This window comes from Salminus brasiliensis, chromosome 14 (genome assembly GCF_030463535.1).
Source record: "Salminus brasiliensis chromosome 14, fSalBra1.hap2, whole genome shotgun sequence".
Taxonomy (NCBI): domain Eukaryota; kingdom Metazoa; phylum Chordata; class Actinopteri; order Characiformes; family Bryconidae; genus Salminus; species Salminus brasiliensis.
Window position 1 is genome coordinate 29615863 of NC_132891.1, and position 140340 is coordinate 29756202.

Genomic DNA, 140340 nt, shown 5'->3' on the forward strand with positions numbered 1-140340 from the left:
TTCTTGGTCAATTTATTTTAAATGGAAAGTTTAGCTAATTTGAATTTTGTCTTTATAGAAAGAAACTCTACAATTATAAAAGTATTTTAGTATGTTCAAATGTTTTTCTCATTTATTGTGGATGTTTTACAAAAGTAATAAAAAAAATATATAAATAAATTAATTAATTAAAAAATAATAGGATATGTGCTGACGAAATTATCTCAGTATGGCATCAAGTCACCAGTGTGATGTTTTCTTTTATTATTATATCAAAGAAAATTTATTTAAGTCAAGTCAAGTGGCTTCTTTTATTGTCTTTTCAACTCTGTACAAGTACACAGTGAGTGAAATTGCGTTTTTTTCCAGAACAAAAGGTGCAACATGGAACAAAACAAGAGCAAAAATAATGCAGTACAGGACAGACTGCAAAAGTGCAACATGCAGATGCAGGTGACAACATTAAACTAACAGACAGTATAATGAATACAATAAATAATAATACATATAATAAATACGAGTGAGGTAGTGAGAATAAGGTGCATAGATGTTTTTACATGCTGGGACATATATATGCAGACAGTTTATAATGCATGTGAAACATGAACTTCATGGTATTTCACAGAATTAAATTTTAATTAGAGATGAAAATGCACTGGATATGTTTTTTTTTTTTATTAAAGCTTATTAAAAATTAGTAAGCTGTAGTAAATTAGTAAGGTCAAATTATTCTACCATCAAAACATTCTTGCTTAGCATTTGCCATTTTAGCCACTAATTAATGATGACCAAACTCACATCTTAAGGTGTATTATTCAACTTAAATAATTATTAAGTTTAAAGAATTTAAGTGATTCATTAGTTTCTTTAGATCTTAAAAATGTTCTCACCTATCACCTCACCTCACCTCACCTCACATATCACTGTTACAAATATGTTTTTTGCATATATATATATATTTTTTTTTGTTTGTTTGTTTTTGTTTTTGTTTTTGTTTTTTTAGTTATCAGACCTTCAGTAACTGTATGTATGTATGTATTTATGTATTTATTTATAGTTATCATTTGTATGCAGGTCCTAATAAATAATGCTGAACGCATTGCCAGGGTACCATTAAGAAGTATCTATGCTGGGCTTACCATTGGCTGTAAACTTACCAATTCAGAGAAGAGATTGTATTATACTGTTCAGTGTTCAGTGAATCTGTGAATGTTATAAGCTGGTGTTGTTAACAAATGCTTGTAAATTTGGAGAGAGCATTTACTATGACTCATTAATCACTGCTGCAGTGACAGCATGTGAGAAGAAGTGTGTGTGAAGTGGAGCTTTGTGACAGCTAATTTCCCACGAGAGCCTCAAAAAAAAAGCTCTGTTGTGTAATTCTATGCCTTTAGCTGAGTCCATCATTTTATAGCCATGGGAACAGCTGCTGGGACCTCGTGCAGGACAGCTACTGGATCATTTTTCGAGAGCTTCAACATGATACTGCGGTGCCTATCATCCACGGTACCTGCTGGGTTTCGTCATATGTCTTCATGATGTTCAACAGCACAATATTTCTCAAATATATCTGGACAGAATCCTGACACAAGCTATAACAATGTCTTAACACTTTATTTTAGGCCCGACTTCATGACACATGCATAAACATTGACTAATGTAATCCAATCAGCCTTAAGAAGCTTCATTACTAATTAATATGAGTTATAAAAACCCTTATGTTTACAAAACAATGTCATTTACTCATCTTGTGGTGCCAAACATAAACTTAGGTACGCTTTGTAAATATGCTTTATGCCATTCAGTGCTTATGCATGTGTTATGAATTTGCTATGAAAGCTGGCAATTACATCTTATTTACCTTTTTACTGCATAGTAAATGTTACCAGTACAAAAACAACAATTTGAAAAAGAAACCTTATTAATAATCACATTTGTGTGTATTTTAGACTGTTAATTCAAACCAATCTAAAGCTCCAATGACATTTTTTGCAGTTTCTTACCAAATCGCAGTTATCTTAACCAAACTGATACAACAGGAAATCAGCGTTCTTGTACTGGTATAGACAATATACTGAATATAACTCAGTTCTATTATGCACTTATTTAACCATTAAACGATCCATATTCTACATGAGTTTTTTTTACATGAGTAAATTCCTGTACCTTCTAAATAGATTTCAAAGTACCCATAAAATTATATTTCTATTTATTTTGCTACCATTTCCTCAGTGAACCCATGCTTTTTCCCCTTGATAATATTTTTTTTATAGATTTCAACAATTTTATTCAAAAAAGCTGAACAGTTTTCTCTTTCCTGTAAAGACTCAACTCACAACTGAAAACGCAATGAAAATCCAACTCTATTAGACATAAAATAAAACTAAACTCATATTCTAATTATAAAGATCTGTTCATTGCATGGTGTTTCCATGGCTACCCTATATTTTTATTGGTTTTGAATTGGTGGGGCTTAACCCTATTTTAAAGCACTCATAGAATGCCATTTCCGTGTATTTTGTTAGCATTCTATCAGTGAAACTATATTTTATTTGGATTTCTATGTTGAATAAAGTTTTTTTATTGTCGACAATTTATACAATTTTCTTCAAAAAAGGTTAGCTTTTCTCAGTTCTTTGTGAAGATATCAGCGCTCATTGCTCACTAGCAGCTCAACACAGAGTCACCAGTGCCCTAGATGATCCAAATAAGAATTCAACTCAAGATATTATTAAGTTTTCTATTTCATATTTGACCAGGTGTTTTTTTAGAGTATGGATACACTGTTTTTTATTGCTTATGAATTGGTGGGGCTTAACCCCATTTCAAAGCACCCACTGAATTTCATTTACATGTATTTTTTGTTAGCATTCTATCAGTGCAACTATATTTGTAACATTTTTTCCCTCAATAATGTTTTTATACAATGTTTTTTATACAGTTCTTTGTAAAAAGATCATCACTAATTGCTCGCTAGCAGCTCAACATTACTGCCTTTTTTCCAGTTTAATAAGTTGATCATTTGTATCTCTAAGATATTCTAAGATATGATATTTTCATTGCATGGTGGTTTGTCAAGTAGAAACTCGTAAAGGACCATAGCATAGGAGTTTGGCTGCCTTGTATTGTGCTTTATTCAAAAACAGCATGAATGGGCGGTGCTTACCGTGCTAGGATGAATATATGTAAATACATTGGTTTCTGTGACATCACAAAAACTATTTATTTAAAATAGGTTGTTTTGCTGCTTAGTGTAGACTGTAGTATATGGACTGTTTGGATCAGGGTGTGAATGCTAGGGTTGAAAATATGATGTCCATTTTTTGTTGTTGTTGTTGTTTTCCAAACGTGTAAGGAAAACCTGGTTTCCTGAGATATGGGCTCTTCAAAGTGTAAATAGATAACATTTGGTTTCCCATCCAGTTTGAACCGTATGGTACATATAATCAGTCAAGTTCTCGTCACGTCAGTTCTGCTACCTGAGAGCGAATCAACATCAGTGAGAGAGAACTGCAGTACTAGTGAATGTATATGTTCCAGTCTCTGTTTCCTGCTCCACAGTTCTTCTGTGTTCCTTTTTGCCTGAGTCAATCTTTCTCTTTTTCCCCAGGTCTGTTCTCAGAATTTCTCAGACTTGGAAAAATGGGTTGAAATTATAACTAATTGCCTATTTGAGTTTCTATCATCCAGTTGCTATGGGTACAGCTGTCATATAGATCGGTCTCTCTCTCTCTATATGAGCTTGGTTACTGTTTAACCTCCCCCACCCACATTTGCCCAGATTAGGAAAATCAATAAGATAACAGGAGTACCGGCCTTACCCGGCGCCAGCAGCACCTTCGCAGTGAAACGCAGCAGGCAGCGCCACAACTTTCACGTCTGTATCTCAAACTTTGCCACATACGAAAAAGAGGACACCTACAATTAGCTGTGAGGAACACGGGAACACGGCATGGTCAATGTTAACACTGAGGTCAGCACCAGTATGGAGCTTCCGTATGGTGAGTACACACACAGACACTCTCTCTTTTGCTTGGGGAAGGTAGCTGGTGCATTTGTGAAATGGCCCAGATGTTTACCTGCTGCTTTCGGGAGGTTGGTGCTTGGCGGACGTGTTGACATACTGGTCCTTGGGGATTTTTTCTCTTTTTTTTTTGTTGGCTGGAATGGAAGCTCCAGTTGGTGCTTGCAAGAGCTTGCAGTTCAGGCTGTAGTTCTGGAGGTGTGGCAAAGTCATGATGGCTGGTAAACAGGGCCTGACTGAAGGCAGCAGGCGATTGATGCCGACTGTACTGCCCGAAACTTCCTCTTTTTCCGCGAGGGACCGAAATGATTCCACAGATGTCTATGAAAAGTATTTATGCAAAGTAAATATGGTAGGCCTTTGAGGAACAGGCCTCATAATCTGAACTGACTTACATATCTCTCACACCACACAATGTGACTGAGGACCAACCACTTAACCTACATGGAACTGTTTTGAAATACTTCAGTTACTTCATGGAACCACATTAAAAAAGGTTCCAGTAATTCTCCTAAATTTTTGCTGAGTTTTACTAGTTGAGATGTAAATAAAGTCGTTCAGAGTAGTCTGGTGTGAGATGATTCATTGCGGAGAAACTCACTGACGCAGATTTCTTTACAGTGGTGGTGATAGGAACCAAGAGTCTAGAACACAAATATAGCCATTTTACTCAAATCCTTCCTCAAATCCACCAGTAAATCTACCTACATGTGTCTTCTAGACTTTATAGACAATGTTGATAATGGTAAATTAGTGCTAAAGGCCTTAAAATGCCCTGCATGAATCTCTCCTCAACTAATGTATTTAAATAATGCATTTTAGGCCATAACCTTATTTCAAAACCATGCTAAAATGATGTCTCAGGCATCAGACAGTGTATCCGTAATCATTTAATTAGTAACAAGTTTCTGTGAGGTGCCTTTTAAAGGTATTAAACGTGTTAAATTACCATTATAGCAATTCAGATTGAGAATGAATTGAGCAGGAATTAAAAAAAAATTGTGGAATTCCACTTTACCATGTCTTCTGCTGTGATCTGCCAGGAATTATTATCATTTCTGAAGTGATGTCACAAGAAAATGCTGAAAAACACTCTTATACCATTAAGTTAGGTGTCTAAACAACTTTAATGTTCATGGATGTAGTGAAATATCAAGAATTTGGAATGAGGAACATGCCTGAAGCCCCTCCTCCCAACCTAATGCCCTAAATATACCATCTCTACCTTACCCTACAAAGTCTTTGCAACCCTCCAGCACCCTTTAACTCCGTCATTTCTCATTCCTGGACACACTTACTAGAGAGGGGGGGCACTGGCTTCCTAACACAAGCACAAGCCACCTGAACTCCAGCCCAAAGTTCTCAGAGTTCTGTCCCCTCTCTTCAGTCTCCTCCCGAATAATCATATGTTGATGGTATGGTCCGAATTAGCTCATTTGTTTTCAGAATGAACTGTGGAGGAACCTCCTATGGTGCTTTGAGGAACCTTCAGGAAAAGGTTTTTAGAAGAACAAGGTTCCTTGGAGGTTCCTCAAAGCACCTAAAGATTTCAAACTTAAGAAACTCCAAAGGTTCCTCAAGGATCTTATACTTTTAACAGTGACAAAACAAATGATCCGATCGGCATTGCACAGCACATAACGTAGGCCTGCAATGCGACAATGGTATTTCTGCTCAGGTCATGTGATGTACAATTAAAAGTGGCCTCACTCTGCATACTCTGAAAGTTTCCTTTCAAATGGATTTTTCCAATAACTACTTTATGAGGAGTTCATGACCTCATGAATAAGGTCACAAGACACTGACTACGTATGTCCTCTGAGGGTTTAATCACACGAATACCTGAGAATATTACAATTCCATGTTTAGCCAGACGGGCCTTGGATGATAACCGCAACGTTTACATTTTTGGCTGAACACTTTGGCAGCCACAGATCTTAAGCCTCTTTCCGACCTAGATCTACTCTAAGCTGCAGAATTGTACTGTACGCTTCTTTTACAAACAAAGAATGTTTCAAATGACTGTCGGGTCAGTTTCTCCAGTCAAACTTCCACCAGCCCTCACAAGAACAGCATAAAACAGGACACACACAATAGGTTACAACAGAACACAACGTCTCCTCTTGATGGCGGCCTAAAGGAATGCTCATTAATCATAATGTGATTTCTTTCATGTTAAGGCACAGTTAGTCTCCTTTACCAAGACGTTGCTATAAAATTCTCTTATAAAATCTGCTCTTGAGAAAAGTCCTAACAAAAAGTCTGTCAGATTCAGGATGTTAAACTGCAGAATTGTTCTCAGCTCTTCTCTCATAATGATGAATTAAAGCACTGCCCTAGTCTTAAAGGAACTTCACAGAAACCTCTGGGTCTTCAGCATTCTCATGCAAAAAGACTAGAGGATCCAGATCTTTGGCTAGTGTCGTTAAAAAGATGAGCCTACAGTGCCTTTTAAACACTATGGGCCGGTTTCCCAGACAGGGATTAAGCCTAGTTTTGGACTCCAGAGCGTTCTGAATGGTGATTCTCTATTGAAAGTAGCATTTAGTCTAGGACTAGGCGTAATCCCTTTCTGAGAAACCAGCCCTAAAGTGTAAATCTATTTTTGTTTAACATTTAGAGGAAAATACATGTTTAGGAATATACTGCAAATGACAATAATTTATTATTTTTAGTTGCTCTGATTAAACAACTTAATAATATGTCCTTAGTGACCTGAATTGCTGTCAAAGTGCATCCATCAATAAAGGTATCTGGCTTCTTTTTTACAGTGACGGCAAACACTGCAATGCACTGCACTTTCACTCTAAACTCTGCTGGACACAGAGAGGCTTGTCCATGCATTGTCCAGCCAAGTATATTCAGCAGTTCAAGTACATTCAAAAAGTACAAAATTACGCAGTCAGGGTATACACTGATATTCTAAATGTACAGAATTGACTTCTACCTTTTTAATGTATTCAAGGAAATGCTTTTATTATATCCTAGAACTACCTAAAGCATATAATTCCTCGTCCAGCCCACATACCGTCTTAGATTTTCCATACTTTAAATTTTTCCACAGAAAAGGGTCCCACAGACACTGTGGAAGTTCAGAGTTACAAAAAGGTAATAAAGGGTTAAAACAGACAGCCATCGTGCAGGGTTCCCACTTCCATGAGAGGCTTCCAGCAAAAAAACAGCTTGAACTAATTGCCCAGCCGTTACAACCTGGACAAATAGCAGCCCTGCAAAGTTAGCAGGAGTGCTCAGCAAAAGTAAACACAACAAGAGCAATCGAACAGCTCCGAAGCGAGAAGCTGTGTTTGCCCTAAAAAAAGCTGAATGACTGAATGAGACCGTCGCCTCAGAGGGCCTATTAGTGACAAGGCCAGAAGAAAGCAGCGGCCAGAAGAAAGCAGCGGCCAGAATCAACAAGCTGCTCGCCCCTCCACTGACACGGATATACAGCATGAGGAGCGCTGCATTAGTGGATCAGACACAATGGCACTCTTCTGGGCGTTTGGAAATATTTGCTCCTGATCAATATGGTCACTTCTAAAATAAAGCTGCTTGTGTTTGTCTCTCTAATGGAAGAAGGAAGGTAGAGTCATCTCCTTGGCCTTGAAACCAGTATAGAGAAGGACCACAGGCATTTCTCAGAGAAGCTTAATGCCCACATCACTGAGCTATCTTTTCTTTAGTTCAGATGTCTCAAGAGCCTCTTATTTAAAATAATCTTCCTAAATGGCAAAGCAAGCATTACACTTATCAGTCTTTCTAGTAGCTATGAGGCTTCTGAGAACCCTGAAAGTTTCAGTTCTGATCAGGTGGTCAGCCAGACCTATGTTGTAAACTACTAAGCTCTAAGCAAAAACTAAACTGTGTGGTCTAGTAGTGTGTAAACCTGTACTCATGCTGTGTTCAGGCCTTCTCGCAAGGTTGCATAAAACAAATGGTTAACTAGTAAATACAACTATACTCCCATCTAGTACTCATAGAAAGACACACCCACAACACAAAAGATGTTAGCATGGAGGCCTGGGGGGCAGTGGTGGCTCAGTGGTTAGAGCCGCAGATTAGCGATGACAGGATTGTGGGTTTGATACCCCGGTTTGGCAAGCTGCCGCTGTTGGGCCCTTGAGCAAGACCCTTAACCCTCTCTTCTCCTTGAGTGCCACAGAGATGGCTGCCCATTGCTTCAGGCACATATGCTTACTATATCATTGTGTATGGGGGGGGGTGGCATGTAAAGGTTTTGGCACCCCTGGTCATGATTTGTCACTGTGAATTAGCCAAGCAAGTGAAAGATGCATTGATTTCCAAGAGGCATGAAGTAAATCAAAGCATAAAATAAATCCAAATGGCCAAAGGCAAAAGTTTGGGCACCCTTCATGGTCAGTACTTAGTAGCACCCATTCTTTCAAGTATGACCACTTGTAAACACTGTTTTTGTAGCCATCAAAGAGACTTTTTAGTTCTTGTTTAGCTGATTTTGACCCATTCTTTCCTGCTAAATGCATTTAGTCATCCATGGAAAAGCCTTTAGCCTGTGCGTCTTGAGGTGGTTTGTGTAGGATTATCATCCTACTGCAGAAGCCATCCTTTTTTCCTCTTGTCAACTTCAGCTTTCTTACAGATGGTGTGATGTTTTCTCCAGAATATGCTGCTATTTAATAAAATCCATTCTTCTATCTACTGCTGAAATGTTCCGCATGCCACTGGATGCGACACAATCACCCCATGTTTAACAGTTGGAGAGGTGTTCTTCTCATGATATTCTCCACCCTCTTTTCTCCAAATACATCTTAGATCATTGTGGCCAAAAAGTTCTAGCATCACCTCATGTGTTCATCAAATGCACTGGGCATAAGATAAGATAAGATAATCCTCTATTAGTCCCACAGTGGGGAAATTCTCAGTGTCACAGCAGTAAAGGGATAGCAAGTAGATAAATTACCAATATATACACAATATGAATAATATAAGTAAAAAAGCAATAACAATATTATTTACAGATTATGTACAGATAATTGCAAATTGACTCTTAATTGCACATGTGTGTGTTTGTGTGTGTGTGTGTGGGGGGGGTATTGCACATTTTTACATTGAGCAGTGCTGGTTGTGGACCTGCAATACCGCTCCTTCACACACTTGGGGTGAAGCAGCCTGTCACTAAACTAAGGCACTAAACTAAGGCATGTTTAGATGTTTAGAAAACGCCTGATGCTGAAATATGCTGTGAGAATGCAGGAAAGGTTTTCTTCTGAAGACTCTTCCATGAAGGTTGTCTCAGATGAAAGCACAATCAAACAGGCGATCTTCTTAATATATCTGCAGTTCCTCCTGGACAACAGTGAGATCAGACGTAAAGACAACGTCTCCTGCTGCTAAAAATGTGTCTCCTGAAATAAAACCCTCAGTAATCTCACATCTTCAGCTCAGTTGTCTCCTCTTGAGTTTTAGTACAGATCTTAGCAAAGTCTAATGCTATAGCTGAACATCTAATGAACGTCTATCACATATATTAATTCACCATTTGAATAAACCAGTGATTTTGCAGAATCCTTGATTCTTAATCAAATAAATCATCATCTCTCACTGACAGCCCAGATACCCAAACTGAAGCTCTCTTATTTATTAGAAGAAGCAGCTCACTGGACAATTCTGTTCGGAACAGCTGAAGGTAAAAGAGGAAGAGGATGACCAGCAACAAGATGGAGGGATAGAATCAGAGAAATAAAGCTGAAGATACAAATATGTATTTTTATTACTATGCAAAATTACTATTTCTGTTCAAGAATAAAAGAGAAATTTGATTGGGCAGTTGTTTGAGTTAACTGAGCTCAGTTTGTTTAATTAGAGTTACAAAGCTTTAGGCCTGAACTTCTGAATGTTTGTGGAAGATTTACATAGTTTTATTGAGTAATTCCTGTTCATATGAAAAGAAAAAACAGAGTCTTGAAGGAGATTCAATCAAGACAAGACAAGAGACCTCATGTCTCATAAATTTGTCTAATTTCGTCTCAGCAATCTCAGGAGAAACCTCTGTAAGAAAGCTGATCACTAAATAAAACATCACAAGTAGGTCTCCTGAGACGTCAAAGATCAACATTTGAGCAATAAAATTTAAACGCAGTTCTCTTGGTCCTCCAGACCTCAAGGTGACCTCACCCCTGTTCCTGTTAACTGAGGGAAGGTCTACCTGAACAGGCTTTTTATCTTCTTATAGTCTGCTCCTGCTTTGTGGGCATCGATTAAGTCACATTCCAGAGTGTCAGGAAGGGCTCCTCCTAAATGAGCACATGTCTGCTGATTGTTGGGACATGGAAACACAGGAAAAATAGTACTTATGAAGATTCCCTAACGATGATTGTGAATGCCAATGAAGGTGTTGTGTTGCATTTAGCATAGAGTTTAGATTAGAGCTGTGAATACTTTGTTGACTGTTGATTGAAATCAGTCAAGTGCAGCATTTGTGCACTCTAAAGTAAAGGCCTACTGTCCTGACCAAACAGAGTGGTGGGATTTGTTTACAGATGCCTGTCCAACATGGCAGATACACGGGCGTGAGATGGGACAGACTTGTGTATTAATGTAACTTTCCACTGAGCTGCATTAGGACTGTCATTTATAATCCATTTCAATCATAGCACCCTAAACAGGAAAGGAATCATTTAAGCATTTAAGGGTTCCTTCAGTTGTCAGAGTTTTTTGCAAGTGTGTGTATGATTTGTCTAGGTTGCAGATGCAGAAAACATAGAAATTCCCCTCATTATTTAAACAGAGTACTTGTGCCCAGCCTCCCTAATACAATTAGTTGGAAAGTAAAATACCCTAGCCAACATGCTCAGGTGGGGCTCACATAGGTGGATGATGGGCTCTGTGCGTTCTAGATGGGCATGAGCTCTGAGTGAGTATGTACATGCATTTTTGCTTGGACCCAGTTGGACCTCCCAAATAGCCCAACTGGGAACCAGTGATGGGATAAGGAGGGGTAAAACATGAGGCCCATCTGGGTAGTACACTGCAAACAGGGCCTAATTGGGACCTATATTTGTGTAAAATTCTGTAATATTACTCTACCCTGTAATATTGCTCTAGTCCACCTTAATCTCACTGGGTCCCATCTAATCCCTGTATGCTGGTCCAGAGCTAAGATTGTCAGCCAGCTCAACTATTTTAACCAGCTTGCTACCAGCATAGGGTAATGCTTACCAGCTGTAGTGACTGCCAAGTCACTTACCTGATTAGCTGGTATCCATGTTTTGGTCAGGAATGTAAATAGCATAACAGTGTCTTTTTACAGGACAGTTTAAGTGAGGGTGGACTGGCTCAACACTGGACCTTAGTGAGGGTCTCACAATACGTTGCTGCTCACTAGGTTACATGCAAATGATTAGCCAATTAGGATGGCTAGCCAATGGCTGGATATTCATTTTCATTGGTCTCCTATCACAGTTTGGGTGTTTTACTGAGCCTAAAGCTTTTTATAATGTCTGCATACAACATTACACAGCAAATGGTAAGTCAGCTTATGTATTATTGGTGGCTTGTTGAGAAGGGTGACCACCACTGAGAAAAAAACTGTGCATGTGTTCAGTGGTTCTGGTTTTAATGGAGCGGTGCAGTTGATTCCTGGTATCCTGGTCCTTAAGACCAGATTACCCTTTCAGCTACAAGCGTTATTACTGCAATTTGGCCTATGGGTAGTATGAGGCTCAGCTAAACCATACATGTGGTTTCTCTCAATGGTCAATTTTCAGAACTGAGACAGAACCAGTTGAGAGGTGGTTGAGTTTCTTTGGAGATGATGGTACCTAAACATCTATTGTAAAAACTCCACAGGACACTCACTGTCCTGTTGTGGAGTTCCAGGGAGAGATGGAGTGATAGGTTCTTCTGAAAATCAATCACCATCTCTGATGGTTTCTGTGTGTTGAGCTCTGGTTGTTTTCAGTTCACCATGTTGCCAGGTGGGACGTGGTGCCACTTCCGTCCTGTAGGCAGACTTGCCATTGTAACTAATTAGGCCTACTGGGGTTGTATCATCTGCAAATGTTCCCTGAAGGTTCGCTCATTGGTGTAGTGTAGAAGAGAGATGGGAATACACAACCTTGAGGAGCTACAAAACATGGAAATCAGGACAAACATCATTGTGAATTAGCTTTACAGAGGAAATATAACATGTATTTCTGTAGGATTACAAATACAATGAAATGCAAATACTTTAGTGCAGAGTCCAGTTCTCTCCAAGCAGGAAATATTGGCCACATCTGAGGATCTTGCCAATGCTCATAAGTATCAGCATTAATGTGCAATCAACGTAATTTTATTACCTGACCTACACTTTAGCCTAAATCTAAACAAACCCACTACATCTAAACCTAATTTTAATCTTAACATAACCTTAACCAACCTAACAATCTTAACCCATGTCATTTTATTACCTGAACTTACACTTAAACCTAAACTTAATCTACCATAGCCCAAACGTTACTAAACGTTTGGGCTAAACATTACCTAACCTTTACCCTAATTACTGTAATTTACCTTGATGTACCTTAACCTACACCTCCACCTATACCTAAACTTAACCAAACCCTAACACTACCGTAACCATAGTTGAATGTGAAATCTTACCATTTCTCCAATTCACTTTTTTTAGAAGCTCCATAACTGAGAAAAACAGCATGAATGGAGCTGTAGCAACACTGTTTTCTCAGTTCTCCTTCAAGTACATTGCAGACAGGTTGTGCATATTTGGCAAAACAGCACCACCAGTGGATGGAAGCAGTAGCGGGAGTCATGCAAAATCTATAAAATATCCTCAAAAACATCCATCAATGGAAATTTCCTCTTCCATTGGTGGATGAAGTTCACTGTATGAGTATACGATCCTTGAGGAACTTTTGGAGGTTCTTCCATTTGAAACTGTGGAGGAACCTCTTAAGCTGCTTTGAGAAACTTCAGAAAGAAAAAGTTTCCTTAAAGGTTCCTCAAAGCACCTTAAGAGGTTCCTCTACAGTTTCAAACTGAAGAACCTCCAAAAGGTCCTCAAGGATCTTATACTTTTAACAGTGTAGAGGGTGGTTAAACAACAGATGGGCTATGATCAGTGGTCTTTAACCCTTTTAGGGAGCTACCATCTACCAGAAGTCTCTGATTGGATAAATGAGGTGTTGAAGTTGAAATCCGTAGCAAGGTAGCTCCCCAGGAGAAGGGCTTGAGACCACATGCACAGCTTAAATGGTAGGTGTTCCTGGTAAAACAGCCATGGACTGCCGATCCAAAATGTATTCAATATACTGGCAGCTCAGTGCAGGTGTGCTGTGGGCTGAGCTGGTACCTGAACCCTGAGGAACCAGAGGCGTTTGAGGGAGAACTATGCGTTGTGTACGGTTGACACTGTTAGGCTGTGAACTCAAGCCTCCAATCAAATCTCATTGTGACAGGCATTAAGGGATTAGGTTTGCTGCTGGTGAAGGGGTCTATGTGTGCGCGGCCGAGAGAAAGCAGGAGCTTTCACACACACACACACGCACACGCTTACCCACCCGCGCCCCTGAGGCTTGAATGGGCAGCATAGGGAAGGCCGCAGAGCCTGAGGTCGCTGTTGGAGCTCCGGCTGCAGCAGGATGTATGGAGAACATGGGACCAGCCACTTCAGCACCACTCCAGGTACTGGCCTGCTGGGACTCACCTCACATTTCCCCATTCCCGCACAGCACTCTGAAGAGGGGGGTGGCAGAGCTGTTGTGGAAAGGTTAAGGCAGCGGAGGCCGCCGTGCGTTGTAGGGTGTTTGTTTACAGTGAGGCATTCTGAGTACTGTGGCATGCGCCAGCCACAGCTGAGGCTCAACTCTGAGGAAAGAAGTTTAGCGCTGATTTGAAAATTCCTACCATGAGAAAGTGTTTCACTCAGGACATCCAAAGTGCTAAAGGGTTATAAAGGTTATATGGTGGTTCCTAATGAAGAACATCTGAAAACTCAAATCTGAGCATTAGAAAATGAGTTTCAAGGGTTCTTTAGTAAAGGTATTGGTCCCATCTAGAACTATTTGAATGCCTAAATGGTTCATTGAGTTGTTAAACAGGTATATGTCTGTAAAAGGGGGGTATTTATTAAAAAAAGGGTTTTTTAAGGGTTCCATAAAAGCAACGGTTCTGGAAAGGGACATTGCACTTGAATGCTCTTTGAATTGTTGTTTGCCTGGTTAAATTGTCCTTACCCTTTTTTCCATATAGTCCTTTAAAGAATCGTTTAAGAAAAGGTTTTACACTAAAATGGTTCTACTATTGTTACAAGTAAACAAAAAAAACTTTAATATTAAACAAAATGCTTTGCTCTAAAAAAATATGATTGAAAGAAAGTCTATGTAGCACCACATGAGTTCCACAATAGTTCTATTTTAAAGAACCTCAGTACTATATAGAACAAATTTTCATTAACGATGTATAAAAGCAAACCAGTTAAAAATCATAGTAAATAGGGTTCCACTGTAGGTTTAATTGTATGATAGAAAACCTTTAAAAATGAGTTTCTCTACTGTTACATGTTAAAAAAAGGACAGACTGTTTATGGTAAAATGGCAAGACGCCTGGCAAGTGTTTTTTTAAAGAACCTTTTACAATTTGTCCTGTATAGCACCAATCAGAGCTCCATGTCTGTTCTGAGTCAAACATTTTCATGATTAAACAGTAGAGCGTACACCGGAAAAGGGAAAGATCCCCTTTTTTAGCACTACATAAAATGTTTGTTTCTCACGGTGTATAACAGAAAACCTCAAAAGTGTTCTACACAGAACCCAAAGGTTCTACTGTTTGTGGTTGCAGAACTATATTTTTTTTATAGAGAACCCACTTGTTAAACCGGTTCAGTGTCTACATATGTGAACACGTCAAACAACCTCAGAACCCTCTAAACGCCCCCAAAAACATAGCGAACAGCTCTGTTTAATTCACAGAACCCCAAGCCTGGCCACATCCAGGTACAATTCTCATGGATCAAAAACAACTTGGCAGAAATCTCGGCACGTGGAAGTGTGTGATCTGGAAAGAGGACCACAGTAACCCTTTAAAAAGCCACAGGTCCGCCGGTGGGCTGAAAGTATTATTACACACTTCTATTACTAAAGAATAGCCCCACCAGTCTGTACAGACGTTCCTGTAGTTACTGAGTAATACACCTTAGTGTATAACAAGCTTTTTTTGCTTTCGAAGAGGTTTACTGTCAGCTCTCTAGTTTTCAGAAAAACTTAAGAAGTCACGTTAAAAGTAAAGAACATTAGACAAAATTACATGAATACATGCGACAGAAAATCAGCAGGATGATAGTCATGTGGTGCGTCCCAATTTCATACTAATTATCTTTGAGTATGAAGTATGCATTGTAGCTAAAGGTTGAGTATACTCAAATATCCACGATACTTTCTCAGAATCAGTCGGTTTTTGAGCGTGGCTACGATGGACACTATTATCCCACAATGCAATGAGAAATGGAAAGAGAGGAGCTACTGATGTCTAAAAAAACATCAAACAAAAAAACCTAAAACAAAACAAAACAAACAAAATATTTATATATTTTATTATTTATTTATTTATTTTTTTGTGTAAAAAAGATCAAATAAAAACCTGCCAAACCCACAATGTTCAGATATTACTATAGGTATATAGTAAAACAAAATATTGCATTAATCACAACAATATTCTGTGATTATTTATGATTAATCACAAGTTAAAATGCTAGCTAACACATTCTTTAATTTTTGGGCGGGAGAACAAATAAATGTATGCCTAATAAACTGTCTAGAGGAATCTGTTTTTTGTCTTTTTCTTCTAATATCTCAGTGTAGTTTTGAGAACTTTGGCCTTGAACACAGAAGCTTTAATATTGAAGTTCTTCTAAAAGTGATTTAACCAGGTTTTTAAGAGAAAAATGGATGATCAGTCATTGAGCTGGATTCAGAGTCAAGTCCTAAGAAAGGAGCAGCTGTGTGTGAGAGTGTGAGAGAGAGAGAGAGAGAGAGAGGTGATGGAGGGGTAATGAGAGTTAGTTATGAGAATTAATCCATATTTCATCATGAATAAAGTGTAATCTACCCTCTGAGCTGAACAGCAGTGCTGCTGTGTTTACACGTCACTAGGCTCTGTAAAGAGGGTGACCTACAGGAGAAAGTTGGGACCAAACTTCAAAATCGTGTGTGTTAATGTGTTAATGTTGACAGCACTAGTATATACTAAATACCTTTTAGCATTAGTGTGTAGTCTGCAACTGGGACACAGCCATGTTCTTTCTTTTGAGGAACTAGATGAAATTTCGGGAACAAGTGTGTGTGCTGACCTCGTATAGTGTTACATAGCTGGGGTCCGAGTTCTTAAGGAGTTGTGATGTGAACAAAAAGTGGCCTAAGATCTGATCAGCGCTAAAGAGGAGCAGAAAAAGAACTCAGCCCTCAGAAAGCACTGAGAGGGCATTGGCAGCTGGTTGCCTTTCAGGTTCACTTGCACAGAGCTGAGTTTGGGTTATTTAAAAAGAGCTAAATGTGTGAAAACACCCTAAAACATGAAGTCTATGTTGTCTGTATCATTTTCTCTCTCTATGATGTTCAGTACCAGTGGACTGCCTGCATACCTGTCAGGCCATGAAGATTCCTGTACTCCTGGGTTCGCATATTAATGCCCATATCTGACTATTTTGGTTTAAAGTTGGTCCATGTGTTTGAACTTGACTGAGCACAGACCTAAAGATCTTACGATCAATCAAACAATTTAGTTTTACACTCAAACTTATTATTTTTAATGAATTGTTACTATTGCTTTTTAACAAAGATCACTAAACAATCAAAGAAAAGTTGACCATAAAGAGGTTCTGGATCTTTTCTCACCATTTCACACTAAATTCAGTTGTTTCACATGTCATTTATAAATATTTTGTCAAATTCTGCTTTATTACTTTAGACGGGACCCTCTGTGCTCACCCTAGCCAAGCTACACGGGTTAGAGAAGGAACAGAAAGGCTCCAAATGTCCCATCCAGAAGTAAAGTCCTATTCTGTCCACATGATGGAGCTGCTGTACATGAACAACAGACAGCAGATGCTCCCATCTGCTCTTGCTATCCTAGCCTAGCCTATTTTGTTGTCCGGGCTCACAAAGCTTTTTCCTTCACAAACCTCCTTATATCCCAGAAACTGTACTGTAAATTTCTTGAAATCAGATCTGCTCACACTTTATCTGGTACAACTCAACACAGTTAGTGTTAAGCACAGATTTAGGACTAGGCTTTTGCCCTTGAGGCAACATAAAGTTTTACCGCAGATCTGGAATAAGTGGCACAAACAAGTAGGCAGAAAAAGTCAGTGAAGGTTTAAGCACAGGCCTAGTTTTTGACCTCAAGGTTACAACATATAGAGGGTGCTGGGATGGAGTTTGGATTTGAGCTCATGTCAGGAGCTTTGCTTACTAAACCCTGGCTTAAGCAGAGGTGGGTGGTAGCGAGTTACATTCACTTCAACTTCCACATACTCAAACATTTAGTGTATATATATATATATATATATATATATATACACACCAAATGAACAAAAGTATTGGGACACATGCTTATACATTGTTACTATTGTATTGAAAAGAGTTCATCCAGCTTTTGTTGGAGTAACTGTCTCTATCGCCCAGCGAGGGCTTTCTACTAGATTTTGGAGCATTGCTGTGAGGATTTGATTGCATTCAGCAAAAAGAGTGCTAGTGAGGTCACCATCCCATCTCATCCCAAAAGTATTGGATGAAGCACCATCATTCTGGAAAGCACAGTTCCACTGCTCCACAGCTCAATGCTGGGGGCATTGTATATTTCTAGCCCACACCTGGCATTAGGCATGGTAGGTTATGTTTATCTGCTCCAAAGAGTCATATTCTATTGTACCTCTCTACAGGGGGTAGACAAGCTGTGTGTGTGTGTGTGCATTTGCACATCTGTTTCAACAATGGGTGCAACTCAAAGTAGGTGAATGCATTAGAAGAACTGTTTTTTTAATCCCCTTGGTTTTTGAAGAAACAATGAATGAACAGATGACTAAATATTTTGGGACTGTTGGGATGTGCAGTGATATTTTAATGTTATCAGTATCAGCAGATATCAAATAATCAACACAGACAGATGTTTAGATGTGAGTGATATTTTAATCTGATAACGGATGATGCATTTATTGAACTTCAGAAGAGCAATGCTACTGCATATACATCTGTAAGGCTGATCCAGGTGGATTTAGTCCTAATCTCTACATTTGATAAATTTTACATATTGGTGTCAACAGAACATGGAAAATAGTGGATAGTGTCATCAGCCCACTCACATCAGTGCATCCCTAATTTCCCTAGTCACAATACTTTTAACACACAGGAGAAATGCACCAGTGCTCATTGTAGTAAACCATGCAGTTGGCCAGTGTTCTTTAAGCGCTGACGATGTCCACAATACACTCGGAAAAGTGTACGTTTATCACAGTATTCCACATTCATGGTCCCAATATATATATATTGGGAAAGAAACGTCCCTTGTGTTATAAGGTAATGTTAACATCAGTACATCATTTAGCACTGGAACTGTTCTTGTGTTACTAAAAAGTGTCAGTAATTGTATGAAGTGAGAACAAACATTTTTGGAAATTAAAACAGGCCAGTTTGCGAGCGCTCAATCAGTTAGCCATCACTACTAACATTAGCTATTACAGTCAACTGAGTACTAGCAGGGCTGCCAACTCTCCCACAACAAGAGTCCACCCCTCAATTTATGGCTACGGCCTTGTCTTGTCCGCCACTACTTACCTAGCCTATCTGTTTAAATAGAGCTACTGTTCAGATGTGTAGAAGAATTTACCTGATTCCAAAACTTCATCCGACTAATTACTTCTGTCTATTATGTAAAACTGACAAACTGGGCTAAAGTTGAGCGTGTATCTCTGTGTGTAGACTTTCCTGAGCTTGCATGTAGTTTCTGATGGAAAGTTTATCACCTCATTGATGACTGAGAGGAGTGATACGTGTCCACTCAGTATCCCTGAGGCAGCAAACTGGATTGGGCCAACAGTCAAGCCAGGACTCTCAGCAAAACAACCGTTAATGATTGAAAGAACCTTATCGGAGGCCGTGATTGATTTACGAAGAGCATTGCGCTAAATGTTTATTGATGCAATTGTTTACTTATTTGATGTTCAGACAGCTCCTCTGGCTTCTATGATTTTCACAACAAATGTAGAGCAGGCTGATTTTTTTATATTCTCACATTTCAGTGCCAGTAAAAATGCAGCAAGGTGTCAGTACAAACATCTCAAAGGAAACATGCAGATTAAATTACTCATGAGCCATTGCATGGATTAAAGAGAACTTGACATTGAACAGTGGTGATAAAGCTTCGGGCTCTGGTGATAAAAAAAAAAGAAGCAAAGCGACAATCTGTGCTGAAATCAGCAGACACCTAGCATGGGAACTGAGAAGCTCACAATGTCACTTGACCTCTTTTTCCCCCTCCTGCAAATGTCTTTATTACCCAATGATGTTGAGTTTTAAACAGAAATACTTTATGGGGACTGTGCAATATTAGGCCCTACAGGTTTATGATTACCCAGTCTCCAAATAGCGAGATGGGTGAGGACTTCACAGATAACTCTGCCTGTTAATCGTTATGGAAGAGCCTAGCTCTGTCTTGGAATCTCCTTTGGGAATCAGCATTGCAACATGTTCTGTCACACTTTTAAACATTCAGGTTCCCTAAATGGTTCTTGGCCTCGGTCTATGGTTCTAGGAAAGACCTTTACATGGAGCATTACATAGAGGTTCTTTAAACTCTTTCTGGGTTCTGGGATCAGCCCCCAAAGGGATCTCTAGACAGTGCAGATTTTTTGTTCCAACCCAGTCTGCAGTACATTGACATAGAGCAAAACAAATAACAGGAATTAGACTACTGCTTTAAAAATCTTTGGAGGGGAAATCTCACATTTCCAGGAGACAAAGCACCCTTTCGACTCCTTACATTTTCAGTTAGACCCTCAACGCTCTTGCTCCAAGTCTCAAGAACCAGGAGATTTTTGGACTGTTCCAACCAAACTTTTATTAGTGCAAAAAAAACCCGCAACTAGGCAAATTATTCTTGGTATTTTAATCAGTACCGTTCATTAATCACAGACGGTATGTTAAAGCATTCACTTTGTACTAGTAATTATCTGTATATACTATTTTTAAAAGAGGATAAATGTTTGAGAATTTTTGAGACCCCCAAAAAGTGCTTAAATGGCTCTATAAGATTTCAACACATTGCCTGTACTTGCACCTTTTCCACATCTTTTGGAGCATTTCTATTGGTCCATTCATCATAACATGTTGATACAGTATAAAAACAAAATTCAACCATAAAACCATACTTTTGGTTTGGCACTGAAAACAGTGACCGAATGTTAGTTTTCAGTGCCTAAGTGTTACATATGATTAGCGATATTATAAATTCTGGCCAAGCTCCACACAACCCATTGACATTAACCATTCAAAACATTAACAGATTGTTCCAGATGTCCTTGAACAAGCAACAGAAGTGTTCAGTTCATGGGAATCTCAGATAAATCAGCGTAAAGTGAAAATGTAACATGGCCCGTAAGTGGAGTGAAACCTGGTAAGACTTGGGTTGGGTATTTTCTCTCTGGTCCCAGAGAGCTCGGATTCTATCCTGGAGTGAATTACTCTTTACATTTATGACTCTATAAAGAACCATTTAAACGTGGTGCATTGAAATGCTCCTTTGACTTATCTACCCGGGTTCTACATAGAACCATAGCATTTACTAAAGAAACCCATTGAGAAACCCAATAAAATGTTCAAATGTACCCTAATGGCCTAAATTAGCTTTTTCACACTGACTACTAACATCTTTGAGGTAAACTCTTTGGTCAGACTACAAAAGCTTTACCTCTACCAAGAACCCTTTACCCTTTTTCGAGTGTTTGGTCTTTCTAACGCTGTGATGAAAGCACTCAACCAGAGAAACCTTGTATTGCTCATCAGAACTGTCACATGAAAGGCGCATGAAGCAATTCCCTACTCGGCGGAGTTGCAGAGTTGATAACTGTGAGTCTCAACTGGAGTGCATTCAACTCTTCATTCAGCTCAACTGATGGAATCAGCCCACTGAAAGGGTCTCCTTTGCGTAAGCAGAGAATTCTGACATCCCTAATCAACATCGACAACACAATCAACTCAGGGATGAGATTAGACATGACAGATCCATGCCTTTTAACATATCGGTGACGCCTATTCTGAACCAAACACAACCAAACGTTGTTACGCTCTCTCTCATCTTCTCTCTTTCTTTTCTTCCCAACCATTGATTCCACTCCAGAACTCCTTTAAAGTGCTCGAAACTGGGTTTGATGGAGAGGAGGGGCATCGACCATGCTTATCAGCCTCCAGGGCTGATACATACAAATATATGAAAGATCCCTCTCATTGTTTTGTTTGTTTGTATGTATCAGGGAAACACCAGCATGTCAAAACCAACTGACGCTAACTGTGAGCAGTCAAAGTGAAGTGTTCTACCCCCCGGCAGCCAGTCTGAGGGGAGCTTGCATAAGCTGTGTGGTTTGCAGATAGCAATCTGTTGACAAGGTCTTCGCCATGTCACTATCCTTACGTACCTGTGCCATCTCCCCCCAGTCAGTCCACACTGCCTTTTTTTACTGGCCTCGCAGATGTACTGGCAGCAAGCAAATGAGCACACTTGCCCTTTCTCGTTCCTAATAGAGAAACTTTTCCCCATATTTTACCCTGCGCTCTTGTAGTCCACACCAAAACAGGCCGATATTCCCAACGTTGTTCCATGGTTTTCCCGAGAAGGTGTTATTCCGCGTGGGCCGAGTAGTAGTGGAGTTTTTTTAAGCCGCAGGTCATTGGGCCCCTGGCATCGCAGCCGTGTCCTGCTTGGTCAGTCAGTAGAAATGAAAAAGACTCATTCAAGAGAAGGTACAAATAGGCAGTGGTTACAAATGGAGTTTGGTCAGTGGTCGGAGATCCCTATTGTGAAGATAGATAGGACTTTGTTCACAAACTGGAGTTTGAAGTTTCAAAGGGGGAAATAGGCAGCGGAGTTACATCAGTTCGGAGCAGTCCTTTGACTTTTAGCCCCGGGCGGCACGGGTGACTGATTATAGGACACAGACATGACATGGCAGCCTCGTATCAGGCGCAAGAGACAATCAAGGAGGGACAGCAGATCCTCTCCATAATGCTGCCTCCATAATCCGATTCAAAGTGCACGTCTTCACGCCGCCGCGGAATTATGTGACAATCCTTCCAAACGAGTGAATGGTGAACACAGTATAATTTGTGGTGGTCACTCCATCGCTCTGTGCTATGGTAGTCCATAGGAAGACACTGAACAGTGACTCTAACCGTCACACGTTTAAAAGTAAAGGTTTGTAAGTGGTTCTAGAATTAGTGTACTGCACATGCACCATAAAAAGATACACCATGGTCTTTAGGGTCCAACAGTGTACCTTAAAGATTAAACAGAATCCGAATCAAAGAAATACTTTATTGATCCCAGGAAGGAAATTACAGAAGTAGGCTTACTTAAACCTTCCTAAATGACTTCTACCTTTGACTGAGATTTGCACCCAACAGAACACAAAAAGTGCAATGATGACATTCTTACTGCTCTCTCATGGTTGTTGCTGGGTATGGGATGAATATAAGCATTAAGGTTCAGACTCCAGGGGCTTAAGCGTCTGTAAAGTCAGTGCAACTTTACCTAACTAAAGGTACTGAGGACATCATCTGTATAATGCACTGTTTATTCAGAGAGTTTAGAACCTTTACACTGTGTGAAGGGGAAACGGGTCTTCACACATTCATTTACAAAATAGCTGATTGTTTAGGGAACCAAAAGTGGTTCTTCTATAACTATGATTTCTCAAAAGAACTCTTTTTGACACCTTTATTTTTAAGACTGTAATATTGACACATTTTCTGGAAGTGGGTAATCTCAGAGTCATCTCAGCATCACCTGTAGGCATGTGGAGATATAAAACATTAATGTAACGATAACTGCCAAACAATAATAATTGTTACACATGATACATATAGCAATAATAATTGTTGATATTTTTCATATTGCTAGTTGTTCTTTACATTAGTATCAACTGGCATCAATTACATGTTCAATGGACCAATAGAAATGCTCCAAATCACTTGGAATAAAATAATTTTACACTGACTTTCTTCGAAGGGTTATGTTTTTCCCTTTACCTAAAAAGTTACCATATATATATATATATATACATGTGCCTACATGCATGGGTGCCTGATTTTGAAGGAAAATGGGGAAGCAACTGTCCTACAGGGGGAGGGGGGTTAACTGTTAACTGTTTAACTCATACAGGCTACGCACCTAATGAACCATACATTATTAACAGTGTTTCCATCATAACGAGTTACAAATAAAATCAATCCATAAATCTATGGCTGTCCATTCCTGCCGGCTAAAGGACAAAATCACTTTTCCTTACTATGTTTATTGCTCACTTTTAAATGTAATAACAAATCAATATGAAAATAATATTTAAAGACCACAAATGCCATTTTCCACTTTTTAACAGTAAATCTAGTCGTTGTTTTTTATCTTGTGTTAATATAATGTGTTTATAATGATCACAATCAAAGGCAATCACAACCAATAGAATAATGCAAAAGAAATGCCCCAAAGTATCTTAATAATATAATTAAATGATTAGGGGATATGCTTGTATCCCTTCTAATAAACTGCCAACTGAATATCATGATGTGCTTTATTGTTGGATTTCGGGACATGTCTAGTTACCTGATACATTTGGTTGTTTGCCTGATGCTAGATGTTCTTAGTTCTACAGATCTCAGCTTTGCACTGACAGTGATGCGATCAGTGGAAAACGAGGCGAGAGAGCTACAGGCTCTTCACCGTCAATTATAAAACTATATGAGAATAGGAGATGATTGATTGCTTGCTTGATTGACTGTTTGATTGACTGATTGGCTGATTCTCTTGTAACCAGCCGGCCATGGATTAGATAGGCTGTTAATCAATGGCCCAGCAGGAGTCAATGTAGTAATATTTCTGTCCATTGCGAGAAAGTCACATCTTTGATCTAAAACTCTGTTTACGGTCAAATGTTATTCCCAGGATGCTCTAATCAGATACCATAGCAAACCATTCAATCACAGGTCATATAAGACCTGCAAATAGAAAGCCACCCATGAAGGTATCAAGCTCTACTGCAGCCTTTCATTGGAACTATCCTCCTCCTCCTCCTCCTCCTCCTCATCATCATCATACCATTAACTTTAATCAGTGTAATATCCCAGGAGTTTACCCAAAAACATGAGCAACAGCCTCCACACTGAGTGTCTAACAGTCTAAACTGCTGCTTCCTGAAACTAAATTAAGGCATAAAATGAATATTTTCTTACTAAAGCACATTTATGTCCCTGTGCCTATTTATATGTGCCTTGAATTATTTGTATTTTTTTGCCCTTTTTCCATCAATTTGCTCTTTGAAAGAAAGGACTGCCACGGCTAACACACCAGGCTAGCTAACTAGCGTTTAACTTACACACATACAGGACACTAACCCAAGCTAACCCAGACAAGCTCACTAGAGAAAAACTCACTAACTATACATGCTAGCTATGTTAACATGTTAACTATACTTTACTAATATATTGTATACTATCTCCATCTAATCAGCTTTCATCTCCATCCTTTCAGAGAAAAAGAATGGAAATGAAAGATGATTAAATGGAGATAGAATCCAATAAAGTTGCTGTGTAGATATACATATATATAACAGATATACATGTTAGACATGTTAGCATATTTCCTATTTTCCAAGAGGGATGGTCTGCTCTAATTCTAAGTTTGTATATGTAATTCTTTCTCATTATACTCTGTATAATAATGAGCACTGTATTTATTCCAGCCTGTTGCATTGTGTCCGTTCTGATTACTGTGTGGACTGAACTGAGAGCTGGTTATAATTAGGCCAAGTGAACAAGCTGGAAGTGAAAAGCACAGTTTTTCACAGCTAAAAAGGTTAGTTTAGTTCACCATGACGGCTTTCCCATGCGAAGCGTGTACCTACCAATCTCTAGATTTATCTGGATCTACCTGGAATGAACACTTTGACTTTGCATGTGACAGAGAGCTATAACCTTGTGGATTAGATTTTATAGAGCCCGCACAGGGCCGTTCACAGAGCCCTCGAGATTTGGGCTACGATAAAGACTTTAATGGTAAGCCAGATAAGATTTGCAGAACGTGAGTCACTCCTCTGGCTTGCAGATTCACAGCGTTATTCATCCGCTTCATCTTAATTGTAACTGTGGCTAGAACAAATCTCTTGAGCAAATAAGGAGATGGGGAAGAGATTCCCAAAGACGCGCTAAGGTTGGCTCGGCACACGTGGAGGCTGCTCAAACACGTGGATGGAAATTCTTTCGGAGAAGGAATTAGCGATGGCTTCTTAGAAGCCTCAGAAGCTTTTTTTCTATATGTTACATTTATATTTCAGTGCATAATTACACATAATTTTACATGTTAAAAGACATTTACATTTCATTTACATTATTATTATTATTATTATTATTATTATTATTATGATACATTATTTTGTATGTCTACGTTTTTGTCAGAAATGACACAATTCTGGAAAATATATAACCCTTTAATGCAGAAAGGCTTATTACACTCTAAGATGTATTACTCAGTAACTACAGGGACTTCTGTACAAACTAGTTGGGCTATTTATCGGTAATAGAAGTTGAATAACACTTTTGTCCGTCGGCAGTTCATAGACTTGGGGTACTTTTTGGGGTACAAATGTAGTATCAGTTGCAAAATTAAAATCCATAAGTGCAAAAGTTTAGAATGAGATGTGAGGATTGAGCAAGGACCTGGATTCAATACACTGAAATCAAACAATACAATCAAAACAGAAACATAAATGAAGTTTCTGTCAGTTGCATTTATGCTGGACTAGAGCCTTAGCTCGTGTTAGTGGTGTGGTGTTAGTTCACATTTACTGTATTAGCATTAGCGGTTACCATGTTAGTTTGCGTTTACCACATCAATTTGTGGCTAGAGTGTTAGTTAGCTAGAGGGTTAGCATGTTAGCTAACCCCTTGTGGTTAACTTCGTCTTCGTCTAACAACGTCTTCATCACATATTTGAGTCTCCTGCATTATAATGATTGTCTTTTGTATTTCTGTGCTATTGAAAACAGTATGAATGGATCAGGCAATACTACGCTGTGCCATTTAACTTTTTTTAACTGAAAAATGTAAGCATTAACATATTAATATACACTAATCTAAACTAACCGTTCAAAACTGTCCTGACCCTCCTTTTAATGAGCGAGTTTAGCTATTTTTTGTTCATTACTAACACAGGGATTTAGTTACACATGCTTGTTTAATCACCATAAAAACACTGCCAATATGACAGGACGCTCTGAAGCAGCCAAGCATGAGTGTAAAGTCACCATGCCCAATGAAATCCCGTAGATAGAGGGGTAAAAAGCCCCTCAGCACTGGGCTGTGGGGCAGTGGAAAAGACTTCTCTAGAGGGCTGGAGCTCCAGCCAATACCTCTGGGATAAGTTTGAGTGGCATTTTTGATCTAGAACTAATTATCCATTATCAGCACCTGATCTTACTAATGCTCTCATGGCCGAATGCCATCAAATGCTCACAGCAATGTTCCAAAATCTAGTGTAAGGCCTTTGCAGAAAAGTAGAAACTCCCTATTATTAACCCTGATTTCAAAAGCTCCAGAGAAGATGGTGTCTACAAGTGTAAATTTAGCCTTGGAAGTTTCCACAAGATTTCTGTCCGAATCATAACTAATCTTAATAAGGCAATTATTACACAAGTAAATATTATATCGGGGCTGTACAGTGAAAAAAAAACAAAATGGTGACTACAGGAGGAGCCTGGTCTTAACTTTACATGGGGTACAAACCATAGAGAAAACTTAAAGCAGACAAAAATGGAGATTCTTGTTTTTCATTTTATATATACATATACATATATACAAAATACTGTAGGTTTAGTAGGGTATTAACATAAGGCCCTCCGTATATATACACACACACATATATACACATATATAGAAGTTATAGAATACATAGAATGCATAAACACACAAAACATGTGGGCACGATTAGACCCCTTATCCTAAATTGCCAGTTATCCAGCAAGTAAGTTTAGGTGTTTTCCAAGCTATTCCAAATAATCCAGTAAATATAGTCTGCATAATGTCCAGGGGGATCTGCAGGGTCCTATAAACCGAGATGTTATCATAATTGTTTTTGCAAGCTAATCAAAACCACATAATTCACTGTAATCTATACCAAATATCATTAAGATTCATTCCTTCCAATAATCAGTAACTGAGGATCACATTGGCCTTTTTTCAGTACACAAGCAATGCGAACTAGCTGTATTTGCTGGTAAAATGTGGCATGCCGTAAAATTAGCCATTTAGCTTGGATAATGGGGGTTTTACTGTGTGTTTAGATAGTTTACTTGGTCACCATGTCAGCCAGCTCCTCGCCTCGTGCATGCATGTGGGTAGATGAGTGGTAGGTAAGCTTTTACTGTCCTCATGGCTCTATGAACTGGGGAACATTGACCCGTCGCTTTGTACTGTCACTTTCCCTTCTTCAAATATATCCTCTCAGTGTTTGCCTTGGCTCTTATGCTTGCGTGCTTGCTTCACTTGTTTACGTAAATGCATTACCTATGTTTTCTCCTCAGATAACGAACATACCTGCATACATACATATGAGCATGTAAATGAGCGTGTAATGGTTTGTACAGAGTTAAATGCAAAAATTAAAAGGCCCATAGCCTACATTTTCAATTGTAATTAGCTTTATTGTGAACCGAAGTCTAGACTAACACTTCTGTTAACTTTAATGAGGAAGGGCAGGTGAATGTGTTGGGTTTTGTGACATCACAAAAACAGCACATTTTAAGGCTGTCTATCTATTACCCAACCCACTCACCCACTAGGACTCTCCCCTATCACACATGCCTCCTTCAACACATGCACAACCAGCCACTGCCTTTTTTTTGCACTGTCACAGATGCAACGTCACCAGGCTTGGAGGAAAGTGCCCGGTACCCAACACTGATGTAACGGCTAGCAGATGTTAGCAAACGCCTGCCAGTATCACACTGTAGTAATGGGGAAGAAAGAGCGAGCCATCTACCCACCTGTACAGAGCAAGACCAGTTGTGCTCTCTTAGGCTCTGGTTGCTGATGGCAGGCAGTACGATCTGGGATTTGAATCAGGGATCCTCAGGTCATACTGGCAGCATCTTAGTCCGCTGGATTCCCCCCTGGTACAGGTCCTCTAAAGTGCATACTGATTCATATAATAAGGACAGTTTGGTTGACTTGCAGTGATTTCTATAAGATCAGGGTCACTTCTATTATGAAGTAATCTCATCAGTATACTACCGGTGAACTACTGGACAACACTAAACAGGGTCAACACTGAATGGCCCTAATTCTCTAAATAAATTCCCTTCATACATTTGTATCCTTTCATGTGTGAATCTTTACAAAGGTTTCAATCACTTTTTAAAAGAGTAAGAGGGGCACCTTTACCTGATAGTGGTCTATACAGTGTTTAGTAATCACTGTAGGCCATTTCTGCTTTAGCTACTTCAGCTTCCTTTCTACATGCCTAATCTTCCAGCAGCCTCAATACCAGCACTGCGGCTAGCAAGCAGAAAGAGAACACAGCAACTGCCACAAGCCATTTCACCCAGGACTGCAGTTATTAGTTATGACTGAGTTTGGCATAAGGTAGATATGGCAAGCATTCTGTTCTCTATAGTTGGAAACTAGAGTTGCGCCTCACGTGCATATGAGTTTTCTGTAGAACAATGAGTTCTTTTACATAAAGGTCACCATTTCCAGCTAGCGAGAGTCATTGCTGTTGTTTATTGTGCAAGAATTAGCGGCGACTTAGCAAACACATAATTTAAGCATGGAAATGAGGCTGGCTGGCTCTCAATCTGATTCTGTGGCCACACAATGTAATACAACCTGAAGGACATTTCTGTATTTCCCTTTAAGAAGCCTACCTTTTTCTTGTATTTAAATTATTTCATTATTTTGCTCTCAAATCAGCTTATGATGTTTGTGTGGGTTTACGTACTCAGCGCTGTCACATTTCATTTTTATATGACCACCTATCCTCCTCATCCCTGAGATGTTACTGTGGTACCTTCTAGACCACAGTAACTTCTCAGTGGCACCCTTGGTCAAAAGTTGCTGTAAATTTCTCGTTTGGGGGATTTTCGTTTATTCTTCCTTACAAAACTTTCCAGTTCTGTCAAATTCTTGGGCTGTCTTGCTGCACTGCTCTTTTGAGGTCTTTTCACAGATTTTTAAGGATGCTTTGAGGGGGGGCTTTCAGGGCTATGGCCAAACCTTCAGGTTCTGACTGTTACTAGGGTTGGGCAATATGACAATATTTTATTGTATCGTGATGAGAATATCGTGGATATTGTCAACTGTATGTTTCATTACAGATAGTGTAAGTATGGAAGAGTCCTAAGTATGGGAGTACTTGGATATCGAATTTTAAAATCTGCTTTAAAAAACTGGTGTCTGCGTGACAAAGTGTGGCAATAAATATTGTGTTTTGAGAAAATACCTTAAAATATACAAATATTTTTACTCAAAATTTGCTGCATTTCATTACTATCTGTAATGAAATGCGCAGTTGCTCGGTGCTCTTGAAACAATATCCACAATAGTCTCATAAAAACATATTGTGTATCACAGTAACACAACATTTAGCACAATACGATGAAATATTGTCATATTGCACATAACAATTTTACCATATAGCCCAGCCCTAGTTGTAACACAAGCCTAAATCTTGATCATGATCCATTGTGGCCAAACAACTTCCAAAATGCTTCAGGTTTCCCTCTGGTGACTTTTCCACAAAAATCATATCTGTGCTGGTGACACTGCACAGTAGAATAGTGCACCACCATTCATCTTCCTGAAGGTCTTTTGCAGTCAAAATAAGCTGTAATGGTAAATTTTTGAAACTTTAACAGTGCTTCCATACTACAATACAACTCTTTGTATTTGCCTGACACAAAAATTGGCTTTAGACTGGTGCAGTCCGACAGCAACGTGGAAGGGACTAGATGTGCTTTCTTCAATTTCAAAGTTGCTAAAGCTTTACTGACATTAGATATTGAAAGAGTGAGAGAGAGAGAGAGAGAGAGAGAGAGAGAGAGAGACCTTGTTCGTCTAAATCCTAAAAACAATCCTGATTTAGCACTAACAAAAAAGCCAGACAATGATTAACCAAAAGGCCACCCCACTCCAGAACTGGGCCGTGGCCTGGGGGGCAGGGTCTGACCTGTCATTCAAAGTCAGCCTCATCTTTGCCCTAGAGGACATGTCCCGTGTCACTCAGAGGTGTCTACCTCTCCAAGGGGCGGGGCTTGATCTATGAGAGGGGGGGTCCGAACTCCACCGAGAGGACAAGTCTTTGCCCCCAGTGTCAGGTTAGCTGAGAATGCGTTTGTCCAAAGCTCTAGCAGACATGGAGATGGCAGACTATAGCGAGGCCCTGGACCCAGCCTACACCACCCTGGAGTTCGAGAACATGCAAGTGCTCGCCATGAGCACAGGTGAGTCACCCTCCCTACTCAGGCCCCGCTCTGAACTTTGAGTCCTGAGACTTTATACAGGCTACCAAATGTTTGGTTAAGTGGAGGATGATCAGGTTTAATAGGTTTTGTGCTCTTTTATGGACTTCTGAGGGGCCAGTCCTATGGGATGCCTCTGTGGCCTGCATGCTTTTTAATGGCTTACTAACTGTGACAGTAGAGCCACACATGATAAATCAACTGAGAGCCGAGAAGCTTTGGGATGAGCATTAATATGAACGTTGCAAGCTCTGTCTTGTTAGGAGGAAAGGGTCATGTTTCGTTCTAAGACAAAGTTACACCACTAAAAATCCCAGAGTGATTCCATCTGGCTTCTTTTACCTTGAGTTTTTCGTGGTCGGTTGAGGCAAAAATGTCTCCTTAGAGTAGCATTTCCAGGGATCGTTGACAGCTAGGTAAATGGACATCAACCGTAGAAGATGTTGTGGAAATATTCCACAGCTTTTTTTCCCATGACAGGCCGTCATGAGAAATGTAATTGATTGGATCATGGAAAATTGTCAAATGTTAATACATAATTTAAAGTATCACTGATTCGATTTTGGTGTTTTGACACCTTTGTGGTGTTTGAACGTCTTTTTGGTGGCTGTGCTGATGATAGTACATTTGTAGCGAGTGTCTTCCCAGCTCAATGGTCAATAATCGGGTTACTGAATTTACAGGGATTTGTTTGCTGACTAGTTTTTAATAGCCTACATCTCATCAGATAGGTGATGAGTGTGATTTCCGATGCCCTTCCAATCAGTGTTTTTAATCATTTGAGTATTTCAAGTCAGTTGAGTTGACACATCTATCATGTCACACACACTTCCCTTTGATCAGCTTAAGTAATTAGCTTGGTTTCGGTGCTCCTGTGAACATTCAAGATCATCACAAAGACACACAGCACATTGTACTTTAAATGGCTTAACTGTATTTAGAGCCTCAGGATTGAGGTCCTATGTTGTGAGTTGGTTTTTGTATCCTACCTTTAAAACCAATGTGTGTTGTATGTCAGCTGAGTAGAGGCACACCATTTCCATTTATTTCAGATGTCCGCCATTGTTTTCCAAATCGTTAAGCTTTTGAAGTATTGCTCACACTCACGTTTATTTACGCATTCTTGAGTAATGATTAGTTCTATTAGCAGAGGTCTCGCAGTTGCGGTTTTAGCAATAATCACCACTGGATTACTTTGCAAACACCCCTTTACTGCACATTTTCATGAGAATGATTTATAGCTAATTGATTGTAGCGTAAAACACTGGCCTCTTTAAAGAATTTTACAGCCCGGCCATGACCCTTCGCCCATATCCTCTTTAAAATGAGCTGGGACTGATTTTCCGTTATCTACATGAGGACATTTTTTAGATGACTTGTAGCCTTCTACAAGTTAAGACATTTACAGATTCCACTAATCAAGGCAGTAACAACATAAATGATGCATTCATTTATTGTTAAACTTGGCTTGTGAGAACAGGACCTATCTAATACTCAAATATTCAGTTATTAAATAGGTATTACTATTCAAAATAACTGCTTAAATCATCTCATTTAGTTTGGAAAGTCTTAAGTCATCTTCTTTTGTAATTCTCATGAACATTGCAAATGTGCAACCAGAATGAAAACCTGAAAACTTTACATGTCACTTGTTCGGAGTGTACCAATCAATGCTTAGCTTAACTGGAACACTAACCAGGCTTAACACTATTCACACCTGTGAAATACTACTGGACTACTGAGTCCTATTTCTGAATTAGGCTACCTTGTTTTCCGGCATTCTCAAGCTTTGCCTGTTTACACACTTGTCTGTGGAGTGTAAAGTTCAGTGAAGTTCATCATGACTAAGCATTAAATGTTTTGTCTTTCTATCCAAATATGAAGCAGTGAAGGCTTGCTGCCCCATCTGGCTGATTTGCTAAAAGTACCTCTATTTTCAGACTCCTCACCAGCTGAGAGTGCCAACATGAATGCTGCCAACCACCTGGGTGCAGGGACCCTCTGCGCCATTTGTGGGGACCGGGCAACCGGCAAGCACTACGGAGCCTCCAGCTGCGATGGCTGCAAGGGCTTCTTCAGACGCAGCGTACGCAAAAACCACATGTACTCTTGCAGGTCAGAACTTTGCTCCTTAAACATCTCTTACAGTCGCTACATTACTGTCACACAAACTGCAAATCTCGCTATGCTTATGCACTATGTGGACAAAAGTTTGTTTATTTGTTTATCTGTTTATTTATTTTTTTGTTTCTTATGAAATTAAGGGTATTAAAAAAATACTCAGCTTTGGTTGGGGTAACTGTCTCTACTGTTGACGGAAGGCTTTGTGAGAGTGTCAGCAAGGTCAGAACTTTGGACGATCACCACTCCAACTCATCCCAAATGTATTGGATGGAGCACCATCCATCATTCCAGAGAACACAGTTCCACAGCTCAGTGCTGGGGGGCTTTATACCTCTTTGTGTGTTTGTGTGTGTCAGTATGGAGGCATTCATTAGAAGTGGTGTCTACAAACTTTTGCATATACATATATATGTATTGTATCTCTAAATATCAAACTGCAGATGAAGGACATACTTCTAAATGTGGTGGACTTTTGCATTTGTTACAGGTTCAACAGACAGTGCATAGTGGACAAAGATAAGAGGAACCAATGCAGATACTGTAGACTAAAGAAATGTTTTCGGGCCGGAATGAAGAAAGAAGGTATGTACCCTTTCCGTGGTGTTTGATGGTATATGCTTAAACCTATGGGAGTCCAGTGTGGGACTGAGACAAGCCGCTGCATAGAGCGTCTTGAGCGTTTTACAACATCAGAGTGAGACAAGCACTTTGTTAATGTTCACTCCACCACGCACTGAAGCCTAGGACTGGCTTGTGCTGAACAAACAGTTTGTAGGCATCATAACTGCACACTGATAAACAGCCCAACCTTGAGAATTTTTGCCTTGAGGCATGCAGTGCTAATATTCATCTATCTCTGCTATCAGTTGTCAGAGTTTCACTGATAGCAGTTATTTTTGCGATAATCCTGTATGAAATTCAGTGGGTTGATTTATTCTCGGTTTGGTGCAGCTGTACAGAATGAAAGAGACAGAATCAGCACCAGGAGGTCAAGCTATGAGGACAGCAGCTTACCTTCCATCAACGCACTCATCCAAGCCGACGTCCTCTCCAGACAGGTGAGATCTTCGTCTTGGTCTACAACCAGGGGTGTCCAGCTCTGGTCTTAGATGGTCTTAGTCCACCACAGTTAGATGTTTCCCCCTGCTCTGCAACCAGCGGCCATTGAAAAGATATTACTCTGGGACCCAGAACTCTTAACAATTCTGCCAAACTAACAAAACTCAATTAATACGTTTTTGTAGAGCCCCTGTCAATCTCTTCGGGATAAACCCACTAGTTTGTTTCCAGGTCTAGCAGTAGATGTGTTGGAGAAAGGGAATCACCTGACACCCACTGTTCTGGACTGTTCTGGCCAGACCTGGACACTGTTGTTTTCAAACTATATATATATGATAGAATGGCTGAACGTTGGGAGACATGCATGGTAAACAAAACCTTTGGCTGTGCTGTAGATCTCCTCTCCAGGTCCTATCCTTAATGGTGACATCAGAACAAAGAAGATGGCCACCATCACAGATGTGTGCGAGTCTATGAAGCAGCAGTTGCTGGTTCTAGTAGAGTGGGCCAAATATATCCCGGCCTTCTGCGATCTGCCCCTGGATGACCAGGTAAGAGTCAGAGCATGTGTCTGGAACTACTCCAGGTTCACTATTCTGTCTAGATTGTTGTCCTATGCAAAGCTTCCTGTCTCCTGTGAATGCAATGAGGGAGTTGTGTAATATCTGAAAGATTCCAATCTGGAATCACTCACAGAAAAGGAATATCTTATCTTTTAGTGAGGGGTGTCCACCATATCCATGAGAGCTATCAGAAATGTATCTAGTACAAGAATCAAGATGGTGGAGATGGTGAGATCAGGGTGTGGAAGATCCTTACTGCGTTTGGTTAATGTGTTTTGATGTCCCAGGTTAGAAAGTGATGAGCTGGTTTTAAAGTTACATCTCTCCTCAAGACCTCCAGAATCATTAACCGTGCAATCACCAAGGCAGGGTAACTGATTTGTGGATAGTGGGCATGTATGACAGAGCATCTTCTCACACTGTGCAGAAGGACATGCACCCACTCAGTTCCCCCATTCTCCACCATGCTTGAAATTCTGTGGGAACCTCTGACCCTTCAAGTGCTGTAATTGCTGTGCACCCCCTGCACTCCAGCACACTCACACACACACACGCGAACCATTCCCATGAAAAGAGAAACGAATAGGTCATGCAAATTGTATCTTACTTTCCCGCAGGTGGCTTTGCTGCGAGCTCACGCAGGGGAACATCTCCTGCTTGGAGCTGCCAAGCGCTCCATGCTGTACAAGGACCTGTTGCTATTGGGTAAGAGCTTTTAGATATATGACTGTGATTGAGCCGTGCTTTTCCATATATTAGCATGTTTTACATTAGGTGCATTCAGGTGCGTCATTAGACCCACTGGACTGGGGCACGCCCCCCAGTATAATGTCAGAGTTACCAAGTAATGGACATTCGCAAATATTTTAAAGAAAGTTTGCAATGCTACAGACAAGGTAATGGTAGCTCATAGCTGTGTGTTGTTTTGTTTATAGTCATTTATAACCACATAATCTACCCAAAATACATATTAGAATAATGAATTAAACTAGCAAAGGCATCAGTTAGCATAGGCTTTATTTATGCTAGCTAGTAAAAGGGGCATCGACTACACAAGCTTGCAAAATGAGCATTGTAATATAGCCAATATAACAGTTAACTACTCAACTACTCAGCAAAGCCTGTGTTATCTAGCTAACATGAAATCAAAGAGAAAATTACAATTTCACATGTAGTTTTATGCCGCAAAGGAAATATTTAATGCAGGTGTGTGACAGTAATATTATTTAGATGATAATAATAATACTAATACTAACCAGTAATACTATTACAAACATTATTATTGACACTTTATTAATATTAACATATCATTAGTAGGAGTATTATTAGGCAAGCAGCCATGCCCCTCTATATTCGGCATGTGCCCCAGTTCAACAAATAGTCTAGAAATGCTCCTGGGTGCATTTTACAGAAGAGGTCATCAGTTCTGGTCATGGAGGGTGATTACCCCGCTCGAACACATCTACTAAACTTGGTCACATTTGGCTACTGAGTTGAAACAGGTGTGTTTGAGCAGGAACCTCCCTGGACCCTGAGTGTCCAGGACAGAACTGACAATCCCTACTTTGCAAATTTAGTGTGATTACATAAACATCTCGTCCTCTTCTACCCAGGTAATGATCACATAATTCCTCGGAACTGCCCTGAGTTGGAAGTGAGCCGGGTAACGGTGAGGATTCTCGATGAGTTGGTCCTTCCTTTCCAGGAGCTCCAGATAGATGATAACGAATATGCCTGCTTGAAGGCCATTGTATTCTTTGATCCAGGTAGGTGTACCATCTCAGGAATCAGTAATCACACCATGTTGTTTTTATAAAGCTGCAGGAATATCAGTCTAGCTGTTTCTGATTGAACAAATCCTGATTGTGTTTGGGTCCCTTCTTTACTGGTAGATGCCAAAGGTCTAAGTGATCCAAGCAAGATCAAACGGATGCGATACCAAGTACAGGTCAGCTTAGAGGACTACATCAACGACCGGCAGTACGACTCAAGGGGACGGTTCGGCGAGCTTCTTCTACTGTTGCCAACGCTACAGAGCATCACCTGGCAGATGATTGAGCAAATTCAGTTTGTTAAGCTGTTTGGAATGGCCAAGATAGACAACCTCCTCCAGGAGATGCTTCTAGGAGGTAAGGACACAGTGGTTTTCAACTACCCTGCATCATTTCAACTATTCCCTGTCCCAACTCATCTGTTCAAGCTAATCAGCTGTTTATCATGCCCTTCCTGAGCTGGACCAGGTGTGTTGGAAGGGCAGGGAATGCTTAAAACTGTGCAGGGCAGAGTGTGTCCCCAGGACTGGATCTGAAAACCACTTGGCTTTGAAATAAAGATAACACAGGATTTGTTTGAGGGAAAAGCAACCCCCAGTCTGAACGTCTGATGACCTTGACATGCTTCTATCACAGGTTCTGCAAACGAGGCCCCCCATGCCCCTCCATCTCTACACCCACACCTGGTGCAGGAGCACCTCAGCAACGTCATTGTGACTGCAAACATGGCCACTCCAGTTCACAACGGACAGATGTGTAAGTCCCTGAACCCAACCCTCCGCCAGGTTGACCACAACCTTCACCAGGTTGGCTACAACCTTCACCAGGTTGGCTAGAGGTGTGCTCTCTTCAGTGTACAAGCCCACTCTCTGTGGCAGAGTCAGGTAACTGAAGGGACAAACATGCTTGCTGGAGTAATCCTTTTGTGAGTTAATCAGGCTTACTTGGTCAAAGAAAACCACTGTTATTCTTTGCTACCCTTCCTAATGCCTTCAGAAATTTCACAAGAGCTCTTACTGCTCGACAACCAATAGTTTCTTTCTTTCCGACATTGCTTTGTGGACGTTTAGTTGTATCCTTACATGCTCTTCTTGCTTTCTGTGCCCACAGCCACTCCTGAGACTCCAATCCCCTCTCCCCCACCAGCCTCCAGCTCTGAGCACTACAAACTAGCCCAGGGGGTTATAGCCACAGTGCCCAAGCAGCCATCGGCCATCCCGCAGCCCACGATCACCAAGCAGGAGACCATCTGAACGGCATTGCAAAACCGCAAGAATTGCAAGAATTTGGTGTTTTGCTTTATTTTTAAGAAAAGTTGGCGAACCACATGACTACAAGAGGCTGCTTCATGGATTAAACAGTAAAACTTTAATAGCTTTTACTAGGTGGTTATTTTGATGTAGCCTTTAGAGAAAACAGTCAGCAATAGTTTCCATTGGTTACCTTGTGGCGCATGTGCTCTAGGTAAGAGCATCTGCGAAAGAACATTAATGTAATTTAGTTTTTTTTTTAGTTTTTTTTTTTGAAAGTTAAGAGTAAGCAACAAACTAACCCCCCCCCCCCCCCCCCAAGCTGAAATTATCGCATGTAGACCTAAAGAGCAAACAGCTGAAAACCTCAGGAGTGTACAGTAACAGTACTGTGGAAGAAGCCTGTTTTTTTTTTTGTTTTTTTTTACAATTTTAGCCAACCTTATTAATAGGCTAATGTGTTTTTGTAAAGTAGTGGTACATATTTATATTCCCCTTGGAGTTTTCAGTGAGACGGAGAGGACGATTAGCCGAGTGTGTATGGTTGTTTTAAGATTTAATAAATGTTACAACAAGGCCATTCATCTGGTAAAAGTTAGACGTTTATGTTGTACAGTATTTTTAATGACCAACGTGATATGAATGATAATGAGTACTTGAGGCTAGGCTACAGGACATTGTGCCTTTATAATTTGTCTAAACTGCTTATTATTATTATTATTATTATTAGGTGTTCAGAGTTATAAGCATCTTGTATTTCATGTGAACAGAATATATATTGAGAAATACTTTATAAAAGTATAAAAGTAAACAAATGATCCAAGCATCCAGTCTTGAAGTCTGTTGGGTGTACTGCTCTATACCAGTAGTCCATAACTAAGGAGAAGTCTATTTTCTGTGAGAATATAAAAGAGGTCCTGAGTGTCTGTCACTAAAGTAGACAGCCAGATGTTTGTGTGTGTATGTTAGGGTACACAGCAATCTTCTGAATGAGCAAAAAAAGTGCCTTGCCATGCATTACGGCCTTCAGGTAGAAGGGGGATTTCAATCTTGCAATGTGAACTTGTATTAAATGTCAAGGTTCTATTTTTACATAAACGTGTGCAGCCTGTTTATTCATTTTTGTTTGTATTTATGTCATTTTTAATCCAACTTCCTAGCAGCCACCAGTCTAATGTCAGACAGGCAGACAGAAAATCAGGTTGAATCCCAGGTCATGCTGCCTGCCCTCAGCAGCCGGAGCCTGAGAGAGCACAATTGGCCTTGCTCTTTCTAGGTGGGTAGATGGCTGTCTCTCTCTTCCCTCATTACTTCAGTATGATGCTGGCCAGCACCGGCATCTGTTAGCTCATGCATCAGAGCCGGGTACCTGCTGCTTTCCTCAGAGTGACATGACGTTGTAAGGGGGGCAGTTTGAAAAGAGGCAGTGGCTGGTTGCGCAGGTGTCAGTCTTCAGTCTTCACCTTTGTAGCATTACATGTGATGGGGGAGAGTACTAATGAGTGGGTTGGGTAATTGGCAATCTAAAATTGGGGAGGAAAATGAAAATCGCTTGATGTCAATCAATCCAATGTGGTATGTTGGTTAGATTTTGGCTGGAAATTAAAGTCACATATCTGTCAAAAGCCAACATTGGGTTGACATCAAGCTCTAACATCAGACAGATGTTTCATTTGGTTGTGTGGATATTAGCCCTATGAAGTTCAGATGTGGAGTTTTAATTACCATGCTTCACAACGAAATGTCAATATCTATATGACGTTGCCAGGTGATGTTGGAAGATGATGGATTTTGGTTAAACAACATCACAACTTAAAACCAACAAAATATCAATTTTGGCTGTCATCACTTTTTTACGTCAAACCACAGCCTACGTTTGACCTGATAACAACATCTATTGATGTTGGTGGCCAGCTGTACAAAGCGTACAAAACAGCCAAACATACAAAATTCTCAACTTTCTTAGACAAGCAACTCTGGCTAAACAGCTAAACTGGCTAAATCAGCTACCAGTAAAACTACAATCTAAGCTATGGACATTCAAAACTTTCTTAGGGCTGTTTCTGGCCAACTTTGGTTTGCACATAATTTCTTTCACTCAAAGTTTAAGTCACAATACATCCAATATGTATAAAAGTAAAAAAGAAAAAATGCAAATCCTAAGCTTACTGACATGGGAGGAGTCGTCTGACATTCCCCTAATCTCTGCCGGCTGTAAAAAGGCTTTAAAACAAGATGATAAAAGTGACAGCCTACGTGGCAGAGCATGGTCAAGGATTTTAGTGCTAGGTGTGTATTGGACTGATAAATATCATAAAACAATTCCAGATAGCTTAAGTAAAAGCCAGGCGCCTTCCTTCTAAAACCTGCGGAGGGTCTCAGTGTAAGTGGATGTTATTTGGCCTTATCTGTCACACATTAATGAGCTTCCACTTTGGCAGGACTAATAGTTCACTAATCTTCTGCCATCATGAGCACATAACAAGCTTATTGGACAAGAACTGTCAATAGGTCACGCAGTTCTAGCTTTGCTTGAAATTTGGTGCAATATCCCATCACGTTCTGTAAATGTGAAGAAGTCAAATGGTTAACTATAAAACTAGAGCATTTGGCAATGGGTCACATTTTCTAGTGACTGGGACGGCCACTGGAGAACACTGAATTGATTGCCATGTCCATTTTGTTACATGGAGCATTATCATTCAGAAAGCATGAAGGCCATGGATGCACATGGTCTTAACGGGTGCCAGATTCGGTGTTGGTGTTTGGTGTTGGTGCCAGATTCTGACCCTACCATGTACCACCTACCATCAATTTCTGCCTCAGCAAGATTAATCAGATCAGGCCTTATTTCTCCAGTCCTCTAGTGTCCACTGTTGGTGATCCTGTGCTAAGCATCTGCCGCTTGTGTTTGGTCAGGGGTACGCTGATAAAAACCTCAGCCACTTTTAAGATTGCACTAGGGGGCCCTGAGGAGCCAGATTAACTTAATTAGAAAGAAAACTCCTTATTGTTCGCATCTTATTGTCTTTTTTAATTAAATTTGTTATTTGAAAAAGGCAAGTATAACACTTAAAAAAAAAAAAAAAAATATATATATATATATATATATATATATATATATATATATATTATATAATATAAATATATATATTATCTTATATACATCATTCTCAACTAATATACAACTAGCAGATATTCTCTATGCTTCTCATAGATGCATCTAAGCAGAGCTTTATGAGAAATGTTATATTTCTCACAAAAGATGAGAACCATTGGCTCAGTGTAAGTTGTGTGAGTCATAAATCTGGTGGCATATTGAACCATTGAAATAAAGCACTAAATTAGTTGACCTATGAGGTCATCCTCGGTTTTTATGGCTACTTCATCCAATCAACAAATGTTTTTTTCGACGCCAATCACCTCACTGACCTGCCTGTAACTCATTAGCATTTCTGAAATTGGTTTTGCTACATTGCCGTCTTCGCTACAGAAGAAGTAGATAAGAAGATGGAGTTAATACAATCAAATATAATCAACTGAAATATGTGCATATACATAAAGGTTACTGTACTGTAAGTACAGTATTTATCCTGGCACCGTTGTTTCCTCTGTGACATGCTCAAACACAATGGCTGCTTCAAGAGATTATGTTTACTCTGATAACTCGCTAGTTATTAGTAAAAGGGTTGTTAGCGAACCAGGTCTCGTGACCGCGTCTTTTCCTGAGTACGGGTAACTCAAACTTAGTTAGTAAGTTAAAACAGGGGAAGCGAGTGGGTAGGCCGTGTTAGGCTAAAAGCTAACTACTCTTCAGCATCTGCTCCCTCAAAAAACACCTCAGGACAACCTCAGACTTGAGCTCACCACACATCAGAAGAGGCTAACAACAAGCTAACAGCACACTGCGCTGAGAGGACTCAGAGGACTACATTGGAAATAATAACACAAATAATTACAGTGTTCCTAAAAAAAACAACTATGCTATGCTATGCAATGTTATGTTATACTATGTGGCTCCTGTAAGCCATTGCAGTGGTGTAAACCAGCCAATCAGAGCAGAGCTCATTATTGCTTTTCACAATAACATGGTGTTTTATTAGGCATCACATACTAATGATTTATACCTCAAAGAAATTAAACCTCAAAATACTGGGGAAAAAGCAGTTTATGACACATTTAATATGTTTATTTAAAATATTATTATTATTATATGAGTAATAAAGATTACATTAAATGTACACTCATTCCAAAACCCATTAAAACCTTTACTTTTGTCCCCTAATGAATGTGATTTAGCTGAAATATGAAAAATGGAAATTATACTAGATTTGATTGTGCAACTATCATTTAAAATGATATAATTATATAAATCGTAAATGTCTCTAGAAGTTAGCATAAACTGCCCTAACACCGTTACACCCTGACCTGATCAGCCTCAAATCCCAGCACAAATCGGATTTTCGTGCAACATGGCAACCCCACAAACAGGCCGGCCCGCCTGACGTAATCGATGACGCAAGCCAGAGCAGCCAATGGCAGAGCGCTGTGCTTCTGTACACGGAACTGATTGCGGGTTTGCTTGGCAGGTGGGTTGTCACTGCGCTTCATTTCTCACTGATTTCGCTATTATTTAATAAGTAATAGCAGCCATAATGACAACAGTAGTGTCTCTGTCCTACATGACTATGCTGTTAAAGCCTTTACCGATCGTATGATTGTGCGACCTTCTAAGTCACAGTGTCGCCCCTGATGAGACTGCTAGCCAGATACCTGGCTACTGTTTTTAGCTTTTGGCTATTTAAGTCATATTTATTATATATTTCCGTTCCGTTAAAAGATCTACAGCTTGTAACTATTACAACTAACCATTATCCCGATGTGTGCTAATTCCTGATGTATTTGATTAATCAGCAGCTTATTCTACTATCATATGGGGTTTTTACAGGCAGAAACATACTGACACCCTGCAGAGATAAACCCTTGTTGACTATAATTGTGGCTGCCTAATACTTAAACAACAGTCTGTGTAATACTGATGTGTCAACACTTGGATATACACTATATGTCAAATGTTTGTGGACACCCCTCTAACGACTGCATTCAGACACTTTAGGTTGCACCCACTGCTGACACAGATGTGCAAAGCTTGTCTGGTTCCCAATAGAATAGCACTCTCTGGAGCAGATAACCATAAACCTATTGGCGTCATGCCTAAAGGGTAATAAAGGCCCCCAGCGTTAAGGTGATGGGGCTCCATCCAATGCTTTAGGGATGAGGTGCGGTGCTCTTGTCACTGAATGCAGTCAGATCCTCACAGCAGTGTTAGTAGAAAGCCTTCCCTGGACTGTACAGACAGTTACTCCAACAAAAGCAGGATAAACTCTCTTCCAATACCCGTGATTTTGGAAGAAATGATTGAGCAAGTGTCTCAATACTTTTGTCCATATATTGTGAATGATGGAACTGATTGACTGAGACTGGTACTAGAAAAATTCTCAGGTAGACATTGCCAAATGTAGAGTGAATCAATAGGTGAGTCCCATTGATTATTTCAGTACATCCTTGCATAATAATGGACATATACGGTGTTAGGGTGACCTTATACCATGTATTAATAAGGGGTGTTGACCAGAGAAGGCTTGCTTCCTCCTGAGGTTTCTTGCGACAACATTGGGTTATAATAAGTGCTATACAAATACATTTGAGTTTGACTTCCGTATGTATAAATTGCACAATGCTTGATCCAGTGCACATAGGTACCCCATGGCAGATCAAAATGGTCACGTTGCTGCCGGCCCGCCAGCAGAACAAGCGGCTGGAGTGGCCTTCCCTTCGCCTCCTCCACCCATCTACTCCTGCACTCTGACCCCAGAGCTAGTGGCCAAGGCGCGAGAGGAGCTGCAGGAGAAGCCCGAGTGGCGTCTCAGGGACGTGCAAGCGCTGCGTGATATGATTTTGAAGGAGCAGCCCAATCTTAGGACTCGTCTGGACGACGCCTTTCTTCTGCGCTTCCTCCGAGCCAGGAAGTTCGACTATGACAGAGCCCTGCAGCTGCTCCTGAACTACCATGGCAGCAGGAGAGCCTGGCCTGAGGTCTTCCAGGACCTGAAGCCCTCCACGGTTAAGCATGTGCTCGATCTGGGCTTCCTCACCGTCCTGCCAAGACCTGACCCTCAAGGCCGCTACATCCTGTGTTTACGGCCAGGTTGGTTGATTTAACAGCAAAGATTTGGGGAATATTATCAATGTACATTTTTATTTGATAGAACTATACAGTGTATCGTTTGTTAATATTGGCCTAATACGGCTGCAGTATACTCTTATTAATGTGTGCTGTATTGACCTGCCTCAGTTGGGAGTTTCAGGTATTCTGTCCATGTTGTGCAGTCTTACTCCTAAGCCTTATAGGAACTGCCTGCAACTGTCTATTGCTCTGATTTGCCTAGGCAAGTGGAAACCGAATGACTATCCGTTTGTGGACAACATACGAGCCATTTATTTGACACTAGAGAAGCTGATTCAACCTGAGGAGACCCAAGTGAATGGAATAGTCATCCTGGTGGACTACACTGGAGTTGGCCTGTCTCAAGCCTCCAACCCAGGCCCTCTTCTGGCAAAGAAAGTCGTTAGTATTCTTCAGGTGAGGCTGCTCATCGCTGATGTAAATGTGACGCACTGTGTGACGTGATGCTTTATTTGTTGAATTTGTTTGTTTTTTAAATGTTGCATTCCAGGATGGATTTCCTATCAGAATAAAGGCTGTAAACATCATAAACGAGCCCCGAATCTTCAAAGGCATATTTGCAATAATTAAGCCTTTTCTGAAAGAGAAGATGGCGGAAAGGGTAAGTTACTGTGAGGCAGTTTATTGATTCAAGTTGTGACCACACTGCTTGTAGTGACCACTGAAAAGGTCTGTCCTTCCTCTTCCTCTCAGTACGTCTTGCATGGCTCGGACCTTTCATCTCTGCACCGGGTCATCCCTCGCTCTGTCCTCCCGGAGGACTACGGCGGGGTGGCCGGCCGGCTGGATTTGTCTGTCTGGGCGCGGACCCTGCTGGAGGCTGAGGAGGAGTTTGTGGTGGAGTTCTGCCAGCCTGACCCTCTGGAGGGCGTGGTCCTGCCCAACTCCATGCTGTTTGAGGGCGAGCAGACCGAGGACTCTTACAGAAGCCTGCGCTCTCAGCTCTACTACTGCTACTGACCGCCGCTCAGGCACTCCGCCTCTGTTTCTTTTGAAACGTACTTTTGTTGGGCCGTTCGGGTCAGTGTTTAATTTTTATTTCTCTTAAATGTGTCATTACTGCTAAAGGAGTAACAGGCCTGGACCTGGAGTATGCTAAGCGCACTTTTCTGTATGGAAAGAAAAAAATCCTTATTTTATGCTGTTTATGCTCACATAGATCCATTGCTGTAAGTCTGGGTTCTTTAGTTCCTATCCTAGAGGCCGGTGTCCAGGAGAGTTTAGTGATTTCCTCCGGAGCTGTAGTTGTAGAACCTTAGTTATAGCTACGCTTTCACTTGTACTGATGCACACAGACCATTCGAATGGCTTGTTTTAACGCTAATTTGTTTCATGCATTTGCATTTCAGCAAAGTATTGCCTTAATCTATGAAGGGAAACGTTGTGTAGACTCTATGGGCATTGTCAAGACCCGATACGTTAAACCAAAAGCAATAGTGATGTGCGTTCTTTTGTGTTGCCTCATTTTTCATGCTGTTCATCCTGCACTATATATCCAATTAATAGAAGCTACAAAACTCACCTTTATGAGAGCCTTCAACACTTTCCTTTGTTATATTTATGCCTTCCTTTGTACATTTAGGCCTTGTTTATACTTTCTGCGTTGTATTCATATTCATAGCTATTTAGCTAGCGTGTTCATTTCTGCAAAGCTTTTGAACCTGCAAAGAAGCTTTAAATATCAGACCAGAGAAGTCGGCTACATTACACAAATTATGCTTAAGATCCTCATATTTAAGTGGCCAATAAAAAGTCCATGTTTTACGTTTTTACCATGTTGTTGTTTGCCAAAACTGATGGGATTCAATAAACCATTCATACTATTGTATAAATCTGTAGGTTCGATGCCGTGATATTTGTATTCACAGTATTTGGTGAAATGCTTTTATTTGTTGTCTTAAAAAGAATTATTATTTTTCCAAATTTCACATTCAAGTGTTGTAACTTGCCTATGTGTTCATAAAGCTATTCTGTTACGTTCTCCAAATAGTCATAAACAATGACCTAATTTGCAATATTAACCTGTATCCCTTGTGTATTGTCCTCTTTGTATGTTGTCGTAGTGTTTATTTTAAGACGCAGCCCGTTTGGACTCGAAGTACCTCTCCAAGGCCTATTAACTACTCTCCAGCAGATGGAGACATTATACACTACTTTAGAGAAGCCTGATTTATGGTCTCAATAAACAGCTCAACAGCTCAACAGCTCACATAGTGCAGTGCAGTTTAATGCCTGTGGCTGCACTTCTGTAGGATATTAAAGTTACTGTACATGAGAAAGTGCATTAGGTGGGTGTCTCTGGGCCCATGTCAAATATTTCTCACTTGTTCAATAAAAGAGTTTGAGGTAGTTTATAAACATCGCACCATTTTTACACATCAGTTTAGTTCAGTGATTTAACCCTGCAAAGGAGGGTTTCTGCCTGGACTGCTTTTTGAATAAGGCATGATATTTTTTTTCTTGCATATAATCACTTTTAGTGGAGCATTTCTACTGATCCACTGACATTTTGACACAATGTAAAGAAAAAACTAACAAACAACAGACAGATTCAAATTGAAATGATAGTTTTTAGTAGTAAGTGATAGTACGTTTTTGTAAAAGCGATAACATATCATATTTAAATGCTTAAATCTTAGTAGTGCTCTTAATGTCATTGCTCACATAGAATTTTTCATTAGCATTTATGTCCTGGTCTTTCACATCTTCACCTGAACCTGCAAAGCAGATGTAAACATCAGATGGCATAGTACCATACGCCAGTTAAATGGGTTAAATGGTCCTTGCATTAATTTAAAGGGATAATATAAAGATCCTAGCAGTGTCTAGCTGTTGTCAATGCTGGTCTGGTGCTGGTTTTGGCTACTGATCAGTATATCAGCATGTATTGCTACTGACCAGCATTCCTGCGTACAAAACACAGCATAATGCTGGTTAGCTGAAAAAAGGCAACATGCTTAGCAGTTGCATGACCTGAGCGTGCAACGTAGATCTAAGTACCAGATCCACTCTTGGCAAAAAGTGCATTAAATAGTAGTTTAGCATATCCAGACATTTTTCTGGTTCATTAGCACAGGCTGTCCACTTTCTTCCAGCAAAGGAACAAAAATTCTAAATTCATTACATTCATAATATTTATCTGATGAGAGCATTGAGCTCCTCACCAGTAATGAGTGGCTTTTGGCCTTTAGCAATCCGCTCAGCTACTAGTAGTGTCCAGATTCATCAGTCCTCTTTCTTGAGTGTTGCTCAAACAATCAGGCTGGTTCATGAGCCTATGTAGCTTCATGACAATTTGGTCTACTGTCACTCACAGTTCTCGCTGTTACATTTAGATGATCTCAAACTGGAAAAAATCCCAAAACAGGCTAATTCTAGCTAGTTGACCACCTTAGCTCTCGGGTGTGTCTGAGTTTGAAGGTTTAGCTGGTCTACCAGCATGACCAGCCTGGTCCTGTTAATAGACAAGATAAGATAAGATAAGATAAGATAGTCCTTTATTAGTCCCGCAGTGGGGAAATTCACAGTGTAACAGCAGAAAGGGATAGCAGGACACTCAGTTACAAAAATTTAGATAAATAAATAATTTACACTATATACACACAATATAGATAAGAATTAAAAAAGCAATAAACAATATTATTTACAGCAAAAGACTCTTAATTGCACATGGGGGTGGGATATTGCACATAGTATTCCCTGAACATGAACATGTGTGTGTAGTTAAGTGTGTGTGTATGTGGTCCGCTGGGAGCAGTGCTGGTTGTGTAGTCTGACGGCAGCAGGAAGGAAGGACCTGCGATACCGCTCCTTCACACACTTGGGGTGAAGCAGCCTGTCGCTAAAGGAGCTGCCCAGTGCTGCCAGAGTCTCATGCATGGGGTGGGAGCTGTTCTCCAGCATGGATGCCAGCTTGGCTGTCATCCTCCTGTCTCCCACCACCTGCACTGGGTCTAAGAAGCACCCCAGGACAGAGCCGGCCCTCTTTATGAGTTTGTCCAGTCTCTTCTTATCTGCTGTCGAGAGCTTGCTGGTCTAGAGCTAAACTGGTCAACCAGCTTGCTCACCAGCACAGGGGGTGTTTTTGTGTGGATAACTATCTGAAATCAGCCAGGTAGCATTTTTCAACATGGTTGGCACTGGAAAAAAAAAAAACCCAAAAAATGTATGGATCCTCTAGCTAAACCCCATGCTACTTAGGGGCAGTGGTGGCTCAGCGGATAGACCTCTGGGCTATTGATGGCAGGGTTGTGGGTTTGATACCTGGGCTCAGCAGGCTGCCACTGTTGGGCCCCTGAGCCCTCTTTGCTCCCTGGCCACTGGCGTTAGCTGCTCGGGGGGGGGGGGTTCACTACCACAGATGGGTCAAAAGCGGAGAGATGGAGAGCCGGGTGAAGGGCTCCAACCTCAGCAGCGATGCTTCAGGTTCCCCCGCTATTAATTGAGCGCTTTTACTCGAGCTTAAACTTAGAAATGTCTAACTATTTCACACAGAAAACGACGAGACAGCTCCTCCACAGAGAAACCTCGCCGTTGGTCCGCTAGTTCAGAAACCGTCCGCGTTCACGCAGCGAGCATATGCAGATGAGCCTGGAGCAGACCGTCCCTATTGGAGAGAGTGAGCTCGAGATCCCTGAAAACGGAGCGTGATTGGTTGCGAGGGAAAAAACTCCATTTTGGAAACAGCTGTTCGGGACGCCACCTCGCTCATTGTTTCTCAGCGGCGCTGTCAGAGAGACGGGCTTCGACATGGTGGGGAGGCTCCTCGGCAGAAGCTGCTCGTCGAAAACGTGTTACGGTAACCGCGAGAACATGACGGGAAGGAGACGTGACATATAACCAGCGGGAGCCTCGGCGACGGTCGAAGAGCGGCGCTAACAAGTGGAGGAAATTCGGGCGAACGAAAAGGTTGGTCGTTGGTGAGCGTTGGGAGCAGCGGCGGCGCGGCCGCGCGGCCGTGGACGTGACCGTGACCGTTAGGGGCTCGCGCGACGCTGGGCTGTGAGAGCGGGAAGACGGGCGGGAAGACGGGCTGGAAACGTAGCTAGCTAGTAGCTGCCGTTAACCGGCGCTTCCTTCAGGGAGGAAGGTGGGAGGCATACCGGAGGTGCACACAGCTCCTATGGGCGTTTTGAAAAGACGGGGAGAAAGGCGAGCTGCTCTGGTAACGCTGTGAAATGTGTTGGCTGTTGTTTTTGGCTTTGGGTTGTCTTCGCATCCTCTGGTGTGGAGGAGGAGGAGGAGGAGGAGGAGGAGGAAGAGGAGCACCAGCAATGCTGGAGAGCTGTATTAGCTGAAGTAGACAGTATAGTGTAGAATCCAGTACTGCATTAATATAATAATAAGTCTAATGTTTCTCTATTAGCTATAAAACTGAGAAAGTTCCGTCTCTATAAAACTAGCTAGCTACCTTTCACTCAGATTTATGTAGCTATAGCTAGCTATTCCTCAGCTTATTTAGTCCTGAAAAGTAGCATTATCTATTTTTGAGAAGTTTACAGATATACTAGTTAGCTAGCACTAGCTAGCTTCAGGCTTTTCGCCTACTGTCTGTATTGAAACTTGGTTGATGTGCTCTGGTTTTGTTTGTATTCATTTATTTATTTACATTTTTTGGGCACATCTCATATAGCTAGCTAATTCCCCTGCTGAGATAGCTATATCTAACAGCCTGACCAGCTCCAGCTGACCAGCTCAGCTCCTGACCAGCACTGGGTAGCACTGTGTTCTCGTTTGAGGTTGATGGTTTCGCTGGTCTACCACTGTGACCAGTCTGACCGAGGCTGTCAACCAGTATAACCTGACCAAGCTAGTAGACAGTACGAGTGTCAAGTTTGCCACTTTTTAAATACTTATCTGCAGGCCTAAAAATGTAGATTTTTATAGGCTTTCTTATGATTTATTATTTTAATCCTGTTGCTTTTAAAAAATGGGACTGGGATTTTTTACGTGCTTTTTATAGATGTCCCAATTCCACCACTTCTCGTGAAAAAAATACTTGCATTTATAACATTACATTTCAAGTTAATTGTTTTTAAACTATAATTTTATAAGCTGTGTTTCAGACTGTTACAGCTACTAACCAGGGCCGCCAATCAGAACGGAGATCAGTTACACGTCAGTCCTCATATCATATCATAACTGTTCTTCATAACTTGTATTTGATGGCCCACGGTTCAAGCTGATCAACGCTTTCGTTTGTGTAGCTGTGTGTCAACCTGACCAAGCCATTCAGTAAACAGTATGACCATGCTTGTTAATTAGGATGACCAAACTGGTCAACCACCTTGACCCAATTAGTCAACCGGTAGGACCAGCAAGACTATCAGCTTGGTGATGTTGGTCATGCTGATAGACCTGCTAGTCCATCAAACTCTGATGTAAAGATGCATTGTCCAGTGCTGGACGAGCTAAGCTGCCTTCAGCTTTTTCAGCTACTTTTACTCTCAGCCAAGACCAGCCTGGACCATCTGAAATCAGCTACCAGCAAAGGCTGGCCTGTAGCTGGAATTTTCAGCAGGGATGACATGAGTGGACCACAGAGGGGGAATAAAATATGAGAAAAATGCAGGATATGGGCCCTTTAAGAAGGACATTAAAGGGTCTATTTGTAGCTTGTGACTCATTTGGACCGGTCATGAGAAGGGTCACTTCCACCCAGAGGCAGCTTAGAAATAAACTGTAAATGTAAATAAAAGTTGAATATCGTCTTCCTTTGCAAGAAATGCAGTTTAGAACAGAAATGGTCTTCCACAGCAGGGACGTAATGGGACTAAAAGCATCCTGGCTGACATTATAACCGACTATATTATACTGGGGGCGCTTTCATATATCAGTATTGGCAGATGTTTGCTTTGTACAACTGATTGATGTTGTTGTTTCCCAACTGGTATTTTATGGGGTATTTATTGAACTTTAATGGACAGGATTAAGCAGTGCTGTGCTGCATTTGTGACTCATCCAGTAGAACTAAGGCACTGCCACTGGTTCATAGGGTCACCGGTTCGATTGCTGGCCATCAGCAGCTGGAGCCCAAGAGAGCACAACTGGCCTCACTCTCTCAGGATGAGTTGAAGGCTTTTCCTTCCCACATCTCTCCTAATGCGATGTTGGTCAGCTCAGGTGTCTTTTGTTTTATGAGCTGTGGAGCCGTGCTTTCCTCTTTTATCAAGGACAGTTTGAAAAGTGGTAGTGGCTGGCTTTACATGTGTTGAAGGAGCCCTGATAGTTTCATCCTCCTAGTGTTGGACATGGCTAGTCATGGGAGGCGTTCACATCAATAGGGATTGGGTAATTGGCCTTTCAAATTGAGTAGAAAACAGAAATAAGTAATAATAATAAAAAAAAAAAAAGCTCTCGTGTTGGTGTATCCCTAAAATATATATATATATATATGTATGTATGTATGTATGTATGTGTGTATGTGTGTGTGTGTGTGTGTGTGTGAAAGAAAGAGAGTAAATGCATGTTGTATAGAAAGGTGTAAGTTACACATCAGTGTAACATCAACTAACCCCTGTATTGCAGTTCCTGATGATACACAGCCCTATTTTTATTATTATTTATTTTACCTATGGGAGATATTCAGTATTAAGGTGCAGCGATTCACCAGAATAAGATGTATTACTTAACAATTACATAACAACAAATTATAACTCGCAGAATACAGCAGTTGTAACTAAGTAGGTAAGTGAACACTTGTAGTGATTTTTAACTCTGCTAGTTTGTTTTGCTCTGTACATCATTTCCTTAACAAATTTCTGTGAACTTTTTAAAATGCAAAGTGAGGTTCTGGGCACAGCACAGTCATGCCTCGCTTCACTGCTTGTTGCATTCCTCCTTTCCTTTCAGAAAGGCAATCTGAGAGGGTTGAGAGGGAAGTGCTGATACGTCAGCCCTGTTTCCATAGATTGGCAGGTGTTCTCCATTGGGATGTGAATTTGAATGACACGGGCAGGCCAAGCTTGGAGAGAGTTTGCCATCAATCACTGGATTAAATGTCTTGACTATTGACTTGAAATCGTGTGCAGGAAAATGTCACTTTTTCTTTTTTTCATTGTATATAGTATGTAGAAATGTAGTAGTGGATATTTCAGGTTTTGTGAAGAATTGGGACTTTCTTCAATGTGGCCATCTGAGAAAATGATATTTAAGGCTCTATGTCTGGGCAGTTTAGCTGAATCGTTTCCAAAGCTCTTTGCTGAGAAGGACAGTATTTAGTTACCATCCATTAGCTTATGTTGGCTTATCTAATCAGTCCTTCATTAAAGTAAATCAGGTGAGCTGCTGGCGGAACTGTGCAGATCTGTATGTTGGCTGGAGAGCAACCAAACCTGTGCTTGTTTTGATCAGCACAGCAATAACTTTACTGAATACAACTTGTTCCTTCTACTTTTTAATGGTTATATGTGCATTCAAATGTTCCATTGTGTCAATAACATGGTTCTTGTTGATGTAGCGTGTCACAAAATTCCATTACTCTCTAGCCGTCCTTATCTTTAACTTCCACAGTGTGCACTGGGGGTGTAATAAGTCTCAAAAATCCCAAAGCTATACAGAATTGATTTAGCCTGAAAACCTGCAGAATGTCAGTGGTTTTATTTTCATTTATAAGAACATTATTCTTTAGAAGAGTAGAATATTTTTGGAAAAATCCACCAAATATTAGCCCCAAGATCTTTTTACACTAAAGATTATCATTGAAACATAGTAACATGCGCATACATTTGTTAGCTTCAGCAATGGCAGTTGTCATTTCTGCAGTTCACACAGTGGTCTTCAGGAGCAAGTGTGCTTCTCCGCCATTACAGCAGTAATAAGTGTGTGAGCGTGGCTTTGTGAACGTAACTGACCTGTCTTGAAAGTAACAAACCAAACCTATACAGCTGATTGCCTGTATTCTTTGAATCCTGTTTGCTTTTGTGTGACGTGAGTCCAGTGTATGTTTAGTTCCACTTGTAGCCTTTATCCAGGGCTACTGGGCAGGTTTAATGAAACGCTGTAACTGTGTTTAAGGTTGTAATGCTTCTTTCAGAATGTCTTCGGCCTGTTGTCCTCCTCTCTCAACTCGGAGCAAAGCACATCACTTTACGCCCACATCCTCCCTGATCAGTGGGAGAGGAGAGAGCTGCAGCTGTGTAGGATAAGCTCACTTTTGAGTGGGAGAGCAAGCATGTGAGCGCTCCTTCACGAGCATAGAGGTCAGAACGGCCTGCTTTTTTTCCTTTTGTGGACTTTCTCGTCTCTGCTCTTGGAAGTCTTTGGTCATTACTGTGTGGTCAAGATTTGAAATGAGTTAGGTAATTGTCGACGGCTGTGCATTAGCCCAAGCTGGGAGAATTTTGCCATTTGGCAGCGATCAGTGATTCTGTAAGCAAAAACCATGTTAGAACAGGGCCAAGGAAAGAGGAAATGCCTTGTCGCAGGTGCTGGGAATGACCAAACAGCTGTCCAGCACGAGAGCAATGCTAGTTGTGACTGTGGCTGCTGATGGCAAGCAGCATAGTACAATGACTATAAATCTAAATTTGTGTCCAGATAATAATGCGGTGTGTAGTAGAATGTGGTGTTTAAGTATGAGTGATTTTCCATGGTACACTCAAAAGTTAAGTATTGTTTTTACGATAACATTTAGCATGATGCCAATACAAGTGTACACACACACACATACCTACATACACACATAGACATACATAGACACACACACACACACACACACACATATATATATATATATATATATATATATATATATATATATATATATATATATATATATATATATATATATATATATATATATATTATTCTGTGGGTGGGGGATTGGTCGTAGAATACTTGTGATTTTTACTTCATCAGTGGTAGTATTTTGTGTAGCTTCAGAATTCTGTAGCAGCTTAAAGTTGCTTTGACCTGTTCAATAATAAGAACAACAAAATTAATAAGCTGACTAAAAACAACAAAAAAAATTGTAATGGGCTACGCTATGTGTAAAGGAAAGTTATAATACCAAATTGCCCGTGGCTGACTTCCTACTGGTTAGCTGTTAATTTTTTTTTTTTTATTACCAGAAGCAGTTTTATAGGCAGTAAACGCTAGATTTATTAAATCAGATAAACACTAGTAAACCTTCCTTTGTCTGCCTGTACTTTGTACTTCACATTATGCCACAACATTGAGTAAATTATAGAGGTATGTTAGGGCTTGGCAAGATATTTATCATTGCTGTAATGTGTTGCAGTATTCTTTTCTGAGCATGTTTTGGATATCAAAACTGTATAAACTGATCTGAAAACTATGACCGCTCTCTGCATTCCATGATAATTGCTGGCCTTATTCAGTAACCATAATTCCACGGCCCGCATTCTTTCCCCCTGCGCTCTCTGTTCTGTGGCCTGTTCTTCTGACCTGGCACACGGTGGTCTTCCTACTTTTCCCTCTGTCACACTGTAGCCTCGGGACAGGCGCTCAAACAGTGCAGACAGACGGCCCACCTGCTTCCTGTTAAGGCAGCGCGTCGTCTGCTGGAGGAGCAGAAGCAGACGCGAGTAACGAGGTCTTACTTGACCAGGCTCTGTCCTTCCTTCAGTCCAAGGAGACTTTTAAATATTTGCGGATGTCGCAGAGTAACTGTGTTAAACAAACTTAAAGACTTCCAGAGCCTCTTTGCGTCTGGTATAAACTACAGGCCTAAATATACGGCAGAGAGATTGTGGACATATTTTAGCATTAATGTATTTAGGATTTGTTTCCATCAGCATGCGTGTCGCCATTGCCTTGGCATATTCCTACTTGTAAACACAGTGTCAGGACAGTACTTATGGCATGGCAATTGTTTAGAGAAGTTCCAGCTACTAGAAGGCCCAACCTTTCTATCACACTGTACTTGGGCTGTAATTTAAAAAGTAATTTCAAGTGTGAAAGTCTAAACCCTTGATTGATTCATTTAGTGGTAAAATGCTTCATGGCTGTATATCTTCTGTTTCACAAGCTGTTTTAGGGATTCACTACTTTCCTAACTGGCATTTTAGTAGCCCATTGAGCATTTTTTGTTTTTTTTTTTGTTTTTTTTTGCGGGGAGCGTAGTCTTGTTTTCTGTCATTCCCTGTGGAAGTTTTTGTAATTGATTGTTTTTACGAAAATGTGGAGCATTTTTAGCAGGCAAGGTTCAAATTGCAAGGGCAATGATTTGACAGTCCAGCCAGAGATAGTGAGGGAAAATTAGTTTTTTAACTTTATTATCTAAAAAAAAAGATTTTAAGAAAACATCCAGGTAAGTCTCATAAGCCACCACCTGCTCCACCTATGCTTCCAGCTACTAAGTAGATCAGAAAGGGGGGAAAAAAAGAATGACAGCAAGGGAGTGTGAAGACACAACTAAACACCAATAGCGGGGGTTCCCCATGAGTCAGGCAGCAGACTGTGGCTGAGGGGTGGACATGCTGACATTGAGTCATGAGCAGGTGGTCTGGTCTTACTGACTGAACAAAGAAAAGCTTATTTTTTTGGGAATAAACCAACTTTTCCAACATTCATTTTGTTGGACATGTCCCAAACTATGTTCTGACATGGTATGCTACTCTGTGACTGAAGACATTTGCGTCAACAGATCACATAAATAAATCAAATAAGGTCATGGGGAAATATGACCATCTGTGGATCTGTCCTGTCACGAGATTTGTGTTGAGACGTTATGAATGAGGACGCCGTCCACTGGCTGAAATATTTTCTTGTAACTCTCAGCATGGCGTCTGATATAGTCTCACCCTTCAACACAAAGACAGTGCCATAGACGGTTATGCAGCATCAGCATCAACCGCTGAACAGTGAAAAGGCGTTGTTTCGGGTGAGTCCACAGTGAGTGGGTGACGTGGTTAGCATAATTAAATGTTCTCTGTGGTTAGCTCGCTGGCTAATGTCAGAATCCTTAAGATAGAGCTCTGGTTAATGTTAGCTGAGTTTTACTGTGTAAAGCAGATGCCGCATTGGGACTTGTTGTGGCCATTTCTTCTCTGAAACAGGGAATATTGGAGAAAATGGCAGACTTTTGTGCTCCTTTGCATGTTCTAACAAAAGAAAGTAAAACTATGAAATAGATAATGGCTTCTTACAGTAGTTTAAATGTAAGTAATTTGTGTGTGTGTGGGGGGGGGGTTCTTGCTATCAGGGATATCTTGAGATGCTTTTGCGTTCACCTTACAAGCATAAATGTGGTTTGAGTAATTCAGTTTTGTATAGTTATGAAAATGTTTTTTTTTTTTTTACTTCACCAATCTTCTTTTTCCACCAATCTGAAGACCCCCTAAGTATTCAGATGTTTCTTTGCCTTGTCATTGTTCAGGAAAGAACTTTGCCTTTTAATAAAGAACATTTGAAAATCTCTGTAGCACTAACTTGGTGCCTCCATGGTGGTCAACCTCTAAATGTCTGTCAGTTGACCAGTGCAGTGATTCATTCGTAGTCATGCCATGTATCTGGAAGTTGCTTTTGTCACGTACTGTACGTTACCACAAGTTGCCTTTTGTGTTTCTGCTTACTTAGAAAGCCAAGCTTGCAACAGGCTTCTTTTATGGAAACCTAATGCAACAATTCTGAGAGAGTAGTGGCTGTCTAATGTATTGTAAATGGGCTTTTGAATGAACTTCCTTTAGGTTTGTTGTCCGTCTGGCATGTGGTAGATGAGCTTAGGACAACACCCTTTCTGTGTTCCCATTACCTCATTGCATATATATGCAGGGGAAACAATACACTCTTTTCATCTCTGTTTTGGTCTGAAGTCTTTTTCTAGCCATATATGTTTCTGAGGTCCGTGAATGTGTCACGTTTGATGTTCAAAGATTTGAGGGTGACCTGAAACACAGGTTTTGGCATGCCAGGCGCTTGACGTTTCACATGTTAGATGTTGACGAAATGAGAAAAATCCTCTGTGGAGCCGTGGCTTCGAGCCCTGCGAATGGGTTAAGCATGCTAAACCTCCCTTGCATGGCTTGTGCTCCCTGTAGCATCCTCATTACTATTTAATACTTGATCCGATATCAAAAGGTCTGATGGGCTCCAGTTTTCCTGTGTGAACTATCAGCTCGTGCATTAGTAAAAGGGCGGCTGTCGTGGGCCTTGATCTCAGTCTGCTTTTTAAATTGTCGAGACTTTGTTGTATGAGGTAGTGCCTCTGTCCTGCTGTGTTAATGGCCTTATGAACTAAAAGGCTAAACATCGCGTCAGCGAAATATTATGAGTTTCACAAATGCGTTCTGTATTGGTTCAAAGTATCTGGTAATTGCTTCAGATGGCTTTGAGAAGATCCTGGTTGTGAAGAAGCAGCCTTTTCACAAGGGAGGGGGTGGGAGAGTCCTAGGGATTCAAATCCCCAGTAGAAAAAAAAGAAAGAAATACTTTTGTATTTGTATTTTAAATAGGTTAGCAAATGCATGTCCTTGTTAAATAAAATATGTGAAATATTCTTTCATCAAATGCTTGCAAATAAACTTTGAACACACTTTTTATAAATGCAGTACTATGAAGTATACTGTCAGTTATAGACAAAAGACACACTTACACTGTTAGATAAAATTATATAAATGTACTATAATACCAAAAGTTGTTTTTACCCAAATAAATTAAGTCTGTTATTTACAAACTGGAAATATCTCACTGTTTTGTATAGGGGAATATTTTTAGTGATGTTCCTCAACAAGTCCAGTTACTGAGTCAGTTGTGCTCATTCAATAACAAACAGTGGGTTTGTGTGTGAAATGCAACCTACTTGAGCAAAGCTCCCAAGTTTGTTCCCTTTGGATCCTGGCAGTACCTATTTACATACTGGGTGTGCCCACCCCACCCCCTTTTCCACTTACCCCCGGTGTGTAGGTTACTGTCCTCCATGTGTACACCTGTAATAGATATAGTGTTATAGCTGCCTGGTCTCAATGGCAATTGTTAATATGCTAGTTAAGTAAAGTCTGAGTTATTCTAACTTTAAATCCATTTTCCATTTCTGGACTTTGTAAATCCTTGGTAGGTAGGATGTTGTGTGGCCAATCAATTACAATCAATTACAATTACAACTGTTCCCTTAACTTCCAATGAGAACACGTTTCAGGACTGGGAACTAGTGTGTTTCTATTACACTTGGCGTATAATAGTGGTGCAGTTTTAACACCTAATAAATGTTTTTATTAATAAATGTTTTTTTTTTTTTCACTAGGGATACCCTCATAGAAGTTTGCAGCACAATTATTTGGTCCTCTGTTATAACTTTGTGTAATATTTGTCTGCCCAGTCAGTTCAAAGTGACTACAAGCGTTCGAACCCCGAACCAGATGTCCCCTTTCTTTAACAAAACTGCTAATGCTTCTAGTTTGGCAGGTTTGCTTCTAGCATCAGTTACATGCCACATGCTCAGGTTTTGTTCCCATGACCAGCTTAAAGTGACCTTAGGGTGTGCGTTTACACCTACATTGTTTGGTCTGGACTTTTGGACTTTTCAGTGTAACCCTAACCAAGATAGTAGGTGTAAAAGTTGCGACAAACCATGATCTGAATTAAAATTAGGTGGTCTCAGTCCGGATCAGCTGAACCATGGTCTGTTTTTATTTATTTATTTATTTGTATTGGTGTTTCATTCATGTTATGTAGGAAAGGCTACCCACTGACTTGACAGCACGCTGACATCAGACACGCGTACAAGGCAATCAGTGTCATGTATAGTAAGATTTAGCCCACATAGGTGATGACGCCGGGATGTAGCTCTATCATGCAAAGTTCTTTAGTGCTCGCAAAAACGCAATGTGAAACCAAAACTGACCGGACTGTATGCAGCACAACAAAAGACTAGTCTTGGTCTGGACTTTCAGGTGTGAAAACGTCCTTAATGTGACACTGTCAGATCTGTTGTTTTCAGAACTGCGTGGGCACACATCTTCAGGTAAACACCCTGTTTAAATTGACTGCTTTTGCTGCTACTTGGATGAGCTGTATCTCACATGGCTCCCTGCTCCCTATGTAGTGCACTGCATAGGTTATGAAAATGGAGGATTTCGCACAAAAATAGTGCAACATGTATCTAACAAAGGGCTGTTTGTGACTCAGTCCGTGTGCACGGATGCCTGCTGGACACACTGCACTTTTTAGGTGTAGAAGTCATGATTTTACGACTCCGTAGGAGCTGTAGTTTGATGTTCGTGCTGCACGTGGTGTGCATGAGTCCTTATCGATTTGGTTGTGGGCATGTTTATACTACAGACGGATACAGATCGCTTTCCCACATGATAGTGAACCCTCAAGGCATAAAGATCAGCTCTGAGCTAAAAATCGGAATCGAGCAACAAGGCTTGTAATGTGGCTGGAGCTTCAAGCCACTGTATCTTAATGAAAGAAGCTACAGTTCAGTGGCTGAATCTTCTCAAAGGAAGACACTTGCCCAGCTTAAAAATCTTTCTTCTGCTCCTCAGGTCTTGTTACCATGGTGCATTCAGTTCTTAGTGTGAAGTAATATTATTATTTTTTTGAGTTTAAATGGAACGTTTTACTTGGTACACCTTTTCAAGCTCTTGAGTGGATGGTAAATGAGTGAGTCATGTGTGGGCGAAACCTCAGTAATCCCATCCTGCTCGAGGCGTGACCGTGAGCCTAGCAGCCACTGTCCTTCATTTCTCCTTACCACACAATGCCAGTTTATTTATTACCAGTGCATTGTGCTTGCTGATGAACACCTAGCAGGATGCTTCATAAAAATGCTAAAGTAATGTCACTGATGTGGGTTACTTGTGGGGAGTTTATAAAAGTGTTGAGAAATGTCTGCAGGGTGGAGTCACTTTTTAATTTAGAATGCTCCAGAGACACCAAGAAGTTGCCTTTAAAAGCACTGGCAATAACACGCAGTTAAGGGAGTTAGGGAGGTGTTGAAACCTGAAGCCTCTGAAACGTACCAGCTCTTAAACATCAAGCTAGCTAAGCTTCTCTTTCTGGTGTGCCGTCATCTCTCTCCCTCTCTCTCTCTCTCTCTCTCTCTCTCTCTCTTTCTCTCTCATGCTGTGTGAGAAGTGCGTATTAACGTCTTGAGACCAGTCCCTCAAAAAAGAGGAAGGATATGCATAGGGCACGAGCTTTGAACCATTGCTGCTTAACTGGCATTTTCAATGGAAAGCTAGCGCTGAGCAACAGGGCTAAGAAGGACGACACCCTGTCCAGTGAGCCAGCGTTCCCAGTGCTTTGCTAGAGCAGAGCTGAATTTGTCCGTTCTTTCAGATGAGCTGTTGCACAGGGAGGGTTGAATAGGGCAAAGCTGGGGCCTGTGCACTTATCTTGAGAGCAGCTAAATGGACTGCTGTCTTTAGACTGGCCGGAGTCTATTCAACTTGATTAGGAGCAGCTCGCCTGTATCTTTCTTGGCAAGTGAACATTATGAAGCTTTTTCTCTCTTTCTCTCTCCCTTTATGGACCTTTTGTGTCTCTTATTCAACTCTTGTTCTATTGTAGCATCATAGATTCAGACAGCTGTAAATGTGCTGCTGTTGCTTTTTGGGCAAAATACATATTTTTTAGAATGTTTGTTTAAATGCCTGTAGTCACCAGAGATGCTCATTCTTGTCTAATGGGAACATTATGAAAGGGTTGTGTCTTATTATAGCTTGTGCTCTTAGCAGAAAGAAGTGTGTTTTTCTGCTGTGGCTTTTTTTCTTACAGTGCATGAAAGTGCACTGCTTTAGACATATTAAAATGGTTGTGAGAAACGAAGAGGATATCCATTTGAGAAACTAAACTGAGTAGTCTGGAATCTGGCATCTTTAAAGCATAACTTCAAAAAATTATATCCATTAGAGATAAACTCAAGTTTATCTATAAGAGGTTTTGCCATTGTGTAAGATGAAGTACTGATTTTAAGATTGCCTCAGGGTCTAAATAATAAAATGTATAGTGTTTAGAACATTTAATTGACTAGGAATGTCCAGTTGATTGAGATCTGGAGATGGGTAACTCCATTACAGATATCAAAGCCTAAGTAAAACCTAAAATGATGTGAGGTCACAGCTAACATTTTAAGTAAAAAAGCTAAAAAAAAACATAGTAAGCAAATTTTGTCCTCCAGTAATCTAGGACTGTCAGTCACACACGCTCATTAGAATATTAAGACCCTGCCCAGACCATTCTCAGAGAGCTCTAATGAGTAAATTATGGTGATTTGTTTTGTTTGTTTGTTTGATCATATTTTTGTTTTTTTATTTAAACTTTGCTGAACACTTCACTGAACACCCCAGTTTAGTAGTATAAAAAAAATCCATATATCAAAATGTGTTCAAAACGACTTTAAAGTAGCTGGGAGCTAAATAATTAGATTGGATTGTAAGATATGAAACACTCTAAAATGGTAATTTTCAAAAAGGTAGGCTATATGAATTGTCTACTTAAAACAAAGATTTTGTTTAACTTTGTTTTGTCAAATTTTATTAACTTCAATTGTGTGGCTGCCTTATTCATAGAAACCGGCCAATACCTAGCACTAAGGTATGCGTGCAGAAAACTGAATTCAGACATAAAGCATTTTCCCGGATTCCCTTTCCCAAAACATTTATGTAGAAGTATTTCAGTATCTAGTAGTATTTCAGTTGAAAGGGTGGTGTTTGGACAATATTCCAACCCTTAGAAAAATGACAATGTTAGCAGAGAGCTAATACTCAAATTTGGTGCTTCAGAAAAGCTCTTGCATTTCTGCCTTACAGAAATGTTCTTAGGTTTGATCTCAGTCTGTATGTTTCATTTCCTAAATGTTGATCTCAGCATTGCTGTGGGTGTTTTTTTTTCTTTTTTCCTTTTTTTTTTAATCCCATCAATGCTAGTTAAGAGTTAGACCTTGTGCAACAGTTTAGATGTGAGAACCTGGGGGTCTGATTTGAACTAGACTGATGTCTACCTTAATGAACCCCTGTATGGAACGTGATTTGTACGGCCAACTGTAGATTATGTTTTCATTACGTACAGAAAAGCACTAAGTGTCCCAATGGGACTGAAGCAGCACTAGCCCTACTTTACTCTTCTAATGGCCCAATAAAAGGACAGCTGCTGACTCATATTCCTCCACAAGCTCTCTGGCCTTTGTTCATAACATTGCTGAGAGCTCCTATTACGTATTATTCAGGAGCTTCTCCATTCACAAGCCAACAATGATCTTCAGGATGAACAGTTTTAATGGAGCCTATTTGCTCCAGTGATGTACCAAGCTTGTGATTGGTGTTGTAATGAGCTATTGTTGCTACGTTTATGTTTTGTGATAGGATTGAAACACCAGAGTGACCAAAGTATCCCTGTGAGAGACAGTTAGTTTGACAGTGACCACCTATTATAGCAGTTTTGACCAACTGAACATAATTAATGGCTGGAAAGGAATGTTTGTAGGTTGTCTCCGTCTGGCCTCAGGAGCTTTCAGTCTGAATGTGTGGAAACCCATGCGTGTCTGACATTCTAGCATGAGTCGCGGAGCTCCAAGGCCTCTGTCTCTTAGAATGAGTCAGCTCTCATGTCTTTACAATTCAATACATCTCAAGTCTGCTGGAAACTAAGGGAGTCCCTGTCTCAAGGGAGTTGTCCTTCTACTCCTTGAGTAGAAGAGACAATTTCCTGCGCTGCCAGCAACGTATTTAGAAGGTGTAGACAAAAATCACACAGTGTTAAATTGGAATCATTAAAATGTTAAATGGGAAGTACTGTTTTTTGACTGCTACAGTTGACTAGCCTAAGAGGAAGTTGTTATGAGCCAAACGTACATAACACACATGTGATATTATCAGTTTCAGCATAGGCCTGTTAGACATGGAGAATCTCCTGGTTCTTTGTGGTCCTGTGTTGGCCTTTCTTTGTGGTTGAACCTTACAAGCAGTGAGCAGGTTCTTAGAATCCATGGCCCATATAATGAGCAAATGTTCCCTTTTAGAGTTCCCTTTATCCATGGTAAGGGTCAGTGTTCTGTGTTTGACAGCACAGAATAAGGGAAGAATCAGCACTTCCTTAAAAAGGCACAGCATCTCCAGAATTAGCAGTACCTCATTTATACTAGGCTAGGACATAGTAGGGCTTTTCTAAATAACCCATAAGGGCCATATCCCCCCCAGTTTATCTTTGTGGCTTTATGTAATATAACGGTTGTGCACAGTCAGATCAGAATATTATGACCTCCTACCTAATAGTATAACCACCTTGGCTCAGCTGAGCGAGACGTTGTGGCATGGAATGTATGAGGTGACAGAAGGTTATAAGGATTGCCCTTTACCACTCACCGGAGTTTCTCCCTTCTGGCGTTAATGGCCCGTGGGGCACCGTTGTTATGCTGGGAGAAGTCCATTCTCTGTGGGATGTTCTAGAGCAGTTGTGAAGGTGTTAAAAGGTAGTGGTGTTCGAGATTCTACCATCTGGTACCCTAATAACAGTGACCGTGGGAAAAGGGTGGTAGCATCTTGAAAACCCCTAACTTCATGAGATATTCTGGAGCTGCCGTAGTGAAGGTGTTCCAAGAATGAACTTCTCACACATTAAGTGCCTTCCAGTGACCTAACACTGGTGCCCCCCATAGTGTTATTCCCACTATTATAATATGGTGTTTATAATAAACACTGAAATAACCAAGATGATCATTTTGATTTTTGGATGAAATAGCTTTGACAACAAATACCCCATCTCTGACAATCACTATCTTACTACCACAAATTGTAGTCTTACATTATGAGATTAGTAAAGCTAACCTCATGTTCAACCTCAAAAAGTTTCCCAGCTATTCCAGCTTCGTTACCTTGGCAATGCAGCTGCATCTGTTTTCCCTCAAAAATACTTGAGGTAAAATCTGACCAAAGGGTTCTGATTAAAACAACATGACCAGCAGCTTTAGCAGCTTAGGTTCTTTATAGAAACTGGAGATGGAACATTACGTTTTTGAAACTTTAGTTTTTTTTTTTTACTATATTAAAAGTGAGAAAATTCAGTTTTCCATGATACAGGCCTGTGCAGAACAGTAAAAGCAGTTTCACAGACTAGGCACATTTTAAGAAGTGGTTCTTGATTATGCATGTGAAACCCACCCTATAGATGTAGTCAGTACAATGCTTCCTGTATATAGTGTTAAACTGGTTGTTTAGAAAACAAAGAAGAAGCTAATATTCAATTCTGAGGTGGGTGCATGGTAAAACGTTGGATCACTACATTGGATGCAATAAATTGGAGGCATGTTTGTTTGCATGTTCTTGTAGCCCACCAAGGGGCATTTTTTAGATCACTACTTACAGAGATCATATAAACTTGTTATGCCTCCATGGTAGAGCTGGGCAGTATTAATAGTATTATTAACTGTTTATTATTTTCATGACAGAAAAGATTAAAATAGGTTGGAATAGCTGTACTTTTTTGATCCTATTGGAAAATACCTAAAACACGACTCCGGTGGGACTCGAACCCACAACCTTTGAATTGCTCCACTAGAGATGCCTAGAAGTCCAATGCGCTATCCATTGCGCCACGGAGCCGCCTAAAACATTGGTGCTTAAAGAACCCTGACCAGCTGCATGGTCCTTTAGAGAGAGCATGATTTGTTTAAATATCCTATATTTATACTCAGGTTTTAGTTTTGCTTTTAGTTTTGTTTTTCATTTCAACTTAATTAATCCTCAGAATAAATAAATATATTAAAAATTACTTGAAGTATTGAGATATTATAATTAGGGGCACGCAATATGGCAAAAATATTGTCACAGAACTTAGAGGTGATCATGATACACAATGGTCTGTATCACAATATTTTGACACAGTTAAAATGTACCAGTAGTGCCTGATTTTAAAAACTGCTGTGAAAAACGTTTACTTGCTGCAAAAAGTATATATTTCATTATTTTTGCAGTGAAACAGTTTGAAGTCATTGCCCATCCCTAATTATAATTCTACCACCCCTTCTCTGTGGTATATCTCATCAAAAGCTTTGTGCTACAGACTTTTTTGTTTCCACGAAGGTGATTTCTTCGACATCATTGCTCATTTAGCTTCACTGGATGCGTGTAAAGCAGTTTGCTGCGCTCTGAGTAGGAACGCCACTGATTGGCAATATGATCATTTTATTTTCATCATTATAAACCTCAGATTAGAAATGATAATTTTCAGAAAACTAGAACCTGCTCGTGCATTTTGGTTGTGTGCCAGAATATTGGGAAACGGATCATGGATCATGAAAATATCTTTAAATATCCTGATATATTTTTGCTAATTTTCTCTGGTATGGGAATTGTGATGTTGATGTTTCCTGCCAAAAATTAATACGTAAGCTTTATAATATGCAATTGGGACTACCAGGTAGAACTATGTAATTCTTCCTGAATTAGCGTTACAGAGAAATATTAATTCTGTCGGGTTATAAATGAAGAGAAATAGCAAAAAATATTTTAGGGCAGTGTATTGGAAAAACCTGGCAATTTGGTGTATATCCATCAAAAATCAATATGATATTTATATGATTCCTGTGTATCATTTGTGTATCCAGCTAATAACAGCTATATTAATTACTTTTTTTCAAAAGTGTTGCATTCAATTGATTATTTATTTTTAGTTTATACTGCTAGTTTTGTGGTTTACAAGGCCAATTACTAAATAGACCTCAAATTTCAATGTAATAAACAAATAGCTGATTGGAGAATGTCTTTTTCACAGGACATGTAATTCACAGAAGCTGTATACAGGCTGTGTACAGGCCGAATAGGCTCCTTGAGTCAGACCACATATAGGCCTGAATTTCAGTCTCATCAGGAGAGTACAATGAAAAGAGAACACTGGATTACTGCTTCTTAGGCCTGGTCTTGGATTCTTTTTCTCCAGTGAAAATGAGAAGTCATCTGTTGAGGTTTTGACTGAGTGGCGCCCCAGGGAGCACGCTGAGCTGCTGTATTTTGGTCAGATGATGGAGGATCTCATTTGCCCTTTTAAGGAGATAACTGATGGGTCTGCCATACATACTGTACTACTGCACTCACTGGGCTTGTCCAGACTGTTTAGAACTTGCTCTGTCCATATCTAAACGTTCAGTGAGAGTAAAGAAGATGAACTGAGGCATTTTCATGATGTTTAAAACTGCTGATTAACTGATGATTCTCTGTAACATCATTTCAGGCCTTTTGGAGACGGAAGAGCGCTAGGTTTGGGTAACAAATGTATGTGTCTGTTTTGTACTGTTTTTGGTCCCTTGCGGGGAGGGATGAAGCTCCTGACTCCCTGGTCCCCACCTCTCTTCCTCTGGTGGGTGGGGTGTTGTTGCCAGCACTGAGCGCACACCTGTTCCATTAGGCTGTTTGCTGCTGCATGGTTTACTTATATTTCCTTGCAGAGCCTGTAGCTCATGTCTCCTCTGCACGCAGGACACACCATTTCATTAATCGGACGCATCGGATTACCGTAGTGAGCTACTGTAGCCGTACTGAATTGAAATTTAGAGAGTAAACAAAGGAGTCGAATGTTGGACATCTGAGCCAAACAAAACAGCCCTGCCCCCGCAGCCTTGGATAAACACTCATCTGTATTTAGCCAGGCTGTTTGCTTGTGCATGCTTAAGAGTTCTAAAAAAACATAGGCTGAGATGTTTCACATGAAGCAGTAGATTTAGAACTGTTTCAAGACCCCCACAATGTTGATGATGATAAATAACAGAGACCAGTACCTTTTATTTCAGAGACAGAATTATCAAAGTTGATAGCAAAGAACCAAACAAACAAGACATATAGTTCCCTAAAGAGTGTTGCAGCATAATATGCCTCCTTTTGTTTACAAAAAAGCCAACAGGGAAGAGACACAGTGTAGGGTTTTTTTGTTGTTTTCTTTTGGCCATCTAATTTACTTTCAGGCCTTTCTTGCTTTTAAATGTTAATGAATTGTATTTGCAGAAAAAGATTTAGATTACAAAGCTTCATGCAAATTTTTGTACACTCCTTCTGGCATTTGCATCAGGCATTTTTATAGGCAAATTGCACATGGGAAATTATTAACCCTATTGAGAACACTGATATGTTTATTTAGCGATAAACAGAACAGTGTTTTTTGCTTTTATTATTATAAATAAAATGGCTTGTCTTTAAATGGGTCAAGGAGCCCTGCACTGCACTTGACATTTCCTGAGGTTCAGCTCTCCTCCTCGGAGCCTGGTTTTCTGCAGGCCACAGCATTCCCCACCGGCTAGTACTGTGCTTTGTGACTGACCCGCTCTGAACTGGGCCGTTGTTGCATTCAGTGCTACCCAAACTGACACAAAAGCCCTCCACTACTTCAGTGTTGACACAGCGTTGTTTTCAGAAACGTGACCGAGCCTGTTGGAGTCTATTGAACACTGCTCAGGAGGTCTTCCATAGCGATAAAGGTGGAAGTGTTGTACGTGTCCAGTTTCTGGTCGGTGAAGCTGGAATCAGGGATATCAGATAACTTGCATGCTGATACTGGCATTAGGTTTTGTAAAGGTAGAATTTGATAAAACAGGTGTCCAATGGAGCAGCCGGTGGAACATGCTGTAAGACTCCAAAAGCTGTTATGTGATAGGTTAGAGATGGCAGACGAAGGGGTTGTGATAAATGTTATGGCTTCTACATACTGCTACTGAGTGTTCTTTCTTAAGTATCACCTTTCCAGTATCTTGTGCTCAGAGTTATTTAAGCTTGCATTTAAAAGTTAATGAAGCTATGCTTGCAGAGTACATATGCCTGCAAAGTCTTGTTTGGATGGCTTTCTTCTCTCTTGTTTATTTGTTTTTCTGTAAATCAGCAATCTAATGTGCTACCAACATGAGTTGGAATCACAAGCCTTTGCTGCTTGGCCATTAGCAACTGGAGTCCAAGAGAGCACAATTGGCCATGCTCTTTGTGTGGGCGATGTTTTCCCTCATCACCCTTAAAGAATGGAGCATGTCGGCTGCCTGGTGTTGCTGTATCGGTGGCTGTTAGAAAGGAGGCGGTGGCTGGCTTTGCATGTATTTGTGTTAAGTACCTAACCTTCCAGTGTCTGGAGCATTGCTACTGCTAGGGGGAGCTACGAATAGCAGTACCAAATTGGGAGAAAACCAAATGATACAAAAAGGTAAAAAAAGTTACTTCTGTTTCCATTATGCAGATGTTATAAGATTATCACTAAAATTCTGTTGACATGCATTCAAAGCATTCAGTCCTCATATACCACATATTCTCTGTACAACAGTGTGTACCAAACTGAGACAGTTCAGAGGTGAATAGAGTTTCAGGGGTTTGCATTTATTAGATGCTTTGGCTTATCATGCCCTGACCTAATGCTCTAGCCCCAAGCTAATATGGCAACCATAAGTTAACAACGTAACCACAAACTAACATGCTAGTCTTGTTTTCATTCTCATGTGAGGCCTATCCACAGCCACGTGCTGGCTGTTTTCAGAAGCCCACTCTCAAATCTGGCTAAGACGGCACAAACTCTTGGCTACGAAAGCAGTTAGATAACCCCCTATTGGAAGAAGGCTAGTGTGAGGCCTGGGTTTTACCTCCACCATATGTTTTTGTCCCTCTTATTCAGTTACTCCCATTCACACGCTCCGTGCCAGCAGGCCCGAAAAATGACTGATTCCGATACCAGTTTATTTAATTAAATTGTGTAGAATTAATCCAAACACAACATTGCCTTTGATCGGGGAGTCCGCCATTGAATCATAAGATTAATTCAATTCTGTTGAACAAGTGACTCACACCCCTAATAATTATGGATGTTTTTGACTGATATTTTGATTGCAGTCATTAAATGTGACGGAAAGAGGCAGTGCGTTTCAGTTGATTGCTGTGGAATGCCTGGCATTAGTCATGCTGCTTATATAGAACACTTGTCATGAGCGGATTTGCTTGTTCAGCAGAAATATCTGTGATTTGGTACAACACTGTGAATCACTGCTTGATTTCTTTGCATCAAACTAGAATTCTGAGAAGAATGTAGTATCGTTATTAGTCACGCTGTGGCCGCTGACCAAACTTGCAATAGTGATTCAATTAACTGCAATGGGCTGGGTTTCTCAAGAGCATCTTGGCTCAAAAATGATTCTGAAATGGTTGTGCAAGCATCATATAAAGTAGTCTCCCTACCAGTTTAAGATTATCTCCATGCTTATGTGCTTTCTGGAGACTTTGCCCAGCACTGTATGGAACTAGGCCTGGGCAACAGGGAACATAATTGGAATGATGATAATGGCCTTTTAAAGAAAATGGCATTGTAGTAAAATCATATCCAGTTAGCCTGCTGGGTGTTTTAAAACATGTCAGTAAGGTGCTTCATATTTCAAGCAATGATGTGGACCAATTTATAGAAAAAGAAACAGCTTGTTACTTTAAGGTTAGCCCTATATGAGTATCAAATACTATTGCTACATGGGCTTTTTGTTTATTTTCATTTCTTCAAGTCAGTAATCCAACATGCAAATGCATTTTGCTTATTAAAGATTAAAGTAAAAAAAAAAATTGGGCAGATATAATCTGTCTTTGGTAGATCTGTTGTGGAAAATAAGAACAGTTCAGTTTGTCCTTTGTCCCGATGCTGAAACGATATATGGTGCAGCCCTACAGTAAGCTAAGCTTGTATAATGCACCCAAAGAAAACTTTGTCATAGGAATTATCATAGGAAACACAAAAACATTAAACATTAAAAAGACACACTAAATAGCACATATCAATGAACAGCTCAGCTCGACAGAACACTGGCATTTACTTGCAACGTTGGGACCCTTTACCCTTGAATTGCCTGGATTCATTTAAAATGTATGAAAACACGTGTATAACTGTTTTTATTCAGAGTTGTGGCACTGAGGAACACAGCAAAACGCCTTAAAGCTTGACTGCTAACAGAAACCGCAGGGAGTGAGAATCTGGAAATGCAAAAAGGGTCCATTTCAAGTTAGAACACTGGGGTATTGATGATATTTGGAAATTATTATAAGCCCATGCTGATTCAGTGTTGTTGCTGTGCATAAAGCAGATTGCATTCTAATGAAACCTCAACAGTGAGCTGTAAATTACCCCTTCCAACCTTACTGGTTACTAATTAAGCTAATTTTCCGTTGTCATGGCTGAGGTTCTTTGGAATTTAGGTATAGATACCTAAAGAAACCTTTCACCAACCCCCTGAACAATTGGGGCACTTCAGAATGTTTTGAAAATTTGGAGAATTTACCTGGGATGGTTTGTCGCACTGCTCAGCAGAGACTGTGATTAAATTTACTTGAGCCTAGCAGCTCATAAATGCGCTGTAATAATCCACTGCTTTAAATGATGAAATTATGTATATGTTTAATATTTATAGCTTTTTCAAATGAAATTGGTGCTCTCTAGCTCTTCATCACGTCTGTTTTCCAGCACCTGGATAGATGGATCAGTTAATTGTGTTATATAGTTGCAGTATGGCTCGGATGTTAGCTTGTGACTAGAGTTTTGGATTGCTCTAAAACAGAGCTTTTGTGAAAAAAAACTTCAATATTATTCACTGAATTATATCCGATTCAGAAGTCTTTGAATCGTTACAGCCCTTACAGCCCAGATGGTGTGGCGTATGGCTTACGGCAGCATATATATTATCATGAAATTCATTAAATCAGAGTCAGCGGTATTGGGTCTCCTGTTGCTTTATTAGCTGCAATTAGTTTAGTCCTAATGAGAATGAGAGTGGAGGCGTGAGTGCTGTAAATGTGATGCATGTCTTCTGCGTTAGAACCACAAATGCAGCGTTGTATTCAGAAGGGGTGTGTGTGTGTGTGTGTGTGTGTGTGTGTGTGTGTGTGTGTGTGTGTGTGTGTGTGTGTGTGGGGCTTCTTGCTTTTCTGGAATTCCACTCCGTTCTGTCTTATCCACTTCTCTTCCTGTTCCCGCGGACTCCTTCTCCTCAGCACGGCCTGCTTCATAGAGCTGCACTGGCTGGCAGGATCCCTGACCCACTTAAATATGGACTGAGAAGAGGAGGCACAAAGAGGGTTGAATAGTGTGTGTGTGTGTGTGTGTGTGTGTGTGTGTGTGTGTGCACGCAGTGCATTCTTCGCTGGGAATGCGCTCTGACCCTCCTCCACCCCCACCCCTCCCTCTTTCCCTCCATCTTCTTGAAAGCACTTCGATGCACCGTGCCAATACACAGGGTGCTGCAAAGCACTCTGTAAGTGTCTTTCTGTCGATCACTTAAGTTTTTATCTCTTGTTTGCCTGCCAGTAAGGCTGCCATTGCTACATATTCGCGAGGCCTCCGCAAAAGCCCAGCTGAACGGAGAAGAAAAGTGTTTGGTGAATGTTTCGTGACAGTGGATGGTCTCAGATGAGTGCTTCCGCCTCCCTGTTATAATTAGGCCATGGAATGAGTTCAGGAGCTGACTCTATTAACTTAAGTATAGAAATAGAACCTCCGGAGCAATAATTACTCTAATTCATCAGCTAACATGTCCTGTCACAGATATTAAAGAACTGGAAGACTCACAGGCAGATATTCAATTAGCAGAACACACAATGCCTCAGCTTGCCGCTTCATTGGGCTTTGTGGTTGTTGGGCCCTTTTTAAAAGCAGTATGTTTGTAATCATTAGCCTATCATTTTTAGTGTTCAAGTGTGTAATAATACACAAAATGTGATACAATATTGGTACAATTAATTTCTAATCTTTGTATTATGAATACAGCTTACTGTGCTGGAAAAGTCCCACCCCATCTAGTTTTGCATAATTTGCATACTTATGCACACTAATGGATTCAGATCCTGAAACAAAATGTAGTTTAAGACACAAAAAGACCAACAATCATTTATTAAAACTGAGACCTACATAAGAACACCCCCTACTTTAGAACACCGCTAATTTTTGTCCAATTTCTACTGACATTTAGACAGACATTTTAAATCCAGTGAATTTAATTAAACTAAGAATTGGTACAAAAGTGAGCAATAAACATTCAGGGATATAAAAACAAAAAGGGCATTGAATTGATTAACCATTTATTCCTGCTCTGTAGCAATTAATGTAAATAAGGGTTTAAAGAAATCTAACAAATTTGCAATTACAAACTTTTAGTCTGTTAATACACTGTTAATGAACTCCCTACCACAGTACTGCTATTATAATGACTAGAAAAAGACTAACTCTTATAAACTCAGATGATAACTCTTAAAAGTGGAGCTATTTCCTTCAGAGAAATTAAGTGTGGAGAGTTTTCTACACCATCAGTAGACCTAAAACTGGAAAACTGAAAACTGAAAAGGTCTGTTATAGAAAGAGGTCTAATGGACTCAAATCCACAACCGCATCAAAAAAAGTTTGTGTGACAGGTGGCTCACATGACAACACCAAGTCTCCGTTTTAGCTGTGAAAAGAAGGCTTGAAGCTACAGGCGATTTGACAGGTCAAGAAAATCATTGCTAAGGGGGGGGGGGGCAGTTGGGGGCCATGCACCAGTGGATTACTGAAGTTTTAAAACGTTTGACCGGTAGTGTGCATTACCTTAATGGAAAAAAGGATTGCTCTTAATCTTCGCTGCTTGTGCCACCATTTGCAAGCAACTGAAAACAGTCAAGATCATGTTTCAACTGTTCAGATATTGATGGACCTCAAATGTTCATCAGTACCCGTTTTAGTATCTTGCAAGGCATATCCCAGTCACAGTGTGTGGAAACTTAGAATTGCACTAAAACATGTTCATCTCCTTCAGCTCTAACTCTTTTGCACTCTCTTTCTCTCCCTCTTCTAGGTGGAATGAGAAGACAGGTCATGGGCAGATGATGGACGTTGAGTCGTCATACTCAGATTTCATTAACTGTGATCGCACAGGCCGCAGGAATGCAGTGCCAGACATTAAAGGTGATGGGACAGCGGTGGGAACCAGCGAACTGACCAAAGACATGGCTCAGATGGACCTGACAGCAGGAGGTAGATCTGTGTTTGACATGCATTTCTGATAATTTACTGCTGTAGTAAAGAGTGGGGGGGTGGCGGTCTGACCAGAAGTTCCTCTCACTATTGCTATTAGTAAACAGAGGCCTCTACAGTAGTTTTGTAGCTGTTACAAGTAACAGTGCATGACACTTGTTTGTCACAAATGTGTTGCCTGCATTAAGTAGCTTTCTGAGCATTACATGAATATATTATGGGTCATCTATAAAGGTTTTCACCATAACATTATTCTCACAATGACTCCAGCTAGAAGGAATAAGATTACCTTTTAGATCAATCCAATTACAACTTAAATGATCTGATGAGTATTCATGGACAGAGTGAATGTGGTGGGTGATATGGTAAAAAAAAAAAAAAAAAAATATATATATATATATATATATATATATATATATATATATATATATATATATATATAAATGTCAATATTTAAAGAATTTAAATATGTAATGTTCACGATACAAAATATGTATTGCATAATTTAAACACAGATCAAATGCATCAATAGCAACAGATTCTTAAAAACTGCTGTTCAAATACTCTGCTGTACTGGATACATTTAGTGATTTTTATATTCAAATCTGCTGCACTTCATTTAATTAAACAGCACTTGTTACACTCAGACATATCTGTAATGAAGCATGCAGTTGGTCAGTGTTCTTTAATATGTCTAAAATACGCTTGCATGCATCCTGTTAACATAATTGATCACTATTTCAATAAAAAATTATCACATTGTCCAACCCTTGCTTGGTGTGTCCAAAACTAAAAAATATGAATGGGAATTATTGTGAAATTACTAACGCCATTTAAGGGTGAACAATATAGTAAAGAAATAACATCATGGTCAAGCAGTGTTTACAGACTGAATGAATATTAATAATTAACTATTCATTAGCTGCAACATAATAACTGATATCATTTCAAAAAGTATGTAAAACTTTGGGCCCCCTTAGATTTTTTTGTTTTTTACCTAATTGGGAAATACCAAACACGGCTTCTGTTCTGTAGCTAATCAAAACATGAAACACAATTTTTTTGTACATTCTGATTCATTTACATTTAGGGCATTTAGCAGATGCTCTTATCCAGAGTGACTTAAAAAAGTGCTTCGCTATTTACTCAAGGATAACTTCAGCTAGTTTGAATAGAACCAAAAATTCAAAGATACCACTAAGCTTAGACACGACTAAACACAAGTAAATATGGAGACCATAGTACTCTACTATTCGCCCAAGTACTCTCGGAAGAGGTGGGTCTTCAGTCTGCGTTTGAAGACAGTGAGTGACTCTGCTTTTCGGACACCCAGGGGAAATTTCACCACTTTGGTGCAGGACAGAAAAAAGCCTGGACGCTCGTCTTATGTGGATGTTAAGGGATGGCGGGTCAAGCCGAGCCGTACTTGAAGCTCGAAGGGCTTCTTGGTGCAGATCGGCTTTTGACCGTTGCCATCAGGTATGGAGGGGCTGGTCCGTTCTTGGCTTTGTAGGCCAGCGTCAAGGTTTTGAATCTGATGCGGGAAGCTACAGGAAGCCAGTAAAGAGAAGGCAGCAGTGGAGTGGGGGGGAGTTACCCTGCCTTTGATCATTTTTAAAAACAATTAGCCAAACATTAGGGCATCTTATTGTCAGTACAGTAACACCCCCTTTGGCAAAAATCACAGATTGCAAACGCTTTTCATTGCAGCCTACTACGTTTTCTATAATGTTTGGGTCAATGAACTGTCAGGGCCATTGCAAATGTTGCAGTTTGTTTCTCCTCAGGTGGTCCATAGTGGATCAATAGCGCCCCAGTGCGTGATTAATCCACCCCCCCTCATGTTTCATTGTGTTTCTTAATTAAATGTAGTTTCTTTTATTCTCTTTTGCTAAGTGTGGCAGAAGTTCCATTCTGACCATCAGTCCACAGCACTGGTTTCAATAATTCGGCCAGATGTTCTCTAGTTTACTTCAGATATTGAGTTGTGTGACCAGGTCACAGTTAAGGTTTTCCTATGACTCTTCTATGAGGAATGTTTGTGTAAGCAGTGCTGCACAGTGCAACAGTGCAACACCACTCTTGATTGAGCTAAACCTTTCTGCAGGTTCTTGGCGGTCATATGGGGGTTTTGACTTGACTTCTCTCTTGACAGTTTTTGGTCTTCTAGATTTTATCCTGACCTCTACAATTCCCTCTGAACTGTGCGAAAGAACATTTTCGCACTGTAGAAACCGCAAACTGAAAACGCTCTGCTATCAGTTTCCATATCTCTAGGCAGTTCTTTTGAGCAGCCTAGGGTTGATGAGTCATGTACATAGGGTTGATTAGCTTAATAAAGCTCAGAAATTCAGTTCATAATTACAACTGATGAGGTCATACAGTCTTTGATCTTTGACATTGACTTAAAGAATCTAATTTTTTGTTTTATGTTTGTTTAGCTACAGAGGAAATGTTCATCATTTATCAAGTGCAAAAAAAGACCAAATGTGTCATCTGGCCAAGGGTTCCCAAACGTTTGCACTGTATACAACAATGGCATTTGACCCTTATGTCATGTCATCTTTTTTTTTATATATTAATTCATTTATTATGATGCGCACAGTTGTTCAGTGTTTATTCTAGAAGTGAAACACAGCTGTTACCCACACTTAATAGTGTATAACAGTCTACAGAGAGCAGTGCTTGTTCACCACTCCTAATAATCACAGGCCAATTCCAAACAGTCCATTTCCTTGTTCGCTCTCTTAAGGTCAAATGTGTTTGTCAGTGTGTCTTAAACACAAAGGGGGTTGAAGGAGAGGTTGAATAGATGCTGTCACCACAAGCACACACAGCTCTGTCATCAAGTGCTCGGAACAATTCCAACTTCCTTAACCGTTTCCTAACCATGTGGGAACACATCCACTCGTGAGAATGGTGAATTGCTGAAAAAAGACAGTTGCCTCTGCTAGACTCTTTTGTTTTATTGAGAAAAAAAAAGTAAAAGGTTGGCAGTTTATTGAACTGGGAAGTCCCCATGGCCAAGAAGCTTCAAAAAGAGGAACCTGCAATACTTTGCTAACGTCCATGTTAATCTTCTCAGCAATGGTGTAGATCGGGTGCAATTTACTGGCTATGCAAAGTACTAGTCAGCTTTTCAACATATCCTAACTGTCAAATTGACGTTTCTGGTTTAGCTGTTTTCAGAGTGTACCAAACCAACAAGTTGGGCAGGAGTTATATTTCACTTGAAATTAAATACAATTGAATGTCAAGCTGAAGTATAAATATCCTGACCCTGAATATCATGACCCCTGAGAACAATATCGGTTTATGATTTTTTTTTAATTAAATTTTAGTTTTATTAAGTAAAGCTCATATTTATATTCATGTATGTTAAAGTTGAAAATGTATTTAACTCCAGTGTACAGTGGTGCCACAAACTCCTCACCTGTATCTGATTGTTGAGTCAGTACCTCTCTCACCTGGAAGCAGGTGTAAGTACTTTGCCACTGGGTCACCCCAACCCAGCTACTAATTAATCTGAGGAAGAGAGAAAGCTACAGTCTGTAAGCAAGCTAGTTAGCGTTGTCTACTCCTCTTTTACTTTGCTCTTAACATGCTGTAGTAAAGCAGATTTTTCATTTTCTTTAGGGCCAGCAAAATTCCATGCTATTCTGTAATCTAACACAAAATTAGTCAACATTAGTTAGTTGTTTCGCATTATCCACATTACTCCATCCACATTATAAAATTCATTAAAATTCAAATTAAAGCGTAAACTGTTAATGCTAGGCTAATGTACAGTACCTTAGTGAACTGTGTGCTTTGGTTTACCATTCATCCATTTACATTTATGGCATTTAGCTGATGCTCTTATCCTACAAGGTTACTTGTATTACAGAGGTGGGCCAATTTAGTTTTCTCAATGACCCCAGTTTTCCACATGGTGTGGTAGCTCAGTAGCAGGTAGTAGTGTTAACCTTTTTTAACATAATTACCTTCAGCAACAAAATCTGAAGAATAAGCATTGTTCTGTTTCAGAGGTGGATGCTGCCAGGGCTCCGGCCCCTGAAGCGGAGGCATCGGGGAGCCAGGAGCCGGAGCAGAGCAAAGAAGGAGCATCTTAAGACGAAGCAGAGGAAAGCTGAGCGCCCTGTTGTACTGACTCCAGCACCACCTGCTCTTTCGTCACAAGCTCCTCTCAAATTGCCTCCCAGCAGCTGCAGCAGAGACTTTACCCTGGAGACACCACTAGACAGAATGGATTTGTCAAGCACTACCACAGATTCTTCTCTGCGGCCCGGCGAGCGTGACAGGGTTGTATTTCTGCCGTTCCTGAGAGGAAGCACAGACGTTTTGATACCTTTTCATCTGAAACGATACAACTGTTCATCCTGAGCAGGATTAATGGTGAAACACGAGTGAGTGTGGGCTCAGAATTACTACAACGTACCAAATGCACCTGTTTGAATTGGTTACTGGGGATTTAGTTTTTTTTTTTTAAACAGTAAGAAGTATAGCTGCATCAGAATGGATTGTAGGAAAGACTATTTATTTCCTAATATTCCCTGAGGTCAATAGAATTGTGTTTCTGTACTACATTCTATACTTTCAAGTGTATGTTACATAATTAACAATATTTATATAGTACGAGTTAAAGCTTTCTGCTTACTGAAACACTTTGCGTTTTGTTTTCTCTTTATATTGTACAAACCTCAGAATAAATGGGAATGACATTAATACTGTGCTTAATGTTTGCATATGACGAAATTACACTAAAGGCATATATTGGTAATGTCAGATCTGCTCGTACCGATTATAAAAGGGAATTCATTTGGGGTTTTTTTCTCTCTGGAGGAAACTTTCTTTCCAATGTACTTACCTTAAATACTTTCTTTCCAGTGTAGTTCTAGCCAGTAGTAAAATGGGTCTTCCCTATCACATGAGATTCCACCAAGCTGGGAAAGTGAAGGCTAGGTCATGCTTACTCTGAGACACATGAATCCATCCACCCAATCTTTTCAAACTGCTGCGAATGCAACATCACTGGACAGGCAATTGCACTTGGAGAAGAACGCTAACCATCCAGTTCTGTTTAGATGCCTGCGTTTGCCGGCATCATGCAGAGAGGAAGGGCCATTTAACCAACTTGGAGAGAACAAGGCAAAATATTTTGTCCACTACTCCCAGCCCTAGATGGTAACAGATAGTGATTTAATCACTGTTTGAAAATAATGCCACAATACTCTCAAAGTATGTAGCTTGCTCATGCCACACTGGATATTATTCTGTTGAGCTCTGAGAGATCTTGCTCTTCTCTCCATTACTTTAGTTGTTAAGTGATGACGTGACTAGGTTGCAGGTACTGTTTATACTGTTACTGTTTAAGATTATTTGTGAAAGCAATGTTGCACACCACAACTTCTGCAGGTTTTTGGCAGTCATATGGGTTTTTTGATTTGCCTTTCTTACCAGTCCTCTAAACTGTACTTTCATAATAACAAACGCACTTGGGTAATGCCAACTGTCTTATTCTATAAAGATGCTCGCATTTGCTAGCAAGTGTACTGGGGCTATTTTACCCACCCTCGTGGCTAATTAGGCTCTGGGACATAGATGGCTGTGTCATAATAGCAATCTAATCACCTGAGTTTGTGCTTTGAGCTTTTGGTGGCATTTTCACTCAAGCCACACTGGATACACATGCTTATCAGTTTGCTGGGCCTTGGCGTAAATTCCTGTTTCAAACAGCAGTCTAAAAGCAGCCACGTTTAATCAGACATGCAATTAGATATATAATGGGGCTTTTGCTGTCAGGGGTTGGCAGCGTCTTTGATTATAAGGCAGTCATTAAGTCTGCAGCACCCTTTTTCTGTCGGCTCTGCGCTTTGGTAGCGTTTTAAACATGAAGACTCCTTCCATTCTTGTTCCGTTTGGACATGCCACGGAACTAGCAGAGGCTGAGCATCTTATGGGAATTAAACCGTCAAATAGTGATCCAAATTAGGGCCTCGGTCTCGACCCCAGTCTATGGGGGGTGTGTTCGTAGGAGGGATCTCTATGGAGACTGGGTGCGGGAGGCATTTGCATTTGGTTTTCTGTCCTCTCGAGTTTAGGGAAAGGGCACCAAGCAACCATGCAATTATGTTGAAAACCACCACGTCGAACAGCAGAATGCTTCTGAGAGCACTGAGTTTTTATCTTCCAGCCCTGCGCTAAAATGGTCATTAAAATAACATGTTTTTGTCCTCCACCAGCACAGTCCAAAATGAGTACACAACAAAGATGTAAAATGCAAAAGAATTTGTATTGATCTTTACTGCACTGCCATAATGACATGGTTCTCAATGGTGTTTTTAAAAGACCAGCCCTGAGCCCCACCCTTCAGCACTCCTATTTACAGCTTATGAAATTATTACTGGATAGACAAAAAAAAGAAAAAAAAGAGCAACACCCAAACAAAGGACATTTTAAAATAAAACTTCTATATAATTCATCTACTTATTAGAAACACCGACCATTAATTACTATATAGGTGTACAGTCTGTCAGTCACCCTCCACTCCATTATCTTGGGTGGATTTCTGACCATGGGGCCGCTGTTCAGATATTGTTGGAGTGGTGATTCATTCTCAGCACAGCAGTGACCCTGATGTTGAGTTTTTAACACGTCACCGCTAAGTTGAGAGTGGTCCACTATTAAAAAATATCTGATAAACCACTGATTTAAAAAGCTGTGCACATCTCTAGCTGTAAACTGTAACCAGCATGGTGAACCTGGAAGGTAAGCGTTTCTAATAAAGGGGCCTGTGTGTGTAATTCACTAATCATGACTGTAACCTGCACTTAAGCCACTCCGAGCTATAATAGGCTTGAGTTGATGCCCTTTCAGTTTACTTTTCTTAATGTGCAGTCTGCCTCCTGCTGTTCAGATAAGGAAGTGCAACAACATAATTATAAAAACAAAGTGAGGGGATGTTGCCTCCAGGTTATGTCCCTGCAATGGCATATAGAGGCCTACAAAACAAGTAGTCAAAAGCTGTGCATGTACAAAGGTTATCTGCATGAGGATAATGAGGATTACATAGGCACTATAGAGGTCACAGCTGGATCATCAGTTTTCTGGACACAGATTGGGGTCTAGTCTTGCATTAAAAGGTAGAGATGGTGTAACACTGCTGTTTTCTATTTACTGTACTTGTGAAAAGCAGAATGCTTAGCTGACCCCACAGAAAAAAAGTAATTAATATTTCTCTGTAAATACCCTCTCTACTGTTATTTAATTTAAGACTAGTTCTAATCTACATGCAGAAAACCAGGCCTGAAATTGTATTCTACATTCTGCTGTCCGTATTTAATGACCAGTAATTCTTGCTCTGGGTCACGCTGTTTAAGTGTGTGTATGTTGTTTAAAGATAATAACAACATAGTTATTATAGGTTCGTATACATAAATATCATCAGAAAGACATGACATCACATGCTAGTACAATTTAACAGTCAGATCCCTGCTTAAGTAATGAACCTGGGCCTGTATTCACAGTACGTTGATAAATGGTAAATATACAATTTTCCCCAGCTCCTTTATGGTAAACTAATGTGAACAATCCCACTATCTACTAGGAGTACAACAATACACCAACAATTAATAATTTGATTTAATGTAATACAATCTGGTAGTTTCTTGATTCAATAATGGCTTTCTCAAAACAGATAAGGAAGGTGCCTGAAAACCTGCCTTACACATTATGCTAATATGTTAATGTTCCTATTTTCAGTTTATTAAAGCATTCAACATTTATAAAAGTAGAATACTTTGAAATAATTTGCTAACCACACGCTAATATCCGTGAGCTTAATGAGGAGTGTGTTTTTTTTGGGGGTTTTTTTCCCCCCTTTCTCTTACATTTGAGGTACAGTGGAAGTGTTGTTTTCAGTGGCGTGATGGTCTACAATTATTCTAGACCTACTTGGTTTCATGGTTTGATGTAAAGCACCTCATGGACCTGGCGTGTTACTCACTTATTCAGCTTCTCATTCATTGGGCTAAAGATTCCCCACAAGGGGGTGCTATTAATACTTGAATAGCTTTTGGTGCTTCGCATCAGTGACACACTAACAATATAAACGGTAGAAACTGCTACACTACATGATCCAGTCTGGTAAAGGTCTTGTTCAATCAAGTGACTCTTTGTAAACAATACTATATGGTACTGTTACACTCTCAGTATGTAACCATGTTGAAGCTTTTATAGTCAACGTCTCACTGAAGTAAAATCTTCACCTGAATTTAAAATGTTTAAAAGCAATAACACTTATTATTATTATTTGATGTGCATATAACTACTTGGTGACTACTAGCTTTACTGTCATTTATTCAGTACTGTATTCCCTGTATAAATGCAACGGTGTCTGCACTGCAGTCACAAGGCAGAAAGAAATGTTTGAACAGTCGGAACTAGGGCTGCATGATATAAGAAAAAAAACTGACATTGCTGATATTAAGCGATTCAATAAACCAAAATGGCAATAATATTAAAAGATGCACTCTGTGTATCTAAGACTGAAGTAAACTAAGCAATGATGGATAGATATGTAACGCAAAATGAGAAAGGAGTGCAGCATTATACGGTTGATATAACGTGACATTGCATTTCACGTTGCACGGGCTGCAACGTGACTCATTCTATTGAGCATGTGCACGTTGCAATGGCCCTGCTAAAACAATATATTGTGCAGCCCTAGTGGGAATCATGTTGCTCAGGTATTCATAAAGACGCTGAAAATGCCTCAGTAAGGCGTTCATATGTATACCTAAGGTATGTTTAGTCATGGCTGGGTCAGTACTGACCCATTATTTCAAATTCTCTTACACTTTTCATTCCAAGTGTGACAAATGGTTTAGAAAACAAAAAGAACTTAAAAAACAATTGCATGGTAAACTTTTTAAAAGCCGTCTCCAATATCAGAGTGTTCTCTGAGTAACTGGAGAGGTGTGTGTGGATTTGCCATCTAGAAGCTGGTGTCGTTCACCATGTCGTAAGCCTCGTAGAGCTGATTCAGGAGGTCCTTCTTCTCCTTCTCAGGCAGGAAGCAGGACTTTGCAGCGTTTAGGTTCTGCAAAACAAGTCAGGGGTCACAATGGGTTGAGGGAATGTAGGTGACGTTAGGCCTTTAACTACAGTCTAAGCCTCCATACTATATTAAGCCCTTCTTTAGCTAAATAACTGGCTAATATAAGGAACCCCACTGGGTTTGAGGGATTTAAGAATGTTGTCTTTTTTTTCTTTTTTTAACAAGACATTTGATTAGGATCTTCTCATGGGGAAGTGGTGTAGGTATAGAATAAGAATTTCATAACAGATGTACAAAAGAACCTTTACAAGGTTTAAGGTATTTTGAAATATTTATAAGTTATTTTACCAATTTAAAGATTTATCACACTTGTATCTTGTTCACAGAAATGTTCTTTACAGAACCGGAAATGGTTCTTCTATGGCGCTGCTCCAAGCAGCCTATGTAGCTAACTTAGTTCCATGTACTCAAGGGGGGACCAGTACTGTAAGGCTAAGAGATGTAAGCCAGCTACCAGAGGATTGACTGGGTACCCCTGGTTATGTCCTAGACCAAGGTATTTTCTTCCTCCCAACATTGTCTTATTGGCTTTTGAAAGATTTTATATATAAAAGGCCAAGGTACTTAAATCTACCGCTGCCCCAGGCAGCACTGCTCTCACTGTGACGCTGCGTTGTTGCCAGACTAGGTATAGTTCGACAGCAAAATCACACACTTCCAGTTCTATGAAAAAAGGTTTTGCCACCTTTGGCCAAATTAGGCAGTCTTTTTATAAAATTGTTAAGCATTAATGTGCCTCTAGCTAATCAAACATTGAGCAGTTACTTTCATAACACAAGTGAAATACTACAGGACAAGATGACAAAATCCTGCACCTACCAGCAGGCGTTACATATCCCTTCATTCTGCATCCATTCCCTTCAGCCATTTACATTACATTTATGGCATTTAGCAGACGCTCTTATCCAGAGCGACTTACAAGGTTACTCGTATTGCAGAGGTTTGGCCAATGTAGTGTTAGGAGACTTGCCCAGGGACTCTTATTGGTGTAGCGCAGCATAGTCACCCAGACCGGGAATCGAACCCTGGTCTCCCACATGGTGTTGTTGTAACGCAATGGTAGGTGGTGGTGTTATCTGTTGCGCCACACCAACCACAGCCATATTCTAATCATTCACATTGCAAGCTCTTCACAGGGGTCATTAGAATCAAAGGTTTGGACACTACACATGTCACTAACTGTAATTAGGAACGGTCAGTTGTATCAAACTTCCAACTTTATAAGCCAACACTCAGCAACCATTGGCCCCTCTAAGCAACTTTCTTAAGATCTGAAAACTGACTGCTACAGGAAGACAGGTTTCTACAGTGCTGCTGCTGATCTGGAGGACCAAAAAAACTGATGGTACTCCTCGATCGTCAAAGTTCATCAAAGTTCAGCTGTGTCGAGAGGGCGGTGCACTCACTGGTCTCATTGTGCAGCATCTTCTTCGTAAGGAAGAAACCTTCATTGTGACCAGCATTTCATACATAGAACACACTGCCAACTGTGAAGCATGGGGGTGGACTGATCATGCTTTCTGTTGCAAGTGGCATTAGCAGCACTGCACAGGTGGAGGGAAGAATGGATTTCCCAAAATACCAGCAAATCCTGGATGCAAACGTCAACCTATCTGTTAAACGACGGAAACTGAAAAGAGGATGGATTCTACAAGAAGAAAATGATCCAAAACATGCCTCAGAATCCACCACAGACTACCTAAAAACTGACCAACTGCAGCATTTGGAATCCCATTACCTAAACATTATAGAATATTTGGGGGGAAAAAAACGAACACAATTTCTTCTACACCTACAACCAAGCATTTAAGGCCTAAGCAGCCGATGGATGTGCTGCTGCATGCAGGGAACCAGGCTCTCACCAGCTTCTTAAAGTCATCCTCAGTAAAGCCCATCTCTTTCTTTGCAGTCTGGTAGTCCGAGTCCAGGGTGGAGTTGAAGATTGTTGGGTCGTCCGTATTCAGAGAGTAGTTCGCATTGTCCTCCTTAAACCTGCAAAGACGAAGCAAGCAGAACCCAAAAAGTTGAGTGGTTTACTGGGGGTGTCCAGTGGACCTAATGCAGGTGATTAATAACTTTAAAGCTCTGCTACCCCCAAGCCCCATGTACTCATTAAGGGTTATGGATAATTAACCTATACATCAATTCACTAATGTGCTGTTGTTTGGTAGTAGCTGTTTTCAAATGGTCCTATTCAGCTCAATGAAGAGTTCACTTACATAGCATTGGACTGCTACAAGAATTGTACACTGCTTTAACACAGCACAACAGCACTGACCGTTCCAGTTATAAGCTACAACTGCCAAAGCCTCTTAACTACCATACTATTTAGGAACTGTCAGCTGCATCGAACTTCCAACTTTATAAGCCAACACTCAGCAACCATTGGCCCCTCTAAGCAACTTTCTTAAGATCTGAAAACTATTTAAACACCCAACAAAACTGGACAGCTATAGGAAGATGCGGTTGGTGTGGTTTTCAGTCTTAAGGTTCATTTATACCCCCTTTACGTACAGAAAACAAGTCAGTTTCAAACAATGTAACACCACTGCCCACATACGTCTATGCGTCCTTTACACTGGCATGGATGTTAAGCACATCTTTTATGTATTTGATGTTGAGCATAAATCAGCCTTTTTCAGGTAAACCTACATGCATTTCTATTTTAACCTTTAATTCATAAGATCCAGTGTTATCAATGGGGAAATTGATATTGAAATTTTTTGTAAGTCTTTCCATAAGGTGGAGTAGTGGTGACTCATATAGTGAAAGTAATCACAGAGAAAAACCTTGGTAAACTACTAATTGACATCCTCTGTTCTCTAATGACTGCATCATTATTATTATTATTATTATTATTATTATAACACAAGCTAATTCAATGCTATGCCATGGTAGTTGTGGTGTAGTGGCTGTATGTATTTATAGGGCAGTTACTGGTGCGGTGGATATGAGCCAGAGCGTGCCACATGCTTACCTGATGAGTGGATGCTTGGTGAAGTCTGGGTCACAAGCCCCTGTTAGCCTACTGGAGACTGGACATATCTGAAACAACAACACACACACACACACACACACACACACACACACACACACACACACACACACACACACACACACACACACATTGCAGTAGAAGTGTAAGCAGCACAGTGGACCAGCTGCGGGCGTCAATCCATTGGTAAATAAACAACATGCCCATGAGACAATTTACCAGTAGTGGATCACAACTTGCCACAAGAGGGCGGTATGACATCAAATCAAATACAAGTTCTAAAATATTTATTTTGCATGTGGTTGAGATTTCCTCATATTTCTTTACTTTATACATATGCATATACTGTACAGATTACAGAGTTCAGCAAGCATCAAGGATACCAACCTAGCAGGAAGAACCTTGGTATACAGAAGGTCTATAGTATAATAAATGCACCTTAATGTTAATTTATGTTCATGCATTCAAGGCCAGGCATGACTAGTGTTGTGTTAGTGTCTGCTTCAAGTACAATTGCTTGAAAAACAATGATTTGGGTTCAGCAGCCTTACCTCAAAATGCATCTGGTCTTCAAGCAGCTGTTTGTACAGTACTTCGTCTTCGATCGTGTGGTAGCCATGTCCAATGCGCTCAGCCTTCAGGACCTCGACAGCCTGTGGGAGGGATGCATGCATGAAAGGTGTACAGAAATGACTTGACAATAGCCAAATCATCCTCTATGAGAAGTTTCTGATCATTAGCAGATCGTTATCTAAGACTGTGAACATGGCGGTAAGCATGGTCTGATTTGTTGAACTTTCACATTCAGATATAACAATGGTATCATCAAGGCAGTGGATGTAGCTACATCTTTATGATTCTCTGGGGGCAGTTTCTCTTAATTACTGTTCCAGAGAGGAACACACACACACACTCACCTCTCTTACCACGGATGGACTGCCCACCTCTCCTGCGTGGACTGTTCTGTGGATGCCGCTTCGCACTGCTTCCTGTCAACAACATTATCTGTTACACACACACATACACATATACACACACATAGGGTGTAAGCGTTTTGAAAGGTATTGGGGACAGGGATGAGGGCTTGTAACAACAATGCCCTATTGTCAATGGCTGAAGACACTTTTCTCCATGGCTTTATGACCATCACAGATGAGCTGAATAATGTTGATTATTTTGCACCACAATGGTGCACTTCAATGTCTGGGATGTATGCTAGATGGTAACTGAACAGTCCATCTTGTGGATGGCAAGCTGAACACAGGAGAAATGGGCAGGTGTGAAGACCTGAGCGACAAGATGAGGCTAGGCTTGTAAAATGCTGCTGGTCCACAGTGGCAAGTACCTACGGCTGGTGGTCCGAAGAAAGACAAACCACTGACCGGTGACAAGACATGGCTCAAGACCCAGAAATGTACATTAACGGCTACGGATGGAAAGTTTGGGGCTGGTCAGGAGCATCCTGGCGAGCTAAAGCTAAAGCTAAACCTGGCGAGCTAAAGTTCGAACCGCAACTGGGGGGGGGGGACTGCTCCTTCATGCCTTGTTGGCCTTGGGTTCATCGGGCGTCGTCTCTCCACTTCACTACTGTATTAAGTGGCCGAGTGCCGGACCATAGCTGGGGAGATCAGCTAAGCACCACCCAGCAGTATGTCCCACGTAGCCTGCCGGCGAGGTGGAGGAGTTGGTCTTGTTGTTGTTGAATAACAAGAACAAGATAATCACAAGATGGTAAAGAAAGAATGCATTTGTTTGCAGTGGTCTTCAGCCTGGCGCTCTTCTCACACTAATGGCATAAACAGATGTCACTGTGTTGGAGAGATCTAAATGACCTTCCTAAAGAGCCTACAACAGTTCCCAGATGTGCTCCACTGAGGTTTGCTTCACTTCCTCCTTGCGTTTTAAACTTGCCTACTGAGATCAACCAACATCACTCAAGACATTTCTGCATGTTTTTCCATTTTGAGAAAACCATACGATCACCAAACATCCTTTTGTGCCAATTTCCGAGCATTTAGACTGAAAGAAAATATGTCTGCCTCGGACAATTTATATGAAATCATATTTCTGGAGATATTCTATTCTAAATATGGCATCCAAATAAGACGTTTTAATAAGGAAATATTAATGCGGTTAGAACTCAGCTGAAATATGAAAAATAACTAACTAAATAACTAAATAATGAACAGAATCTGACATCAGAGACAAAAGCACTGCAGCACTGTGTTGCACAATTACATTTTGTACACTGAACTTAACACTCTCTTGTAGCTATATCGTCATCCCTTACATTACACATCATCCCTTACACATCTGCTCACTCCAATTCTCAAATTTCTATGTTTTATATATTTGCTTATAAGCAGTCATTTCAGAATAGTTTGATCACCTACCTAACAGTGGGATTAACTTCCCTTGATTTGGAGGGCACTAACGAGATGTCATGCCATGGATTGCGTTAGGTGACGAAAGGTGTTCAAGGAGGCTAACTGTTCCACAGTGGAGCGTCGATTGCTCTGTACTATTTGCTTCCCAATTTGGACTGCCAATTAACCAACCCAAACGCCCCCAGTGAGGGCGGACTAGCACACGCCCCCTCCGACGTGTGCCCAGTTAAGCCGCTCATTTTTCGTACTGCAAACCAATGTGCCTAGATGGAAGCGCAGCATATCTGGCTCCAACGCACCGGCCTGTAGACACCAGTGGCGGCCAGCTCCGCAGCAAAGCGAAGTGTGGGGTGGTATCTACCCACCCTGAAGAGAGAGCAAGGCCAACTGTGCTCTAGCGATCCTCTGATCATAGTGACAGCGGTGCCTTAGTCCGCTGGACCACCCGGGGCCCCTATGTGTGAAAAGTCTATTCTTAGTACACCTTCACTACGGTGGCTTCAGAACATCTCGCTAGTGTCGAGGGAGTCAAGGGAGGTTATTCCCACTATTACCACCCATTGTACCATCATCATGCCCATCATTTAGTAATTTTTTTATCTGAATAGTTGATGATATATTTTGTCTTTTATTTTCTTGTTTGTATTTTCATATGCAGTGCAATCATTAAAGCATCAGTGACTGTCACTGTGCATGTATTAGGCTTGAGACATGAAGCAATAACCGTATCTGTATTGACACAGAATAACTCTAGCAAATCTGGTGTTTACATGACCTATATGGTAGAGAGTTTTTAGGACAGTTTAGACCTGTTCACTTCATGGATCTTTAGTTTCAGTATAATATTTGGATCAGGCTCAAGCCACATAATAACGCAAAGGTAAACACACCCAAAAAGCATTTCAACCAGATACAAATCCGATCACCCAAACCACCTCAGGAGGAGGTCTGAGGCGCATTTGAGCCGCATGTTAAAACAGTATTAACGTCTCAGTCTCTCCAAGAAGCGTTCCACCACCTGAAACCCTCCAAGTACAACCAAAACACCAGTAATAATTGCTGGGCAGCGAGCAAATTTGCATAGTCTGTCCCACACAGCAATCAGATGTCAGTCTGAATAACCAGAGCTTTTTGCACATGACTAAAATCTTGTATGTATACAAATACGATCCAGATGACGTGACTAGTGTAAGCAGGGTCCATTTTACTCGCTGTTTGCTAGAGTATTTATAAAGTTTTAATGAATGAGGCTCAGCATGAGTTCGTGTAAGATCAGTGTGTCCCTGTAGTATGTAAGAATGATTCCACAGTCTTAGAGGAGACCTTGAATAGATCAACAAGTCACAGATAAGAAATGCAATAACCAGCTCATAAACATCAGCAAATTCCCCTATGGTTTCTTTATAATAGGCCTAATAAAGATTAATCTTTCCTGAGCTATCTTTCTCCAATTAATGACACAGGTGTGGTGGTCAAATGTGAAGAATCTTTATGGTCCTCTTCCATGAAGCAATCTCCAGAGGATCACTGGTCACAAAGTAAGTCGAGGACTATTCCAGGTTAAGGTTTAGAAAACATCTATGATGAACAGTCGCTAAGTGGCAGTTCATACCTTGTATGCATTCAAGTGTCCGATGTTTGCTGTGCAGTCCAGAGACTCATCACCTGCTAAATCTATGGCCACCACTCCATCATTCCGATACTTTTTACACAGCTCTACCACATCCATGGACCAGTCTGCACACAGAACACACACACATAAAACACAAAATGTTTGAGCATAATAATAGCAGTTCTTGACATCAGCAAGTTGTGATTTTTCCTGTCAGAGTTTAATAATGAGAATGTGCTTATACACAGTCTGATCTGATATTTCGTAGCTAATAAAACCTTAAAGCAAACATTTAAATAACTTTAAAAAGTTAGTTAAACCAATTACATTTAGGTAAGTTATGCTAGTCTACTAAACTGTCTGTTTATGTAGGCACCCTAGAGGCCACTGTGCAAGAAACCATTATTTTCTGGTTCAAGTCTGTGGTCAGAGAGGTTAGATTAGCATCAAATAGATCAGTATTTAAAATTTGTGTGTTTTGTGTGATGCCATGTTTTTTATTACTATAGAAAAGACGTACAGGGCTTTCATTCTTGTTGGATGCGCTGTATTTTTTACCTTCTAAATGAGGATGCAAGTTCATTCAGAGTAGTTTCAGTTCAGATCGAACTCACATCTGTTTTATATTAAGTTTCTGATGCCTGATTTAAACATCGGAAATTGCAACTCGTGGCTCCAACCACCTTTTTTTTATATCAAAATATGATTTAAAAAAATAAAGAAATAAATAAAATCACAATCACAAAAATGCTTTTTGAATGCTTTCTTTTGTTAAGTTGGTCCATCAATAAAGGAGAAACGCAAACTTCTTGGCAGATGTCGTAAACTCATTCCAGCAGCCTAAGCCTAACTCTCCACCTCTTAACACTTGTGACATCAAGGAGCATTAGCACCTGCCTCAACACTTAGTATTAGCTTTAGCAGGGGTACTGGTACACTATATGGACAAAAGTATTGGGACACCTGCTCATTCATTGTTTCGTCCTATATAGGGCTAGTGTTAAAGTAACAGTCTCTAGTGTCCAAGGAAGGCCTTCTACTTGATTTTGGAGCACTGCTGTGAGGATTTGATTGCATTCAATTATTTGTGATCTTTTTTAAAATATACATAGGTCACATTTTAGAACAGGAAATAAATCGTATCCACTTTGTGCCGTGTAGCTGTCCTATCAGAGAGTGGATCCGGGGTGAAATCTGGGCAGACTACACAGAGTGAGCCCCCTCAGATGCTCTAACCCAGCTCCCCACCCCACATACCACACCTAAGATAGCAGCAAAAATAAATCAAGAGACCTTATGACACAGAATGTGTGCTGAAGTCCAGCAGGCAGATGCAGCCGAGTAACTAAGAGTGAGCAAAGAGATTCCTAACCAGCTCCGGCTGTGGATTAATGAGGTTTTACTCCAAGCCTGACAGCGAGGAATGGCTTCCCTACCCTCTCACACAGATAGGAACATGGTGTACACACATGGTGACAAGACGGAGACGGAGAGAGAGAGCGAGAGAGAGAGAGAGAGAGAGAGTTACATTACTTGGCATGTGGCGCATGCAGCACAGAATGGACCTGGCTTTGGTCTTGAAGTCCTTCTCGCCCTCCTTTAGCCCCTGATTCACAAGATTCACCACTTCGTCTGGTGTCACGTCACCTCTGGCAGCAAAGAGATAGGAGACAGCCAAAGGACAAGGTCAAAAACAGCTTTACTGCCACTCAGACAGGCTAGGAAACTTTAGAAATGACACCAAATCTAAACCCAGGTCAGGTATCTATATATAGATCAGATCACAGCATAACAAAACTAAAATTTCTCATTTTAAAAGGGTCCATAACCTAAATTATTCCACTTCTGACCTCTGTATGGGATTATGGTCATTCCATTTTAATCTGGCCCTTTTCAAACAAATTGTAATCTCTCAGAATAAAACTGTTATTGTCCCATTAAGACTAATACAAAAAGGAACGTTTCAGTTAACCAAAATAAGGACCTTTTAATAATCCTGATTACCTTGTATTATTAATGTTTAAAAAACTCACTTCGCCACTGCTTATTCATTTGCATTAGTGATTCATTTGGGCACTGCTTGTTTATTTATTTGCATTAGTGATTCATTTGGGCACTGCTTGTTTATTTGCATTAGTGACTCATTTGGGCACTGCTTGTTTATTTGCATTAGGGATACAGTTTGGCACTGCTTGTTTATTTATTTGCATTAGTGATTCATTTGGGCACTGCTTGTTTATTTATTTGCATTAGTGATTCATTTGGGCACTGCTTGTTTATTTGCATTAGTGACTCATTTGGGTACTGCTTGTTTATTTGCATTAGGGATACAGTTTGGCACTGCATGTTTGTTTGCATTAGTGACTCATTTCGGTACTGCTTGTTTGTTCGTTTGTATTAGTGATTCATTTCGGCACTGCTTGTTTGTTCGTTTGCATTAGTGACTCATTTGGGCTCTGCTTGTTTGTTCGTTTGCATTAGTGGTTCATCTTGGCACTGCTTGTTTGTTCGTTTGTATTAGTGATTCATTTTGGCACTGCTTGTTTGTTCGTTTGCATTAGTGATTCATTTCGGCACTGCTTGTTTGTTCGTTTGCATTAGTGATTCATTTCGGCACTGCTTGTTTGTTCGTTTGTATTAGTGACTCATTTTGATGTGATCTGTATGTTTTTATCAGTGACTTTTTTTTACTTTTTTATGTTTTTATCAGTGGCCTCGACACTGCCTGTTTGTGATGTAGAGGTTGAGTGATTGAGTCTCTCTCACACTTAGACATCGACAGTAAAAGTTAATAGTGGAGTCAGTCACTCTGAGGTTGAAGACTTCTTATTTGAAGACTTTTCCTTTTTACACTCAGCCCATGTCCATATGAGACTCCCACTCACACTAATATAACTCTACTCTCCACTCACACACCAGAGTGATGTTGCTGCAGATGTGTGGCTTCATTGCCTAACGGCACAATAAGGGTTTTTACCCCTCTCTCGGTCCAGACTAAGGAAATAATCACTGTAAAAACTAACAGCAGGATCACAGATCATCAGTGATCCGTCACACCACTAATGGCGTTCCAGGAGAGTGATTACAATGTGTTACAGTAATATCTGAGACAAAGTTTTTTCTTCTGTAGTACTGAAAGTTTGGAACATGGAAGTGATAAACTGTGAACAATGTTGTTCCTCTTCAAAAAGAAAATCTGGAGATTCCAGAATTCCCAAACTGTTTTTAAACACTTTAGACACATTATATGTATACCCCCAAAATGTACATACCCAGCCCAAACAGGCCAAACCAAATGGGCTAAAAGCTAACTCAAGGAAAATGTCTTTAGCTTGCTAACAGCACATCATGCTGAGAGGACAGCAACATTCTTCGGTAAGACTGGGGGATAAATACAGTGTTTTTAGTACAGTGTAAAACCATGCTAATACATCACTGCTGTCAGGGAAACCTTGTATCTCCATTTTAGCTGTTTTTCACTTTTTCACATAATCTATTGACTTCCATTAAGAGTTAAGAAGGCGTTTTCCTTGTCCTGTAAAGTTGACATTTTGGAGATACAAGGTTTGTGTCCGATTCACTTGTGCTGTAAACCAGCCAATAAAAGCCCTCCATGAAGGAAAAAAACAGCATGTTTCACTGTGTTACACCTGAGAACGTAAAAGTAAAGAGACAGTAAAAAAGAAAACATGCCTTTGTCCCAAACATTATAGAGGACACTGTACAATTTACCTCTGTCCCATGTGTTAATTACTGAAAAAGTTATAAAAAGAACAGATGTCTCACTCTTTCTGGTTCCATGGTATCGGGTCCACATTGCTGTTGGCCAAAAAGTGGGGGCTGTACCTCACCTCCACATAGACCACTCCCTCTTTAGCTTTGGTCTCCACAAACTCGTAGGCTATTCTCTTAATGGCTTCTCGGTCCCCTCTGCAGCAGCGACAACATGAACCACACATGAAACAAAGAACAAAGAGAAATAAACACAATGGAATGAACTGCAACCATGCAAGGAATCATGTAGCCATGAGTTACCACAGAAAAAGCACTGCACTAAAACACTGCCAGATGAAAAGCTAAATTCCTGCTCATTTCAAAACTATTAAGCACAAACAACCACATGAAAATTTAGACCTTTTTAAAAAACCCAAGAAGCTTCATACACTGAAAGGTGTTCCATATCTGGGAAAGCATGGCTGGAGGAAGGACACCAACTCCTCTGCTGGCCCGTGTCCTGAGCTGCTGGCCCGAGCCTGGCGTTTCAGTGAATGGAGCTAATCTGACTGAAGGAGTGCACGGGCTGGAGCTATTACTGGTGCTGAGCTATAGGCAAGACACTTCTGCTGACCTGAACTGGGCTGGCCCCAAGCCCAAGCCTACGCCCGCCAACGCAGTCTCCTGCCCTGCTGCTTCTGAGAAAGCAAATGATACTTGAGCCTTAATTGCTGAGGTCAGCTGTCAACTGCTGGAGGCACTTCAGAGATAACTGATGATGGCACTCTACTTTAGACTACTTCAGAGCCGCACTGCAAACAACAGTTTAATGAGCTCTTGGCCGTTATTCAAGACTGTGAGATAACTTAAACTTAAACTCAAACTGAGGCTGCGAATAGGGCGATATCCAGTGTCTAATTAGAAACTGAGCTTATCTTTGAACTACACTCCTGAGTGTCTAGAAATCAGGCCAATCGTGTTAGTAGACCCAAATCTAACTTTCACAGCAAACAGTAAAAGAAGGTTCATTCATTTCCTTGGAATTTGGGATTGTATTCTTGGAACTGTGAATCACTTTGAGAGTTGGGGTGGATAACTTTTGGAAATTTGGGATTACGTTCTTGCTGTGGATCTCTTTGAAATTTGAGATTATGCTCCTGAAATTGTGGATTTAGGAATTGTGGAAAAATTGTGGAGTTAGGGAGTTAGTTGTGTTTATAGAATAATATACACACAGAATTATCTCTACAAAGCTGTACAGAGGGATCTGAAGATTCCATATGAGGAATTCCTAAAAAGGTCACACACTCATATCAAGCCATGTGCTTCATTCAGCAGCCATAAAGACCTCCACTATGCAATGCTGAAGCATGCTTAATGCGCTCCCCAGCCGGCACTGGATCTTTCACCTCACTGCCTTCCCCGACAATCCATATATTATTTCCCCTTTTGACTTCCTTTGCCGAAGCGGGTCACGTTTTAAAAGCATCAGCTGAAAACCCAGACTGAATGAGGAACAATGCCAGCGGCTGGTTTGCACCACACGACCCGCAGGGGGAATGGTTTTTAGCGCTCTGAGCAAAAACAAAGCAAAGTCCTGTGCAAGCCAAAAGCGGTCAGCGAGTTCCTCACGCTGGTGTAGTTTTTCAAGGCTCCGCTGGCAAAACCCTTCATTCAGTCGGACTGCAGGTCAGCTGCCCCGGAGCATTTCCTTACTAAATAAAGGCCATTTATAGGCTCATGTTGCTGAAGCAGCGCAGCCTTGCCTAAAAACGCTTTCCAGCCAAGAGTGAAGTGCGTGGAGTTATGGGAGACCCCAGATCTGACTCTGCAGGAGCTGTTCTGTCTTTAAGTCTATTGCTATGGAGAAGGCGTGGTGTTCCGGCCAACGTGACCTGCATTTTGAGACCATCTCTGGCCAGTTGATGCTGGAGAATACACTGCCCTGCAAAAGTTTGGGGACACCTTCCCTTGGTCGGTACCAAGGTCTGCAAAAGGCGTGCATGTCCACGGGTCCTGCGTGATCCAAACCATAACTAGTGGGTGGGATTTAATTTTTCAGCACTGCGGGAAAACATCCAGCACGTTGTGGGTTGAAACAGGTGAGTATTATCTCTCGGGTGGATAAATCACTGGCTGCTGGTGGAAGTAGGCAAGAATTATTACATTGCATTATATATTATATCCCTTTCCACACTTATCCCTGCTCTTTCTTCTACAAGCTGGAACTGTTTGTGTGTCCCTGATGCAATAAAAGAAAAGAGTAATTACATCACTTTCTCCAGCCACATGCGAAGCCTCACTGCAAAGGCTCTGCTGACAAAGAAGCTTAGAGCTCACTCCCTGCACTCAGCAGCTATGTTTAGCGTCATTAGGAACTTCCAGGCAGGTTTTGGCTCTTCTCACTGTGGTGTAATACTTACGCAATGACGTGCATGAATTCACTGAACTTGCCCAGGAACTCTGTGAGCGTTGACGGTTCAGGGACTGTGACCAGACTGGTCATCCCTTCCACCGTGATTGCAGGGAGAGAAATACCTCGCCTCCTGAAACACAGCCACGGAAAGATTAAAACAATTATAGCCACTCACTTAAAAAGCATACAAACATTAACAGGATCTCAGTGACTTGGAAAACCACTACACCTTGTATGCAGAGTTTGGGACCATTAAAAGGCCTTTTTAGGAACACCAGTGACATTTCAGAGACTTTTTTCTTTTTTTTATTTAAACGTTTTAAAATGAGGTTATAATTCCACTTTGTATGTAATAACAAAGCAATTCGGATCAAAACTCATTATACAGTATATGGACAAAAGTATTGGGTCACACCCCTTAATCATTGAACTCAGGTGTTTCATTCTGTCCCACAGGTGTATAAAATAACCTAGCCATGCAGTCTGCCTTTTCACACATCAGTAAAGGAATAGTAAAGGTGGTTCTAAAGAGCTCACTGAATCCCAGCGTGGTTCTGAAATAGGATGCAAGAAATGTCTTCCCTCCTAGAAATTCCAATCTACTAGATCAACTGACAGACCATGTAAAGTTACAGAGCATGGTCGCCAAGTGTCTATTCTTCCACCCGAGTGCTGATTAGCAGGGGAAGCTATAGTTAGCGGTTTCTATAGTTAGTGGACACAAACACTTTAAGATGCACCTAGACAAACATAAAAAATGGCTACATAAAGTGTCTGCTGAGTACTGACAGTCATTCCCTAGCCTTTCAGCTTTCCTCCGCCATTTGCTTTCTTTAACATCTGCATTCTTATAGTCAGCTTGTTGCTGCTCGTAATAAGCGTTTGTGCTCTGCTATGAACAAGAAGAGCTGCCACCGCCTTAATGCTCAACCATAACAACGGAGCTCTGACTGGTCAGCCTGATTTTAACGCATCCGTTAAGAGAAGAAAACAGAGCAGGCTCTAATTGAAAAATGTAGGCAGTGCCACTGTCTGTCAGTTTTGGACTTGTGTGAAACATCATTAACATCTGTGGGTTTTCAAAACTTGCATGACCCTGTATGAATAGGCCTTCAATTTTATTAGACAAGGACCAATAGAAATGCTCCAAAATGACATGGAATACAATCTTTTTCATTTATAAAAAAGATAAATGAATATAAATAAAACATTTCAATTCATTCCATTGAAAGCTTTTTATCCTTTTCCTGTAAAAGTTCCTGTTTAGTAAATATAAGGGCTTGTGAAACAGTGACATGTATCAGTACATCATGACTTACATCACGGTTGATCTAGTTTTATAAAATTAAGGAAGAACATTTCATGGCAAGAATACTAAAAAACACACAGCACGCATTTCCACTTACTTAGCCACATCCATAATGGTCTCAATCCGGATTGCGCCATCTAGATGCACATGCAGTTCGACCTGCAGGTTAAAAATACAACAAAGAGACCATAAAACACTGCGGAAGCATTTCTTTAATACTGAAAGCAAGATTCCCCTTTTTTGCATTCTTTCAGCCTTAAAAGGACAAAAAGGTAAAAAGGGTCCAAAAGAAAATGTTTGGACACCCCGCATAAACAGTACTTCTTTGGCAGGTATCGTAGCTTGTTAAAGCTGTTTTGTAGCAGCTAAAAGTCTTTCAGTTCAGTTGTTTAGGGAGTTTTCTCCCATTAGTTCTTGGAAAGGACTTCCAAGTACTGTGTGATTCTTGAGCCATTCTGCTGCACTGCTCTTTTAAGGTTTATTCCCAGATTTATAATGATGTTCAGGTCAGGGGACTGCGAGGGTCATGGCAAAACCAAGAACGACAAGTCAGCATGCAGAGAGGAGGTGCAGTGTCTTGCGGACTGGTGCAGAACCGACAAACAGTCTGAATGTGGAGAAAACTTAGAAGATGGTTGTATTAGATGGTTGTATTAGGTGACCACCCCCTGCTAAGCACCAAGTACCTCTGTGTTCACACTGCAGAGAACCTCCCTAGGTCACTTAACTCTAGCTTCATAGCCAAGAGAGCCCTGCAGCACCTCTACTTCCTGCGGAGACAGTGGAAAGTTCATCTCCCCCTCCCTTTTTTCACCATGTTTCACAGGGGGACTGCAGATTTCTGAGCTTGAATCACTGTCTGCTTTGGGAATTACAACATCTCTGACCGCAAAACCCTACAGTGAATAATGAGGACAGCTGAGATCATCGAGGGCTCTCTCCCCTCCATTATGGACATTTACACCACACACTGCATCCGCAAAGTCACCAGTGTTGTGGGAGACCCCACCCATCCCTCACACAAAGTCATAAAAAAAGTAAGACTAAGGCCTCACCTTAGTTTCAGCTATTAGTTCAGTTCATTTTTCTGCCCATTGTATTTATAATATATTCAACTCAAATTCATTAGAGTACATTACAAGTTTCTAGTAAAATGCACATCCCTAATGTCCAGAATGATCAACACTGCTCATTGTTCTGGCCATAATGACAGAGAAAGCTATAACATATGGAAAATGAAGTCAAATTATATTTAATATTTGTTGAAGTAAAATGAATTGAACATGGGAAACAAACTTAAATATGGCATATTTTATGGTGATGAAAACTTGACATGAAATTCTTCAAGAACATCTTGCTGTTCACTTCTACGTAAATACAGGGAGATTAGGTTTGTACTGCTGTGTCAAGTCCTAGTCTACTTTGTTTGCACAAATAATGCAAGGTAAAGCCATATAATAACAACAAAACACATGATCCATAACTTCCCATTAAAAACACCAGCCAGATCAGCAACAATCTTCACTTTCATAACCAAACCTGCTTACATGACAAATGTCCTATGGATCTACTTCCTCTGGCTGCCGTCTGCAAAAACATGCACTTGTGATAAAAAGGGAAGACCTTCACAGTACATCAAAATCTGATTTCTGAGATCCATGCATAATGTTAACATCCTGCCTTCTTTATTAAGTCAACCTTGAACCTTGTGCCCTCCTTCAAAAGCAAAACCCATGTAAGAGAATCAGAGCTGTAATACTGCTCAATTCCAAAACCTCAAAGCTATTACATAACAGCCTTGAATCACGTGCCCTTTCAAGACGGAATACGGCGGCTAAATAAATGCAAAAATACTAAAAAAATATGAAAAAAACAAACAAACCTGAAAACGGGCAAAATCCCAAACTCTCAAACTGTTTCATAAAAGTCTAGACTTGATATATTTAAACCTCCAAAAGTTACACAAACCTTGCCCTCTAGCGAAGGCCCTAGTCAAATCTGGCAAAGTGGTACAACATGATGGAGAGCAGCACATCACCACCAAGTTGCGGACTCTACAAGTTACGGAAATATGGGTCTCTGTGTGAACCAGCTTTTTTTTTGACCACAGCTTTTACTGTGCCAGGGTCTGCAAAAATGGGGACTCAAGCTCACGACAAGGCAAAAGCTGGGGAGGCAAACATGGATCTGCACTAGGCTAAAAGCTAACAATTTCGTTTTCCCGCATCGCTTTTCTCCAACGTCCGTTCCCTTAAAAACAAACAGGACTACCTCAGCTAAACTAAAATTAACTGTTTTTTATTTATTTTTATTTTATTTAAAAAAAAAAAAATTAAACCAGCCAAACCTGGTGAAATGAGACAAGGCCAAGAGCTAAGCAGCTACAATCCCTTCAGCAAGCTGAGAGGACAGCAACACTCTCCAGTCAGACTTGGGAATAATTGATTAATAATTCATCTCAAAGTACTAAATAACTGCAGGACTATTTGAGAGCAAGCCTTTACTTCTGTGTTTTTTTTCCCACACAGAGAAACAGAGACATCAAGGTCTTAAATGCGCAACAGCCTGTTTAATTCTATGGGATAAAGCAAGGTTAGGATTTTTAGAAGAAGCATTTTACTAGGAATGACTAGTTATCAATGCATAAAGAAATAAGATGCAGGACATGGCCTTTCTAGCAGGCGAGAGATAAGCAAGGCTGTGTAGATCACACTGACAGCAAGCATTAGCCACACTGCAGGGCCTCTAAACTGGCCCGGAGTCAAGGCTGTTTACACACAATCTGCATCTTGTCTCACAGCATACAGTCAACAGCATGAACACAGCCCACACAGGCTCTGCCACACATGCTTCAAATATGATGAGCTATCCTGATTTCCACGGATAAGTAAAAGACACCAGTGAAGAAACGGCGGTGGGGCTCTGAACAGAGGTCACTGACCTGACCGCTTTCTCTACACTTCATGCATGAGGTAATGCTCTTCAGAGAAAACAGAGTCAACTTAATTCAATTAGCGATGTATAAACACAGACATCAGGTCAAGAGTGCTGTTTATACCCTCAACATCAACATGAGGTCCTTTAGGGCTGGACACTATATGGACAAAGGGCTACAGCACACAATCTGACACTATCAACCTATCAGCAATTCTAAACACTAGAAAGTTGCACTCATTGCTGACACACACACACACACACACACACACACACACACACACACACACACACACACACAGCTTGTCCAGTCCCTGTAGAGAAGTACTGCCAATAGAATATGACTCTCTGGAGCAGATAAACATGAACCTATTGGCACCATGACTAATGCCAGGTTTGGGCTAGAGGTATGGGCTAGAGGCTGAGCTATTGAGCGGTGAAACTGTGTTCTCTGAAATAATAGTTGGTGCTCCATCCAATACTTCTGAGTGGAGTTGGGGATGAGGCGGGGTGGCAATCACAACAGCGGCGCACCACGGGCCACTGAGGGGAACGAGGACTCCGGCAAGTGGTACGGCGCAATCGATGCACCACTGAACCAGTTAACCTCTAATATGAACACCTTTCCTCACCTAATATAGTCTATGCAAGGTCATCTCACTAGTGTCATCCGCTAATAGGTATTCCCACTATTACGCAGGTGGTCATTATACTCCAATATGACTGTGTAAGCATACTTCTCCCTGGTCTTTTTTTATGGCCCTGAGTCATATGACAACCTGGTCAAGGCAGTTTAGTTGATCAAACCAAGGAGCACACCATTGCAAATGTATCCAAGCACCTCAATCCAAGGTGATGTGTAAACACATGATATAAACACAGCTGCCTGGGCTCTGAATCATTACAAATATGCCTGCCTTTTATGTGTGACTGCGAAAACAAAAAGCATGCTGTGCAAAATGAATGCTATTAAACGACTAATAAAATCAGCGGCCTTGGGGCCTTTTTGCTCCCTATTAATGTTGCTGTGTCTGGACTCTGGATTTCTAAAAGGTTCAGTATAGTCCAATAGCGCAATTTCATTGAGTGTAAGCTTAAAAAGCCCCCCCCCCCTCCCTTAAAAACTGGTTTAGGAAATCTAGGAATTATGAACACTGTGTACTGTCAGCAATATGGAATGGAATGCATTATTAGGTGCTTGTCTTATAGCCTCAGGTGTACGTTCCCTAGAAAACATTAATATTCATCACGTGTCTTCCAGAGAGGCAACATGCAGCCCGTGTCTTCACGTAGGGGGGGGGGCGCCGAGTGTGGAAAATCAGTGTGGACTCATGTTTTGCACCACTGAGCCTTCCTCCCTCTTGAGAACAATAGAAACACTAATGTTGACCACAGCACAGTGAACACGATCCAACTCTTCTCAGAGTCAGTAAAACATATTTCATGTGGCTTTCAACATTAATGTTGTAAAGTGCGTCAGCATCTGTTCGGCATTAAGACTAGAAACAGGAACCGACACACAACATGTCAATCTTCATGCTTCAAGCCAAGAAACCTTCTAAGCTAGTTTTTGAAATGTGAAAATGTGTTTTTAAGTACTGACCACAGTGAAATAGTTATTTAAGTAAAAGGAAAAAACACAGTTGCAACATGTGTAATATTACTGTAGTAATACGCATATGTATGGGAATGTTTGGGCACCCTTGGGAAAGTTACACATTTTAATTGGGACGTAAATTGCTATTTAAACAAAAATATACATATTTTTTTTACACTCTAAGGCACTATCTATCAAAATCCTCAGTGTAGCCTGTCAAGGCCTCAGTGTTGCCACTGTGGTTAGCGGTTGGTGTGGCGCAACAGATAACACCACTACCTGCCAGTGAGCTACCACACCACGTGGGAGACTGGGGTCCCAGTCTGGGTGACCAATAAGAGCTTTTTGGAGTCACCAATAAGCACCAATAAAAGTCCTTGGGCAAGACTCCTAACACTAAGTTGGCCCACCTTTATAATATGAGTAACCTTGTAAGTCACTCTGGATAAGAGCGTCAGCTAAATGCAACAAATGTCAATGTAAATTTCTGTCCTGAGGAATGCAATCAAAGGCGATAAGGAATTATCAGCTGCAATTGTCAAAAATTTCCAGGCTTCTGAGTTGTCTTCAGAATTCACTCTTCAAACCATGTGCCAACACTCATCAAACATGGACTCGTAATGGACTCTTCTAACTGTCTAAAGATCTGAAAACTAAAGTAATTGAAGCCCGCAGGGCAGGGTCAACCTATTAGAAGATTTCTGCACTGTTTTCAGGAAGTGGCAGCTCAGGTAAAATGTGGAGGTCAAGACGAGATCCAGAAGACCAAGAAAACCTCTGAAGAGAACTTCTTATACGCTGTGAAAAGAACATGAATGAGAGTTTAGCTGGAGTCAAGTAGGTGGTGCACTATTCTACTGTGCAGCATTGCTTGCACAAACATCTTTTCCACAAATAATAAGAAGGAAACCCTAGAACGGGGTTACAGTGCGCAGTTTTACCCCGATTTTAGCCCCAATTCTCAGTCTAGCTGGGATAGTGCTGGTTGGCTCCATTCTGCAGATTTTTTCATCAATCATGTAGTTTGTGAAGAGCGCACACTCAGATTCCTGGCCTCTCAAATGAGTGTCAGACCAATCGGAGCCTATGACACATTAGATTTTTTTGACTCAACTCCGAGTGTAATGTAGTAGCGTATACCGGCCAGCGACTCAATCCTAGTCCTGTCAATAGCCAATGAAAAGTGAGCACGAAAAGTGCAGTTTTTAGGCATTTTCCAATTTTAATTTTATGTTCCACCTAAATGATGCAGCAGCTACATTCTGGTGCAAGTACATGTCTGATACCGCAACACCATTTAAGGTGAAAAGGAAATTTGTATAAGCAGCCTTGAACCATCTGCCTCCTACGCAGAACAGCCTGCCGTCCCACAAACAACCTCACTGAAAGGCGATTTTCATTTTAGGTCAGCGCAAATGGTGGCGCGAATCTGCATCTCCTAGGTAATGCAAGGCACGCATGTCTTGGGAGGGCGAGTTCGGTTGGGTTCTGCAACAGGTTGAAGTTGTGTAGTATATGGTCCCTAGTCGATTCGTGTGCAACGGTCATTTTTCCTCTTTTCAGTTTCAGTTCAGTTTGATATAATCAAGGTTTCTGTTCTTAATTGATTTAAAAATCATCATCATCATCATCATAATCCTCATCATCCTGCAATGATGCAATTCTTGTGTTTTGTTATTGCTTTACAAGGCAATGTTTTTCCCATTGCTTCACAAACCAAGGTCAAGCATCTGAGGGTTTGAGTGTACAGTGGACTACATCATGAGCATGTACCCTGTGTTTTTATCACAGAGACATCTCAGCACTCTGTGAGCTCTAGCTGTAACGGATTGCGTGCTACAAATTCTTGTAACACCCTATAAATGTTATTGCACGCCTTCCAAAGAAGCCACAGCCATTCAGCACCGCCTTAAATAATTCATTTTAAAAAGGGCCTACAACCAGAAACACAATACGGCGTGTTCTATGGTGCTGCATTTCACAGAGTGAAGTAAGAAGCAGCAGCGGCAGTGATGAAGGCCCCCAGAAACCTTGTGACATTAAATCAGATCGTTATTATTACGCAAGGACATGCTTATGAATGCTGTAAATTATGAGCTGAATCATGAAACGCAGCAGGAGTACTGTTTGAATGCAGGAGTGAAGGGGTTGCATAGCTCTTTGACATGCAGCTTTCTGTCGCTGACTCAATAAAACAAGAATGGTAAATTTTAAGGTAAAAATTCAAATATGTTAATATACATGAATGTAATTCTATTTTTTAATTATGTAATAATGTTAATTCATTATAAAATGTTCACACAATCACGTTACGGTACGTAAGAGAAAAAAGGAACTGCATTTCATGAAAAGACCTTGCCAACTGTGAATGTATCATATATATAGGGATTGTGTAGCTACCAGTGGAACTGGCAGTACTGCACAGGTAGAGGGAAGACTGTATTTCACAAGATACAAGAAATTCCTGTTTGCACCCTCTGTGAAAAGACTGAAACACCTTCCAACAAGCCACATTCATTTAGTTCTGACCTTAAATAATTAAAAAAGCAAAATTCTGTGTGTAGTTCTACACAATGTGTTGAGATGCTGCTTTCTGTCGTTGTCTCAACAAAACAAACATGGTAACTTTTACAGTACAAATCAATATTTCATATATTGACATCAACGTTGACACAGACAAAAACTAGAAAGCAGCTAAACATTTCGTTTTTGATGGAAAAGCAACACCACTTTGTTTTCCAATAGGACGAGAAGACTGTCGCTGTGCTGTTTCTGAGGAGACGCCAGAAAGCTAGTGGCTTGCAGTTTATAAGATCACTTCAGTGATCAGCTTGCGTGCTGCTTGAAGCCAGAATATCCCCATAACCGGTGTAATGCAACCAGCAGAGTGCAAAGACTATTGAGCACACTCACGTTTCAGTTGCAGAGATAACTGCTTATCAGCTGAGCCACTGTATCAGTTCACTGCATTGCCCTCTGCTTGCTGAGTCAGTCCAATGACTCCAAAGGCCATTACTGGGGCCGCTCTCAAAGGGGGGTTGGGACTGCCCTCTATGTGCCCTTGGTCCATGTGTATCTCGAAGCATCTCACTACATGTTGTTGCCATGGAGATGAACTTAGCAACAAGGTTCCTGGATCAATACATATACTTAACATTCAATAGACAGTAGACACCAAAAGGTCTGGAGTAGGGACGCACAGTGATGTCGGAATAAGATGCAGACAGATGCAGATAATGAAATTGGACAGATGTTTATATTTGAGCTGGTTTTGGTGGATAACAGAAACATCTGTACATTGTAGTAGGCTACATCTCCTGGCGCACCTCTAGACACCAGATGCATCTGATCATTTCATGGTGCACCAGTAGACACCAGGAGCATCAATCCGTCTCATGATGTACCAGCAGACACCAGAAACATTTGTAGGCACCACAAACAAATGTACATCTCATGGTACACTAGCAGACACCAGAAACATCTTTCCACTTCATGGTGCACAAGTAGAACCTGGAAACAGATGCACATCCTATGGTATTCCAACAGTCACCAGAAACATTTGTACACCTTATAGTGCACCACTAAGTACTAGAAAAATATGTACATGCAATGGTACATCAGCAGATAACAGAAACATTTGTGGACACCAAAAACAAATGTAGGATACATCTCCTGGCACACCTCTAGCACCTTTAAACACCAGAAACATCTGTTCATCTCATGGTGCACTAGCAGACTCCAGGAGCATCAATCCGTCTCATGATGTACCAGCAGACGACATTTGTAGGCACCACAAACAAATGCATATCTCATGGCACACAACAAGACGCTAGAAACATCTGTACATGTCATGATGCTCCCGTAGACGCCAGAAACATCTGTACATGTCATGGTGCATAAGCAGACACCAAAAACATTTGTGGACCCCAAAAACATCCCCATCTCCTGGCGCACTTTTAGACACCAGAAACATCTGTACATCTCATGGCGCACCAGGTGACGCCAGAAACATCTGTATATGTCATGGCGCACCAGCAGACACCAAAAACAAATGTAGGCTACATCTCCTGGCACACCTCTAGACACCAGAAACATCTGTACATGGTCATGGTGCATCAGCAGACACTAAAAAACATTTGTGGACCCCAAAAACAAAATGTAGGCTACATCTCCTGGCGCACCTTTAGACACCAGAAACATCTGTACATCTCATGGCGCACCAGGTGACGCCAGAAACATCTGTACATCTCATGGCGCACCAGGTGACGCCAGACACATCTGTACATCTCATGGCGCACCACAAGACACCAGACACATCTGTACATGGTATGGTTCTCATGCAGATACCAGAAACATCTGCACTTTCCATAGTGCACTAGTAAACACCAGTAGACTCCAGAAACACTTGCACATCCTATGGTACACGAGTAGAGGCTAAAAGCATCTGTGTAGCTCATGGTGTACAAGCAGACACTGGAAACGGATGCACATCCTATGGTATAGCAACCGTCACCAGGAACATCTGCCCCTCTCACAGTGCGCTAGTAAACACCAGCACCATCTGCACCAGCAGACTCCACAAACAGGTGCACGAGTATCTAGAGGTCCACTTTTTAATGCACCAACCAAGCAGCTAACCTACGCCAAACCCCAACACGGGCACGAGGATCTCCATCTCCATCTAAAGCACCTAAAGCAGCATGCTCCTTCAGTCGTCCACCACACCTCTGACACGTGGTCTGCAGCTCGCAAAGAAAGGTCTTAACGAATGGAAAGTCACTTAGTTCCTGACTAACACCCCCTACCAGGAAACCTCGCAGAACTTACCTTGGGCTTGTCAAACGCAGGGGGCTCGTCGATCACGCCGCGTTCAGCCATTGTCGTTTAAGTCCACGAGAGAAAGTATTGAAGAGAGCCTCGAAGGAAAGGTATAAGAAACTTCCGACACTTGCCAGCACCAGCCGAGTCCCAAAGTTCAGCCTGGCTGGGAGCGTTACCATTATATGGCCACTTATCAGCGGAGAGAAACACGCCTTCAGCCTGTGAATGGCGCTCCGGCGCTCACAGCCACGCCTCTCTTTATGGAGCCCAGCAAGCTCGAGCGGAACCCACCACCCTGCACCCACCACCCACCACCCTGCACCCACCACCCACCACCCTGCACCCTGCACGCGAGTTTCAGCGAATACCTTAGCCGTATTTTCTGGACAGGAAAGGCGGCTGTGTTAATGGCTTAGGTCTTAACTAATCTGCCAGGAGATTAAACTTTAATCGGGTTAAGATCTGAAGAGAGAAACAGCTCCGTGGGGAAACCCCCACTTCCTGTCTCGATGTACGGTAATAATACAAGAAGGGGCTCGAAGCCTGAAACTAAACGAAATAAAAAGAAACGAAACATCCAATGTATTCATTTTCTAAAAACGCAACTTCCTGTCCAGCTTAAGGCTTCACAGCTTGTTCAGACGTCTGGGAGACTGTCCTAGCCGTCTTTAACGGTCACTGGCTAGATTTCTGCTGGTCGAAGAGAGGGTCAAGGTATGGTTGGTCAACTGGGAGACCAGTTTCAGATCCAGATCCAAGCCCAGAAAAAAAACTCCAGAAAAAAACAGTGGGCACCAACCTTCATGCCAGGGATCAGCCTTCACCTCCAGTTGAGCTGATCAATGAGCTGATCAATAAGCGAATCGCCTCCAGTTGAGCTGATCAGATTCTGAATGCAGTAATTGCCTTGATCAGGCAGGGCTGATTGGGGTTGAAGCTGATGGATGTTCTGGACCAGTGCTGATTACCAGTTATTGTTCATGTATGACAACAGAACATGTGAGCAGCCCTGGTCAGTTGCATGACCCCTGTACAGAGAACACACTAGTAAAGGTGCACGTATTTGTCACTGCACAGCGAAATGTGTTCTCCGCATTTAACCCATCTGTGGTAGTCACACACACACACACACACTAGTGAACTAGGGGCAGTGAGTACACACACACCCAGAGCGGTGGGTAGCCAACTCCGGCGCCCGGGGAGCAGAGAGGGTAAAGGGCCTTGCTCAAGGGCTCTAATCGCTGAGCCACCACTGCCCAATATGTACATCTTAGTACACGTTAGTTTTGTTCTCTGGTCACTTTGTTCTTGGGTTCGGTCACTTTGGTCCAATTTGAAAATCAACCAAACATCATTTGAACAGCAGTGTCCAAATATTTTGTTTATATTAATTATTTAGGTCTAAATCTACCTGGATGAGCATTATAGAACATACATGTCCAGTATGTGCTAGGCCCAGACTACTTCAATTCAAAATTCTACATAGATTACATTTCTCTAAATTTCTCTAAAACGTTCCGAATGTTGACCCGATCTGCAACCGATGTGGATAAGAACCAGCTTCCCAAGCAAACTGATCCAGACCCAGCTACAGCTCTGTTAGGAACTCACTAACCCAGCACTGTCAAATAACCAACACAGTGTAATTACATTTGTCACATTTGCTGGCATGCAGACTGATATTACTGGACTGGAAACAACAAAAGCCACCAGCTATCTCAGCTCTGATGAAGGAGATTATGGATCACATTCAATTGGAAAAATGTAGGTCTCCAATGAGTGGAAAGACCAGTACATTTTATTCTGTCTGGGACCCATTTCAGTAACTTTCAACTGAACCTGTCATGAAGAAAATTGAATATGTAGATATGGTGTGAAGATGACTGTTTGGATCTCTGACAGCTGTTTTTTTTTTTGTTGTTTTTTTGTATTGTCCTTATGTGTGAGTAACCCTATTAAACATTGAGCTAAACCATCAAACATGTAGTGGAGTTGATAAAGTAGCCTCAAACCATCTGAAATTTTTGGGCTAAAAGAACATGCTCAAAAGTGAGAGTTTTGGGCGAGAGCAGACCATACCAGATGCACCAACAGAGGAGAATAAGGCTAAAGAGATTATGAACTCTGAAAGCGAATTCCTACATTGAAGCTTAGGAGACAGTAGACTAAAAGTAAAAGGGCATCTTCCTATAAAACTGCCTACTGATCTTCAGTCAGAAATGTTAAGGAACTAAGAGATGTGTTTCCCTATAAAAGATCACATGAACTCATCCAGCATGACTGAAATCACCTGATGTTGGTATGTGGTTCACAGGGTTGGGAAGTTACTAAATACACAGCTAGCGCTACTTAATCAGAGCACAAAACCAGTGACTGTAATCCATTACAGTAAAGTTACAGTAAAAAAAAAAGTACGTAATTAAATAACAGGTCAATTTTAAAAATAGAACGATTACTAGCAGGATTACATTACAGCTTAGTTGAGTGTAACAGCGCCCCCTGGTGGAAATCTTAAGGCTGCGGGCGCCATCCTAGCATAGCGTGCAATTAAAAATAGATGAAAAGAACTTGAATATCACTGTCTAGTGTAAACCCAGCTTTACAGCAGTAAATAATCTCTCAGCCTCAAAAGACTCCACTCACATTTAAAGAAACATCTGAAGGTAAGAAAATCACTAGTGAATCCATGTAGACGAGCCAGGCTGACTGCTGGAGTGTGTAGGTGTGTTCCTGCATTGACCAGCGAACCAGACCAGCACCAGAGCAGCATGAAGCAGTTTAGACCATTTTAGATAAACATGGAATTCATGCTGGTCTGAGCTGTTTGCTTCAGTCATCAGAATTTCTTTTTACAAACCTTTTACATTAACTATGAAAATGTAAGACATGAAATAAAAAAAAAAATACTGTGAAAACTGTTTTCTGTGAAGTTCCCATTTGGGAGAACTTAGAGCAGCAATGGAATAAATAATTTAGTAGGCCGGGATTTGTTTCATGAGGATACAAGATTGTTTGACATGTACGTAGGACAGTTTGGTATATGGTGCAGACACATAGGACTGTTTCTTATTAAGTTATTTCTAAAAATGTTTCTTTTGTCTTTATTTGAATTCATGGTTTTAAAAAGACAAGTTAAGTCACCAAGTGGTCCAGTAGTCTAAAGCACTGGTTAGTCTTGCTGCTTGCCATCAGCAGCCAGAGTCCAAGAGTGCACAATTGGCCATGCTCTCCCAGGTGTGGCACAACCTCCCCACATCAGCACAGCTGTCTGTTAGCAGTTGTATGGCTGCTGGGGAGCTGGGTGAGCTCTGAGTGCACTGCCCACCTAGTGATGCTGCATCAGTGGCAGTTTAAAGAAAACTTTAATGGTCATTGGCTAGATTTCTGCTGGTCGAAGAGAGGGTCATGGTATGGTTGGTCAACTGGGAGATCAGTTTCAGATCCAGATCCAAGCCTCTGCACTCCAGAAAAAAACAGTGGGCACCAACCTTCATGCCAGGGATCAGCCTTCACCTCCAGTTGAGCTGATCAATGAGCTGATCAATAAGCTAATCGCCTCCAGTTGAGCTGATCAGATTCTGAATGCAGTAATTGCCTTGATCAGGCAGGGCTGATTAGGGTTGAAGCTGATGGATGTTCTGGACCAGTGCTGATTACCAATTATTGTTCATGTATGACAACAGAACATGTGAGCAGCCCTGGTCAGTTGCATGACCCCTGGTGGTGGCCCTGGTGGTGGCTGGCAAGTAAGACTAGTAATCTGAAAGTAAGGAGATACATTACTTTACTTTAGTAATTATCAGTAATCTATAAAGGAGTAGATTTTTCTAAGTAACCCTTCTAACCCTGGTGGATAACTCTAGGTCCAAAACGGTCTGTGCCCTGTTGTGTACTGTCCCACAATTCTCTTGTTGAGAAAAAGATGACCAGGTTCCATCACCATTACCTCTTACTCCACAATGCCTTATGCACTAGCAGTGAGGCAACACCTCTTATTTACATATCCACATCTGTATGCTGACGGTGGTTATCATATCACTTCATATAGCACATCAACTCAGTATGAAAGCAGTGTGCCTAACTGTAGTCATTCGCCGTACTCTTTACTAGTTATACGTTAGCAAACATTAGAGTGCATCTGTTTATTGCATTGTAAGAGTACATTGTAAGTGTCTACTTCCCTCTACTTATCTAAGTAGATAAGTAGAGGGAAGTAGACACTTACAATGTACTCTTACAATGCAATAAACAGATGCACTCTGAAGTAGACACTTAGAGAGGTCAACAAGGTTATTAAGTTTAGTATGCAATAAGGTTTTGTATGCATGTCTTCGGATCCCTGTTCTAAACAGTGTTCTTAGCTTCGTTACTCATCAAGTTTGGACACAGTGATGAAGCGATTCCATAGAACTACTGCTTCTCTAAAGAATATTTAATTGGATGGGTGTGTCATTTTCTTTTTTAGGAAATCACACATACACATATGAAGAACTTTGTGGCAAAGAGTGTAGTACAGCACTGATGCTCCGGTAGGACAAAAGAAAAGCATGCTCTGGTGTTGAATTCCCTTCTTGGGTAAATAAAAGTGTGTTTTCGTCTCCAAACTTCGCATGGAATTGTACCAAGGCCAGAGATTTTTTTTGTGGGCCATGATGCAATACGGGTGGAGTATTCACACCTGCCACTTGAGTACGGGTGGAGTGTTCACACCTGGCAAAACAAACTACACTATGCTATGTTGTGCTTATTTTGTTTCTTGCAGGTGTGTTTAAGGTCACTCAGAAAAAAGGTACATTTTTGTTTCCTAGGGTACAAGCGATGTGCATGTACCCTCCAAAGAACCACATTAAGGTCCAGTAGTCTACATTAAAGGTGACATACTTTCTGACTCATCCTTTTTGGTCTAGAAGAGGCATTTTCACTTACTGTCTGTCTGAGTGAGTGAGTGATGGACGAAGGACTGCCTCTTGTTTGGCTAGAAAAGATATTTTCCAGTGCTATTGGTCTACAGAGGACTACAGTTTGCCGTAGGTTGGCTCTCCTTGCTTGAAATATTATTATAAAGGGAAGTGGTATATGGTGCAGACACATAGGACTGTTTCTTATTAAGTTATTTCTAAAAATCTTTCTTTTGTCTTTATTTGAATTCATGGTTTTAAAAAGACAAGTTAAGGCACCAAGTGGTCCAGTGGACTAAAGCACTGGTTCGTCATGCTGCTTGCCATCAGCAGCCAGAGTCCAAGAGTGCACAATTGTCCATGCTCTCCCAGGTGTGGCACAACCTCCCCACATCAGCACAGGTGTCTGTGAGCAGTTGTATGGCTGCTGGGGAGCTGGGTGAGCTCTGAGTGCACGGCCCACCTAGTGATGCTGCATCAGTGGCAGTTTAAAGAAAACGGTGGTGGCTGGCAAGTAAGACTAGTAATCTGAAAGTAAGGAGATACATTACTTTACTTTAGTAATTATCAGTAATCTATAAAGGAGTAGATTTTTCTAAGTAACCCTTCTAACCCTGGTGGATAACTCTAGGTCCAAAACGGTCTGTGCCCTGTTGTGTACTGTCCCACAATTCTCTTGTTGAGAAAAAGATGACCAGGTTCCATCACCATTACCTCTTACTCCACAATGCCTTATGCACTAGCAGTGAGGCAACACCTCTTATTTACATATCCACATCTGTATGCTGACGGTGGTTATCATATCACTTCATATAGCACATCAACTCAGTATGAAAGCAGTGTGCCTAACTGTAGTCATTCGCCGTACTCTTTACTAGTTATACGTTAGCAAACATTAGAGTAAGTAGATAAGTAGAGGGAAGTAGACACTTACAATGTACTCTTACAATGCAATAAACAGATGCACTCTGAAGTAGACACTTAGAGAGGTCAACAAGGTTATTAAGTTTAGTATGCAATAAGGTTTTGTATGCATGTCTTCGGATCCCTGTTCTAAACAGTGTTCTTAGCTTCGTTACTCATCAAGTTTGGACACAGTGATGAAGCGATGCCATAGAACTACTGCTTCTCTAAAGAATATTTAATTGGATGGGTGTGTCATTTTCTTTTTTAGGAAATCACACATACACATATGAAGAACTTTGTGGCAAAGAGTGTAGTACAGCACTGATGCTCCGGTAGGACAAAAGAAAAGCATGCTCTGGTGTTGAATTCCCTTCTTGGGTAAATAAAAGTGTGTTTTCGTCTCCAAACTTCGCATGGAATTGTACCAAGGCCAGAGATTTTTTTTGTGGGCCATGATGCAATACGGGTGGAGTATTCACACCTGCCACTTGAGTACGGGTGGAGTGTTCACACCTGGCAAAACAAACTACACTATGCTATGTTGTGCTTATTTTGTTTCTTGCAGGTGTGTTTAAGGTCACTCAGAAAAAAGGTACATTTTTGTTTCCTAGGGTACAAGCGATGTGCATGTACCCTCCAAAGAACCACATTAAGGTCCAGTAGTCTACATTAAAGGTGACATACTTTCTGACTCATCCTTTTTGGTCTAGAAGAGGCATTTTCACTTACTGTCTGTCTGAGTGAGTGAGTGATGGACGAAGGACTGCCTCTTGTTTGGCTAGAAAAGATATTTTCCAGTGCTATTGGTCTACAGAGGACTACAGTTTGCCGTAGGTTGGCTCTCCTTGCTTGAAATATTATTATAAAGGGAAGTGGTGTGGCACTGTGGCATTTATGTGTGTGTTAAAGTCCAAAGTGATAGCATGTCAACTCGTTCAGCATCGCTACAGAGGTGTTAGCATGACTACCGTGTTGACCATCTGCCTCGCCTTGCCATGGCTACTGTGCCATTAGCATTGCTATTACATTGTTCGCTTTGCTACCACGGCAACAGCCAGCCTCACACAGTATCGCTACTGTGGCTTTAGCAATGCTACCACAGCAGCCACTGGTCTTGCCCAGCATCACTGCTGCGGTGTCAGTATTGCTACCAAAGGTAAAGGTAAAGGTGCACGTATTTGTCACTGTACAGTGTACACTGTACAGCGAAATGTGTCCTCCGCATTTAACCCATCTGATAGTGAACACACACTCACACACACACACACACGTGTTAGGGGCAGTGAGTACACACACCCAGAGCGGTGGGCAGCCAACTCCAGCGCCCGGGGAGCAGAGAGGGTAAAGGGCCTTGCTCAAGGGCCCAACAGTGGCAGCTTGCCGAGCCCGGGAATCAAACCCACAACCTTGTTATCGATATCCCGGTGCTCTAACCGCTGAGCCACCACCATGGTGTTAGCATAACTATTGCACCATTAGTCTCACTACTGCGCAGGCCTTACTCACCCTGTGTCACTGCTGCAGTGCTAGCAGTACTATTGCAGCAATAGCATCACTTCTAAAGACCATTTCTGTAGAATGGAAGGGAATGAAACCATGGTTCATGTTTTCTACAGTGGGTTACAAAAAAAAAGACAATTTGTCTATATGCAAAGTATTTCAAATCTATCATCAGAGCCACTGGTGTTTCCTGTCTTTTTTTTTTTTTTTTTACTTTACACAACACTAGGAGGGTGAATACTAACACGTCTGCTGCGACACGTGAAACAAGCCACTACCTTTTTTTCGAACCATCAACCCACCCCAGAGCGACTAAGGCTAACCGTGCTCTCTCTCTTTCTCGCTCTCTCTGCTGTGTGGTGTCATTTTTGCAGCCACTGTACATTTTTATGAAACTACACCCTGCGACCTGAATGTTTTGTCCCTGCTTTTTTGGAACTTCGTAAAGGTACTGGGTGGAACTGCTCAGATAGGGGGTGGTATAACAATCTGTAGAATGCTCTGTTTTCAAACATGGGAGCGCTCGCTCCGTGAGTTGCTCTGAGAGCTGGTTTTGAGCCCTGGAGTGGCCCAAAGAACCGATCTCTGGTCCTCCTGAAATCAGTGGTCTGGAGTTTGCTTCAAGCAGACTCTGATGCGGCCTGCTGCATCTGTGGAAGCTATCCGCTCCTGGCACTGCGTGATTGGTTCACGTTATCACGTGACTGCAGGTGTCCCTGCACGGTGAAATGCCATGACTCCAGAAAGCGTGCAGAAAGTGACATTTGAAAATTGCACAACTGTTTCCACAGTCTTCTGTGTGAAAGCAAACGAGCGGTAATGAGCTCCTTCCTTAAGCGAGCCTGGAATCTGTCCAACAACACAAGTTAGCCCAAATACAGAAGGCAGAACAGGGTCAGTCTTGGTCCGTAAAGTTATTGATTTTGCTGGACAGAAGGATACAGTTAGCTGACTTCTCTGTGAACTCCAGCTCCTGTATGGATGTGTTCAGCTCCACCAGTAGCTCACCTGATTTACTGTAATGAAGGACTGATTAGATAAAGTAGGTGTTGGGTGGCATCTGTAAATACTGTCCTTCCCTCAAGGAAAGCTTTGGAAATGGATTTCAAATCCATGGTGGTGAAGGAAGAGGAAAGGAAGGCAGACCTCAGTGAGCACTTTTATGTTAAGCGGTTTGCTGGGTTTACTGGAACAGCTCAGCAGAGGGAGGTTCCAGAGGAATCTGCAGCAACACGCTATGTTGCACAACATGGGAGGAAAAACAGATGGTTTCTAGTTCCTGGTGTGGAATCTTTCATCTTTCATTCCGGCACAATCCAGGACTCAAATATTTGTCTACCTCGCAAAGCACAGCAGCAGTTTCAACACACCTATTTATCATTCAGTGGATTTTTTTTGAGAACAAGAAAATTGGCTGCATAGAATGGCCAATGGTTTTTTTCAACAATGGGGACCAAAATATCTGCTCTTTATTTTGCTCTTTGGCATTAAATGACCTCTATTATAATTCATGTACCATTTTATGTGACCCTGCCAGGTAAAGGACTCAAGCCTTGCCTTCAGATCCTTAAGATGTAGACCACATGCTTACTAGTTTTTAGATGTGAAAGGTCCAGGACCTCATGAACATGGCTTGTGACTAATGCCATTGTACTGTTGCTGGGTAAGGCCAGCAGCCGACCCCAGAGCGAGGCTAATGTTGCAATAGCGAAAAAAAAAGACTGCTGTAGCGATGCTGGGCGAGACTGGTAGCTGGCTCAGGTTGCAATGCTAATGCCGTGGCAGTGATGCTAAAGCTGCAACAGCGATGCTAACACCGCAGAATCTGACGCTAACTTCATGATAGTGATACTAGGCGAACCTTGACACACATTAATGCCACAGTATGTCTTTACTCCTTTTCTCTTTACAATAATATTTCAAATATTTAAGCCTGTGCAGGGAGTGTTCCTGCTCTGGTCCCGCTAGCAACCTGAACAGGATGAGTCAGATGAGAAGATGGATAGATGGAACATAGTTTGTAGATAGTTTGTAACATTTGAGCTGAAAGCGTTATATAATAATGTATGTAAGATAATCAACAAACGTTTGGTTGAATGCGTGCTGATCATCATCGTGTTAAAAACATGTAATCCAAATGCTAGGGTGACACATTTTCAGAAAAGAGGACACTGGGGACACATGGGATGTCGTGCTTGGGGGGTTGTAAATAGGCCTAATGCTGCGTTCACGTGCTAGTTGGAAGATCCTACTTCCCACTTGTGAAGTTAGACTTACGAACATGCCGCGTCTGAGTGCTTTGTTGTCAGAGCAACATAGAAAATGGTGGCTAATGTAACGTTAATAACTTGCACTGGGTTTAGCAGAGCAGTTTGCTATGAATAAAATCATAAATGGCACAAACAACCATTAACAGCAGCTGCACTGTTAAACATTAGAAACTATGTGCCATCCAATACTGATGCTGTCTCCTCTACCATGCTAAAAAGTGTGACGTTCACCTCAACTCAAGATCTCTACTGGAAATTACGATTTGAGAGATTTTCATGTGTAAAGTCGGGAACTCGTATGTACCATAATTCCGACAGCACAGGAATGCAGAATAAATTATAGTTGGAGCTGAAAGAAAATGATTTGGTCATATAGGCTATTAAGGCTTTTTATTGGTCTTGCTAAATGAGTTAATGCTTATGTATTCATGTACATTAACATACTGTAGCTGCATGGTTTGAGAGGTATTTGCAACCTCACACATACACACTGCCTTGGGCCTGCTTTAAACCACCTTGTTTCAGCCATGACATCCTAATTGCGGATACCTCTGGATACCTGTGTGTCCCCAGTGTCCTCTTTAAAAAAAAAATAAATAAATAAATAAATAAATAACAGAACACAATCACCCTAGCATTTGTATCAAAGGCACATATTCAACCAGGTGGTACTGTATATTGAATGCTTTGGACTGGAAGTAACATATTATTATCTTTCATGACATACAGAATGAACTACAGTGACTAGTTCTTTTTTTAAATATTAAAGTATATTATTTATTTTTTTCTAAAACAGCATAATCACTGAGATAGTAGTAGACAGTAGTCACAGTAAGGCAGCTGTATTTAGTACTGTTAACTTACCAAGCTGACATGATATTAACATTAACACTTGTCCAAGCTTATTCCCAAGCATTCTCACTGTACATCTTACAAACAGCAAACAATGGCACCCTCTAGTGCAGACATGACTAACTGCAAAAGTGCCACTAGCTGCATTTGCCACACCATTACGTTTACATTTAAGGCATTTAGCAGACACTGTTATCCAGAGCGACTCACAAAAGTGCTTCACTGTCAGAAAATACCCTTTGCTAGTTTGTATAGACTAGGATCCAAAAGATACCTCAAAGTTTAGATACTACTAAACACAAAAGGTCAGTATGGAGACCACAATACTCAACATACACTACACTACACTACACTACACTTATGTACTCTTGAAAGAGATGGGTGAGCTCATTCCATCACTTCGGTGCCAGGACAGATAGAAGTCTTCCATAGATCTTAAAGGATGGCGGGTCAAGCCAAGCCATACTTGAAGCTTGAAGGTGCAGATCGGCTTTTGACCATTGCCATCAAGTACATAGAGGCTGGTCCATTCTTGGCTTTGTAGGCCAGGGTCATTACACCACTGAGACAACAGGAATGTGCAACATGGGAAAGTTTAATAAAGGTTCATGTTGCTATGCTAATAATTATGGACAGTATGAGTATTGGGACACCTGCAACTGTCTCTACTGTCCAGAGAAGGCTTTCTTCTGGATTTTGAAGCATTGCAGTGAGGGTTTGATTGTGTTCAGTGACAAGAGCATTAGTAGGGTCAGGATGTTGGATGATCTTTATGGACTATGGAAAAAAATTAGATGTTACAGAAAATCTACAGAAGGCAATGGCAATGTGTTGTAAACCATGTATACCATTTGCTTTGTGAAAAAAGCCCTATTTGCTCTAAATGGTTATTTTAATAATTTTATTTTTTAAAAAGGTTCTATATAGCACATAAGAGGGTTCAACAATTGATCAAATAATCCCTTTTACTTAGTATGTATAATATTCTTTAAGTGGAACTCACCACAACCCCATTTCTTCACTTCTTCTTTACTACTTATCTTAGCCACAGGGGGGCTTGGCTTCCCGCACCTGCCAGTTCGCCTCCCTGTTCCAGCTCCACAAGCATAGTCCATGCTAGCAAAAGAACCTTTTAAAAGGGGTCTATCCCTTTCCAGTACCATATAACCCCACTTTTGCCACTTCACAAGTTAAACAGTTAGGCCTGCGTCCATGCTGCATGCTCAAATGGAGGCACTGCCAATGCATACATCTCTGTTACACAGCCATTAAAAACCAGTGTATAGAACACTTCAACTCTCGGCCACCAGATGCCATCATTTCTACAGCGTTCAGCACACAGCCAACCAAATAACTGCTTACAGGTAACAACACTATGAGAGTGTTAGTTAAAATATCCCACCAGATACAGGCCAAGAGGGGTCTGCTAGTTATATCCATACTCTTCAGTATAAGTATATATACAGTAAAGTATAAGAAGAAGCTGTCTGAAGAGAGAGAACTTTAAAAAGCTGGTCTGCTGTTGAAAGAAGCTACTTATTTAAGCTAGGACCCCACTTTGATAAACAGGTAGGACTGAGGCACAAGGAGGACATGGGCGTGGTGGTGTGGTACAAAAACTTCTGCCACGGGACAGAAATGTATCGGGTGCTAGATTGGAAGAAGGAGGAACTTCAGGAACGGTCTAGCCCTCAAACATCTACCAGCATCTTTTTTTTTATATCTCCAGTTTGATTAGCTCAGTGGTTCTCAACCTTGGTCCTTGGATACTCCCTGTTCTGCACTTTAGTCAGCATTTCTTCTGCTCTTGAGCTGTAGTCAGTGTTTTACAGCAGGGTGCCCCACTCCAGAACCAGGGTTTGGTGCCTGTGGGTTGCTAAATGTATGGATTAGCTAAAGGACTAGCTAATGACAGAAATTGTAAAAGCTTATAAATACACTATAAATGACACTTGAGAAGGTTGTAAGCTACTCTAGAGATGGCATAGGACATAGCATAGAGGAGTGAGGTCTTATCCACAAAGGGCCAGTGTGGTTGCCCTTTTGATGGACCTGATCTGGCAGCGACCAACGATCAAACAAGTAGAATTCGCTATGCTTCAGGTTGCTTGGAAATGAAAACCTGCAGCCACACCAGCTCCTCTTCAGATAGGACCAGACAGCCTTGCTCTAGAGGCTACAACAACTGCATAATAGCAGTATTTCCATTACAGCTGGAAATGTGTGCATGTGTGATGCCCACAGTAGACCATGACTCCAATTAACATGGAGACATCATGCCTTGCATGCATGCACCATACATCACCACCATGGTCTCAAAGCCGTTTAGCTTTCAGCAGTTATTCCTGATCTCCTACACCAAACAGTCCTTAAACAAAGACTTCTGTCTGTCTTGGCATCAAGCAGCGAGCGCAAAGCCTTTTTTTCTTGTTCCACTCAACCAACAAAAACATCCCACTAAATGTGTCCTCCATCAGTCTGCGGTAACAGGCCATGCCGTCTTCTCAACGCCATTGAAATGCAGAATCTGAGAATACGTAAAGTGCTCGAGCAGATGTGAAAACATTCTTTTTTCCATTGCACATGTATTTATGTCTTTTTCCTCTTAGTGTGTGGCTCCCTTCGCTGCCACCAGCATCTGACCGCACCAGCCTTTTGCTTGTTGTTCTTGCCTCCTCTGAATCTTTGATATTCGAGCGTGAGCCTCCATCCGGTCTGTCATCAAGAATAACTCATACGCCGACCACATCGGCCAGTGTTTGTCAACGTCAGTTAAAAATATACACTCGTAGCTTGTGGGAGTTTGCATGGAGTCCACATTGGCTGAAGGTCCAGGCAGAGGTCAGAGTGCTGAGCTGTGTTGACTTTCAAGCCTGACGACGTCGTGCTATGCTGCTCAAATGTATCACCATGCTTTTTGGTCGAACATTTCGACCCAGGCCTTTGGAATGCTCTGGGCAGAAAGCTAGACTCCATTCAGTGTCTCCTAAGTGCTCCTCCACTTGCGTAAGTGCTTTTTTCTGTTAAAAATATTTACACTGCCCGCCACAAGTTAGGAAGTGGCAGACACTGTGAATCCAGCCCTTGTTCCGTGTTTATTTGTTCTCGCTTATTTTAAGGTCCTAAAATCTTTCGTTAGAAACAGTTTTGCTGTTGGTCTTGCCTCTTATTTAGACACAAGGCTATTTTAAATAGTTGAAGTCATCGCACAAACATGTCTTTAGGTGTTTCTCTAAATTCTGTACTGTAGGCTGACCCTATAAGCAGGCTAGTAAGAAACATGGGCTGGATTGATGGGCACTGAAGCTCACAGGTTCCCAACCCTGGTCTTGAAGTACCCTCTAACCTGCACATTTTAGTGGTTTCCTGCTCTAATATACCACCTTCAAGTCAGAAAGGCTTGTTGAGTAGCTGATTGGCTGGGTTAGGTGTGTGGGAAGCAGGGTTGAAGCCAAACTCGGGCCAAACTACCAGGTTGGTGGTTTACCAGAAAAAGAGGTTTTAACCTTAAGCTAGGTTAACCTTAAGTTAAGTGGTCACCTTGATTTAATACTTCCATGATTTATCAGGATGAATAGGTTGTTCAATGGGGAAAGTGCTGCAAACATCAACTAAGCTTAAGGTTAACCTAGCTTAAGGTTAAAACCTCTTTCCTGACCATACTACCACATGACCAACCAGCGATGGCTATAGGAAGGGAAACAGACAGTTGGTATATTGCACAGAATCTCACAAGCGTAGCAGCCACCTTTCTGTCCAAAAGGCATTTAAAACAATTCAAAGTTTTCTGCACTATGTTATCCACGTACCCGTGAAGATATGATAACAATGACAGCAGTGACTGCATCTTCATGTGTTAATTGGAAGAAAATGTCACGAGAACATATTCACATCATGGTCAAATCATGGCCCATTCAGGGTTTAAAAATTCAAACAGCTCAGGTATTTGTCTGGACGAACTTTTGGTATCTTGGATGGCAGCTTAGTTTACAGTGGTCTGCTTCTGGTCTTTTTGCCAAGTTACACCATCCTCTTTTCTCTGGAAGGGAAAACATTGCATTGCAAACCCACAAATGGAAATGCCTCAGGCCTTGCTTTGTTTTGTAAGACACACATGGACACATGGTGATTTGGGTCCCTTTTGAACTGCACCCAAAGCAATCATGTGAAAAAATGCTGACTTTGTGGGAACATACGTAAACAATCAGATAAAGAAAATGGAGAAAAGATGATGCAACATACAGTGACATGTAGAACAGCTGAGCGAGTAACATATGAGCTGATTTCTTCAATGTTTTTATTTTTTCTATTACCCAGAGATTTCTGTTTAGGTCAGGGGACTTTGAGGGCCATGGGAAAACCATCTGCTTGAGCCTCTTGAGGTAGTCCACTATGGATTTTGAGGTGGTCAGGATCATTATCCTGCTGTAGGAACCATCCTCTTCAGCTTTTTTTCAGACAGTGATGTTCACCCTCACCCCCAATTAAATCCAATCTTCCCTTTACCAATGGCTGAAACGCAAGCCCAAAGCATGACTGATCCACCCCCTTGGCGAGAAACTCGGCACCCTTTTCTTCCAATCATACCCTAACCAAACCACAGTTTCCATAATGCATCAGGCTTGTTTAGATGATCCTTGGAAAACTCCTGACGCTCATGTGTGGCTCATGTGGGTGGAACATGGGCCAGGTGGGTTCCAAGTAGGCCTGGACGTGGGTTTGTACATGTGTTACAGGGATCCAATAGAACTTCCCAAATGGGCTCCATTGTTACAGCTAGCGCTAATCTCATGTGGGTCCCATCTAGGCCTTATGTGCAGTGTACAACCCAGATGAGGTCCATGTTTAACCCCTCCTGGTCCCATCACTGACCCTGGTTGGACCCTGGTGGTCATTCATATTTGGGGCCAACATGAAACCCATAGATAACTTTCTAGTTTCTGGTTGGGCTAACCTTACAGATTACATGTTATCTTGGGACACAAGTTTTCTTAAGGTTACTCCTTCATGAAGATCATGTCTGTATTGCACCACAACTCCAGATTCTGCTAAATCTTGATGGTCTTTTGCAGTTAAACGGGAGTTTTGATTTGCTCAATCAATTTTCTTGATGTTTTAGATCTCAACTTGACCTTCACTGTTCCTTTGTTCATGAAGTTATCATCATCTGTAACTTCATGCCTTTTGGAGAGCAGTATATCTTCTACTCAACTTAAATGTGTTAATTCACAGTAACACATTTTTTTTTTTTACCAAGAATGGCCAAATCTGCTCTGCATTGCACTTCCCTTTGATTGCATATGTAAGTTTCTGTGAGAGTTAGATCTTATTAATGTTTTTGTGCTGGACCACCGATGTTGGAGGGGTTTCACAGCTTCAGCAGAAATAGTTGCACCATTTGAATGCGTGTTTTCAGACAGCTGCCATATCTCACCCATAAAGCTGTCACTGCAGGTGGTTGTGTGGGTGGATGCCATTCTGTGGGGAGCAGGTATGCTTCCTCTTCTGCGTCACTGGCTGACCCTTGCCGGGGACGTTGCTCTTATCACACACTCAGGGCTTTCCTGTGACGCTTCTGCAAGAGTTTCACACGTCCACATAGAATGTGTGGAATCTAGGTGGTGTTTCCTCACTGCATTAGCAGTCTGTCAACTACAGTCCTCTGTTATGGAAGACAGAGTGCCCATATACATGTACACCATCTGGGAACCCGCTGGGAATTAATTAGCAGACATAAAAGGAGCCAGAAAGCACACAGAAACATATTAAACTGTGCCTGAGTATTAAATATTTGAACTATTCAGGTGCCGAGATGTGGGATATGGCAGTTCAGCAGAACATGAAAAAAATTACTCACAAATAATGACCTATAGCCTAAAGTCTTGCCTTTATGGCAGGAAAACACAATCCCGGGTAGATATGAGTTACACATGCTCTGCCAATAGATAGGTTAGTTAGTTATGCAGTTAAATTGCCAACAGAGGTGTTGTTATTTTTTATCAGCTGTTGCTAGGTCAGACAGGCCTTATAGAACATTAAGAAATATCTCATTCAACCTAGTGAGAAGTTTTTGTCCAAACAACATTCATTGTTGCTTTCAACCTGTGCAACTAGCTTTCTAAAATGGAAAGTTAATGTTGTGTAGGCATTCTAAATGACTAAATCAAAAAGGTACAGCGGGTAACCTTGAGACACGCTTGGAGAAAGCATGAATTAAAAGAACATTGTTCAGCCCCCGGGGGGTCCTGCGAAAAAAGGTGCTATCACAATGACCAGAGGATCGTTAGTTCGAATCCCGGTGATGCTGCTAGCGATGGACAGCCAGGGCCCAGAGGCAACACATTAGCCTTGCTCTCTCCAGGATGGGGAGATGGGACTTTCTCCCCACATCACTCTAGTGCAATGCTGGCTGGCACTGGTGTCTGCTGGCCGATGCATCAAAGGAAGGTAACGTTGCATCTGCGGCAGTTTGGAAGAAGGTGCTGGCTGACTGCACACGTATCGGAGGAGGCTTCACCCTCCCAGTGTCGGGAGTATTGCATGTGAGGGAGAGAATATGTATGGGTTAGGTAATTGTCGACCCAAAATTGGGAGCAAATGGGTAAAATCTGAAATAAAAAACTTTTAAAAAGTTCGATTAAGGAAGTGCTTTTCCAAAATGGAGATAATTATTACATGCAGATAAACATGAAGATAAACTTGGATGTAGAATTAGCAACGTTCCTCCTGAACAGGTATTTAAATCTGTATCATGCACTGAAATGTCTGAGTGATAGACTTCACATAACATATGCAAATATAAATATTCATCACTTTGCTAATTTCACTACCATGAAAATAAATGTGGTTGTGGGCAGCATCACATATATTAGGGTGAAATGCTAACAGCATCAGACAAGGGATTTTGATGTCGTCTCTGGTCAAACACTGTACAGCAGTTGTAGAGTTCATAGAGTACACATGGTAGCAAAATTAGACACTACATCTCTCTGGCTGGAAATGGAAGATGATCTAAAGGGAATAAATGATTCCAGTGTTGTGTTCACTGTCTCTCAGCCATTAGAGGATGTTGTTCCTTGAATCTTGACAAATTCTAACTATAATGTATAATTAAAGGTAGCAGCTGGATGGCCAAACAGCTAACTTGTGAGAAAACTAGGAAAATAATAGTAATAATAATAATTTAAAAAACCTTAATCTGTAACATGATGTCCTTTTTAGGACAAGCTGGTGCTAAGCAGCACCACCACCCAATTCAACTCTTAATGATATCATCTAGAAAGTAGGGTGCAGACTTTGGGAATTCGAAGGTTCTGACAATGATCCTCTTCGTGGCCTTTTCAGAAACATATCCAAGCCTGAAAACGGTCACTCCATGCTTCTCTCTGCTTCTGCTAAAACCACCTGCCACTTTTCCATCTCTTGTATTTTCCAGGTTTCCAGGGCATCCATTATCTCTCATGCTAAAAAAAAGGCAGGGGTTCACTTTGCTGTCGAATCAGATTCCACTGTTATCTGAACAAAACGTCAGCAGGGTGAGCGATAACCCTGAGATAACCGCGTGGAATGGACGAGACAGACTGGACAGGCATCTGTTCTCAATTCCCTCCTTCTTATTGACTTTGGGACAGGAGTGTTGCAAACACGAGGATAATCACATTCTTCAGTGCTCACAGGCAAAGCAAGAGTCTTGTTTGTGTTACTCTGGGAGTGAATAAGCTAGTGTCTAGAGAGAGCTAAGTTGGTCTGGTCAAACATGCCAGTTAATCATGGTGTTCCTTGTAATTGGAAGGTATGGGATGGTGGGACTGATTGTTTGGTTAAAGGACACACATCCTGCGTTTTTCTTGTGAGGTCAGTTTATGAAATTCGTGTGGATTTTATGTACAAAAAGCATCAATAATTCATTTTTAGAATTAAACAGGCTGTTTTTTGTACTGTGCCTAAATCCAATGCATAGTTTGATCCCTGGTGATGCCACAGCCCTCCGTGACAGGTAGTCCCAGTGAGCACCATTAGCCTCTCACTCTCTCTTTGGGTGTGATGATGTGCTAACCAGTGTGGATGTCTGTTAGCTGACATTACGGACATGGCAGTGAGTGTTCTCCTCCAGATCTGTGTTCAGCTGTCCAATGCTGTAGCATTAGCAGTTCAAAAAGTTCAAAAATAAGCAGTTGGCTGGCTTTTCCCACCCAGCATCAGTAGCATTGTCTGATATGGGAAGGCCTTCCTAGCGGGAGGCTCATACATGTAAATTATATATATAATTAGTAAGAAAATGTGAGTGTTGCTATATTGTGAGGTCCAGGTTGCTACACTCCTTATAACATGTGATATAGGCTATGCAATGAAAGGTGGAAAAAGAAGACTATAAGGAATGCTGTTGGTCAATACTGTGATTGAGACAGGCAGGGAATAATCTTCGTAGCCGAGTACGTCAGCACGTGTTTGTCTTTCACATACTATTGTGTAAAAAATGAATTTTCCATGCAATGTTTATGTTGTTGGTCTCACAGATATGCAATGTGATTCAATGGTCTGGAGCCATTCCTCCTCCAACTGAGGTAAAATTCTGGAATGGCAGTAAGGTGCTAAAGAAGAAGCTAAGTGTGTTCTTTGGAAGCATTCCTATCCGCGGTCAGTTTGCTTACTGTAATGCTCTGATGAATCACAGTCTGCCATTCTAGTGGCACTCTCCTGCTGACCTGTGTCAGCTGGCACATGGTGCACCTCAGCCAGGTTAAACATATTTCCTAAACTGTAAGTGACTCACTCCCACTTTTTATAACCAATGAGCTTTGAGTAAATGAGTTTTTTGGGTTTTGCAGTTGGGCTTCTCTTGTGCGAAAGGTTCAGCATTTAGAGATACATTCACTGTGCACTTCGAGTTTTTAATTGCATGATATAATCAGCTGAATTTGAGTGAAAAGTAGAATATTTGAAATTTAAATATAAATAAATACATTTTAGAGTTTCTTATTAATTAGTTGTGTCACATTTGTTTTTGCTTGGGCCAACAATGTCAAACTGCATTTCCTTGCCATAGTTCTAAAATGAGCATTCTGTGTACTGAAGTGACAAACCATGAATCTCAAACAATGTCGTGTCCTCTTTTAAAAGACAAGCCAGCATAACCAAAACAGAACTGGAAAACCAGGCAATTCCAAAACTCCAGAACTGTTTTGTAACAGTCTTGACTCGTAATATTTACCAATATCACCAAAATGTACATAAACCCAGCCAACTAGCGAAAGTCCTAGTCAAAGCTGGTGAAGCAGAAAAACGCAACTGCAACTTCTGTAGAAAAAGATGGAGGATACTGGAGAGCAGCTCCTCACCACCAGACTCTGCTAGTTATAGGAATATATGTTGCTACATGAACCAGGCCTCATGACCGCAGCTTTTCCTGTGCCACTATCCGCATGAGGGGGAGCTCAAACTCGGCATGCGGCGAAGAAAAAGCTGGGGGAGCAACTGGGCATCTGAGCTAGGCTCCTCTCAGCGCACTGTGATGAGATTAGTCGGTTTGATTTTAGCCTCGCCCTCAGATGCTTCCACCAGGTTTGACTTTCTCCTGTTTTAGAGAAAGTTTTTCTCCAGAATCGATCGTTTCGTCTTCTAGAGGGTAAAAGTTAGTGTCAGCAAGCGTTGGCTTTAAGCCTAGCTCCATCGTCCACTCCTTCCCAAACAAACTGGATTGCCTTAGCTGACTAGCTACCAAACGATCGATTCTGGAGAAAAACTTTCTCTAAAACTGGAGAAAGTCAAACCTGGTGGAAGCATCTGAGGGCGAGGCTAAAATCAAAGTGACTAATCTCATCACAGTGCGCTGAGAGGACACAACTAGAGGATAGCAACACTATATAGTAACATATGTGGGTATTGTTAGCACACTGTCGGTACAGTTTACCAGCCAGTAAAAACAGAGACCATCGAAAATGGAAAAGCAGCTTGATTCTGAGGCAAAATAACAGGGTTGACTATGTTAAATGACCTCTGAGCATAATTCCAATTTGTTGACGAATTGGGATGGCTGAATAATGAACGAAAGACAAAATGTACTTAAATTGAAATTCTACATTTATTTACAGGTGGGTACAACACATTTGGGAGGGCTAAATCACCCCTAAAAGTAGCCTAGCAGCACCCTTCTTTGGTTGTATTGAGGTATGTGTGGTACTGTATCAGGCACTACAGTTGCTGGGGTTTTTACACGCGTCATCATCAATGCTAGGTCGAGAGTGGTTGGTCTCACCACTGATTAAGGGCTAAAAAATGGCCTCTTCGTAATGTTTGTGACAGTCGATGGGTTACGGTCTCTGTCAGTCGGTGTTCCTGCTAAAGTCCAGAGAGTTTAAATCATCAGACTGCTGATCTAGCGGCATTTTAAGAATGTTTTTGTTGAGATTGCCTCCCATCTTTTCCCAAAACATTTGAAGTATTCCTGAGGCATAATTACTTAGTGCCGGCCCATAGTGCATTTTTTTAATTCACTTTGACTTTGATCAATGTGTATTTAAGAACAGTAATAGAACAAATAATATTTGGATTCCTTTGCCTGACATTTGATGTGTTTTTTAGAGCAAATAGTGAGTGAAAAAACTCTGGTGCAGAACATGACATGACTCGATATGCTTCCCACTGAATGGGCTGCTTTTTGAATTAAGAAGTCGGCAAGCCAGTACCGCCCTTCACAGGCGAACACTGCAGTATACTGGAACATTCCAAGCTTGTGATTTTTGGAAAGCACGTCAAAATAAACTTAAGAGTGGCAGGCCCAAGTTTCAAGTCCAAGCTAATATCTTCTTGACGTTTGCTGTATCTGGCAGGCCACATGTGTCCCATCTGGATTAGCATGACCCACTGTATTTGTAAAAGTGAATTCCCCCCCCACCCGTCTACATCTATTTTTAAACCATCGCTCCTAGCTGGTCGTCCCGCATTTTAATAGGGTTGTTTGGTCTATGCACCTGATGTGAATAAAATGTGGAGGAAGGGGTTTCTGGGAAGGTCAGACTGGTCAGTACTGTTCACAGCACACTACTGAGGTATTTTGGGAACTTGCTGTTAGATTTACCGCCATTGCACAGCAGTACAATGGAATTCAACCTCCACATTTAGGCCACCAGTGGCGGAGAACATGCACACACCAGTCTTTAGGGCAGTATGAACACACACTCACACTTGGAGGTTAGGTGACGTGCCCAGGGGAACTGCAGCCATGGATGCTGGTCCTGGGAATTGAACAAGGAACTTTAGGAAGGCTGCTTCTATTATACAAATATTTGAAACAGCAGTCAACTTTATCCTCACAGTGATTGTACCTACGTGTACACTTTATCCACCATGCAGTATATGTCCAAAAGTATGTAGACACCCAACATTTCTTCTGAAATCCTGTACTGACCCCTGCGCTGCAGTAAAAGCCCTACTAGATCAGGGGAACCCAGTCCTGGCCAAAGAGATGCAAAACTCTGGAGAGTTCAGATTCAACACACCTGCTTCTAATAGTCAGATTCCCGTGAAGCCCATCAGTTTCTGGATCAGGTACGTGGGATAAAGGTCTGAAGGGTGGTAGATCCCCAGGACCAGCACCCCAGCGCTAGATGTTGAAACACTGTTATGATGATTTGATTGCATTTAGTCATAAGAGCATCAGCGGGGTGGATTAAAAATGCCAATCCCACTCATCTCGGCGTAACATCAGTGTAGTCATAATGAGATCCCATACCAATGTCCTTAAAGACATATAAGAAAAACAGGATCACCCCAGCCGTCCCCTAAACACACCACTGGCTAATGGTAGCTAGCAAACTAGTGACTGGGTAGCCAGCAGGATTACCAGCTAAATTTATTAGATAGCTAGTGTGAAACATCCATTTAAAGGCCATGACTAAGCTTATTTCCTAGATATTTTCTTCCATTTTTGTTTTTACTTTGAAAAATTATTTGCTGTGTGTAATTAAAGGGTCGTTTTTTTTTCTTGCTAACTTCACAGAGCGCTGAGAGGACACAGTGAGAGGACAGCAACACTATCCGGGAAAACTCAGGAATAGTTATGGTGTTTTTGTTACAGTGTTAAAACTACTGTGCTATAATATGTGGCTTTTTAGGGTTTTTGGTTTGTTCAAAAGTAATCTGTAAAAAGCAAAATAACAGGGTGGTAAATAGGCTTGTAATATCATATCTGGGCATTTTTTGGTCTTTTTATCAAAGAAAACAAAATACTGAATGAATGCATTCAGTGAAGGGAAAGGGGTGTTAAAATCTTAAAGCCCTTATTAATCCATTAATAATTATCGCAACTCAGTATCATCTGCTCATGTGTGCTCACCCCATATTATCTGGGTATAGTGTTAAATGGCTTGTGCTGGGAAATGATATATAATTTAATTCCATTCTAAATCAGATTTCTTCTGCAGGCTTCTTTTGCGTGAGCTCATGTGTTTTTCACTGTTTTCACTTTCAGTTTTCCGCTTCGCCGAAATGATTCATGCTTAACCAAATAAGCCAGTCATTATACCGTCTCGAATTTACCATCCAACGCACTTATGTCATCTTCCTCCCCCCAACAGCAGGCCCTCATTAAAACCCTTCCTCTTGCAGATAGACAGACAAATCCTTTTATCCCTCTCCAACTTATCAGCCATGTCCCTCGTTTACTCAAGAGCAGTGGGGGCCAAGCACAAGTCAGTCGTCTGACCATGCCTGTTTTCCCTCCGCAGCTTGTGTTTTCAGTGTTTAACTGTAGAGCGGGAATGGGGAGTGGAAGTGGACGGCAGGGATGTGGAATTTGAAACATTTCTGATTGTCGGCCAGCCACTGTTTACACGGCAGGCAGGCAGGCAGGCCGTGACATCAGAGGGGGGGACTTTATAAAAGTCAGGCCGGTGAGCCAGCCGTGGCCCCAACAACTCAGCACGCACTGCAGTAGGACGCTGTGTTGGCTAGGATGGACAGCCAAGTGAGAAATGGGTGCACACACGCGCTGCTGCTGGCAGCTGTTCTACTGCACTACCTGTGCTGCCAGGTGAGGTGCTTTCTCTACATCTTCTTTACATTTGATTTACTGGCAGGTGTTAGGTGTCTATAAAGCCAATGGCTAAAGCTTCTTATTGTAATTAGACATATACGATACTTATTAGACTCACTGATATCTAATTTTTCAGTCCTTTTGGAATAAAGCTGTTGGCTGGACAACACTTGTGAGTCATACACTACACTAACCTGGGTCATATTTGTGTAAAATCCTATAATAATACTGTACCACCTAAGTCCACAGTCCTTTCACTTCTAGTGATGGTTCTGTATCTTTCATCTTGTCCAGAAATGCAAGTGTAAAGTGTGTCTATTAGTAGGAGCTCAAAGTGCGAATTACATGAATTACACAAGAAGAAATATCAGTTCTCGCATAATGCTGCTTTAATTGCTTCAGGTGTCTGGTTCCTGGTACCATGACTGTGCACAGTTTGTTAGAATGACAGTTTTTTATTTAGCATTTCACACCAAACCACTTTGACTTTGTCTACATCTTAACCATTTAATTTAATAATGTTTAAATATCTGTGCAATGCCCCTTTTAAATATCTATATAATAGGGGTCTGCTTTGCACCACCAATAGTTTTGTGGTGGTTTCTGTACGGTCACATCTTTGTTGATGGACAGACAAATGTGTTGGGTTACCGAAACTATGAATAAACAGACTGTTTTGCTGTGGACCACACACACACACACACACACACACACACACACACACTTTATCAAGCCATTGGCCTATTCTACACCATATTCATTGCAAAGTATGCCATGTAAAGGTATTCCGATCCTACAGAGTGTTTCCAGAGCAGACAAAGGAATCCTTCAGGCTTATTAGATCTAACTTCATTCTGTTGGCTGGCTCCAAGTCTGACTTTGTAATTGAAAGCATATTTATATTGCCTTTAGAGTCTGGGAACTCTTACCGTAAGTGATTCACAAGAGATGTTTTTACCCCTTTCTCCAAGCTTGTGTGAATGCCTTGAGTGAGTCAACGCTCTGAAATGCCAGATTGTCCACATAAAGAGATTTAGGAGAGTAAAATTGTAAGTTATACAGTCCCTCAATCAATCAGAAGTGAGTTTTCCAGCAGCGTCACAACACAGTGATTATCATTAAACTGCAGACTGTTCACTTAAAATACTCAGTGTTTCAGGCTTAATAGGTTGGCAGGCCAGCAGTAGTGATGTGGATGCATTCCAGCATTCTTGCTGTTATCACTAAATGTCATCATTTCTTCCACCACATTTTTGAAAATGGTCTCTGTTCTTAGTCTATGATCCATTTTACATTTTAATAAGGTGGATGTCCCACATTACAGCCCTGGTAGTGTCAGGAATAGTAGTTGTAGTGAAGTGAGGCCCTTCCTTGCTTTAGTGTGAACAGGCCCAAATATAATGAGCAGGCAATGGTGAAGGCTGGGTGTTATCTAAAAAAATGATCACAATATGTTTCTTGTTTAAAAATTCCAGAATATTGTTTATAATGCTACTACTTACAGTTTTCCACCTTTATCTGCTGTTTCAACACTGGTAATGACAACTTCGCCTCATGACTCAAAGATTTTGTAGGTTATTGGCTTCAGCTTAAGGTTTAGAATTGTGGGAATATAGCAAATTGTTGTGTTTAAGAAAGTATGAAGTATGGCATTTTAAATGTTTTATTTCCCTTGCTTAACAATAGCTTTCGCCACCATTTATTTCTATTTTAAACAATTCCTGAGCAAGTTCTGCTGCTGAAGTCCTTCTTCCTTGCTAGGCATCATTGAACAAACTTTATGACCTCTAACATGTTGAAATATCCTTTCTACAACCCCTTTGATGTGTTTGGGGTTTTTGTCCTGTTGGAACACTCAATTGTGTTCAAAGTTTTAACTGTCTTTGAAGTTGAAACTTGAAGCTGAAGTTTTGAGGTTATGCTAAAGAAGTCTAAGGAATTCTTCCTTCACTATTACTCCATCTGGTTCCACTGGCAGCAAAACAGCACCAGAACGTGATGCTGCCACCTGACATTCCTAACAGCTGGTACAGTGTTCCTGGAGTGGAATGGCCTGCTGGGGCCAAACTATGTTGTGACTTCTTTCAGACCTTGGCTAAGTGGCTACCAATAACTTGTACTTATGTGTAATTGTTTGATTTTTGAATCTGCAGTTGGTCAGAAATAGCTCCAAGAAACAGTTCTGACTTCTGTAAATCTACGGTCATCCTTTTCCGATCTACACTGAGATCATCGGACTTTCCCTTTGTACTGTGTATTGGCAACTCATTGGGTGCTGTTCAAGGCTATGTTCACACAACAGGCAGAGTGGCCTAAATCTGATTTTCTCACCAAATCTGGCCTTTATCTGACATTCTGACCTATACCTGACATTTGTCTGAACAGTTCATGCTCCTAAACTCCCAAACAAACAAAATGAGGTCATCAGTACCATCCACTTTCTTGATGGTCATGTTAATGAACAGTGGAGGCTGGCTGCACATTTTGAAGCAATTTATCAGGAGAATGGGGAGGCGAGAGAGGGCAAAGATTTTAATGATGGGTGTCTTTGGGGTCATGGCATGTTCCTTCTAGTTATGTTTGAACTAGAACATCATTCCAAATATTTATGAGGTCTGTTACCTTGTTATCTCACCACTGAAACCCTCCCTCACTGCTGCCATCCGTTCCCCTTCTCCCCAGCATGCATTTATGACAAATGTTGAGTTGGACTGACATAAAAGGTGGATGAATTACTATCTTGCTGTTTAGACTGAGTTGCGTTGCCACATATCGGATGTGTATCGGATTTCAATACTATATATGAAAGTGGCCCGAATCAGAACTGAAAAAGTTCATAATTTTTTTATGTTCACACTGCCAAACAGATGACACATTCATGTTACATATGACAAAAATATTGGATTTGGAGCACTTTTACCTTCTGTGTGAAGGTACTTACTTTCAGTTCTGATTTAAGACTAAGTATTTATGTAAATACTATTTCATTTTTATATATATCTGAATCTATACGTGTAATTTTGTAACTTCAAAAGAAAAACTTGAGCACCACTTTTTATTAAAGATGTGTCACTCATTCTGCCCCAGAAAAAAAAAAAAAAGTTCATAGAAAACTCAATATTTCCATGACATGACCATGATGAATGCCATGTCCATGATAAGTGTATGCAAACCTCTGGACCAACACTGCTGTACATATTGCCTGTCAAGTGTAAATCTGATATCTGACTCCATTGCCCCATCGGCCAACTTTCACAGTGACTGCAGTATATAAACATGCTGTTTCCACTTCACTGTTCCAGATTTGCTGTCAGCAGTGTGGTGGTCTGTGCCAATGTCCCAGCTCAAATCCAGTCTGCCCTGACAATGTCCCTCTGGTGGTGGACGGTTGCGGGTGCTGCCAGATATGCGCCCGCCAGAAAGGTGAATCCTGCAGTGACATGCTTGTTTGCGACAAGAAGAACGACCTGCAGTGTGACTACAGTGCAAGTTTTCCTGGAGACCCTGGAGAGTGTGTCAGTGAGTAGCCTGGTTCTAGTTTCCCCAGCACTAAAACATCTTGTCACTTGTCACAAGGCCTATAAAAAGTTGTTCCAAGGCCGCACTGGGAGAGAAGCAAACAGAACTACCATTTGAGGCCTAATGACTATGGCTTATGCCTCTTTTCAGAACATCTCAATAACTATTAGTCCCATCAGTGCTGACAGTGCTTCTCCTGGCTTCATTTACTGTGAGAAGAATACAATGTGGAGACAACAATAAAACTGATGATGTGCTTAGAACAGTTCATCCCCAGAAAGAAAGTCAAGCCATTTAGGTGTCTATAACACTGAGATACAGTGCTTTATCAGCAAAGTGATTTATCAGTCTACTCAGGCTTTAGTAACACTGAGATAAATAACTGATCAGCACAGTGATTTATTAGTCTACTCATGCTTTAGTAGAGTTCAGTAACACTGAGATACAGTGATTTATCAGCACAGCGATTTATCAGTCTACTCAGGCTTTAGTAGAGTTCAGTAACACTGAGATAAATAACTGATCAGCACAGTGATTTATCAGTCTACTCAGGCTTTAGTAAAGCTCAGTAACACTGAGATAAATAACTGATCAGCACTGTGATTTATCAGTCTACTCAGGCTTTAGTAGAGTTCAGTAACACTGAGATAAATAACTGATCAGCACAGTGATTTATCAGTCTACTCAGGCTTTAGTAGAGTTCAGTAACACTGAGATAAATAACTGATCAGCACAGTGATTTATCAGCACAGTGATTTATCAGTCTACTCAGGCTTTAGTAGAGCTCAGTAACACTGAGATAAATAACTGATCAGCACAGTGATTTATCAGTCTACTCAGGCTTTAGTAGAGCTCAGTAACACTGAGATAAATAACTGATCAGCACAGTGATTTATCAGTCTACTCAGGCTTTAGTAGAGCTCAGTAACACTGAGATAAATAACTGATCAATACAGTGATTTATCAGTCTACTCAGGCTGAAAATAATTTATCAGCAGAATTTGTACAAAAATGTATAAAGCTTGTGCATCACAGGTTTCTACGAAAGACTGTATTTATGAGCAAAGATAGAAAAAGGTTTGCAGCTGAATTGAATATTGAATCTGTTGAAGAGAACATATGGTTTTTATCTTAACGGCCTTCATTGTTGTTGTTTAGGTGCAGAGGAGCTGAGCTGCGAGCTGAACGGAGTGTCCTATCAGGATGGGGAGGTGTTCCAGCCATCCTGCGCCATCCAGTGTCGCTGTGTGAGTGGAGGGGTGACCTGCGTGCCCCTGTGCAGTAATGACGTCCGTTTGCCCACCCCTGACTGCCCTCACCCTCAGAGGGTGCAGCTGCCAGGAAAGTGCTGCCAGGAGTGGGTGTGTGAGAACATAGACAATAGTGTGCTTCAGGATGCACAAGCAGGTAAACAACCTTAAAACTGGGAGTAATGGAGCATAGTGAGACACTAAATCACATTTTATGAAGTTTTCAACCTACCCTACCCTACCTTAAGTATTATATTACTGTGACTTTATTTATATAATAGCTTATGATGTGGGACTGTGCTGTTTTCCTTGTTCAAAACATGATTACCTCACTTAAGAAAAAGCTGAACTTGAAGGGATCGTCTCCGTCCATGTTTATGGGATAACGATTTTCACAAACATTTGGAGACCAAGTCTGTTTTCCTGCGTCATTATGGGATTTTTCATAAATCATAAAAATCTTGTCTCTTGCCCAAGCCACTGGACAAACCCATGCAGGCAGGGTTTATCTAAGGCCCATTGGTGACATTCCAGCCAGAGGTTTTTCACTGTGGGATCTTGAATATTTAATTGAAAATGTCTTGCCAGGATGGAGCCCAACAGCCCAAACAGTGAGTTCTTCCAGAAGCTTTCCGTGAATCATAACTGGACTCATGTCTGTGCAAAGCAGTAATTAATGCTCCAAACCAGTTGGCCACTGAGCGGCTAAAAGGGGGGCTAGTTAAACTCTGGCCATTTTAAGAACATCTGGAAATTTAAGCGATGTCACCCAAGTTATGTAAACCACAACAGCACATTTTGTTCTGTGTTCTCGTGTGCTACAATGAGGGAGTTTACACAGTGTTGCAGTCTCAGCCAACAAAGGTCTGATTGCTATCACTTGTGGCTACAGATTTTCCATTTGTAAGCTTCTCAGAACATGCCACCTTCTTTGTTTGGTCTACAAAGAGGTAATATTAAGGGACATGCGCCTTTTCCCAGTACAGAGTGAACTAACCTGACTCTGAGATACTGGTCTAGTTTTGTAGTTAAACCATGAGCTGTCGACAAATCATCATATTGCTAGTATAATGTAGTCCAAGTGTTTTATCTTACACAGTTTTACAAGCCTATTTACAACCCAATTCTTTTGCTTCAGAATTAAGCCTTGCCATTTTTGGAAACAAAACTGAAAAAACTGACCCAGCTATCAGTGTTAGACCAGGGGTTTTCCAGTCTGCCCAGCTATGATGAGCCTGTGCCCACTGCAGCCTTAGCTTTCTGATCTTGGCTGATGTGGTCATCTGCTGTTGTTGCCTATCCACTTCAAAATTCGACATGTTTGACATTGTGAATTCTGAGCTGATTTTACCGTAGCATTTCTGTCCCGAACTATAGATAACCCCATATTATTAGCCAGAATCTCCTAAGAATTGTTCAGTAAATACATTGGACTATTATGCAACTTTTGCATATTTTACAGAAAGTGAGGAGTTTGAAATGTGGGCCCACATGTAGGCCATTGTGGCTTTTAAGAAAGTTTTTTGGGCTCAGTTCAGTCAGTTATAGCTGGATAGGTGTAACTGCATTAGGAGCCATGCAACTCTACTGAATGTGTTCTTTTGAACAATTGCAGCTCACAGACCTGACCAGTTACCACCCCTTCCTGGTTACCAAGCCAACCCCAGCTTGAACTGCATAGAGCAGAGCACGGAGTGGAGTGCTTGCTCGCGTACCTGTGGCCCGGGGATATCAACACGTGTAACCAACCAGAACCCGGCCTGCAGGTTGGAAATGCAGATCAGGCTGTGCAAGGTCCGACCCTGCCATGCCTTCCCCCCTAGGAGTGGTCCAGTGGTAAGTTCAGTACAGGCCAGTTCTGTCTACAGCCAGCAAACCACATCATCCTAAAATCGTTTCCTTAACATGTCAGAATTGAAAAGCATGTGAAAAGTTTGAGATCTTGGCAGTTTATTTGTTGACTATTCTTCACTAGCAATGAAATCAAACAAACTGTCAAATGTAATTTAATTGCTGCAAACCGCCAAACTCCCTTTTGCTGTTTTCTTTATCTTGAAATTGAACATTTCATCATGATTGGAGTAGAAATGATAGCCAGAATAATAGACCTTAACACATGATACTGTCCAAGAGACCACCCTTCTCTAATTGTAAAGGTGCACATATTTGTCACTGTGCTATGTACAGCGTAATGTGTCCTCCGCATTTGACCCAGTGGGCAGCCAACTCCACCGCCCAGGGACCAGAGAGGGTTATGGACCTTGCTCAAGGGCCCAACGGTGTCATCAGTCGCCCGGAGCTCTAACCACTGAGCCACCACTGCCAATACCCTTATTGTATTTGTCAGTCCACCAGCTATTATGTACATTATTCATTTTTAATCAACAGAAAATATAATCTCAGATATTTTAGAATTTTTACTTTCTGCAGAAATCTGAGGGAGATATTTTCCACTCCTCATCTTCAGCCTTAGATGCATTTTCTGCTTCTCATGATCCAAGTAATCCCAAACACAAACATACATTCAGTGATGTGGAGGTCTAGACTCTGGCGTGGTCAGTCTGAGAACATTGATCCTATTTTGTGTGTTTGCTGGTGTTCTTGTATTCAAGTCCTGAGACTGTACACAAGCTGTATCTGGACTAGGAAATTGTGGTTGAGACTAGCCGAGTCCAGTGCATCTTTCTGAGGCTACTGTACACGGGGTAGCGGACACAGTGCCGTTTAGCTTGCACTCTACTACTAAAAGTCTTGGTGTCGGACTTATTGGTTTTTGGTCTTTGGCTCCAAATGGCTCAGCGGTCTAATGCCCTACCGCTATGACCCAGGGGTCACAAGTTTAAATTCTGAGCCATGCTGCCTCACATTAGTGGCTGGAGTCCCTGTCCGGGTGGGTAGATGGCATATCACTCTTAAGTGATGTTAAGTGATGTCTGTCAGCTGGTGTGGTGGAGCGGGGGACTCAGCATATTCCTCCAAGCGTGCAGCATTGGTGGCTGTTTGAAAAAAGGCGGTGGCTGACTTTGGATGTATCGGAGGATACATGCTAACAGTTCTTACTCTCCACACCATACAAACTAACTGTCCTTAACCTAGTGTCAGGAGCATTGCCAGTGCTAGGGAGAGTTATGAAGGGATGGGTTAATTGGCAGTACCAAATTGTCATTTTTCAAATCTATAAATTAATTTAGAAAAGTGTTCCAGTCTTGGTCTTCACTTAGGCTTGTTTCTAGAGGTTTTGACTACAAGGCTGATCAGCAGTTTGTTATTTTCAGTAAGAGCTTCCGGATCAGCCACAGACACTCAGTGTTTAGGTTTCTTCTCTCAGAATGATGAGTTCTAAAGCCAGAGTGGAGTTTGAATTTCCACTCACTCTGTTTATCTGATAGGGCAGTTTTGGTGGCTTACAGAGTCTTGCATGGTTGTTCAGGGTCACATTTTCTCTGTATCTTTGAGTAATTTAAAGACTTCACTTCACTTCTGGAAACTCCCTGTTTTTGTAACTGTTTTTGTAACATTTAATCAAGGTGTGGGGCAGTGGTGGCTCAGCGGTTAGAGCGCCGGGATATCGATAACAGGGTTGTGGGTTCGATTCCCGGGCTCGGCAAGCTGCCGCTGTTGGGCCCTTGAGCAAGGCCCTTTACCCTCTCTGCTCCCCGGGCGCTGGAGTTGGCTGCCCACTGCTCTGTGTGTGTGTGTGTGTACTCACTGCTCCTAACACATCGCTACCAGATGGGTTAAATGCAGAGGACACATTTTGCTGTACAGTGCACCTTTACCTTTATTGATTTTCACCTAATCTGATCCATCAAAACTCTGACCAACTGTCAATTCAGCTGTTCTTTCATTCTCCCCCTTTTTTCTACATTTCAGAGGCCAAGAACATGCCAGTCCAGCTACAGGTCAGCAGTCCCTGTGCGGCTGTTCCATCAGGGCTGCTACAGCACTCGCGTGTACCGGCCCCGCTACTGCGGCCTGTGCACGGACGGTCGCTGCTGCACCCCCTATCGCACTCGCACCATCAACGTTCCCTTCCGATGCCGAGGCGGCCGGCTAATCTACCCCGCCGTCATGATGATCACTTCCTGTGCCTGCCACTACAACTGCCCTTACTCGCCTGCCGCCACTTACAGGAGCCCTGCCTTCTCGGGCTAGAGGCTGTCCCTCACATGCACTGATACACACAAAGTCCCATCTCATTCCGCTGGCACCTCTCCTAATGTGCAGTCGGGTGTCTTTGCCTTTTTAAAGTATTGGAAGAATAGCACTTTAATACATATAACACTTTTTTTTAAAGACTGACTGACAGATTCATGTCTGTATCAAGACGTATGTGATCAAGTATGCCAGTTGAGGTTCGGCTTGCTTGAGAGAGGGATGACTTTTTAAAGGCTGGACCGGCCAATTCTGCACTTATAGCCTGTGTTTATAGATTTAGTCCTAGTTTCCTTGAGCAGGAAACCTCTTCGAAGTGTAGTGTCGCTGTCACGCAGAAACCTCATGTGTTCTTACTGCAAGTCAATGTAAAAAGATCATTTCAGAGCATTTCTATTGGTCCATTCATCATGGAATGTAAAAGAAAACAACTACCAGATTCAAATGATGTCAAAAAGTGGAAAAGGTCTTTGTGTGACGGCGACGTTATTCAGATAGTCGATCTGTTTTGTGTTAGTTAGGTCTACATGATGGCAGCTAATACTCTTGAACTAATGCCTACAGCTTCCACCTTATACTTGATTACTGTAGCTTATTCAATAACTGCGACTGAGTGATACTCCTTGGTATTGTACTGTAGAACTGTAGCTTTGGCTATATGGATGTCAGCTTTGAGAAAAACTGAGACCAGGGCTAGTTTATCAAATATTGTCAGTGGATCTTGGCTTCTGGTCCAGATCAACTGGCATTTATCTGATCCAGAAATGAAATAAGACAACATTGAACAAAAAGAAAGAAAGCAAGAAAAGAAGAAACGAAACCGTATCGCCCCCTAAAGCACTTTTGAATTGACTGATGTGCTGTACATTGCAGTGTGAATTATGATCGCTTAGTCAGATTAGTTAGTATTCATTCTAAGTATCGTTCCTTAGAAGAATCTGGGTGAGAGAAAGTTGTGAGATCCTATTTCATGTGCCAGAAAATTAAAAGCAGGTGTAGGAATGAGTGACATGATGACTGATGACTCACAGCATGTGTATATTGTCAGTAGCTAGTACTTTAGAACACTGATTTTTCTGTTTAAATAAATGGATCTAAACAAAAAAGAGCCGTCACTGATATCACAATCACATTACAACTACAAAGCTGATGGGATCTTAGTCCATGATTTCATTGTTTTATTTATTTTTTTTGTTTTTTGTTTTTTTGCCACTTGGTTAGTTTTCCCTTTATTTCTTTGTAAAATATTTTTTTAACATTAAAAAAAAAAAGAAATCAATAAAAAGCTTTTTTTTAAAAAATGTGTTTGATTGTTAGGTAATCTCTGAAACACATTTTCACTCAAAAAAAAAGTTTAATTCAATTCAATAGCCTCATAAACACCTGACACATTCACTTCACTGGAGCTTAATAAACCAATGGTAAGAGCAGGCGTGTGGACGTTTGGATGCATGTTTCGAATTTAGCGTCTTCAACCATATACGCAGGCCCTCTACGTCTTTAAATATGGTGCCCTATAGCACTCAGTGTTTTGTTGGAAAGCTAGTTAGTCTCTGTCGCTTGCTGTCTTCAAACGCTGACTGAAGACCCACCTCTTCCAAGAGTACTTGGGCGAAGTGTAGTGATGAGTATTGTGGTCTCCATACTGACCTTTTGTGTTTAGTAGTATCTAAGCTTAGAGGTATCTTTTGGATCCTAGTCTATACAAACTAGCTAAGGGTAAATAAACAGTGAAGCACTTTTTTAGCTAGCTAAGTTGCTCTGGATAAAAGTAAATTTAAAAGTATATGTTAATAATAGCTCTTAATAATGTTAAATAGCCTGTGGGAATGGTGGGCATAGCTACCAGTGTCCACAGTAGTTGGCAACTTCAGACTGTGTTCATTTTGAACTTCACTGAAGAAAGTGACATACTGTAAACCTCAATCACTGCAGTTTTTCACTATAAAAGAAAATCTAGACAAAACAGAACAGTGAAACGGGCCAATTCCAAAATCCCAAAACTGTTAAGTCACAGTTGTGATGATTGGTAAACGAACCAGACAATCGCAGATGTAAAATAATGAGAATACTTTAATAAAAGGAGCTTGAGAAGTAGTCTTTTCCAAAGTGGACCTGGTCCACATCTACCACTTCGTCTGGCCTCTCATATTATAAGCTCTGCAGGAGGTCTTTTGCATAGTAAATGTCCACTACCACTTTATTCCACTAGCCGGTCCCATGCATCCCAATAATTGGTCTTTCTTGCTCCTAGGCTCATCTTGCAGTTGTTAATGCTTTGAGCATTTCTGGACATGCTAAGAGATCCAGAAACTGAATTGAAAAATGATTTTCAAGCTGTAATTGTAAGTTAGATTTGTTACATAATGCTGCTTTAAACTATATGATGTGATT

General features: G+C 41.0%; 5 protein-coding genes and 1 non-coding gene across 7 annotated transcripts; 4 read left to right on the forward strand and 2 right to left on the reverse strand.

Annotated features, from left to right (window-relative positions):
- The first annotated feature begins 3826 nt into the window (after positions 1-3826).
- On the forward strand, positions 3827-38597 carry hnf4a (hepatocyte nuclear factor 4, alpha). Its single transcript, XM_072696458.1, has 10 exons — positions 3827-3980; positions 32687-32861; positions 33358-33452; positions 33822-33928; positions 34325-34480; positions 35110-35197; positions 36106-36258; positions 36385-36621; positions 36901-37020; positions 37375-38597. Exons 1-10 carry the CDS (start codon positions 3932-3934, stop codon positions 37515-37517), a joined length of 1323 nt encoding a protein of 440 aa, XP_072552559.1. The 5' UTR covers positions 3827-3931; the 3' UTR covers positions 37518-38597.
- A 3457-nt stretch (positions 38598-42054) lies between these two features.
- ttpal (tocopherol (alpha) transfer protein-like) lies at positions 42055-45788 on the forward strand. The gene is made up of 5 exons (XM_072696914.1): positions 42055-42103; positions 43265-43722; positions 43964-44157; positions 44252-44362; positions 44455-45788. The coding sequence occupies exons 2-5, from the start codon at positions 43281-43283 to the stop codon at positions 44719-44721; spliced, it is 1014 nt and encodes a 337-aa protein (XP_072553015.1). The 5' UTR covers positions 42055-42103; positions 43265-43280; the 3' UTR covers positions 44722-45788.
- Positions 45789-48446: 2658 nt separating this feature from the next.
- pkig (protein kinase (cAMP-dependent, catalytic) inhibitor gamma) lies at positions 48447-77385 on the forward strand. Of its 2 annotated transcripts, none has more exons than XM_072697481.1 (3): positions 48447-48669; positions 72482-72660; positions 76687-77385. In XM_072697481.1, the coding sequence occupies exons 2-3, from the start codon at positions 72510-72512 to the stop codon at positions 76770-76772; spliced, it is 237 nt and encodes a 78-aa protein (XP_072553582.1). In that variant the 5' UTR covers positions 48447-48669; positions 72482-72509; the 3' UTR covers positions 76773-77385. The 2 variants fall into 2 exon arrangements, with proteins under 2 accessions (XP_072553582.1, XP_072553583.1); XM_072697482.1 differs by lacking the exon at positions 48447-48669 and adding an exon at positions 59944-60149.
- On the reverse strand, positions 64175-64265 carry trnar-ucu (transfer RNA arginine (anticodon UCU)). The gene is given in 2 exon segments: positions 64175-64210; positions 64229-64265. It is a non-coding gene; the product is annotated as a tRNA-Arg (tRNA).
- A 1548-nt stretch (positions 77386-78933) lies between the features above and the next one.
- Positions 78934-105795, reverse strand: ada (adenosine deaminase). The gene is made up of 11 exons (XM_072697025.1): positions 105570-105795; positions 96309-96370; positions 94910-95032; positions 92559-92702; positions 90306-90421; positions 88773-88897; positions 85691-85762; positions 85325-85426; positions 84756-84823; positions 83641-83770; positions 78934-81760 (listed from the first exon to the last, which is right to left on the reverse strand). The coding sequence occupies exons 1-11, from the start codon at positions 105618-105620 to the stop codon at positions 81656-81658; spliced, it is 1098 nt and encodes a 365-aa protein (XP_072553126.1). The 5' UTR covers positions 105621-105795; the 3' UTR covers positions 78934-81655.
- Positions 105796-128941: 23146 nt separating this feature from the next.
- Positions 128942-139247, forward strand: ccn5 (cellular communication network factor 5). The gene is made up of 5 exons (XM_072696962.1): positions 128942-129019; positions 132325-132541; positions 133700-133948; positions 135407-135627; positions 137665-139247. The coding sequence occupies exons 1-5, from the start codon at positions 128942-128944 to the stop codon at positions 137944-137946; spliced, it is 1047 nt and encodes a 348-aa protein (XP_072553063.1). The 3' UTR covers positions 137947-139247.
- Positions 139248-140340: the final 1093 nt, after the last annotated feature.

Excerpts from the sequence above, each read along its gene's own strand:
- hnf4a (XM_072696458.1), top strand. The coding sequence starts at position 3,932 with ATGGTCAATGTTAACACTGAGGTCAGCACCAGTATGGAGCTTCCGTAT. Across the intron at positions 3,981-32,686 it reads CAGTATGGAGCTTCCGTATG|ACTCCTCACCAGCTGAGAGT; the intron begins GTGAGTACACAC and ends CTCTATTTTCAG. Across the intron at positions 36,622-36,900 it reads CCAGGAGATGCTTCTAGGAG|GTTCTGCAAACGAGGCCCCC; the intron begins GTAAGGACACAG and ends CTTCTATCACAG.
- ttpal (XM_072696914.1), top strand. The coding sequence starts at position 43,281 with ATGGCAGATCAAAATGGTCACGTTGCTGCCGGCCCGCCAGCAGAACAA. Across the intron at positions 44,158-44,251 it reads AAGTCGTTAGTATTCTTCAG|GATGGATTTCCTATCAGAAT; the intron begins GTGAGGCTGCTC and ends GTTGCATTCCAG. Across the intron at positions 44,363-44,454 it reads AAGAGAAGATGGCGGAAAGG|TACGTCTTGCATGGCTCGGA; the intron begins GTAAGTTACTGT and ends TCTTCCTCTCAG.
- pkig (XM_072697481.1), top strand. The coding sequence starts at position 72,510 with ATGATGGACGTTGAGTCGTCATACTCAGATTTCATTAACTGTGATCGC. Across the intron at positions 72,661-76,686 it reads GATGGACCTGACAGCAGGAG|AGGTGGATGCTGCCAGGGCT; the intron begins GTAGATCTGTGT and ends GTTCTGTTTCAG.
- ada (XM_072697025.1), bottom strand. The coding sequence starts at position 105,620 with ATGGCTGAACGCGGCGTGATCGACGAGCCCCCTGCGTTTGACAAGCCC. Across the intron at positions 85,763-88,772 it reads GACACTTGAATGCATACAAG|GAAGCAGTGCGAAGCGGCAT; the intron begins GTATGAACTGCC and ends TGTTGTTGACAG. Across the intron at positions 85,427-85,690 it reads GTCCATCCGTGGTAAGAGAG|GCTGTCGAGGTCCTGAAGGC; the intron begins GTGAGTGTGTGT and ends TCCCTCCCACAG.
- ccn5 (XM_072696962.1), top strand. The coding sequence starts at position 128,942 with ATGGACAGCCAAGTGAGAAATGGGTGCACACACGCGCTGCTGCTGGCA. Across the intron at positions 129,020-132,324 it reads TGCACTACCTGTGCTGCCAG|ATTTGCTGTCAGCAGTGTGG; the intron begins GTGAGGTGCTTT and ends TCACTGTTCCAG. Across the intron at positions 132,542-133,699 it reads AGACCCTGGAGAGTGTGTCA|GTGCAGAGGAGCTGAGCTGC; the intron begins GTGAGTAGCCTG and ends GTTGTTGTTTAG.